The following is a 140,079-nucleotide window of genomic DNA, read 5'->3' on the forward strand; positions in this document are numbered from 1 at the left end:
TTATTGCATTGATAGGTGTGAGTACCCTTTGAGAAAAGGTAATGGCTGTGGGGGACTCCAATCTCTTGAGCAGGATGGTTGGTTGTAGTCTGAATGGCAACAGGACTCTCCATGGGAGGGCTTTTGTAGCAACGTTTTTTCCACAGCCATTGAGTATCTAAACTATACTCAGAGCTTTGAACAGTTCTACACCAGCCAAAAACATTTTTACTATTTCCAAGAGTCTCACCTGTGAAGGAATTGTTCAGTTATGGAGCAGGAGCTGCCTGGGGAGCCCCTGGGACAGCCAGACCCCACCTCGGGTGCCCATCAGCACTCTGAAGCACAGACATTGCTCTACCCATAGCAGGGACCTACCTGGGGAATACAGCATTTTCCAAATTTCCTTCCTGAATAGCTTCTGAGACAGTTGTGTTGCTGTGATACACACTAAGAGTTGGCTCAACACCACACCTCAGATCCACTTTTCTCTTTCCAGTCCACTGATTTTTCTGTGCAGAAAAGTACCTGTTCTGTTCACTTGAATCTGCTAAAATCCTGGAATCCAAGGGATTAAGGACATAAAGACACAGGATGTACAAGCAGGCACAGATTTGCTTACACCACAGTTATAATCATAGAACAAACTTGAGTTTCTCTCATCAGTGGCAAATAAATTAGATGAAATTTGCTCTTGCCACACAGTACACGTAACAATACTTCCAAGGTGTATTTCCATTTCCTTGGTGCCCCAGAAAATGGTAGATGCTTGTCTCCAAGCTCACACATCAGGAACTCCCTCATTTCTATCATCACTAGCTAAAATAAGTCATTTGCACCACCAAACTGTAGCTGAGTATATCTGCATGCAAAATATTGTTGCACAAAGCACTTTGTAAATTGAAAAGACAGCTCCTCCTTAAGCTGTGGGTTGAATTTCAAGATGAATTAAGTAATAGCAGCAACATATTCCAGTTATAAGCTTATAAACTTAATAGTAGCCACTTCACTTTTCATGTCTTGTTACTTGTGACACTTAAACTTCTGTAAGATTAGTAGCTGTTTATAATAGTTAGGTTGGTGAATAAAAATAAAGTTAATTGGGCTTTTTCTGATAAGAAAACATCAGAAGAAATTATTGGAAATGTCTTGACAGTTAAAGCATCTAATTTAAGATGCTTTGTAAAATGTTAGTAATTGTTCAGTACTTTTGATCTGCACCTTCATGTGGCAAAGAAGTAAAAAGCCAAGCTAATGTTAAGCAGCCTTTGGCAAACATAAATGGATGCATAGAAGCCACACAATTCAAATTGACATTTTCTACAAACAAAGGCAACTCTACACTGTTCAATAATTGAAAAATCCCTGTGGCATGAACATACATAATGACGGGCAGCAAAAACGCTTCATCTTCCTTGCAGTGCTTGCTGTGGGTTTCATGGCTGGAGCTTGCTGAATTATTCATTGGAAACGTTTAATAGTTCTTATTGTGGATGTGGCTCCTTTTTGCATTCATGAGTCAGGGATGCTCTGGTTCAGTTAGAAGAGGATGTGATATGATACTCACTGGGTCATCTCCAGTGCTCAAATGCGTAACGTCGGGACGAGAGAATCAAAATGTTCTTTTGCAGAATCACAAGTGGAGTTTTCAAAATGCTGTCTTCTCTGTATTTGTATTTAGTCAGTAGTTTATCACACAATCAGGTGCCATTCTTTTCATGCTGTGTGCTGTACAGCTTCCTGCATGGATTTATTGCTCCCTGGACATGTGCTGTGTCTGGATACAGTCATGGATCCTCGTGTTCCCATTTAGTGCTGTGAAAACCCAAAAAGGACTGAACCCAAGGTATGAAGCTTCATCATCATCATACTTTCCCAGATGTGCTCCTGACCAGTTCAAGGCTTTCTCTGATAACCTGAAAGACAGACAAATACTTCTTTCAAGTATGTGTGAAACCTGGTCTCACATAACCACTCTCCCATGCTTGTTCCAAAAACAGTGGTGTGGTACCCTGCTGTATCAATCAGACCCCTATGTACCTCCTAAACCTTCTGTTCAATGGCAAGAAATCAAAGGTAAATAAGCAAATAGCTCAGTCCATATACACTTGTGAGTGTAGCAGCTGAAATAAATCCATACTAATGCCACCAACATTTGAAAGAGCAAAAGTAGTGAGGTCCATTTGAAATAGCACTGTGTGCCAATACCTGTGGCTCTTTGTATGTCAGGAATGGCACTGAACACCATAAATCAAGCCTCTAGATCGCTAGAAGGAGAGGAGGTTTTGTCAGAAGATGTAAAGAAATACCAAGCCGTGCCTTGGTTTAGGATTTGGGGTAGGCTTGTTTGTCTGCTTGTTTGTTTCAGAGGGGATGCTTTCGTTTGTTTTGTCCCCAAGGAGCAGTAAAAGAGAGATTTTACTGCAGCCTCTAGTGCTGCAGCCTGCTGTAAAGTCACATATTGGTGTTCAGTGTTTGAGTCAATGCTTTTGACCAGTAAGTTTAGTTCTCATGAACAGAGGAGCCTTCTCTCCCTTCACCACTGTGGTGGTTTGAAAGCAAAACCAGTGAGACACTCCAAGTCAGAAAAACAATTAATTAGGAGGGAAAAAAAATGCAATAATACAAAAGACCACTGACAGAGTCAGAATACAACCTGACACCCTGTTGGTCAGGGTGTTGGGAACTGTCCAAAATGAGTCCTCCTGGAGTGGCAGATGTGGTCCTGTTGGAAGCAGTGATGATTCTGTGGAGAAAAGGGTCCAGAGATGGGTCCAGTCTTACTTTGAGAGTCTCAAGAGAACACTGGATCTCTGGGGACACTTGTGGCTCCTCTTTATCTAGGTGCAGATGGTTTTGCTTCTCCCTGGGCAGAGCATCTCACAATGGGATGTTGCAATGTGTCATGCAATAACCAACAGGACTTTCTTTGCCCTGCCCTTGCAGCACGTGTCAGCACTGGTCACCCGAGGCACCAGTTCCCATTACTGTCATTTCTCAAGAAGCAGAATACATTGAAAGTGTGGAGGCAGATTCCAGTGTTAGGACACAGTGCAGGAGATTGCCAAGCCTAAATGCTGGCCTGAGACATCTCCAAAAGAGTTCCAGTTGAAGCCAAGGAGTAAAATGCAATAAACTGTCTTTTCTACCATAGAGTAAAAGCTACTGAAACCTTCGTGGGGCAAATCGAGGATCCGCTGCAGTAAAATGCCACATTTTTAAAAACAGGGCTTCCAAAGTATCCAGTACAATCCAGACCTAAATTAAAGTGATGACCTTTCAGTGACTTAGATTTGGCTGTTATGAAATAAGTTTTTTTGGAGACGGGCACATTCCTTAGAGAAAGGGCCATGTTATTGAATTCTCATTGTGCAGGAAATTCTATTGATCCTTTCAAGCACTCCCAGAGAGGTGTCATGAACTGGAGCAGGCCCTGGAGACTGTGTGTGCTGTGAACAGGCTTCAGAGGCAGTCTGTTCAGGGTTAGGATAAAGGCACATTATTGCTTGCCTCCTGTTTTCTTGTAGGATAAATTCATATTTCTTCACTTCAAAGCCGTCAGTCTAATGACCCCCGCCAGAATTAATACAACTTTTATGGAAAATATCATTTTGTTTAATTGCACCATGAGACAGATGGGACAACAGAGGAAAGCAGAATGGTAAAATGATTCCTTCAGAGATAAAAATAGAGCACATAGCATTTCTAAAAAACAGAGGGGGTGGGGGAAGCACATGAAATTTTTCCTGACAGTAGGATTAAAACACCTGATTACATTTGTGCAAGAGGCAGTTGTGGTTTCTCAAGTGAGGCATCAAATTTTTATTTAAAAAACGTTATTTAAAAAAAATTCTTACAGGAAATGTCTCAGAAAAATTACATTTCAATGTTTTTTCCCTGATAGGGAAAAAAAAACCTTCGGAAAATGGTTGGAGCTGTCTGAAAGCAGGCTGGCTGAAACATGTTCAGGGCAGCTGTTGAATTTACTTACTACTCAGATTTTTCTTTTGTACGTGAGTATTAATTCAAGTCTTAATATCCTGACTTTTTGCCACAGCCTTTTTTTTTTTTTAGATTAATGGTGCTTTATAAAGTCCTTTTGAGCTTTAAAAGCAGAAGGTGGTGGGAATAAACAGGTTTTACACAGATTTACAAATTTCACACATGTAAAGCATACATGGAACAAGAAAATGAAGGTAGCACATTTTTTTTCCCCCAACACTACTGCAAATAAAATGATTGTTTATCAATAAATACCTAAAACACTTTATGACTGTGTTATAAACAGTGGGAGATGAATGAATTTCAATTACGCAGACCAACGATATTGTGCCATTCATTCTATGAATCAAACCCAGGCAGGAGCCTATAAGCTTTTGCTGCTTCACTGATTTTTATTGCCATACAAAATGATAACTGGAAACCATATAGAACAAGGCAAATTAAGAATCTATTGGGGGGAAAATGCAATTGGAAATGAACATCTTCCTGGAAGCTATATTCATGAGTCAAATGCCTCGTGAGATTTTATCTTCCATGCAAATTGTGATGATATTCCTGGGCATATATGGTTAAATTAATTTTCCATTATCAGCATAAAAATGTAGCTGGCCAAAATAGATTAGAGCTGCATAATATGTTGGATCACATTTTATTTAGGTGGAGAAGAGGAAAATATTTAATTTCAGCCCAGAATGATATTGAGCAGAATAAATTATTTAGTTCAAACAAAGAGATCATACTTCCTGGGTGTTTTTCTTTTGTTGCATGAATGAAATGATCTGTAAATTCATGACAAGATGATGATTTTCTCAGCTGAACAACAGTGATAGGAAAATAAAATTATTTCTCTGTGGTCAAACAGAAATTTCTGAACCACTCCAGTCTCACCCTTTGAATTCAGTTAGTCCAGGAATTGGAGTTGTGTCCAGGAGTTGTGGGATTGTTTGTTTTGGTTGGGGGTTTTTTGCCTATTCTACTGTTTTGCTTCTCCTTGCCATCCAAGTGTTTCTTGAGGGGTTTTTTTGGTGTGATTTTTTTTCCCAGACACAATGCTGTAGAGAATTATTCAGCCTTCAGCTATTTATCTTTTTCTATAAACTTTTGAAGAGGACATCTAGCACGTGTCTTAGATTCACATTTCAATGACAAAAGCACCTTCAGACACAACAGGCAAATATCTGCTGTAGAAGTTTTATTTTGATGGCCACTTCTTGTTTCAGCCATATAGATATTATTTAATCCAATATTCAAACATTAATGAACTGGTGATTGTTTAACCCTAAGTTGAGATTTAATTACTTTTTAAAAAATGTTTTTAAATGTAATTTTTGGGGGTTGGTATTAGGTATTTCACCTCACCTCTTCAGCAGACAAGATTTAATTTATACCTGTTTCTACTCAATCACTGAGTAGACAGAACTTTGTCTGCTTTGGCCCATTTGCCCTTCTGTGGCCTCAGCTGAGGGAGCCTGGGAGCTAATTCCTGTTCACACCACCTCATGAGGATGGAAAACAGCCTCTTGAAACTGCACTTAATAAAATCAGTTTAGCCCAAAAGTGCACTGAATAACTCCTGTGTTACTGTTCATTGTGCAGGAATTCATGCAGTGGGTACTTGGGGTAAGTGGAGCCCTGGAAGGAATATACAGCCCACTATAAATGATGAAAAAGAGAGGTATTTTCTCAAGATTTTGCAATGTCATCTTTGTGCAGGACCAAAGCAGTAGTAAGAAGGCTTCTGAGCCATGAAAGGGCCAAGCCTGTTGATACGGAGGGAGATGGAAGTTAAATGGCTTAACAAAAGAAAAATGGTTCCTTTAGAATGTGGGATCTTGCTGAAGCCATAGAGGGAATAGATACTGCTTTGTTGGACTAGACTGTGTTTTTTAAACAACAGAGCAATTTGGCTGAATAAAGCTAAGAAAATTAAACAGTGGTTTGTCTACTGTCATTTCATTCTTACGTGTTTTGTGTATCATAATTAAAACTGTTCATAGCTTTTTGTGCTCCATACCAGAACTCTCAGGTGCTGAGATGTGTGCCTGCTTCTTGTGGGGTTTTTTATTGTTTTATCATCTGGTTTTCTAAAAGATATTCCTTTTCCTTGCAGGTCTCACTTGTATCTATGGACCACTGTATTTCTAAGAAACAGTAGTGCCTTCCTAATTCAGATGCATCCTATTTGGGCAACCAGATGCAACAAAAGACATTGGAACAAATTGTAAACCATGGTAATTTACCTAATTTTACCAGTAACAACAATGTCTTAGGGTAAGTTTAATAAGTTAAATCTGGTCGAAATCGTTGTCAAATTAATTTTTTTTCAGTTTGAGTTCTTTGTGCTACAAAGCAGGTGTTTAAACAGCCAGCACTTATTTTAGCAGAATCATAAATGTCAGTTTAAAAGGCATCATTCAAATGTTTGAGGGACAAGAAATAAGAAAACTCTTCAGGGCAATAAAGATGTAGTATATAAAAGTAGAGTTAATTGAAACACTAATTCATGGACAAAATCCACACTGTTCTCCCTCCACCCCCCAGTTTACTCCTAAGTGGAAAGTGGAAGTCGTGGCTATTGTGGTAAAACCTTCCTTGGTCATCTATGCTGGAGTAAATGAAAAACTATTAAATAGATAATAGAAAAACAGTGCAATGAGCTGCTCTGAGAATCCATCAATAAAAGGATGGCAAGCAATTGCTAAAGACAGCCCTTTCTAAATGTAGTTTTATTGCCAGAGGATGGAAAATTGAGAGAGAATGTGCGAACAATTGAATTTATGGTAATGGCATATCAGTGTGTTGTGTCTCCAAAGCAGAGCTCAGAGCAAACGTAAAAGACAAAATACACCAATGTTCATGGAAACCCCGTGTTTCACCCATCATCTCTGGATACTGGAAAATAGAATATTCTGGTATTAAAACCTAATTCGTTGCAAAGTGCTTTAGGAGGCAGTGAGGGTGATATTCTGCTCTGTGCCTGCTTTAAGGTGACTTGTTGGACTAAAAGCAATTCAAGACACGAGCTATGAGCAGCTTGTTTCTGTATACCCAAACCAGCTTTGTTCCTTTAGCTTCAGTGATACCTGGACAGTCTGATGCTCTTACCTTGGCAGTTTATGGGAAAATTACCTTGGGATAATATGAGACAATTTGAATTTTGAGCCTGTGTGAAAATCCACTGATTTTCAGACGTGACTGCTAAATGAGAGGCAGCAAGAAAATAACTCACTGATGGGCTCAGAGATGGAGCTTCCCAATAACCAGATAAACTGGAGAGGAGGAAACCAACTTCTGCTGCAGGTCACAGACACTTTCTCTGGACAAAGACCCAGACAAAGACTGAATGAGCTAATCCTGTGGCTGGAAAACCACTGGCAGCAGCAAACTCTAGCTTTGAGACAGACTGCACTCAGCAGTCAGGCCAGCATTGAGGGAGGGATAAGGAAGGCTTTCCCGTAAGGCTCCTTTTGATTTTGATGTGCTAAGAAATTGCTGGCACGTTTCCAGAGGTTATTTATGTGTGAGTTTGGGTTTCTTTTGCTCCATGTCCCCACCTCGTGGTGCCAACAGACTCTTTCAGGAGCTGTGTCTCCCCTAATGGCCATGGGAGTTTCGGCTGTCCCTGCCTCTGCCCTTTCCACACTGCTGCTCCCATATGACCAGCCGTGCACAGAACTGCTGGCTGGCCCACGGAAATGCCCCCGCATTAAAGGAAGTCTGGGATTTTTTTATTTTAATTTTTATATATTTTTTGTTTATGTTTAGACAACAAGCACAATGTGTTTGGATGTACTCTGGGTAGAGCAGCGGGTATGGATGGGGTTACCTGACAGAATTTCTCATCCTCAATGAGTTGAGAGCCTAAAGATAATTCTCTGCAAAGCACTGAGGGGATGCAGCATTTGCTAGATCTATCTTCTGTAGATTTTAGGTTGAGAATAGTGCTTGGAAACAGAACAAATAAGAATAAGATATCCCAGGTCAGTCCATATTATTCAGGCTCACCTGCTCACCCTAAGTGGGCACAGACACTGCTGAGCTAAAGTTCAGCTGAACAGGTTTTTGTCCAAGTCTTCTGTAAAGATTGAACCTGCAGACAAGTTTCCCATACTAAAAAATTCTAGATTAGATGAACAGAGAAAATCCATCTTTGTAAAATAATGATTAAAAATCTAATTTCTGGGGGTTCCTCCCCAAATCTCAGTAGAAAACACTAAGAATGGAAGATGGAGAGTTTTGAAAATGGCAGAAGGTTGCTATGAGGTAACAAGCAGTGAGAAATTTGAGGTTTCAAAGCACTATGGGCCCAAGGAGAGCCCAAAAAACTTAACTGGAGGAAGGAAATTAAGCAGCAGCAGCAACCAGTGTCAGCCTAGACTTGTGGAGAGCTGAGTTTGGAGAATGCCACTAAGTGTGAACACAAATCCAAGACTGTGCAGCTGATGGCCCTGCTGAGGTGGTGGGGGAAAATTACCACCAGGCAAAAGAGCTGCAAACCAAGCCTCTGTTTTAAAAGTAAAGCCTTGAATGTTAGTGGCTTGGACTGTGGCACTTCCCTGTGTCTCTTTCCTGGGAAACTCATTAAACATGTCATTAGCACACATTACAGTGTTGCCACTATTAATGACTCTACCCTTCTTGAAGGAAAATATTTCTGATTTATGAATAAGTTAGGGTTTTGTTGTTGTTTCTGTTTTACATGGTTTTGCCCAGGGCATAACAATTACTGTGTCTCTGAAAAGCCCATAAATGACAGAGGCACAGCAATGTGAGTTCTCCTGAAAGATTTAAGCCTGTCATTCCAAGAAGTGTAGTTGTCTTGGCAGCAAACAAGGATTTAAGTACCTTTGAGACATTTGCCTTTAATTGTAGAGGAATGGCATCTCCAGCTGCAAAAGTGTTTAACCTTCAGAATTGCTTGTCTTACTCATTAGCGGCTCGTTGAGGCACTGATTACAAATAGGAGGGCTGGGACAGAGCCCTGGCTGGCTGCCTTGGCTGGGGGACAGGCAGAGCCGTGGGGTTCAGCTGAGTCTGGCCTCAGGGGACCTTCAGAGAGTCCATTCCTTTGAGTTAGAGGTCTGAGCAGGTTACATAACGTTACAGGCAGCAGATAGCTGAACATTTAGCTGAGAGGCAGAAAACTCACGAGGCTGCTAAAGCTGGGGAGCTCCTGTGGGGATGCTGAGGTCTGGGCTGGTGTCTGCTCACGTCCCTTTTTAGGGCACAATGACTGTGTCACGTTGTTTCCCCCATCTTCACCTTGGGCAGGCAGGAGCTGGATGCATCTGGTGCCTCAGGTAAGTACATCAGAGCCCACGGGGAGAGAGGGGAGGAGGCACTCTGGCTTCAGCCAGAGCAGCTCAAGATCTGGACCCTTCTTCTGTACCACCACAGCTCTTGTGATAAAAGATATGTTTCTGGAAGTTATTTTTTAATTTAAAGTCCATTTTCCCAGATTAGTTTCTATACTAAGAAAAAAAAAAAGATTGGGTTGCCTCTCTATTTATTTTTTTAAATCACCAACAGAAATTAAAATGGAGAAAAGCTTTATGACTGTGCAGCCTCTCTAATTATGAATACTTCCAACCTTGCTTGTCAGGAAGCTGTGCTGGGCTTTGCAGGTGCTGCTATGCAGCCTGGGCTGCTGCTTTCTCCCCGGGATGTGCCTCCCCCCAGCACACTGGTGATTTGATGAGCTCTGCCAGGCTGCCTGCATGAAATCACAGGCTGGTCAAAACCAGTGCTCAGCAGGCTGTCCTTGCCCCTTCTGCCCCCTCCAGTTCCCCAGCTAGGATTCCTAATTTACTGAGCTGTCTTAGAGCACAAGGCTGATTCAGTAGTGTATTTATCATCCCCAGCTTTCTTGATTCACTGGCTGAAAAGCAGCAAACACAACACTGCACCTGGTGGGATGCAACACTGTAGAAATGCCTGTCTGAAGACTGGAGCTGGGCTTTCCTTTTACATAAATGGAGTAAGTTATTTACAGGGAATCTTTTTTTACACAGAACTCTGTGTTTCCTTGTCAATTGCTGACTTCTGTCGAGTGCTCAGCTTTCCTTCCAGGTCTGTTCACCAGCAGCCCTCTTTTCAATTTATTCCATATAAGTTGAGATGCTGTAATTGAACTTCTCCAAGTCTACTCAGCCTTGTCTTAAAGTATGCCCAATATCTTATCCAGGCTTTGATTACTTCTGGGACGGAGTACAGAGAGTACAGTTTCTTTATTAGGCAGCTTCTTCCCTCAGCTGTAGACTTAGGAAACTCCATCATTTCAGTTGCACAGCTCCAGCAATTAGGATTCCTGCTCTTCTGATCTGGCTGGTGCTACTTTACTCTGTAGAAAGACCAGAAGAAGAAGGTATAAGAAAGCAAGCATCACCTTTGGGAGCAGTCAGCAGTGTGAGGTGAGAACCCTGGTCACACACATCCTGTGCTGAATCCTGTCAAGCTGGGGTGTTGAGCACAATGAAAAGGTGCTAACACAAGGCCAGCAACCAAAATTACCAATAACATAGGTTACCATTACACACACACACACAAAAAGTAGGTAAATTAGAATAAAAGGCTTTTTCCAGATTTTTTTTCCTAGCAGGACAGGTTGAAGAAGTAGCAGAATGCCCCACTCCTGCAAAGTCTGGTTGGGGCTTTTGTCCTAGTAAAAAATGTCCCTGCTCATGGCAGGGGGGTTGACTAGATGATCTTTGAGGGTCTCTTTCAAACCAAACCAGCCTGTGATTCTATAAAAACTGTTTATTGCCTTTTTCCATTGTCAACCCATACCAATTACATATTCACTGGAAGTTAAGCTTGGCTTGGGGTTGCAGATACACATCTGAATCTTCATCAAATGGCAACATACACCTTACAGGCTGCTAAAGTTCAAATATTCTCATTTTTTACATGCAATGACACCAGAAGTTATAAAAAAATATTGAGGATTTATAAATGCCATTTATCCCCTGGAGAAGGGAACCTGACTTGAATGCATTTGAAGGCACTGCAAATTAGAAATGTTTTAATCATGTATTCCCATTGGTGAGCACACTTAACAGCAGCAAATATTTATCCAGATGGATGAATGCAAGAATCAGTTTTGGCCTCAAGCTGTCACTGCTCCTAGCCAGTCACATGTCACTGGTGGCTCTTGCTGACATGTCATCTTCCTTGCTGAGAGCATCTGGGTGTCTTCAGCTGCTTGCCAGCCTTTCCTTCCCCTCACTGGGCTGCTCCCAGCCACTCTTCAGGCTGTGCCAAGCACATCAGCCCCTGGAGAGGGTCCATCTGCCAGCCTCTCACAGGGGAACACTTCGGGGCTCTGTCTCTGGAGGTCAGCAGTACTGCCAGGATCTTGTGTGATTTCAACGGGCTTCAGGAGCCTGACAAACAGGTTAAATCAGACATTTGCCTGGCACAGGTTTAATTGCCCCACAGGACAGTGCAGGGTACTTTCTGCCAGTGCTGCTGGTCGTTTAGCTGCCTTTAAATGTTGTTCAGGCAGTAAAGAGTTCAAATAAATCATTTCTGAGCAAGGAGCATGGATACAGTGCTGTGTCACAGAACAGGACATTTTTAAACCAATTTCAGCCTTTCTGGGCCACAGTTCAGCTGCTTTCATTTGAACTCTTGAAGGGGAATCCAATCTACCCCCAGTGTTAAGTGTTCCAGTGCTCAGTTTTCTGAGCCCTTCTGACAGAGCCATGAATGCCTTAAATTTTCAAATAGGGAGCCTGATCCCGTGAGGATGAAATGAGGAAACTACCACTTAGGCATGGCATGAGTCAGCAGGGGAAACTGGCCTTTATGTGCAGGGTCTGGGAGCCAAAAGGTGTGACTTCCACATGTAGCTTCCATCCTCTTGACGAGTTTCTGCAGTAAGATTAACTATGGCAAGGTTAACTGTAGCTGACGTAATTTTAAGGCTAAACCCTGAAGAATTCTGGAACAAGGCAGAAGTTCTATTGTTAAAAATGCAATGGGCTATTATGGAAGCATTCTGAGAATGATGATCGTAAGAGCAGCAAAAACCACACCAGGACTAAGTTGCCAGAGCAACTTCAGGGCAAATTTTGTTCCTGCTTTCCAATAGAAAAAAAAAAAAAAAAAAAATCCTGTGTTCTGGCAAGCTTATTCAGGCCCAGAAAACTGGGCACTTAAAATTCCTTGAGAGCTGTGTAGTTATGGATTGAACTACACAAGCACAAAATGTTTTCCTCAGCTGATGCTCCATGCAGAGGGTGGGGATCATGGATGCTGGGGGAGCTTTCTCCTTTGGGAGTCCCAGGAGGCTGTGACAGGAACACAGCCTTGGACTGCAAAGCAGGAGCTTTCAAAAGCATCTCCAACACCAGTAAATCAGAGGTCTCTCCAATAGTGACATCCCTCTGATGTACTCAGGGAAGACGGGCAGGGCACAGAGTCCCCAGTGCCTGCAAACCAAGGAGACAGGGAAAAAGCCCTGGCATTGCTGGCCAGAGCAGGTTTACACATGGCAGGGGCCAAATGTGCTCCATGAAGCTTGTTCCCAGTGGCCTGGCAGGCAGAGGGCAGTGGCCCTGCTTCTCAGCCTCTCTGGGTTTACTGCTTTGGGCTTGAAATTAATATAAGCTGTCATAAAAAATATGCACACTGACCAGCCGTGTTAATAATTAACTTAATGAGGATCTGACTGCCTCTAGCCCATCCCAGAGAAGTTAATTGAGGGGATTGTGTTTATAATCTGCCTTGAGAGTCCTAATCTTCTCTTTCGGCTCCGCCAAGTCACGGATTGATTGATTGATTTTGGTCTCTTGGAGCAAAAAAACAACCTCCTGAGAGAGACTTTGGCAGTTTCCCAAAGAGAAAGTACACAGCACGGGGAACCAGGGAAAAAACATACAGGCTTTTCTGTGGTGTTTAAATGTGGGTTGCTAAACCCTGTTTCCTTGAAAATGCAAAGCAGGAAATGTCAAGCTTTTAAGTGCACTTCAGGTCCTATGGAAAAGTTGTTGCTGTTGGCAAGGAACTTGTGTTGTTTTGTACAGGTGATGGATGGTGAAGGTTTTTCTGAGAACTGGTGTGGGGAATTACATAAAACAAAGCAGAAGGTCATCCCTGCCTGTTGGGGGGAGGTCTTGCCAAGGTAACTCCCAAGTCTGGGAACCTTCTGTCCAGAGGAATGGTCTGGGTGCTGGAACTGCTCTACACACAGCAAGCCAGGGGCTGGCAAAACGTGATTCTGCTGAGGGAAGGAAAGGTCAGCCATAGAGAAATGCTGCTGAAAATGGCAACTGAAAATGGAACATCACAGGAAAACGTGCTGGAGAGCCTAAGAGATCTGATTCTTCATGTTTTGCCAAGATCAGACTAACTGCACCTAAGTTATTTTAGGTCAATATTTTTTGAGGTAATAATTCTAATAATAAGATAGCTAGTATACTTTCTCTGTTCAACATTTTGTCCTTTTTGAAACAACTGATTACTTCCCTGAAAAAAAAAATCCTATTTCTTTCCTGTGGACAACCAGTGTACCAATGCCATAAAGCTGGGTATGTACTTTTTCTGCTCAGGAAAAGTAAGCAATCCTACCTAGAATCCCAAGTCATACACTTGTTGCAGCCAGTGTTTTCAGACGTGGGTAGCATCCACACTGGCATAATAAAACTTTCCTTCTGGGTAAATGGACCGCATTCATAGACTGCTTCTTCCCCTTTTTGTTCCGTATATGGGTTGTTAAAAGCTTCTGTTGTACAAGCCACTGAACCATATATGAATTTTCTTTGAACTTTCTTTCATTATTCACTTCATTCTCTTCAGCCTCTTGGGAATGAGAGCCGGTGCAAAGCAGGAAGCCTGTCAGGGAAGTCCAGTATCTGAGGCTGTTATGAAATTACAGCCCAAACCTAATAAGGATAGATTAGTTTTATTTCCAATTTAGCCACAAGCATTTCTTTTTGAAGCAGATATTAAATCCGACTTCTAAAATTGTACGTGTACTCAGAACAGCTGGCCAGCTGTGCTCATCTGCGGGCTCAGTACTTGCTCTTGCATCTTGAAAAAGCACAGCCGAGACGTGGCCGAAGCGCTGCGAGCCAAACGTGTCTCTGCTGTGTTCAGGTAAATCACTGCAATGAGCCTGAAGCCGTTTCCATCCAGCCTCCTGCAAAGCAGATCTCTGCCTTCTAAACTCCTGTTTTTCCTGCAATTCTGTGATGGGCTTTTTTTAGTCTTCCTCGACGTGCCCTTGGCTTCACCATGTGAGTCAGTGCAATTTTATAGGGAGAAAGGATGACCAGTCATGGCCACAGCTGCCATAGTCTGCGTGATGTTTGGGGCTGCAGCTGGGCAGAGGACAGGGGAGGAGAGGGTTCTCTGGAGAGTCTGACTCACATAACTCAGCTTTGGTCAGTTCTGTAAGGAGTGATTTCTTTTTTCCTTGTTTGCAATTAAAATGTCAAATATACTATTTGATTTGTGCTCAGTCACAGTAAAATTCTCCAGCATACTGAATTTCACAATTTCAAGATGCTGCCTTTTTTTTTTTTAATCCAATTACAGTAACAGACTGAAATTCATTTACTGAAATCATTGATTTTTCAAGGGGCAGAAGGTGGCCTCAGCCTTTTGGGGATGAAGGCTTGGGTAACAGGAGTGGCTTTCCTTGTCTACAGAGCTGTGCACTTTTTGGGACACAGCCTGGAAGCACCAGGAGCCACCCATCAACTCGGGCAGTTAAACCCACCGAGCCACTACATATTCATTTTGAAAATGGAGGCAATCATGCAAAATAGAAGTTAACTGCTCTGCTAGAGGTCTCAAATGATTTCATTGCCATTAGCAGCACGGCTAAGCTTAATCAGCTGTGGAGGAGTTAAAGCATAACCTCATTTGAGGCAGAGGAAGAGGAGTGGTGCCTGTGTGTCACTGGGTCACAAGAGGCTCCTGGGAATGGTTAGGTAACACATCAGTGCCTGGGATGGAAATAGTACTGGGGACAAGGGGTCAGACTGGGAGGAGGGCTACAGGAGATCACTACCAACCTATTCTTTGTTCACAACCAAAACTCCAGGGGATGATTTTCATTACTTGGTTGTCTTTTAGGCAAAAAAATGTGTGAACAGTGACTTTTTAAATCCCCCTTAGCTGAGATATGACATTTCACTGAAAGAAACAGCAGCAGTGCAGGCCCTGGCTAGTTTTGTTTTGGGAGGGGACAGATTCAGCTGGAACCTCAACATGTATTTGACATGGATGGTGACCCCTAAAAGGCAACCTAAAAGTGCAAGTCTTTCTTAATTTTAGCGGTGGTTGAAATTTCAGTAAGTTATATTGAACGTTGAAAGAAGGGGTTTCTGTTAAAAAACATCTTAATTCTTTATTCTTTTCTTCAGCTACTTGGCCAGGAGGGTTCTGGAGGGCCTCTGGTGTTCAGAGCACGTTGCCACACTAAAAACTCCTTGCAGGCTCCTCAGGGCACCTTCACGTTTATGCCTTCGAGCACAGAGTGAACCAAAACAATTCACGTCTGCAGTAGCTACACCTTTACTTATGGTGCGGGAAATAACATTCTGCAGAAATACCCAAGAAGTTTCCTGCTCTCCATTTTGCCCTCCAGCTGCTGCTGTGCTGTGTTTGCCCCACCTGACTGCAGGCTGCTAACCCTGTTGAGATACTCAGACCCAGGAAAGCTTCATCCCGTGCTCACGTAAGGAGCACTGAGCTCGGCACTGCCTCCCAGAGATGCCCCTGCTCTTCCCAGGATCTGGCTGAGGTGTCCTGAGCCACCTCAAGAGTCCAAACACAGGCTTCACTGAGATATGCTTTCTTCTCTACAGTCAGGCTCAACATGACAAACAGTCTCTGCTTTGCTTTGTTGGTTGGTACTTCACCAACTTTTCTAAAGAGACGGGGAATTAGGGTTTAGTGCAAAATTTAATAGATGATGGATGTGATGGGAGTAATACCTCATTTTCCTGTGGTTGATTCTGACATGCTGATAACATGAAAGGTATTTACAGGCTACAGAGATGCTGCATGCAAACAAATTCATTAACATCTGATGCTTTCAAAATATTCTGTCAAAAAAAAATCCAAGTTATGGTTCTCAGTGTCTCTGTAAATGTGGCCTTTTATTGTTATAAATAATTTAATTTCTTTTCTAATAAAGACAGCTGTGCTGCCCTCAGATTTTCACTGCTACTGTATCTGAAGTTAACTTTCACACTTTTAATCTTTGATTTGTTCACACCTTTAATATTTTCTATCTGATGTGTTTCCTCAGTGGTGAATTCAAACCAGTGTGCCACGCTGTGCCCTTGCCAGGTGTCTGTGTGCCTTCGAGAAGGTATTTGCATACAATAGTATGGATAAATTTAAATTAGTTGGGGAACACAATCCACTGGAGATAGTCTGCATGGTAAAATGAACTGTACATTCCTGACCAAGGGGTGTGTTGCTTGTCTGATTAACTCCCTCTCTCATGCACCACTCAAAATAAAGCCCCACAAGCTGTGTCTGAGAAAAGTTCTTTCACAAGCAGACTCCTCTTGCTGGAGGGATTCACAAAAGCTGCTCCAAGTCTTTGAAGCTGCTGCCAAGTGACCAGGGGATGACATGGCCTTTTCTGGGAGGCTTCAGTGGAATCTTAACCTTGTAGTCTCACATGAGCAGGTGTTTCCCAGCACTGGCAGTGGGTTTTCCTGTCCAAACAATTGTCTTTTTCAAATCCAGGGCTGCCATAACATTTTGTTACACACTTCTTAATCCACTTTGAAACATTTTCTTACCAAACCTGGAAGACGAGACTTACAAGAGAAAAGCCCTTAGCTGGTGTTGTTGAGAACAGTGGGGAAGCACAGCTTCTGCTGTATCTAGAAGAGAGAAAGTACCAAAGAAAGCAGGGCTGGTCCCATGTGCCCCTTCCTTTTCATTTTAAAAGTAATGGCTGTGTAGAGTCTTTAATTTTGATGGAAATAGCTGGCTGGCTTTCACACGGTGCTGTTTCATTAGTGTGTAATTGTTGATTCAATATGCCTGTTATTTGTTTTGTTTTGCTCATTGGTTGCACTTTTTATTCTCTGCTTTTTCAGCAACTTGCACTTTGCACAACGAAATACTCAACAGCTTCCCCCAATGAAACATCATTGGTCAGAAATGGCATAAACAGGAGCAGAGGATCACAGGGACCTGTGGCTGGAATGGCAGAGAAGGTGAGGGAGCTCATTCTCCTCTGTTTATCCCCAAACATATGCTCTCCTTCTCTGAAACGTGACCTGTGAGTCCGGCCTTCAGATTAGAAAAAGCCATTAGAAAGCTGGAGAAGGAAGGCACCTAGAGCTGAGCTGTTGTTGCTTTTCTCCCATACTCCGACCTCTCAGTGAGGTAACAGGGAACAAAAACTCATTCAGAGCATTAAACATCTTTCAGATGGAAAAACTGCTGGTGAGAGGGAAGAGTGTGTGCCTCCAGTGGCTGGGTCTGGGTTGTGTCACACACAGGGTGTAGGTGGCACCTGCAGCTGGGAGGGAGGAGGAGTTCAAGGAAGCAGAGAAGGAAACCTTCCCTCTTGTCCCCCACATGCAGAAAGGCAGCGCTGCAGGCAGGAGAGAGGCTCCAGAGCTGGGGCTGGGAAGGGCTGACAGAGGAAGCAGAGGGCCACTGAGTGTCCCACTGCCAATTCAGTGCCGTGTCCCCTGCAAAGCTGCAGCCCCAGCCCACGGCACCCACTCCTCCAACCCCCCGAGGTGCTGTGGCCAAAGGGGCACGCTGGCTCTGGAGGCATTCCTTAGGGCAGGTTTCAAAGAAGTTCAAAACCTAGTGATGAAGTGGGAGTTTCTGTGCCAGGCGAACCTGAAAGGTTAGTTTACTCTTTAATGAAATTCCTGCTTCAAAGTCTCCCTCTCTCTTCCACCAGGGACCCGTGCTTTCTTTAAGCAGTGTTTAGAGGACACCAGTCTGCAAGGGTAATCATCCCCGCCTCCGGCAGGAACGGCTCGTGCACTAGCATTGCTAAAAAGGCTCTCTTGGTGAATAATTCAATTTGTCTCTGGAGTTAAAGATTTCTTTTTCTGTGGGACTGACTGTAGCTGTGCTTCCTCCTCAGGTACAGCTCGCTGTAATTGAGGCAGAGGAGATGTATTGCAGTGGAGGGTTTTGTGAGCATGACGCACAACAGGGTGATTGCCATGGAAAGAGTCATTTATAGTGGTTAAAACACTTCATCCAGCGGTGAACAGACCTGCAGAAAATAATTAAAGGATCTCCCACTGCCATGCTCTGCTCCCACAGGAATGGAAAAGCATGGCTGCTGATGAGATGTGCCGTGCAGTGGGGCACAGCCCCGCGTGCAGTGCACTGTCAAGTGATCCTCAGTGGTATTCAGAGCCCATCTGTGCCCGACCCCACCTGGGACTATCAACCAGGCCAAATGCTTGTGCAGCCTAAAAGAAAACACCGTGGTTCACACAGCCACTGACAAGGTGTGTCACTTGCTTGGGCACAGCTTCTCTCCCTCTGAAACCTCCCAGCCTTGCAGCAATTTCTGGGTGTCTCTGGAATGGCAGAAAAAACCTGCACATCCCAACTCTGAGACAATCATCTCTGTAGCTTCTCCAAACAAGGAAAGCCAAATAGAGATGCATCCTCCCTCCAGCTACCAAATGAGATCCGACTGTCCCTGGATTTGTTTCCCTACCTCTCACCTCCTGGTGTGTCACATCCAACCTGCATTTGGCAAAGCTGCTCGTAAGTAACTTCCCAGGGTGGTGGGGGCAGGAAATCCTCAGAATAATTGCTGTGAGCAGGACCTCAGTCCTGGCTCCAGGGAAAGGTGTCCTCCCTGCAGGAGGGTGAGATAAGTGGCCTGTCTGTCTCAGAATGGGGTTTGCTGTCGTTGCAGAGGCAGGACTATGCTGTTCCTGCACGTGAATGTCAGCAGCAGGGAGACTATTTCAGATCTGGGCTGAAGGTAGGAATTGGGGCAAAACACAGCTCTGAATGGAACAAAAGCCCATCGTGCTGGGAAGCTTCTTTCTTCCTGTCTTTATCAGCAAGCACAGCAAACAGGAGCTGGGTGGCTGCATCAGCCAACACAATGAAACATGGCAGCAGTATATTTTTAGGATGTCATTTTAGGGGGGGGAAACAACTTCTGGGAGCAAGATACAGTGAGTCTAGTAACTCAAACAAGCTGCTCAGGGATTTCTTTGTCTCTTGAATATGCCACACAGCACTTGGGCTGTCTTGTCAATTTGTGATGTGTGTTTCAGATCAATAAAAAAAGCTCATTTAAGCCAAAATACGTTCTCTCATGGTACAAGCTTACATGACCTGATCAGCAGGAGAAGCTAAGATAACTGCAATCATAAATGAAAATCCAAATTTAGACTTCAGTCAGATTTTCTCGGAGTCTAGTATCTGCAGGTAATCTCTGTGTTCTTTGTGGTCTTTGCTCTGAAGTGGAAACCAAAACATATCTCTTTAGTATTTTTCCTCCCTTCTGTGGCTGTCAATTACAACGGCTTGAATATTCTGTTCATCCTCAGCTTCAGGACTTCTTGATCCTCTGGGACAGATCGTTTCTCTGTCAGATTTCTGAATGACAAGAGATTTCATCCCCAGGGAAAATTCCTTTAGCAGTAACCTGGGCATCTATTGCATTTCCTACAACTGCATTTCCTCAGGTGGAAGAGCAGTGCGAACAAAAAAAGAATTGTGCAGCAGCATTTATTCTCCAAGATGTGCATTTATTCTCTTCTCTGGAGCCCTGGCCAGCACTACCAGCTCCAGCTGGAGCCTGTTTAAATGTGCCACCAAAAGTCTGCATATGCACAAATTCGGGAAGTGGTACAGATGTCGTTAACACCCGGCAGTCACAAAATGGGAAAATGACCAGAGAGGTTTCTTTTTCACCTTTTACTTTGTACTTTGCATACTGAGGTCTGGGGAGCTCCATGGTTAGCAAAAGTTGGCAAGTCAGAAAAGACAGGACAGGACTCAGCTGAGTCAAGGGCTCCCTCCTGAGGGAGGGCACTGCTGGCAGGGAGAGGTGCCTGTTTAAGGGACTGTGACAATTGCTTTCTCTTTCCCCGAGGAATGGGCCATAGGCAGGCTCTGTCCCCAAGTCCAGATGGTGCCTTGTCCCTGGGCCCCCTTGGAGCTATCAGAGGCAACAGGAATCCTGCCCATGCCCAACATCCATACCACGGGGAGCCAGCACATAGCACATACCACACTGTGCACCTGAGGTGTGCTGCCCTGCTCCTTCTGCCTTGGGAGAAAGAACCATGATCAGCAAGACTCAACCCTGTTTCTTTCTGAAAAGCTGCCTAGAGCAGCAAATTTGCGTGAGTTGCCTGCAAGGAGATGCTTTGCTGGCAGGTGTGTGCCTAGCTCAGGGAACTGCAGCTGCCAGGACAGCTCAGAAGGGTGTACAGGTGACCTGCAATAAAGACAGGTGACACACACCACACTCCTCACCTGAGGGTGCTGCCACTACCAAAACTGACAGCTGAAGGACAGTGCAGGGATTAACCACACCAAGGGACGTGGTTCACATGGGATATTGGAATTCATGAAACTGCAGAAAATAATTTGTGTTCTTCTTAGGGAGAAAAAGGAGGGGGGAAAGTGAACATAGAAACTCTTAGCCTTAGTTTCTGGAGATTGCTTTTGATGTTTTGCTGTGTTTTTTAAAGATACTGAGTGTAGAGAGTGTAGAAATAGTGTATGTGAGAATAGCACATGAAGGAGATGAAGGAAGAAAGAAAATCAGCGTTTTTGTATGCTATCTACCATATAGTGCACAGAACATACAGAATCATCAGGGTTAAGAGACCTCTGAGAACAATTCCAACAGCTCACCTGGCACCGCCATAATCACCCCTAAACCATATCCCCCAAAATTTTATATTCAAATTTAGGTACCTGGTTTGTTTTTGAGAGTGTGTAAACCAGTAAACTGCTTACTCTGAATTAATCTGAAAAGACTAAGCAAAAATAATTTGCTTTCAACACGGGCTAAAATGAAGGCAATGTTTTTGTCTTAAGGGTTTCACAAGATGTACTTTTTTATCACTCTGGCAGGAAACTGAGGCTTTATGTTTAATGAAGCATTTCTTTGAAGTCATGCTGCACATCTGCCTGTCTGCACGGGGCAGGCCACCTCAACTTCCTGCTCTGAGGGAGCACCAGGAGAGCTCCACATCCACCAGCACCTCTCCGAGTGAAGATGAAAGCAAGGTGGCTCTTCCTCTCTTTTGTCTGCTCTCAGTGCCCAGTGTCCCAGGTAAGAGTGTCAGGGGGATGCTTTGACTCTGATGATGATGGAGGGTGTGAGGGGCAGGCTTGGGATTAGCACATCCTCTAGGGTGAGCTGTAGCTGCTGGTGATGATGTTCTATTTCCTGGCAAGTTTCTAAAAACCCTAGTTACAATGTGCGTGTAAATATAAACCCTAGTTATAATTTAGTAAGGACTAAATGGTTTGTGCTGACCAGCAGATTACTTAATTCAATATGCCTAACCTGCCAGAATGATCACTGGCATGGGCTCAACTGGAATTAGGGCAGTGTGTGCTCCTCTCAAATGGGCCAAAAGAAAAACTGCTTTCAGTGGGAAAATAAAAAATACCTCTCTGTCTCTGTCTTACATACCTGGGTATGCAGAAAGAGGAATAGTTGAAACACCTCAAGGCAAGAGTAAATTGTACAGCTGCAACCCCTTAAACAGATTCTTCCTTCCTCTTCTCTGCCTAGCCCCATGTGCTAATGTCTTGAGAAACAAAACCATCTTTCAACTAAACAGAGAAGTTGACTAAGGAGGGCTGCACCCTTGTCAGAGGGAATTTAACCAAAAGCAATCTGAGGAAAACCAAGAAAAAGCATGATGTTTCACAAACCTCCACTCCTTGAAAATTCTGACCATGATAAATACAGGAATACTTATTACAGCTAGGAAGAGCGATTTTGTAGGATACACAATTTTCCAGTTAAGAAGGGCAAAACTGCATGTATTTGACCAGCATGGAAGGATGCATCTCACAATCTGGCATAGGCTGTTCTTTTTTCTACATCACTGAGGCAAACTGGTTCTTAAAATAAAAATAATTCGTACGTGTATTCATAGAAAATAGAAAGTCTCAAGTGCAAGAAAGGAATAGAAGCCTCAAAACATGCATATGTAAGAAAGAAATAGCAATTACAGAAAAAATAGGAAATGGGGACTTCTTTTCCCCTGAGGATGGAACCTTCACTGAAGTTACTCAATTTCTCTTTGTGGAAATCAGACACCTAGATGTCTGGGAGTTGCTCTAAGAAATTTCATTGGAGCAGAGGTATACAATAATGGACACTATTTGATTTTGAAAAATAAAGCTGACATAAAATGAGATTACTTATATGAGATGCTGGCAAAAAGTTAAGAACATTTTTGCACAAAATGTTTTCAGTTAAAATAATCTAATGTGCTAAGCTACCAAGAAATAATGTAAATTAAAATGTGTTTCTACATATATAACTTTTTCAACTTAATATAAATTACTCAAGTGATTTTTCATAGGCATTATTTATATGATCCTGAGACCTAAGGCAACAGTAGCATGAATATGAGAGAAAAAATGCTGTGTGTCTTTTGCTTGATAGTCTGATTGCAAGATTCCTAATTGCCTTTTCCTTAACTTTGACTGATGCAAAACTTGTGAAATCAGAGACTATTTCCTATAATAAGCTCCTTGAACTAACAAAAATAGTTTTAGTAATTTTTCTCTCAGCACAAGGCTGTGAGACTTGTCATTCAGATATTTTTATTTACCCTCTTACATCACCACAACTTCTAGAATAAAGGCAAAAGATGAGCAGAACATGTGCAGCAATGACAGAGCAGAGATGAAGGCTGGCCATGGCCATTCAGTGGCTCTGTTCTCCACATATCTGCTCTCCAAGTGTCCTTGTCACCCTGCAGGGGACAGGGGACAGCTCTTGGGGATGTGTCACTTTGCCCTGGTGCCGTTTCCCTGTCAAGCCAGAGCTGAGGGTGCACAGGGCTCCTGCTGCCTCCTCCCTGGCAGGGCTGGGGCACACTGGGGCTGCCCAAGCTGCTGCTCAGGTGCCTCAGAGCAAACGGCAAAGCAAAGGAGCTGCCACCTGCCTCTTTGCAGTGAAAAAGGTGGGCAGTGGGAACTGGCAGCTAGCAGGACTGCAGGGCAAATTCCCAAAGCAAATATACAGGGGGCTTATGATACACAGGGAGGACAGAATGGGCTTGTAATGGGGGGCAATGAGGCTGTACCTACAGACAACTGCACGGCTCATTTTTTTCCTGTGGACCCACATGTACTCTTGGAAAAGGGACTTGTTGTGTACAGCTCTATGGGAGTGATTGATGACTCGTCTCACTGCAACAACCCCCTCCATAAATTCTTCATCTCCTTGAGTTTGTCACTGCCCTGCACTCAGGGGTTTAGGGGACTGCAAGACTCTTACTCATAGGAGGGAGAAAAGGATATAAATCAATTTACTACAACAGCAGCTAAACCAAGTGGTACGGGCTCCTGCTGAAAGCCCCTTCATTTCATTGATCCATTACTCCTTTCTATGGCACACTAAGGACTGCCACCTGCTTTATGAAATTAATTGAGGAAGAAACCACACACAGCAGAGCAGCTCGCTCTGACACTGAGACAGACACTCATTCAGGACAAGCAGGAGCTGTTTAATAACACAGAGAATGGCTTTTTCTGCTGAAAGCCATGAAGGCAGTGGGGCAGGAGGGATGGTGCAGCCAATTAGCCAGGGGGGATAGCTCATTTGTTCTTGCAAAAAGAACTGGGGAATAATTGCACCTAGGTTCTGCTTTATTTATATTACTTGAAAGACTTTCATTTTCACAGAGGCCTTCAGAGCTCTCACATGTCTCCCACAGGTGTGACAGGACCTCCCTGGCCTCTCCCAGACACACATGCCTTTGCTTACCCGGTTTTCTCTCTGCAGTCTGTACTGGTGGAGATTTGCTGTAAAGCTTCTGTGGTTACAGCTGTAGGGTCTTCATCATTGTCTGTGGCTAAGGGACCAAATCCCGTGGAAGATGGATTGGGAAAAGCTTTGTTTAGACATGACTTGCCCTGAAAACGATCCTGTTTGTTTTCCAGGTCAGACTGCGGCTGTCATCACCCAGCCAGAAGTGGTCCGTGCTGTGCCAGGCACTGATGTGACCCTGGTGTGCCTGTTCCCAAAGCTGCACACCGCCCACATCGTACAGACACAGTGGTCCAAGACTGATGGCAGCCTGCCCACCAAAATAGCTGTGTATCACCCCACCTATGGCACCCATTATTTCAGCTTTCCTGAGGCTCCCTACAACTTTTCAGTGTCCTTCAGCACCAGGAGGTGCTGTGGTAGGGATCACACAGGGCCCTTGTGTTCCACCAATCAAATGCCACGTCTGAATGCAATTGGTGGGTCCTGCATCTGGGAAAATGTCACCGTGTCCCTCAGTGGGCAGTACAAATGCACTTTTGCTACTTACCCACATGGAACAAAGGCTGCAAGAATTCAACTGACTGTCAAGGCAGAAGGTAAGTGATTGAAAATGAGATTTTGCTGTTTCCTAATGGGGTGGGGAAAATATAGGGTAGATGAATGCTTGGTTGGTGATGGTGACTTATTTGGGATTTACAGTGGTGCCTCTGAATGTTGCTTATACACTTTCCTATTTACCAGGCACTCTTTAGCTGTTTTATCCAGCTCAAGATTAGAAAACCTTATTTGTTTGGTGGAGTAAAAAGCTAGATAGTAAAGTAAAAAAAAGGGTGATGAGGTGGCAGTTTCTGCATTTTCATCTTGGAGAAACTTGAGTTGTGGAGGAGCCTGGATGAGCAGCTCAGGATATGGTGGGACTACTGATGTCAGATCTTCAAACCATGTTGTGCTGCTGCTGTGAGCACCAGAAAGAGAAAACAGCCTTGGTCTGATTGAGGCTGAGGGCTGCCATCTGCAGAGAATGATGGCTGCTAGCTCCATGGAGTCTGTGTGTCCCCATCACCAAACACACCGGAGCAAAGCAGGGAATTGCTGAGGAGAGTCACAGGAATGGAGATTTGGCTGCTTCTGTCAGGCCAAGGAGGCTGGAAAGCAGCATGACTGCTCTTGGTAAGTAAGCCTCAGGGGAGAGTGTGAACTCTAGGGAGGATATTTAAATTATCCTGGTAAAGGAACAAATCTATTTAAATCAGATGAGAATGGATTCGACAACAAATTAAACAACAATGGCAACTGTCAGAGTAGCAACTTTGGGAACAGCTATTTAGTGCCAGCAGTGAGGGAAAAAGCCCAACCTGCTGTGAAGATGGAACTTGGCAGGGGTGTTGAGCAAGCTGGTTGTTGTGGCACATGGGGAACTGGATCTGCTGAGCCCAGAAATCCCTTTTGGACCCAGGTTTCTTCTGACAAGTCAGAAAGGATTAAAGCAATACAACAAACCTGGCCCTGTTTCAGTTCATAGCTGCAAGACCAACGTGCTCACCCTGCTTGTGCCCAGGGCTGTGGACACAGCAGACATTCAAGAGTTAGGAGCAGGGTGGATGCAGGTTATTTAGGGATTTTTTGATGTGCTTCCAGTGCCCTTTTACCTACAGCACAAGGCCAGACTGGGTAGCCCCCCACCTGGATGACACTGCTCCTGTGGCAAGAGCAGGTCCTGTGCAAAGCTCCTGCTCAGGGGGGTTTTAACACTGATGGCCCCCCGCATGGCTCCAAGCATTTTGGTGCTGTTATCCTGAGGACACACCTGGGGCAACCCTGCAGCCCTTACCTGCCCTGGTGAACTCACAGAGGCAAGGTGAGGGCCAGCACCTCTGCCCAGCTCACAGAGGGTGGATGTGTTTAAACAGCACATGCTGAATAATTGTGCAAAGCTGCAGGGAGGTGTGCTGTGGTAGGATACCCTGTTGGAATTCCCTGTGCTCCACGGGGAAGAGGGATCGAGGGGAGTGCAGTGAGGTACAAACCATGCTGCTAACCCTGTGAAACCCTCCCACGCTCCTGTTCTTCACACAAAGTTTCTCTGTCTCTCCTGTAACTGTGCTAATCAGGCATTGCTGCTTGCTCTTGCCCTTGCTTGATACACACAGTTTCAGTGCTCTTACTGCCTCTTACAGTGTGGGCAGTTCTTGTTCACATCAGCATCATTGCAGCTTTTTCAGTAACTACAAGATGCAGCAAGCTGTGCTACTGATGACTGGTGCTAAAGAGAGCTAAAAAATTGAGTTTGCTACCTGTTGCGGTTTGTGTTTTAAGGCAACCAGATCTTTTGCAATGAACCATTTTGACTCAAAAAAAGAAAAAAAAAACCTTAATCCAGTCCTATGAGTGGGATGGATAAAGGTGATAGTCTATGATGAAGTACATTTTTCGTTTACATCAAAGGGAAGTGAATCCGATGCAGCCAACTTGTAAAAGGCTCACAGAGCAGCAGGCCTTCATGGGACAGAAGACAGACAGACACAGAGGGCTTTGGCCAACAGGAGCAAGCAAGCAGCTGGAGCACGTGGCTGTGAGGGTAGGCAGAATCTATTTCCAGATTGAACTCTGGGGTTACTGTTCACCTCCACGCTTGCTGTGCTGTGGACAGCATTTTTGCACAGTGATGTGGTCCCAGCAAATCTTTCTGTACGGTTCTGTCCTGGAGAAACCAGAGATTCACTTGCTTTGTCCTTCCTTATCCTCTCTGCACTGCCCAGCCCTGTTAGGGCCCTGTTCGCCGTGTCCTGCTGCAGGAGCTGCTCCTCACATTCTTCACTCTCAGGGACAGTGGAGGGAAGCTGCTGCTGGCTCTCCTGGGCACAGCTCAGGGCACTGCCTTTTGTCCACGGCTCTGTGGCACAGGCTGTGTGCTGCCACCACTGCGTTGGCTTTGGGTGCCACGGCACAAAGGAAGTGAGTCACTGGGAAGGTCCCCAGTGACAAACAGCAGGGCAGTCTGGCACAGCTGGAAATTCTCATTCCCCTCAGGGTAAGGAATAAATGAAACACGTATCTGTTCTATCTCAGCGCTCAGGCCAGAGCCAGCAGGGAGCAGAGCTGGAGTTTCTCCGTGCTGTGCCAGGGGAGAGGGGAGGCAGGTCTGAGGCAGGGAGGATGGCAGCATGTGCCACGCTCCTGCCTGCCCCGTGGCCAAGGGACAGAGAGGTCGGTGCTGACAGTGGCACTCACAGCATCTCCCTCCCATCACCACTGCTCCTCCTGCTGGAATACACACTGCCAGCCCCAACACCTGCACCACAGCGGTGCACTGCTCACTGCACCACCCTGGGCAGCCTCCACAGCTGGATGGAGCCCTGCACTGAGAGTAGGCAGGGTAGGAGATGGTGAAATGGCTTTTGAAATGGATGAGAAAGGAACGAGTGACAAGTTTTATGGCAGTGGGCAGGCTGGAGAATAACAAAAGGAGCACTTACACTGAAAAACAGGGTTAATCTTAACCTAACTGACGCGCTGAATAGCTTGCTTAGTGAAAGCAGGTCTGCAGATGTCTTCAGAGAAAAGGAAATAGAGGTGCATGAAATTGTTGTGAAGGTTTATTGCCACAGGAAAAAAAATTAAGATAAAATCGAAGCTTCAAATTATTTTCAGCTCCAAAAGGAGACATCGTGATCCTGCAGTTAAGAAAAGCTTTTTTAAGAATTGCAAAAAACTCAGGTAATGCTGTGAATTGAGTCATGAAACTGCAACTAGAATCAGACACAGGGCTTTCACTTCAAAATCTGTCTAGGGGTAATGGCTGAAAATCACAGCTCCCTTCCAACCAAAAGGGCCTGTTCCTTGAATAGAAGACTAGTCAGCACTGGTTTTCAAAGCACAATGAACATCATGTTTCTGATTTTCCTTCTTGGGTTTTGTTGTTTTTCTTGTTGTTGTTGTTGTTGTTCCAATGGTAAAAGAGGAGAAGCACTACCTGAAGGAAGTGTGGTTAAAGCAGACTTTAGAAATTCCATGCCTTGAGGACGCGACCCCAGGAAATTTGTCCATTTATCCTTTAAATGGCTAGTAGTAAGTATTTTTCATCTCAGATATAAGAGTCAGAAAGAAATACAGGCTATTTTTTGCGGATTGTATGAAAATGTTCTATTCTACTCTGTCCTGCTTGCAGAATCTGCTAAAAAACTTGTCAATCATATTGAACATAATAGTGATAATAAAGGCAAAAGGTATAACCATAGGGTCACAAAATATATGCTGCAAATAATAGCGTTAAAGAAACAAAGAGGAAAAATTCCATCTTAACGGCTTTGAATTTTTCAGAAGCATATACAGAGCAGGGCTTGGGAAAATGGCTAATAAAACTAAATAGTTCTTGTGTTGGATTTCAGTTAGTTTTTCTGTAGTGAAGCTTTAGTATCTGAAAAAACACATGGTTACTGTGTAGGAGAGGGAGATATCAGGCTGCTGTGACACAGCAAAGGAAGGTACTGGCTAGTGGTTTTGGTTTTGTGAACCTCTGTGTCACAATGCCACTGAAGACATGCAAACCCACTTATCGAGCTACCCACATGAAAAACTGTTTTTAAGCAGTTTTCTGTCAGATATGAAGCTTGCTGTATTTTTGTACTTTATCTCACTTTCTAGATAAATATTATATGCATGTTTTAATGTAACCTTTTGGCATCCATTTCAGTGTGTAGAGATAAGTATCAGTGAGCAGTGTCCTTGAGCTTTGTCTGTTCAGTTTTATACATTGTCACTGAGAAGCTGTAACTGCTGAGGATTTCCTCAAGGTGACTTTCAAATAGTTTAGGGTTTTTAACCTTCTGTCCTGGTTCATAATCTATTTAAATCTCCCTTAATAATCTTAATATTAAAATTTTAATCTTTTTGTAGGGAACACTTTTACCTTTACTACATCAGTTTGCCAGTTCACTCTACAAACTTGCAGAGGAGAAGGGGAAAAATACCCCAAAGGTCAGCACAATGATGTATGTGGGTCACCATGAATCAAACAGAGAAAAGCTTGCAAATATGTACTGAGGCACAGCTGTCCAGGACATGCTGGCTGTTACTTAGACAAAAGTGGCTGCCACACAGACAAAAGAGAGATAAATTATAGTTGTATTATTAGCAGGCTTTTCTACTTAAAATTCTAGAAGAGCAAAGTTTTCCTTGAAATTTTAGTCATATTTAATAAGTATGGGATGTTCAGCATAACTTAAAGACCAATGAGAAAGCACCTCTGCTGCTCTCTCTGCTACAGAGATCAGGACTCACCAGACTCAGCTATTTATTCCAAATTTTATTGTCAAGATGATGACTATTCTTGATATTGAAGTTCTGAAAGAGAATATATTTGAAAAAAAACCACCCAGATGTTGCAAATGTCCACTTACTGCTACACAATGTGCAAGGGAAATTTTCATAGTGGGAACAGAGCTGGCTTACAAATGTATTTCTGTGTGTGTGTGTCAGGACAATCTCATGTGTTTTTCTGTACACAGGGTGAAAATGGCAGGGAAGAGGAACTTGTGACCAAGGAGCCCTCCTGCCCTGCTGTGTACAGGAACAGCAGCCTGCTGCTGGGGCAGAGCGTCCCTCCTGGTTTGAGCAATGCTCTAAAGGTTTTCCCCACCAAAATCACTGATGATGGCAGAGTCTATTCCTGCCACAGGCTGCACCACCCAGACAGAGTCCAGAAGAGCAGCACCACTGTGAGAGTGTTTGGTAAGGGGCTTATGGCAACTCTCTGCTGCCTTGCACTTGGGGATGGGACACCCCTGTCTGCTTCTGAAGCCAATAACTTTTGACAGACACTGTTTATTTTTTAAATATAAGCATATTTACCTTGCCATTTTTTTTTCAGCTGCAACGGTGTAAAATGTTAGTAAATAACCCTGGAGTTCTGAGAAGAATTTGAGTCCATTCCTTCAATTTCTGGCAGGACAAAATAGTAGATTCATTGCACACGTATCTATCTCAGTGTCATGCACGGGGCAAGAATCTTACCCCGATGTGTGGGCTTATGTGGGGATTTTGTGGGTTACAGGGAAGCACACTGGTCATCAAGATCTCTGTGCCCCAATGGCCACGCTGTCTGTGGTTAGGAAATCATGGCCAAAGTTTAGTAAGCAGTTTGGGACTAGTTATACCAAAATCACATCCTCAAAGGCATGCAACATCCATAGGCTCTGGCTCTGGAATTGAGGGTCCTGCTGCGGGTCTGAAATTGGTCAGGAGCAGCAGAGCCTGTGCACTGCAAACACGTGGGCTGGAATTTCATTTTGTAAGCCTTCCCCATCTTTAGTTCCCTGTTTTGTTCCCTTTCAAGTGGCTTAGGAACTGCTCTACAATCACTAAAGTACAACTGAATCAGAAAATTGCTGCCCACTTGAAAACCAGGCTTCATTTTCTCTTTAGACATCAGCTGGTCTGCAAAACAGATTTCCAAAGATCAGAAAGTAAATGAGTGTTAAACACTGGGCCTGTCCACAGTCCCTTGACTGTAGCTGATTGTCCAAGGAAGCCCAAAGCTTGAGCATGGCCATTGAAGGCTGATGCTCTGAATTCAAAGAAAAGTTCAACAGGGAGCAGATGAAAAAAACCACAACATGTGTCTGGGGACTGTTGGTCACTGATGTAAAAGAAACAAAAATAGAAGATAATGATCTGAAACTTCCTCTTGCGTTTGCATGATTCAGGCACTTTTTAAAATCAACATTTCTCAAATAGCAACAGTGTTACCTGGGTAATCATTCAAGGATACTAATATACTTCAACCCTCTCTCTTCCATCACTGCTGATGTTCTTGCCTAGATTTGTGTGTCTCTTACTAAGAGGTTGCTTTATTTGGCTTTTTTCTCAGAATAACTGTCAGATGTGTGCTTAGCTGTGCGTGGACCCACATCAAAATATCAGCACAGCAGGGCCCAGAGGCAAACCAGAGAAAGCAGCTTGGCCCTTGGTGGTGAGCAGTCTGCATTTCCCAGCAAGAGCTGGCTGGCTTTGGGGCAGGGGGCTGTGCCCCCAGCCTCTGTCACAGGGGTCCCCAGGGCAGAGCTGGGTCAGGGGCTCCCTGAGAGCCCCGAGGTTTGCACTGGGTGCTGAGGAAAGTCTCTCAGACCCCAGCTGAGTAAAGCCCACCCCTCAGAGGAAGTGTGCTTTTGTGCTCCTAGCCCTTTCACGTCTGAATTTTGCAGGTGAAATAACTATTTTGCATCCTGTCTCATTCTTTCCTGTCACCACTTACGATTGCACCATGCCAGCCTTTCTCCATTTATTCTCTTGTGCTGCAGCAGGAGGAGAAACCAAGAGCAGAGGGCTTAGAGCCTGCCCTGAGGCAGCCTGGCAGAAACACACCCCAGGATAATCCAGCCCTCTCTAGGTGACAGCTGGGGACAAAGAGCCCTTTCAGACGGCAGCACCTCTCTTGTTCCTTGTGCTGACCAGAGAATAAAGAAATGAATATTTGTGTTCTGGCTGTTGGATCCAGCCTCAAATGGGTGGGAGAGAACATGAGGATAGTATATGTATACAAAGTCAACAGCAGCTTCTCTCTGTCATGTGGCAAAGACACAGCAAGGGAAAAAAGGCCAGTTGAAGCCTGGGGAGGATTTTCCCCTCTCGGCAAGCCAGCATTGCCCCTGTCCCCCAAAAACTCATACAGTTGAGCCCCTCAGGCTGGGTGGCTCAAGGGCAGGGCAGGGAGGGTTGGCAGCTATTGCAGACAGAGCTGGCAAGGACAGCAGGAGAAAAGGGTGCCCCTGGGAAACTCCTCGGGGAGGATCCCTCCAAAAAACACTTCAGGCAGGGCTAAACTCAGCAGAGACAGGCCAAGTCTGAGGGGTGCCAGGGAGTGTTCTCTCACCTCTGCTTGAGGTGGCCTAAGTGGGGCTGAGAGGATGGAGAAGGCGTGGAAAGATCTCTCAGGGAAGTTGAGAGTCTTGGTATGTTGGGTAAAAAACAGACATTCAATCAAGATAGCTTTTTTTAAGAGGGGTGCTTCTGGATTGAAATACTTTAAAATATTTCTCTTTTAGAAGAGAGTTCTTTTAGATACAAGTTTCGGTGAAAAAGTATGACCTTTCATGTCTAACTTTGCAAATATTGATTTCTCCTTTTTGTAAGAGTAAAAGCTCAGCAGCAGAAACTACTGAACTCAATATTGAATTTCTGCTAGGTCCAAAACATTGGTAAATATCCTAGCAAGACAAATGAATGTCAAAGTGTTAACAGGAGCTGAGATGTTAATTGGAAAAGATCTATTAGGCCATTCAGAGCTATGTGTGAGAGCTTCCCTGCCAGAACAGCGACCCAGCAAACAAATCTTCTGAGAAAGCAGGGGACAGTGCTCAATACAGGTGTGGAAAAGCACACCCATTCTTGGAAAAAAAAATAAAAGGAAGAGCATGCACTAGACCAGACATCATTTAGCTTCCCTGCCAACTTCTGCAGCAATTAGAGGATCCAGTTTACCAGACTTTCACCCTCCAAAAAACCCAAGAAACCCAAAACCCAGAAGAGATTAAAAACCCAGGAAATTTCACTCGCAAAAAGTATCAGAAGTCCAGAAAACCATAAGGCCATGATAATTAAATGTAAGTCACACCCAGGCAGAATCCATCAGTAACATCAGGTGGAAAAATGGAAATGAAAAATAGTCAGGAGAGTCCTTGGTGGATTAGCTGTATAAAACAATAGGGAAACCTGAATAGTTCACCTTGGGGGGGGGAATGTAATTAACTGAGGTGGGCCTATATCAATTAACAGGGTAAGAAAAAGAGAAAATTATTTTAATGGTAGAGATTAAAGTGAGGTTTAGGTTGGAAAGATAAAGAATTTTGGATCTCCTAAGTAATTCAGGGAGACCATTTGTTTCTGGTCCAGTTTCAGGGCTCAGAAAGGGCTTTATCTGAGGCTTTTGGGATTTGTTATATATTAACACAGTTTCCATAGTCCTTACTCAACAATTCAGTCTATATTGCTCCAAACCAGGCATCCCAATGGCTAATTTAGAAATGCAGTTAGGGAGGCTAACTCTACCTGACAGCTTTCATTAATACAGCCAGCTGTGCCCAGAACCAAAATTCGGCATCACCCAGCAGAAAAGGGTGCAGCTGGGCTGTGTTTGGTTTCAGGGGGCCCAGGAGGGGTGGCTGTGCTGCCAGAGCTGTGCCTGCACCGTGGTTCCACTTTGTTTCCCCAGCAAAGCCACCCAAGCCTGCTTTGGTGCTGGTGAAATGCCTCCTGGATCCTGTGGCAATAGCTGCTGCTGCAGCTGGTAAATAAACCACTTCCTTCACCTCAAATTGCAGCTGTGCACTTTTATCTTGCTCGGTGTGGGGCTGGAGGTAGGGTTTAACTCGCTCTTCTTATGAACAAGGCTGTTAAGTGTTATTAGAAGCTGCTGCTAGGATCTTCACTGATACATTCCTGTTTGCTTTCCAGCTTACCCCGAGGTGTCCATCAGCCTGCAGGAGGGCTCAGCCAGCACCTCACAGCAGGTGAGCAATTCGGGAGCAAAGAGCGACGCTTGTGACTGCCACCAGGGCAGCCCGGCAGCGCCAGGCACAGGAGGGAGCTGCAAACAGCTCACAGGGCAGCAGGCCTCAGGGAGGGCAACATGAGGTGCTCATGCCCCTTCCTCTGAGACACTCCCACCCCACACAAACCAGAGCTAGCCAAGGACTTCTCTCTTGTGCAGGCCTCTGCTTTAGCTTTGGTAATGGCAAAACCTACAGCTCTGCTGAATTGCACTGGCCATGCTTGGCATAAAACATGTTTACAGCTCATATGACTGACTAGTAAGCCTTTCTGGTTATTAGCTGTGGTGCTTTGCTTCCTGTTCCACCTCTCCAAGCTTTTGATCTGCAGGTATCTCTAATCAAGAAGGTTTTTCTTGGAAACAGGGCTTGTAGGCAGGCAGAGCCTTGTACCATCCAAACCCACACACTACACACAATCCACGAGTCACTTGGTTCTGCAAACTGGGGTCATTTTCCTGGTGACCTGTGTCTGGGTGTGGTGGTGAGCATTGCAGGCTGTTGTCTGCCCTGTCCTGCTGAACAGAGCAAGGGCTGCTGCTATCACAGCACTGGGCAACAGCAACTCTCCCAAGAGCATCTGTTCTTCACCTCCAAACAAACACCAGCTTCTTCTTTATTTCTCTCTCTTTGTTTTCTGGGTTTTTTAGGGCCTTAATCTAGTGAGGATATAAGTTTTGTATTTCTACACAGGAAGAATGTATAAAGTATTATGACCTGAAAGTGCTCGAAAAATAAGGGAATAATGGAGAGGAAAATAAGAGAAAGCAATTACACTACAAGCTCAGGTGCTGTTTGTCATGGCAGGGAAAGAGTTTCAGTCTTCCTACTGAATGATTGACTTCTGCTGGCTTCAGTATATCAACCTTGCTTTCAACTAAATGTGGGAACCACTCTGTTGGAATGAGGGAGCCAGAGAGGTTTGTGCTGCACGTGTGTGCTTTTTTCTTCTGTTGAAAAGAACAAGGCCATTTCTCTTGTAACAGTGTTTAGCACTTAGCAGTGTCATAACCTGCTAAGGAAACATAACTGAGAAGCTCTGGGCAGCACAAGGATGAGACCTCTCACCCTGCCAGTGCCCAACCCTTCCTCTAGCCTTGATTTTGAGGTCCTGCTCAAAACTGTTTGCTTAGAAATTAAACAGAGCACAAACACAGATCTTTGGAACAATTTGCATAGAATCAGGACTACTGCATCTAAAGCATCCAATTCCTTGTGGTTTCTGGAAATCTCTTACATATTGTCTCTGCTACACAGGTATTAAATTTTGTATATTCAACATACCATTTGGCTAGGCAGTGTTTTTCATAGGAGTTCTCTTTATCTGCCTAATGAAGAAAGGATTACCATGGCAATGAGGATGTGTCTCATTCTCCTCACACACTGTGCCCATTACCAGCTCCAGTGTTTTCCCATGTGAGTGTTGTTGCTGGGAGCACGAGAGTGGGGGTCACTCTACGTCTCTGCAGCCACAGCACAGGACTGGAGAGGGCTGGAGCCCTGACACCAGGGCAATGGGGCTGCCCCCGGGCTCTCATTCAACACTTCTGCAATCAGGAAAACCAGGGGAGTGAGAAAGGAACAGCACAAAGAGGAAGCAAGCTCTTGCTCCCAGAGCAGGGCTGTGAGGAACCAAGCACTGTCCACAGAGGAGTCTGGCAGCTGGCAGCTGGTCAGAGGCTCACCCAACATACTGCATATACATATGTGTGTATATAAATATATCTGTGAGCTAACAGTGCCTTGTGCTGCCCCCAGCTGAATGTGAGCTGTGTGGTGAGGAAGGCGTTCCCCAAGCCCAGCCTCCTGTGGTCCGTGGACAGAGCAAAGCTGACGGAGCAGCCTGGAGGTAAAGCAACCTGTCTGCAGGGACACAGCGTGGAAAGGCAGGAGTGTCCTCCCTCCCTGCCACAGGGAACCTGGGGCTGAAGGGGAGAGCACCAGGCCTCCCCAAAGGAAACAGCAGGAAACTGGCTGGGAGCTGTGGTTGGCATGACCACACCATTCTTGCCAAACCTTTGACAGTGCCCCAGCAAAAACCCCTGCAGCTGTATGAGCCTGCTTTACAGTATTTGGCATAGCTCTGACTTATAGCCTGCAGTGTAACAAAAGACCTTTTCTTTTTTTTTTTTCCTCTCCCCAAGAAATTTCTGTGGTACAAGAAGACTTGCAAGACAGTGAAGGTTTCTATGAGTTGAGATCAACACTGATGCTGCAAAGGACCCATGAGACACAAAAGACATTCTCGTGTGTGTGTCTGTTTCCCTCCCCGGGAAATGAAACAAGGAACATTTCATCTGAAGAAATATTTGTTTCCTTCGGTAGGTTTTTCATCGATATGACATATCTAAAAATGTTAAGCACACCAAACACATGTATTCCCTTGTTATTTGAGATACTGAAGGAATGCCAACAGTATAGAAGCTCTATTGTACAAGTTCATCACACAGTTTGAACTCTCTGGCAGGTTTTTTGGCTCAAATCTTTGCTCAAGCCTCTGAACGAGCTAAGAAACTCCTGCACAAACAAAAGACACATGTTTGTTTAGTCAGAATGTTCCTGTACTTCCCATACCCAAAAATACTCCAGTACAGCCACACGGCAGCAGTGAGCTGTTATAATCATGTGCTCCTCACAGAGCACTCGTGGCTCCCTGAGAATCAAATCCTCAGGCTCAGGGCTGTGTTATACCCCTTCAGTAAAACATGCAAAAGGCTGCACCTCTGTAGAGAGTGGAGAAACTCCCCCATAACCTGGACTGTAAGAATTAGCTACATGATTAGGGAAGTGGGCAGAAATAGTGTCCTGCATTTTCAGTGAAAGCAGGAGACTTGGAGGTGCAGTTTGCAGCACCTCTGAGGCTGCAGGGTGACTGTGAGAAGGGCAGGCAGATTTGCTTTGGCACACTCCTGTGTATGTCTTCTCTTCAAGTGCAAATGCATATTTATACCTTATGATTTTATTTTTTTATTATTATTATGTATGCTCCCTGCTGCACAGATGATACAACTGAGCTGCTGAGCTCTTAGAAGTATCCAGGGGCACATCACCTATTGTGGCAACTACTTGCAGCTCAGCTGTGTACATTCTTGTGGCTGTGTACATTCCTATCAGTATGTTTTTCCACAAAGTAAGACTGCAGCAAAAGCCACAGCTTCCTCCTCTGGAAACATAGCTTCAGAGAGGAGGGAGATAAATCAGCATTTTTTCTCAAAAATGACTCATTTCCCCCAATTTGCAGTTTTCTAGAAATGTATTCAGATCGAAGAGCTCCCAATTAGAGCAGTCTGTGTTCTTGCCTGCAGGCTGTGCTAATGCTGAGATAGATCCACTATGTATAAAAATGTTCAAGTATTTAGATGTGACAGAAAGGAAGGAATGACATTAATTCTCAGCCATACCTTCTGCAAAGGTGCACAGTATGATATCAGCTCAAACTAAATTTTCAGCCTTTATAACTGCTTTAAAGAACTGCTTTAGTCTTTCTCTTTTTTTTTTCCTTCACAGACAATAAGTCTAATGAAGCTTCAGCTGAAGTCTTTACTACCACGGTTTCAGAAGGTAGGATAAATTAGAGAATAAAATAACTTGGGTTGTGCTCGAGGTGCATTTATAAAGTCCTAAAGCTGTTGTAGTATTTACTACTCTAAATGGGTAGTAAGGAACCCCTTTCTGTAGCTTTCACTTCAGAGAAAATACTATAAACCAGTATTTTGGTGATGTAATCAATTATAATTAAGACCAAGCATAATTAAACTCCAGCCTTGAGGGGCACTTAATGTTACTTCTGATGCTTCAGCTGGCATTTGAATATAGCTCTTTCAGTACTGAACTAATAATTAAAAATAACAGCCCTGCTAATGGTTCTACCTTCTGCTTAAGTACAGAGCCAAGATCCTAAACATTTTGCCATGTTCAAGAACTGAGAGGATGTTTCTTAATTGGTGTAAATATGGTAAATCCCTACTCTTCCCCTGCAAGCCTGTCTTATTATCAGCTTATTGCAAACAGATAAATGTTCTTCCAAAGCCCTGTGGAAACATCTCTCCTGGAGCAGTGTGCTTTGCTCTGCTCTGCATGGGAGGCAGCAGCACTTTAGCAGGGGCTTACATCAGTGTGTCAGAGAAATGTTGTAAGTAGATGGCATAAAAAAGTATGGGTTTTGTGGGAAAATTTCTGTAAGTGCAGGTTGTGGCAGTCCCTGGGGGCTCAGCCAATACCCCACAGGGCACCAGAAAACCATCCAGACATTGGGGGCCCTGAGAGAGGGAGACTTTTTCCTCTGCTGGCCTCTGCAAGGTGAATTCTCCAAGGAAACCTAGGAGCCTACATCAGGCCACCACCCTGCTTTGCCTTGCACACTCTGCAGATCCCTCTGGGAGCCAGGCACATCTCAAAGAGCCTCACTGATCTGGGTTTTAGATGTGTTGTATTTTTGGTAAGGAGTCCTTTATGTCAGCCAGCTGCTGTGACATCCCTGTTAGAGCAGGCGAGGCTGAGCTGAGCTGCAGGAGGAGCAGCAGGCAGAGGGGTAGCAGTGTTAGCACAGAGCAGCTGCAGAGGGGATGGTACCTTACAGCCAGTCTGTAGTCCCACCCAACACCCTCCTGACCAACAGAGGTACCTTCTGCTTGCCTTCCCAGACACCTTTTCTAAGTGTGTGAGCTTTAGTGGATCACTTCCTTCCTGCACCTCTTTGGGAAGACATAATCCATCCTCCTCCTGCTCAGGGAGTACTTTGCCTCTCCTGCTGGGATTAAAAAGAAAACCAAAAACAGACATCTCAGGACATACACTCTGCTTGGGCAGGCTGGTGTCTCTGCTGAGCGTGTCTGTGTGGCTACACTTTCTAATTAGAAGGAATAATTCCCCCTCCTCTTCTCTGAGGATTCAGTGAGCACTTTTCAGGGCAGTGTCTCTGAAATTTCCTCTCAGAGTTGCAGCCTCTGAAGTGCTTCATGGATGAAACTGTGCAGGTGCCACCAGCAGGTCATAAATGTTATTTCAGCATCTGTGCTAATACGCTGCACCTCTTTGTATGGAATAAACCCATGTGACTCATTGCTGGTTTTTAAGTTGAGGTGCCAGTTGAAGTGCCTCAAAGCTTTTTTTTTTCCCCAAAACCTTTGTTTCCCTAGGGATTTCTCAGCGTAGTTAACTCAGGTAATTCATGTTTCCTTCTGGACTACTTGGCTGAGTTGTGCACAGAAATATTCTTTGGAAATTAGGTGTGATACGCTTTCTAGCTCCTGAACCTTTCAATCACCTACTTTTCCTAAAGCAGAATAAAACCTTCCTCATGCTGAATGTTTGCTTTGATTTGTTATAGACTTCAGTAATTCCAGACTTACATCAGCTGTCATGACAGACTCAGGTAAGGGGAAAGAATACTTTATTACTTATTCAATATATGTAGGATGTCTCCTTGACCACTGCATAAATGCCATGCACACAGAGTCAGAGGTGTGACAGGCAAAGGTACAGCTCAGTACCCAATGTGCTGCTGTTTGGGTTTTAATTATTTTAATTATTGAACTAATAATTAAAAATGACAGTATGATACCAGCTCAAACTAAATTTTCAGCCTTGGGAATTTGTGAGCTGTGAGGTGACTTAAGCAGAGATCTGACAGAAATTTTACTAAAACTGCCATGTTAGGAGAGCACAGAAAATTACATACTGAATATTATGTACCATTCTTATGGATTTTTATAAAATGGAGTAATATACCTATAAAACTGTAAATAAATTTGTCCTACTGTGACAGAGAGATGCATGTGATAGAAGTGTTAAAGCCATCACTTTTCCTCAACCCAACAGCAGGGCATCATTCCCATTCACTAATTATATCATTAACTGTGTTTTACCAGAGCGTGGATCTGGATAATGACATAAAACCATCTTCAGCAATTGAGAGGAAAACTCCCAAGAGCAGGTTGATATGGCTGTTGTCATGGGCCATTCCTGGCAGGGCCCTGGTTTAGCTGGGAACACCACATTGAAGGGCACAACCCACCCAGAGCAGCCAACCTGAACCCTGTGTCCAAAAGCACAGATAAGCAATGCCTGCAGCCAGCCAGCAGCACAGGGTCAGCACTGATAACATCAGCTGCCTGCAAGTGCCCACTGCAGCTGTGAAATGTGTTTTGAGCATTTAGCCTGAATCCCACAGCAGGATTTCTGCATTACAGAAATCTGCATTTACCCAACAGCTACTGCGAGCTCTTTGATCTAGGCTGTTTTGTGATTTATTAACGTTCTTTTCTAAAGAACCTACCGACTAAATGTGACACCATGTAAACTGTCTTTAGAGCACCAGTCGACATCTGTGGCCTCTCTACATTTCACAAGTCAAGCAAATTTGGCTCCTGCTTCCACAGCACAAGGTAATCAATTAAATCAAACTGTTCTCTCCATTGTTTCAACAATGTAGAAGAAAGACATATAAACACAATAACCATCTTCTCTTTTTTTGAAGCAAGAAATTTAATGTCCATTGAAGTTCCTTTTCTAGTGCTTTACACACTAGGAAGTACACTAACCACTGTCAGTGTAACCACAGTTCAGGAATAAATATAGGAGAAAGTACTGTCTTGATTTTATCTTTTTTAGTGCTCTGTTTAGGATACATTCAGTAATTTTGGCAACTGAACAGACACTGAGTGCTATTAGTGTTTACAAAGTTAATTAATGTTATTGTAATGTTTATGAAGAATACCTATTGTCTTCAGTTAAATATCATACCTAACTAGAATACTGGAGGAAGATACTAAGCACAAGGCTTTGGCCTGCCCCAGAAGAGTGACCTTTGGGAGCTGAATCACTCACCAGGATGCCCAGGGCAGGAACACAGATTGCAGCAGTGCTGAAAGGAAAGTTTGCTACTCCTCATGCTGCCTTCCCCATCCCCAAAACAAAGACACTTGCCTGGCTGACAGCAAAACAGCAAATTTGCTTGTCCAGGTGGACTGAAAGACCTTCTGCCTCAACCAAAAAATTCATGACAAATGCTATAATTAGACAATGTGAAGAGAGAGGAATTTCCTCACCAAATTGTACATTTTCTCTGGTTGAGGTGGTATGAGGTCAGACTCATAATGTAAGATGGATCTGAGCCGTTTTTCTTCTGCAGACAGCCAGGGAACCAGCTGCCTTTTAACCAGGGGTCTCAGTGTGTCCAGTCCTGGTGTGACACCCCTGGGTCAGCTCTTCTCCTCTCTGGCTCTGCTGGTGCTCACACTGGGGAGGATAGCTCCTTGAGCAAATCCTCTGGGATACAGTCAGACAGGACACCAAGCCTTCTGTTTTAGTCTACTAGTTTGGTTCAGTTCCTGTTACTTTGCAAATTTTTAATGAAAATCTAAGAGACAGCTGAGAATGGATATGAGAGAAGAGTTTATATAAGAAAGAGGAGGAAAAAGGGAACCAAAATCAAGGCTGCTAAAACTGTAGCCTGGTGTTACCCAGCTTCCACAACTGCTCCATCACTGAGCCAGAGGTGCTTAGGCTTTGAGTGGTCAGGTACAGCTGCAGTTCACCTCTGCAGGTTTGTTCAGATGGCTTGGTATTTTTTCCCAAAAATGGGACAGTTGTTAAGAAACACAGATTGTTTTTAGTAAATGTGAAATAGTTCTCTTGGGAAAATGAAGGTCTACGTGCTAGCCACCATCTGTCTGTGTTTGAATGTCAGATAAATAGCTAGCTGAGCTCCAGAAATCTTAAAAAAATGCTTAAGGGAAAATGTTAAGTAAGTTGGTATTTGGCATCAGACATTGCAGTCTTGTACTCTTTTCCAAAACTTCCTTTTGTTGGTTGGGCACAGAGTTTTGTTTCACTGGAGCTGGTGACATCCTGTCTGAATTCTGATAGGTGTGTGTTTGTTCATCGCTCTGCTGGTTTCAGGTGGAAACACACCAGTGCACTCGAGCTCCTGAGGTTCACCTGAAAATAGGCTGAATATTAAAAGGCTTCAAACGTTTTGTTTATTTACCTATCTCAGTAAAACTCCTCTTGAGTTTCCAGCTTGTCACAGTTTTTCAAACCAGACACAGCGTTGTGTAGTGCCCACCTGAGGGAAGCAGCACCTCGAGTAGTGAGCTACACCTCTTTGACTCATTAGACACAAAACAGGGAACAAAGAGGGGGAAATGGAAAACAAGTGACACGGTCCCCTACAGCAGTTTTTACAAGCTTCTGTGCTTTCCACCTGGAGCACTGACTTTTAGCACAGAGGCAAAAGGCTGCAGCAGTGCCACAGCATTCAGTGGGGCAGTGAGTAGACAACACACCCCCTGTGCTCCACAGGACTGCAGCAGAGGAGGTAGGAGACCAAAGTGCAAAAATGGCACCACCTCAGAGAATGTTGTGTTGCAAACCAACAGTGATCTGGAGAACCTTGCAAAAAGCACAGCAGCAGGTCCTCAATTTGTGCTCCCTGTTCTCAGAGCATTGGCTCTGTGGTGCTTTTTCAGCTGCCAGTTGAGAGTCACCACATTACCATGCAAAAATGATCACTAAGCATGGAAAAGCTGTGTCTGAGCAGGGGCCAAAGTCACGTGGAGTAACATGGACCAGGTTTTCAATACTTCATAAAAGCAATTTCCCCGTTGAGTTCCACTGAGTTAGAAGATAAAGGCTTGGCTTTCCAAGGTGTCCAGGATTTGCAGTGACAAAAGAGGAATGAAAAACATTTGAGTATCCTGGTTTCATTAGACGTATTTATTTTAGTAATATTGCTATTGAGATAGCTGCTAGGCAAATGTAGTGAGTGGTGAAGGTAGTTTATAGATGAAATAAATTGCCAGAGAAGCTAAATAAAATCGCAGAGCAGCAGTGAAATAATGAGATAATGTGGAGTAATAAAGGCTGGCTAATAGAACATTGAAAGACAGACTCATTAAAGATCAATAAATCAATAAAACAACCCTAGGGTGAACATTTTTTCACTAATCTCCCCCTTTAGAAAATCTCTGCTCAGCAGTATAAAGCCCAAAGTAGCTTTCTTTTTAACATCTTGATTTGCCTTTGTGTTTCTGGAACAGGCAGGACCTGTCAATACGCTTCTGCAATTTGCATGAGACTCCTCTTTTGGCTGAGGCACAAGTGTAGCAGCCTCTTTCCATCCTGTGAATGTATTTTTGGTAGCACTCTGGTGCTTATCTACCCTCACACAACCCACAACCGTGCATTTATACCCCAACCTTGTGACAGCTCCTAGCACTTCACCACGCTGCTCTTGCACAGGTTGCTGCTTGCAATCTCTGGGCTCCTGCAACCCCCATTGCCATCCTCACTGTGGTCCTGGGGTGCTCTGACACGAGCCATTATGTGAATGAGGATAAACAGTGCTCATCACTCTGCTCTGGAGAGCACAGTGAGATCAGGTCTCTAAGTGTATATATTTTTATTTTTTTTGGTATATGACTTTGTAAAACACCATGCATTTTACAAATGTGAGATGTGTCATGCCTATTCATATAAAATCAAGCACATTATAAGGAAGTAGAAAAGAGTTGAATTCATATCCAAAAATCTCAGTAAACTTTTAGAGTGCCCTAACATTGGCCTGATTTTCATGAATGCATACATACACACACACCCCCCTGAACTCTCATTTTCAATCAAAGCCAGCAAGCATTTCACAATAAAGAGATTTTCTTGGTTCTGTCTGGTTAGTCATTTACGTCATTTAAAGCTGGGATTTTGTCTTGGATTTATAAATCAGCAGTCATATCAGAGACTTTCAGGTTCCTCTGTTATTTCATTTGTTGTTGGCATCCAAAAGTCAGAGAGTACAGAATAGAGCCCAATTAAGTAGTCATGTACAGGCTTGTAAGATAATTGAAGGTCATTATTTCTTTTTGTACCAATTGGAATGATTCCACCACTGAATCCCCACATCAGAAGTGCTCTGGAAATGCTGTGCCACTGTGTGAGTATTTTAGCTATTATTTCAGAAGCTGTGAATGTGGAGATGGCTCAAAACACCCAGAAATGTATCCTTGTGGAGCATTGACCTTAAACATCAGCAGCTTAACTGTATTAGGAAGGGAAAAAACTGTCTATAAACAGATGACAGTTGATTTTTGTGGTTCAGACAGTACTTGAGAGAGGAGACTGAGGTTTTGCTCAGTCATGACAGACTCTTTATGTTGCTGCTAAGCCACTTAATATCTTTAGGTTTCTCATTACCATCAAAGAGGTAAAAAGCTTATTCTCCCAGATGGCTGTGCAGCTCCAAGCTGGCTCAATGCTGGCTTGCTGGAACATCCTAACAGGTATTCTTTCTTTCTTTTTCTCTTTTCCTTCCTTCCTCTTCCCTTTCTTATAATATTTAACTTGATAAAAGCACATTTTTTTTATCCAACACCAGGTGGTAGGCCAAAAATATAGGAATCTTGCCAACTGAATTTTTACACCCTGATCCTGGAATTTGATTTCCTGTTTTCAGCAGGGCAAATAACAGAGGGTTCAAAAGACAACCTTCATTTTTAAAAGACCAAATAAGTTACCAAAAATGTTCTTTGCCCATATCTTTATAGGTAATTCCTACAGCATCCCAGACCAGACAGTTCCAGTGACCAGAGGAAAAGATTTCTTTCCTACCAGCAGCCTGCTGAATAGTACTGGTGAGACATTATCCTACAAACCATCTTCTTTCAGCATGCCACTGCAGAAGCACAAAACCTGGAGCATCATGTCCAGTTGACATGGGGAATTTGAAAAAAAGAGATGAAAAGAGGAGTCACAGCTGCTGTATCCTCGTACCACAGGCTGCCACAGGCTTTTGGTATTCCAGCCTCCTCCCTCCTTCTGCAAGCAAAGCTCCAGTGCAAAGTTCTGCTTTCTTCCAGCAGAAAACTTTTGCCAGTGACATTCTTGTGGCTCAGGGAACTCTCATGGCCCATGCAGTGTGTGGCCTGGCCACGGCATGGTGGGTGACAGCCAGTGTGGTCAGCCTTGCACAACGGGAGGTGACACTGAGGCCTGTCACCCATGGGTCTCTCTGGCACCCAGGCCACTGCTGCACCCTCTGGCAGCTGGAGGAGGACTGTGCTCCTTCTCTCCTTCTTCCCCATACCTCCATCAGCACCCCAAGGGTGGCTGTGCACAAGGGGCGTGGAATCCCAGCACTGCAGCAGGGAGAGGCAGCTGGAATAGGAGTGGGATGCTGTGCTGCCAACAAGAGCTCACCTCAAAACCAGCTGAGCCCTTGGCCAGACGTTTTGGCAGGGTCTGGTGTCAGCGGTGTGACAAATAAACCATTGGGGAGGAGGGCCGGGGTGGGCAGATGTGCCCATCTGCACTGTGGCGTGCAGCTTCTCACAGGGGAGCACAGAAATCCTATGGGTTTGGGATGAAATGCTCTCTGGGCTGTGCCCAAATAACCCTGTGAAGCAGGGGGTGGCTGCGATCAGCTCACACCCCCAGTCAGAACAGAGTGGGCTAAGGCCACAAATCAGAGGTGCCATGCTCCGAGTTTGGGATCCTCAGCCTGGGGATGAGCAGCTGCACTGACAGCAGCACTGCCCAGGGCAGGGAGCAGCGAGGCACAGGCAGCGAGCCCGGACTGCTCTCCTCTCTCAGGACATTCAGGTGAGCTCTGTGTGTCCCTTACAGGTGACAGGAGCACCAACGGCAGTCGTTTCCCCTGGCCAGCAGCAGTAGCTGTCCTGCTCCTCTTCTGCAGCACTCTGGTGGCCTTAGGCATCAGGAAATGGTGTCAGTACCAGAAGGAGATGTGAGTACCAGTGAGGGGGTGGCACAGAGGGCAGCACCGACTCTAACCCAGCTGTCTGCATTTACACCTTTTGGTTTGAGACAGCACACAGCACACAAGGCCTTTAAGTACAGGAATCACTAATGCTGGGCTTTTTCATACAGCAGTATGTAAAGTGGAGTGTTCTCAGCCCTTTCATCTGTTCTGTGGGTAATCTGTAAAATAAACTTTAAGAAAAGAGCTGCAGTGCAGCTTCAGGCTGTAAGGGAAGAATAGCAGTCAATTTTTGTCCCCAGAGCCCCCCATTTCTATCAGCCTCCCCACCAGCTGCTTTCACTCTCTCATTTTCTATGGTTACTTGAGGACATGTTTTAATGAAATTGTACTTCTAGGGCAGATCTGTTTGAGTTTTGAATAATATATGTGAAAGTAGGCTACCCGAAACTCAATCCCAGTCAAAGAAGCATTGAGTTTGCAATTATTACCAAAGTTTGATTCCCTGCTAAAGCACTCCAAGATCTTCTGGTGAAAGCAATATCTAAGAGACAATTATTTTAAATCTTACTAACATTACTAAAATACCCCAAAAATGATAGTTGTAATTAATCACCTATGATTCTAGAAAACCCTCGTGGAACACAACTGCAAATCCTGTATAGCAAAGGTAAAAACAGGACTGATTTTTTAACTAATTGGAGATGGGACCTTTATTTATAAATAAATCCCAAAGTTTTTAAATATACTTACAGAGAGCACTGTGAGCAAAAGGCCTCTGCAAGAGTTTTGAGTGGTTGATCAGGACCAAGCTCTGTTCTTTTAAAACATGAACGAAGTCAAACTGAGGTGGGAGCTGAGACAGCCCAATGATAGCAGGTGTGCTCACAGGAGCTGTGCTGAGGTTATCAAACAGACTCGGGGCAGTTGCAATGGCAGGTGCTCTTACAATGCCCTCGGGCCAATCCACCTCCTCCTGTGAACATTTCACAACCGTCCTTTAGGCAGCTTTTGAGTGACAGTGCCTTTCCTCTCCTCTGTTTCAGTATGAACAGACCTCCACCGTTCAAGCCGCCGCCGCCTCCAGTACAGTACAGCTCCATGGTGGAGTCTGAGGGGACTCCCCCTCTCTGCCACGAGCTGGAAAACCTGTGACATCACCTGCACCCCTTGTGCAGCACACAGAAGTCTGGCACGGTTCAAAACTCTGCCTTTAGAACAGTGGTTACAGGAGCTACGTGTTAATGCTCCATGCTAAAATTCAGAGCTCCCACATGACGGTAGTTTTGGAAGCTGAGCACTCCTCAGGAAGCTCCTTTCATCCTGTCTCTATGTATCCTCTGTGTTAACAGCACCAGGAGTGTCACCGTGACACTATGTGCTCCGTTTGGATGGGTGATCAGCTGGGAATTGGCAGCCCCACTGAAGAGCGCTGAAGCTTGTCCATCTGTTAAAAGCACAGAGATGACAGCTCTGCTCTATGGGCACCACGGTTACATGGGAACAGTGGCTCAACACCCAACGTGTCATTTTCTGTCGCTGTGAAGCCAAAGGAAACAATCAGCACCACACACAGGAAAAAAAAAAATACTCTGCATCTCTTGGCACAGGGTTGCAGCACTGGATCGTGGAGGGTGGTTGGTGAGATGAAAGATCATGGTGCAGGTCTGGTCAAGTGTGTGCAAACAAGTCCCAGTTGTGACTGGGGAAGTCACAAGAAGGTCAGTTTCGGGCCAGAGACTTAAGGACTGAAGGAAGCCTAAAGTTAATGGGAAATGCTAGTGCTTTTGGAAGTGCTACGCCTTTGAAATAATACTTTCTTTTAAGTTTGCTTTTCAGGAATTATATTTCCAGTGTGTGTGAAGAAAGAAAGAAAATAGTAATAATTTTCTTGTTCTTTAGTCTTAATGAGCTTCCATCGTTTGCTATCTCCACATTTTCCAAGACCTCAGGGGTAGTTTCCCGGGTGGTTTAAGCCTCAGAAAGAGACGGTCCAGTCTTCCCCCCGTCCTGCCCAAGCCACATATCTCCTCATAGTGACACTAAGGAATAAACGGTGGTGCCGAGGGTGGGCTCGGCTCTGCCCAGTCAGAGCTGTGTGATCCCCAGTGCGAGGCACCAGAGCTGCAGGAAGAGCGCTGCTTTTGGCAGCAATCACTGCACCTTCGGGCAGCCAAGATCCCAGCCCTCTCAGCTGGTTTGGAAATGTATTGTTGCCACAACGGTGTCTCTGTAATTCATGCAAATCAGCTAAAATTCAATCATGTCAGGCTTAAAATTGATATTCTGATTTAGGAATGGGATTTGCTGAATTTACTGCTAAACACGGCTCGATGAGTGTCAGGGTTCAGAGCACTGTATTTCCCATGGCTTTAGATTAAATTAATGGCTTACTGGAAAGAATGAGCTAACAGACCTTTTTAGAGTACTTTGTTGTATTATTTACGTTATAATACAAGCAGTTCCACATCCATCATCCTTGCTGAACAGAAAACACTTTGTTTCCTATAAAACTATACCGACCTTCCATGCACGGAAGGGTCAATGTTAATTTGAGCATTTCTTGTCTGTGCTGCAGAAGCACAGTAGTTTAACTCTTGTCATACTATCCATCGCTGCAAAAGAAGCTTGCAGATCGTTGCCCTTAAAAACTAAATTGGAAAAAACCCACAAAAACCACCCCCAAACAGACGGACAGCAATACTCCAAGGGGTGTGGAGAGTCAGGACGTTCCTCCTTGTCATTAGACAAGGATGGCAGTCGGTAGTGTGGTAAATGTAATGGATAAATTCCTGTATCAAAGATTTGGTCTAGTAAAAGCTACTCCACGGTATCTCTGAGATTCCAAGACCTGTAGTGCAAGCTGTGAAACCACAACATTTGGAACAGAAATGACAGGGCCGGACTGGAGATGGCCCATTCCTCAAGGATGGGCCTCCACTTCACAGCTGATTGACATCTGATATCAATCTTGATGGGGGATCCGGAGGATGATCTCGCTTGGAAAGACCTCGCCGGGAAATAAAGAGATACATGACTATTTGGACTCTCAATGGACTTAGCCTCAGGATAAATAAACTGTATAAAAACCCTATCCAAGATCCAGTGTGTGGCTGAGGTTGGATGGTGCCGTTGTTACTGTCACTCTGCCCACCCAGCATTCCATCGACGTCGTCCGATTTTATTGCGGCTTTTTGACTGGATTTTGGAAATCTGCTAAATAAATTCTGTTGTTTTGAATTGGCCTCTTATAATTTCTAACAGTAGCATCCATGCCGAACGGGGCTATTTTATCACCTCGGGTATTGTGATCCCCACGGTTGCCCCTGGCGGGAGATGTCCCCTCTGACCGTGAGCAGCGCCCACGGGTGTCATCGCTTCCAGCGGAGAGCGCCGCGCCCCGACCGCCCGGCCCCGGAGGTGCTCCGCAGGGTCACGGCGCCCGGCACGGCCCGGCACGGCCCGGTACGGCCCGGTACGGCCCGGTACGGCCCGGCAGAACCCGGCACGGTCCGGTACAGCCCGGCAGAACCCGGCACGGTCCGGCACGGCCCGGTACAGCCCGGTACGGCCCGGTACGGCCCGGCAGAACCCGGTATGGCCCGGCAGAACCCGGCACGGTCCGGTACAGCCCAGCAGAACCCGGCAGAACCCGGCACGGCCCGGTACAGCCCGGCAGAACCCGGTACAGCCCGGCAGAACCCGGCACGGTCCGGTACAGCCCGGCAGAACCCGGCACGGTCCGGCACAGCCCGGCACAGCCCGGCACAGCTGCCGGGCCGCTCCCAGCCGCTCCCGAGGCTTTTCCTGCCCGGTGCCGGTGTCGGGACAGGCGGGCGGGCACGGCGGCCGCGCTCCCGCCGCTCACCAGCAGGTGGCGTGGCTGCACCGCTCCTGGCAGCGAGCGGGGCTCTCCCTGCCTCTCATCCCGTCCTGTCCCTGCCCCTTCCCTGTCCCTTTCCTTCCCCGTCCCGCCCTGTCCCTGTCCCTTTCCTTTCCCCTTCCCGCCCTGTCCCTGTCCCTTTCCTTTCCTCGTCCCGCCCTGTCCCTGTCCCTTTCCTTTTCCCGTCCCTTTCCTGTCCCCGTCCCGTCCCACGGCAGCCCACCCGGGGCGGAGGGACAGGCACGACCAGAGTGCCCGATGTCCTGTGCCGGCTGCAGAGAGGGCACGGGGAAAGGGGCTGCCAGCGAATTGCGGCCTGCGGGAGGAAATACCCGCGCCATCCCCGTCCTCGTGGGTTTCTGCAGGTAAAGGTGGTGGACGGTGGTTTGTGTTTCTGTTGGCCTCCATCTGCTCCTCACCACGATAAGAATGGAACAGAGAGTTTACTCAAGAATTGTAATTTAGTTCAAAATTGACCCCTGGTTTAAAGAGGAAAAAAAACCCAAAAAACCACCAACACTCAACTGCAACAGTTTCAACTGTCCCATCCCTGGGAGGCCTCATGGGGCACTGAGCATTGAGCATCCTTGTCTCGGGGAAGGTGTCCCTGCTCACGGCAGAGGGCTTGGAACTCCTCTGCTGATAACTTCGGCACTTCTTCAAACCCAGACCATTCTAAGAGTCAGTGATTATTTTCTGCAGCTGCTGCCCTGCTGTGTAAGCTGGATTCATTCACTTAGACTTGGGTTCTGTCAACTCTGGAATGATTTGGCCCAGATGAAGTCACCAGATGCTTGAAGGTGGCTATGGGACTACTACATAAAAGCTTTTCTGTAAGTGGAAAATGTTCAAAGCTTGCTGTGTGGGTATAGTAAAGATTTTTAAGAGAGTCTTAAATGTTGTGGTTTAACCCCAGCTAGCAGATGTAGCTACAGCTTTCCACCTGTAGGATGGAAAGAGAACTGGAAGAGTAAAAGTGAGAAAAATTATGGGCTGAGATAAAGACTGAGTTGAATAGGGAAAACAAAACCACTATCAAAAGAAATAAAGAATTCATTCATTGCTTCCTGTGGGCAGTCAGTGCCAGGAACGCCAGACTCCATCAAGTGTAATGGTGAACTGGGAAGGCTAAAACACCACTGCTCTGGATGTCCCCTCTTCCTTCTTCTTCCCCAGCTTTATATGCCAAAGGTGACACCACAGGGTGTGTGACATCCCTGTGGTCACCTGGGGCCAGCTGTATCCCCTCCCTGTGCACCCCAGCCCACTCAGGGCTGGGTGAGAGGCAGAAAAGGCTTTGGCACTGTGTAAGCACTGCTCAGCAGGAATGGAAATATCTGCACATTATCAACACTGAGTCATAAATCCAAAACATAAAACCTCATACCACAGACTGTAAAGAGAATGAGCCACCCCCAGCCAACAGCACGTTGGTAAATGTCAATCCATGAGACAATAAAAGCGGTGGAGCAGACCCAAGTCAGAATGTGAGGTCACGTAATGACATGTGATGTCATACTGTGAAATGAGCTGGGCCTGCTCTATGTGGTCTGTAACCCCAGCACTACACAGCTGTAGAACCAACACACTGGAAAGCTCAGCAGCTACGTGGTTTTATGCACAAGGGGTTTTCCTCTGCTCCTGAGGAGATGGGGAATGCTACAGAATGAAGGAAAAAAAGAATACAGAAGGAAGGAATTTGTTCTCAGTATTTGTGTACAGTTGGTGCTGTGCCTTGTGGCAAGGCCTGGGGATTTCAGTGGATGGTAGAGGATGCCCTGAGCCTGGCACACCTGACATCCAGAATTACCTTCTGCCTCACTCTGAATCACACATCCTTTTTAAACACCATTGCAACAGCTTCTCTTACAAGGCACCGTGTGGTCCTGTAAATTAATTGAGCTGGGCTTGTTTATTTAAGAAGCACCCCTGTAGCTTGCAGTGTGCTCCAGTGACTGGAATGCAGCAGAGGTGTGGCACAGGCTCCCTGGCCATCCCAGTGCCAGACTCACTGGATAACAGTGGCTGATAATAGCCTTTGCCCCTTGGGATTCCCTGGGATGGGCTGTTTCACCCAGATTAATACACAAGTATGGAGTTTTCTCTTTTCAGGGATGTTCTCCTCCTTGCAGCTGTGCTGAGAGCCCTGAGAAGTGCTCCATTTCAGTGTCTGTGTTTGCTCTACAAAGCTGTGCACAGAAACCATACCTGTTCACCAGCACGGGGTATTGCTTACTCTGCACTGTTTTTACTGCATTTAAAGCCATCACTTGTTAGAAGTGGCAAATATTAGAAAGTTATATGTATACTTTGATTCCAGAAGAAGCAGGATACAAAGGGGAAATTCTGTTTTATTTATTGTTTATGTTAGTAAGCAATTCTTCCTGACTCTACAAGTAACTTTTGAGCAATAAACCAATGAAAAGCCCCTAAAAAGCTCTATACACGGATAATGATTGCTTAATCCGGTCTAAGAAGATTTTAATAGAAATAATATGAAATCGTATTATATTTGAAATTGTTCCTTAAGGGCAAGACAAAGCTCAGGGAAGTCCACAGTAAGGATTATTTGATTTCAGGGAACATCTGATTATGTCTTTAAAATTCCTCTTCCATCTGTTTTCCCGTTTATGATGTTCCATCTTTTTCCTTTCAGAGTCTCCTGTACCAGTTTGCCCTGATACAACTTTTAATCCGTGGAAAAATAATGTATGTTTTCCCCTTGGTTCCTTTCCAAACGGGCTGACTTCCAGATTGATTCTGGCATCCTGCACAGCCTCAAACACCCTCGTGTGGTGTAAAGGAAGAATGGAATAGCTCACTATTGTCAAACATATGGCTCACAGATGCCAGGGCTAGGCTTACAGCAAACAAAGGGAGAGAGAAGCAGGCAATACATTAATAGAACTGACACTGAGGCTCTGAGTGGTGGGCAGAAAAGGCAGGGGAAGTCAATATTACACAGAGGATATTGTAGGATAGAAATGTAAGTATTTGCGATGGGCTTAGGAAGGGGAAAACTGCTGTGACAGTAACGGTGGTTTTCTGACTTGATGGAAAATGGGAAATGAACACCACTACTTGTGGTGCACTTGAAAGAAGTGGCATTTTAAATGCAGGGATGCCTGCAGAGCTTTGTGACTGAGTGTGTCTGATGGTTTGAAATGTTAAGTAATTCCACTGCAGTCGGAGTAAAAATGGTAATGAACAGCTTGGAAGAATCTGACTACACTTACATGAAACGTTGAGCAATTAGCTTCTCTCTCTGTGAATGAATCCTGCAGTTTCCTTATCAGCAGCAAAGTGACCTTTCAAATACATGGAAGACACAGAAGCTGTTCCAATAACTTATTTGATCTCTTGCCTGCTGATAAATTGCATTGTAAGGATTCGGAATTTACGTGGCACTGTAGACTTTGGGCCGAAAATAAAGATTTTTAAAACATTAACAGAAAGCTTCCTAATAGTGGAAATGTAGCCTGGGTATGTTATCAGGGTATTCAATGTGTAAGGAGAAGAGTCTAAGCTTTCTCTAGCACCTGATATTCTCAGCTTCTTTCCAGCTCCTTTAAAGCTCTTTTAAAAGCAAGTTCATCTTCTGGATTTATATTCTGTATATGGCAGCCTACGTGTTAAAATTGAAATAAGCCACATTTTTGTGTTTGGAATTGGCTGTGAAAACCATATGCCTCTTGGTGCTTAAATAGCATCAGCCTGATCTGCACAGTTGATCTTTTTACTATGCATTTGAAAGAGGAGGGTTAGGAGGACGGGAATGGGATTTGAGCTGCTAGATTGTCTGGGCTGCCTGTGACATTGGCTCAGGCAAAAGGGAATAGCTGAGCTCTCAGTAAATCCACATAAGGCATAAAGGTGACTATATGAATCTGTGGGGGAAAATCAATAGTAAAGTTTTAGTCAGGCTATCCTCATTGCTGACTGTGATTCATATGGGAATGCTCCAGCAACGTGGAAAATACAACAGCCTACTGACCTTGACAGAGAATTAAAAACTGTCGATAATGTGATGTTTTCCCTGTCTGCTTAGGCATTCATTTTGGCAGCCACTTAAACACTTGCTTGAAGTGGAGCATTTGAATGGTCTCAAGTGACAAGACCCTACGTAATTTGTGATTTTAGTCTGTGGGTAAAAAAATTATATTATTAATGCCGTTTTTTCCCTCAGGCCATCCTCAATTAATGATCATGATTGCAAGGTTTGGTGCTGATTACAGAAGAAAATTAGGAAGTTTTGTGTAGATGGAAAGAGCTTGAGGTTTCGTGGAGGCAACAGCTAATTGAATACTCTTCTTTCTTAGAAAATGAAGGACTTTTTTGGACCACAAGAAAGTTTTGCTAGTGGTTGCCACTGGCAAGTGTCTGTGCATCACATCAGATACTCACAGCCGGAGTGTCACCCCACAATGCTGAGGGGATGCATGTGCTCCTTCTCCACCACTCTGGCTGCAAGCTGGTGGTGACCCACACAGTCTAAACGTCCTTGGCAGGTTGGGGATCTGGACACCACCTTCACCACGAGAGGCAGGGGGTGCTCATCCTGCACATCAGAGCCCAGGGGGGCAGAAACCCCCTGTGCACCAGGGAGAAAGTCACCGTGCTGTGGTGTACCCTGATGCTGTCACAGTCTCCAGCACCATGAAAGGTGATGCAAATGCTCAGAGGTTTTGGGAGGCTGTAAAGGGAGAAGGTTTGAATCTCTTCCTGCTTCAGCTGTAGCCCTCTGTTTTCTAGCTGATCCGATTGTAGAGGACTGCTAAGACCTGCTCTCATGATGTAATCAGATTCCTTCTCCCATGTCAGAGCACACCCCACTGTTCCTCTGAAGACTCTCTTGCCTGCCATACACACCCCATTTTATGTCCCTGAGAGATGGGAAAAGCAGCACGGGACTTGGCAAGGACACCCAGCAGCGCTGTGTCAGTAGTCAGCCTGAACACTTTCGGTTCTACACTTCAGGGTTTACAGTTTCCCTGCCCAAAGGCAAAAATGTCCCTGGGGACACACCAACCTCTGTGGCTACCCCTGAACTACCAGGCTTTCTCATCCTAGAAGGCTACTCTGGGCTGCCAGCTGCATTCAAGGTGTTCCCAAGGGCTCTTTTCCTGGACAGCCACAAGCTGCAAGGTCTGAATAACACAGCAGAACAGGTATTTAAAGGAGATAAATTCCCAGGGGTAGGGAGTGTTTGAAGCTCCCACATAACATAACACAACACAACACAACATAACATAGCATTAACATAACACATAGCATAACTAACGTAACATAACCAGTCTCTCAGCTCAAGATAGAAAATTATTTATAGGAGAAAATGTTCATGATCTCATACACATGGCTTTGAAGAGTGTACTCTGCTGTCTCCTACATCAGTCTTAACAGGAAGGGGGAGCAGGACAAACCTATGCCAAACCTACCTTCCATGTTCTTCCTCAGGTGTGAGGGTCAGGAGTGCCTTGTGAAAAATTATAATACAAATTACACTAGGTTTAAGATTCTTCAGGGTCAAAGATCTAAAAGCAAAATGTCTTTGTTGGCTTCCTTGGGAAGGACAGTGCTGACTCATGGAAGGAGATAGATTCTGGTTGTATTCTATGAAAATATATAGTTAATGTGTATTTACAAGTACATTAAGTTTATGTATACTTTAAATATACAGTTCAACCAGCAGTTTCACTTGCATCAATTAAAGCATTCTGTGAATAATGTGCAAGCTGTAATATACCAAATGAAAAATACCTGCTTAATTAAAGAACACTTTCCTACAGACAAAACAGAGGACTTCCAAAATACATCTCTTTGGTATTTTGTATTCAGCCCTTAGTAATTTGACAGTGAAAAATTATCTTTTAGAATTGTATTTGTGGGTTTGGGGTTTTTTCACTAGCATATGATGGTTTCAATGTTGTATACCTGGTCATCTCTATATCCTGTGGGGGAAGAGTAGGGAAATAGAATTTTTGTATGTATTTTTAAGGAGCAGTTAAGAGAACTTGCTCGAAAAGCATTATCCCTCAAAGACACACAATAATGAAAGGGAGGAAAAATGTATCTGAAGAGAATCAACTTTGTGTGTCGCAGCAAACCCAGAAATTATTTTGGGGACAATTCTTTCTCCAATGACCAAATGGAATGAAAGTGTGAGGCTGCTGGGGAAAGTCCCTGTGGAGGAGCAGGTGGTGGGGACTGAGCCTGCGCTCTCTTTTTCCTAAAGCCTTCGCTGCTGGCTCCTGCCAGGCACAGTGTGTAAATCTCCACATAACACACTTCACTCACCAGCCGGCATCCTAAACGCAAGGCGGTGCCTTTGTCAGTCGGGGGTGGCCTCTCCGGTGCTGTGCTGGAGCGAATGGAGGAATTTCAGGGGCCTGGCGTGTCCCTGATGTGGGATGGCTGAGGGAGCCGGGCCTGTCCGGAGAGGGCCTCGTCCTCCGTGTCTGAGGGGAGAATGTCCACACAGGATGGAGCCGGGGTCTGCTCGGGGGAGCCCGGCAACACAAGAGGCCACGGGCAGAACCTGAGTGCCAGGAAGTTCCACCTGAACATGAGGCAGAACTTTTTTCCCGTGCAGTGACCAGGCTGGAACAGACTGCGCGCACAGGTGTGGAGCCTCTTCCCTTGGGGCATGCCAGACCCGCCTGGGCAAAATTCTGTGCCCTGTTGTGCCCTGTGCCCCGGGCTGAGGCCGCTGGAGCACGGCGGTGAGCTGAGGGCTGAGGGCTGTTGGCTGTGGGCTGAGGGCTGTGGGCTGAGGGCTGAAGGCTGTGGGCGGTGAGCTGAGGGCGGCGGGCTGAGGGCTGTGGGCTGAGGGCTGTGAGCTGAAGGCTGTGGGCGGTGAGCTGAGGGCTGTGGGCGGTGGGCTGAGGGCTGTGGGCGGTGAGCTGAGGGCTGTGGGCGGTGAGCTGAGGGCTGTGGGCTGTAGGCTGAAGGCTGTGGGCTGAAGGCTGTGGGCGGTGAGCTGTGGGCTGAAGTCCCCTCAGCGCCATAACCGCCGCCATTGCAGTGCCGCAGTCGCAGCCCACCCGCCCCGGGGCGCGCGGCGGGGGCGGGGCGCGGGGCGGCGGCCAATGGCGAGGCGCCGTGACGTCACGCGGCCGTATAAAGGCGGCGGGTGCCGGCGCTGCCCCGGCCGTGCGGGCCCGGCTGCCGCCCGCCCTGAGGGAGCCGCCGCCCGCCCTGAGGGAGCCGCCGTTCGCCGTGAGGGAGCTCCCGCCAGCCCTGAGGGAGCCGCGGCGCCCCGGGACCATGGCCGACACCAACGCCGACTGGATGGGCTCCCTGCCGCCTGCGCTGCGCTCCCTGCCGCTCTCCAACCTCGCCATCCCGGGTAGGGCGGCGGGACGGGGCGTGCGGGGCCGCTGCCGCCCGGGCGGCGGTGGGTGAGTCGGCTGGGCCGCGTTCCCCTCAGTGAGGTGCTGAGGCAGAGGCTGGGCCGGGTGAGGGGCTGAGGGAGCCCCGGCCGTGGCAGCAGGGAACGGAGGGCTGCTTAGGCCGTACGCACCGCCGTGAGGGCTGACGGCGGGCCTGCTGCTCCCGCTGCCCCTGGGAGAGGTGTAGCTGTGAGCGCTGGCGGCCCTGCTGGGCGTTTGCCTCAGGTGAGGCTGGAATCGGCCACGGAAAAAGGCTCGGTTGTGGTGACCCAGCAGCTGGAGGGTTATCGAATGGAGGGTCTGCTGAGGGGCTCTGAGCGGCCTGCTGTGTGAAAAGTGTTCTTGCTGGTGTCAGGGGCTTGGGGCTGTGCGGTCTTCAGGCTGCCTCTCAACCCAGACCATGGTATGGTAAGTCTTTTATAGCCTGGTTTACAGATAAACTTATAAATTACAACAGCAGATGACCTGAAGTTTACTTTGGCTGATTTTTCATCTGTAAAGGGCATAAAGTGCTCTTCATCGCAAATGTCAGTAGGGAAGATTTATGGGGCGATTACTGTTGCTCCTCCTGATGCTGGGTATTGCACTTTGGTACAGGCTTGGCTTTCCTGTGAGTGCTTTACCCTGTCACTAGCACTTTGAATATATTTTGTAGCATAGGTAAAGTCTCAGGCTGTGGCGGGGGAGGTTCGGGATGGGCACTGGGAAGAGTTTGATCCCAGGACAGGTGAGTAGCCATGGAAAGGAGGAGGTGGTCACTGTCTCTGCAGGTCTGTAAGGAGGTAAAGACTCTCTCTGGGGTTAGGGTGAGGCTGGACTCTGCTCTCAGCGGTGCTTTCCGATCCAATTGATTATGATTCTGTGTAGCAGACATTCCGAGATACTTCCCCAGACACAGGATAACTTTTTTGTGTCAGAGAGAACGTATCCGCTTCTCCTCACGCTCAAATGCCCCTGAAGCATGTAGAGAAAGGGCTGTGCACCTCCTACACACTAATTGCTGTGTTATACCTGAATCGGGACAGTTTAAATTACAGGTTTCACTTTAAAATGGGTCCCTTTCTTACCCTGACAGTAGCAAAAATGTTTTATGTGACCCTGTTCTGTTGAATAGGGAAGCAAGACAGAAAGGAAATTCAATGTTCATCTAAAATTCAAATGCCAGCAGACTTTGAAACTTCTGGAAAATAAAGGCTTCTTGTTTTTGTGATCTAATAAATCAACTTCTTGTGCTGTAGCCACTTAAAGACTGTGAAACCCTGCAGAATGTTATGATTTAGATTGTATGAGGTGCAATGCTGCTGTTTCTTGCAAACATGCAACCAGCGTTGCAGCAGGGAAACCAGGTAAATTAGTTGTTTCAGTCATGCCATGGTGCTTTTCAAATGGGCAATGCTTTTTTTTATTTTTTTTTTTAATGCTTGCATTAAAAATTTTTATTTCTGATCAAGGTTGATGTATCTCCCCACCACATTCCAGTATATACCTCATGCAACCTGCAAGCAGGCAAAAGATTTTTGGGGTAGATTTTTGTCATTTTTTATTACTATTATTTTAATCCAAGGATTTTGTTGCTGAAGTGGGGGTTTGGTATTGTGCAAACTTTTTTGAGAGGCAGGGGGATGTTGCTAGCAGTTTGTAATACAGGCTGCAGTTGAGGAATGTTTTTAGGTGCTGAACAGCAATGGGGACCTTCAATAGAGAGATGAAAGGTAGAATGTGGTTTAGTCTGTGTTTAATCCCTGTGTGTGCATCTGACAGGAGTGCCCAGCTTTAGTCCATCTCAGGATACGTTTGTTTTCTCCCCTGGAATGAATGATGGACTCGGTTGGTTTTGATTTGGGCAGTTTGTTTGGTTCCCCTCCACGTTCCTTGTCGTCCTTTGTACACAGGAACAGAGAAAGAGCTCCAGGAGTGGAAACCTTAACATTTTTTTTAAAATAAATCAACACTCAAAATCGTGGATCAGTTGTTGTTTTATACTTTTTGCACTTTGAAGAATTGCATTTAAAGAATAAAATTTTACCTTTTCCTTTAAGAAAAGGACAAAATTATGGTCTCATGGGGCTATTTAAATTGAAATAATTGAGAGTGTATACACGAAAGAAACTTCTTAGATTTGATTTATTATGTACTGCTGTGAGTGGGAAACTCCCTTGTCTATTACCCAAGATGTCTTCACAGAGTTCTCCTGCTTCATTTGTTGCAAACATTCTGCTTTTGGAGCTGCTTTGTTTTCCCTGGCTTTAGAAAAGGCAGCTGTGACTTCTGGGTGTCCTTTCAAAGCTGCATTCTTCATTGATTCCATGAGCTATTAAGTGATGGTGTGAAACACCTTACTTGATGGTAGACAGGGTCATTCTTTCCTCAGGCCTTACAACCAACTGGTAGCAAGCAAATAAAGTTGAAGATGAGTGTTCAGGAGGTAGATGGGGTGTTTGCAGGATTATTTAACTCTGCTCAAAATGAAGAGAGACTTTGAAAAAGTTCAGGTCCTTCCCAGATCTTGTGTGTGATCAGTTCCCACGTTTGGGCTTTTCTGTTACTTCTGTTGGGAAAAGCCAAAATGCTGTACCAGTGTATGGTATGCAAGGAAAAGAGATGAGGTTTCCTGTGCAGTGTCATTGGAGGAATGTCATTTTACAATGAAAAATTGCCAAATATCAAGTAACTAAAATGTCATCAACTTTACCAGCCTGCAATATAGTCAACAAAAATAACCACCCTCAACAAGTGGTGACCTTGTGTGAAAGTCTAGAGGGTTTTCTCTTAATTATATTCCAGTAATCCTCTTTGGATGTGGGTTTAAAAATGAACCCTTAAACATTTCAATTGTGATGTGACCCTTGGCAGGATATTGTATAATCTTGTTTAATCTCAAGCTAGTTTACAATAAAAAAAATTACGAAATCACAACTGTGATACTTACTACTTTCCTTGGTCATCTTTTGATCCACTTTTCTTATTTCTCCATGCAGAAATGGAACACAGAAATCTGGAATGCTGTCCCTGATCAGCTTTCAAAGTCAATCAGCTATTTGAAGGAGTGCCTAATAGTTCCTTGCTTGTACTTGCATCCTGATAGTCGGTAGCACCATGGTGTGTCCTGTCTGTGCTGTTTCATTTGAGCTGCTGCAGAATTTTCCAGGAAGGCAAGTCTCTTGGTCACCTTTGTGGTGGAGTGTAACACTCCAGCCTGGATCCTGTGGCTGGCAGCCACCTCAGCACTGTCAGCGGAGAGTCTGAGTGGCAGTCAGCCAAGAGACAGGCACAGTTTGGTGTCCTGAAACAGGAGAGGATTGGAGGGGAGGTAAAACAACCAACAGGAGAAGCTGTGCACAGGGTGGTAAATCTTTGCTGCTCCAGACTGTAGCATAGTCAAGCTGCCTAATTCCCCCACATGACTCATAACACTTCTGCCTTTCTAGCCACCTTTTAATATAATAACTCTGTTATTTGCATGGTCGTGTCAGTATGACTAGCCCAAAACTTGCCACAGTGCAGTGTGCCCCTGTTTCTGCCCTTCTCTGAGATGCTCATCCCAGGAGCCGCAGTAAGCAGCCTCCTCGTTTTGAATTAAATCATCCAAGTACTCTGAAGTCGTCATGCCTGGCAAACAAAGCTTTACAAATCCAGCTGGTAGGCAGTTTTAACAAGGAGCAGGCCTGCTGGCCAAGCCCGTGGTTCAGCTGAAAGGGGGTACAGAAAGCAAGGAGAGCTGTTCCCTGTGTTGATACCTTGCTCTGAGTGACTGAGTTGGTCGTGTGACTGCCCTAATGTGCCAGGTTCATGAAGAACACTTGGAAATGATGGGGCCCTGAGCATCCTGTGTGCAGGATGCCATCTTCCCATCGAGCAGCTGCCAGCTCTGCTGTCCTCAAAGTGCAACTGTTCCCAAAACTCCCCTGAGCTGCTGGACTTTACCTGGCCAAGCAGAACCAAAATGGGTCTGAAAAGAAGCAGCAGCAGTGCTGGCCAGCTGAGGGCTGACCACTAGGCTCTGACTGGATTGGGTGGTTTTTCTCTTTGCATGAGCCTCAGGTGAGCTGCTGAACTTGCTGGTGCTGTGATTTTCTGGTTTATTTGTTCATGGGCTGTGGACTGCATGCCAGGAGGAGTGGTGGTGACCTTGAGGCTGCATCCTCCTTGCAAACAGTATTCCTTTGGAGTTCTAATTAAAAGGATCCTTGAATCAGCTGAACTGGCATCTGTTGGGTTGAAGCTCAAACAGAAGAAATGCAAGATTTATGTTCTGATTCGCCAAGCTTTATTTTCCTTCTCCATTTAGTTCACATCTACCAGTGAATCGGGTGGCAACCACTAGAAGAAAGTATCTGCATAAGTATAGTGATGTTGAGGATGATTTGTAAATGCAGAATTTTCTGAAAAGACAAGTTATTTATTACCTTGGTGGGCTGTTTGATATTAACAGCAACTCTCAAATATTTTTAGAGTGTCTATTAAATTATCTGGAGTATTACACTAAGAGAACCTTTGATGGAAGTTGTTCCACTATTCCTAAATAACCAAGTATTTGTTCCTTTTGGATGTCCCTCTGTGAGGAGCTGGTCTGGCAGATGCTGGGTCTGTGCAGGAGTTCCCCTGAAAAGCCACTCTTAGGGCTTCTCTTCTTAAAGAACTTCTGTCATCTGTTTAGCCAAAACCAAGTTACTCTTGAAATACAGTATACAAAGGTCCTATTTTTTTTTTTTTTTTTTTTTTTTTTTTAATCTGGAAAAATTTTCTTCCTGTACCTTATTAAAATCTGTACCCTAGAGCAGGACTTAAGTGTGTCTGGTAAAGTGTCTTCAACTTGACTGTTCAGTGATCTCCAAGGAGAGATGTAAATGGTAAATGGGTGCAGAACATGCCCAAGTTTTACTTCAAATGGAGAAAAATGTTGATATAAGTGGTTGTTGCTCTCCTTTCATGTCGTGAATGTTTGTTTGCCTTTGCTTTTCCAGTGAAGATGCTAAAGAGGGAAATGTACCATGTAATATAAATTTCTCAAGACCCTTCTTGGAAGAGAATGAGCCCTTGGTCCACTCAGTTCTGAGTGGCCACAAAAGAGGAGTGTAGGACTCCAAGCTGAAGGGTTTTTTCCTGTTTGAGCACATGGATCCATTCAGGCTTTGAAATGGTAAAGTCATGCTGTGTCTGTCTTGCATTCCCATTGCAGACAGCCAAGATTGTTGATAAATGGGAAATCATTGCTAATTATCCTAAACTTCAATGATGATAACTCCAGCCAGTGCCAAAAGGACTTCTTCTGGCTGGAAAGAAAAGCAAACTACTCTGTGGGGTTGTGTCTGACAGTTTTGGGTTGTCTTTAAGCTCTTGCATCCCATTGCCCTGCCTGAAAGGGGCAGTGGAGGAAATCAGGGTAGTTCTTGGATAAAGAGGGGGTTTTCCTAAGAGGATTTGGTCTGTACTAGGATTTGTCTTTCTTAATGGGACTGCATTAAGAATATCTAAAGGATTCTTGTGGGTTTCTTAAAATGTACTAATTTCTGTAGTTTTATATAATTGATTATGACTAGGATGTTTCTTATTTCTGCCTCATCTTGAACTGGACAAGTTGAACTATTTCATTTGCTTTTCATTGGTGATGAACTTTTAAGATGTTAATCTTCTAATAAGAAAATCTGGATTGTTAATGACCTGAATCCTGCAGACTTGTAGACTTTGAGAGGAGGCACTTTTGCTTATCCTGTTTTTCTCTGAGTTTTGGCACACACAGGATGTCTTGTTTAAAAGAACATTAGTGGGATAGCCCTGACTCTCTAGCATTTACATCCTGCGTTTTTGGAGCTTGACTACTGTTCTTCTGCCCATCTTGGCTGTGTGATGCCTGCTGTGCTGGGTCATGTGCATGCTTTGTAATGTCTGGGGAATGTACTTTGTCCAGTGAGCAAAGCTGTGCTAAGAAGTTTAGTGTCACTACAGCTGGGGTGATTCTTTGGTCAGAAGTGACCCTGTAATGCTTTAAGGGACAGGTACAGTTTTTTGACCTTACTTATTGGCTTCATGTTATGTTAAACGTTTGTTTCTTGCCATTTTTCTCCTGTTAGTATTCTATTCCTGCCAAGATCATATTCCTGTCAAGATCAATCCAACTTATTATTCCTGTAAAGATCAATCCAACTTATTCAGATCTTTTTAAGCTTACTGACAGCACACTCATCTGCCCTTGTGCTTTCATGTATTGCTTCTTGGCTGACCAGACGTTTGCAGAAAGTGTTTTGAGCTGCTAGTCCACAGCCTTGGACCCAGGGAGGTTTGCAGTGTGCTAGGAGACATGCTTGTATCCAAAAACCTGTTAATTTTGTCATGTTTTTGAGCCATTGGCAGTGCACAGGTAATGTTCTGGGCTGGAAGATGTCTGTGCTTTGCATTCTGTACAGTCACATGTTTTATGTTCCATGAAGGTGAATTTACAAGGGGCTGGTGCCATGATGCTAATCCACTTCCCTCTGCTTCAGCTGTATTTGCAGGAAGTATTGTGTGGAAACACAAGATAATACCAAATTATATAGAATCCCAGAGTATGCTGAGTTGGAAGGGACCCACAGGACCAAGTCCAGCTGCTGGGCCTGGACAGGACACTGCCAGGAGTCCCACCCTGTGCCTGAGAGCATTGTCCAGACACTCCTTGAACTTAGCCTGGCTTGATCCTGTGCCCACTTCCCTCTTGCAGTGTTCAGCCACCATATGGTGAGGAACATTTTCCCAGGATGCAGTGTCAGCCTCCTGACTCAGCCTCGTGCTGTTTTCTTGCCTCCTGTCCCTGGTCAGGAGAGTGAAGAGCTGTAGCTGATGCTTGTGGACACTGGAGGCTTCATAACATTCTGTTCATGAGTGTCACTTGTTCCAGCTCCACCGTGGGTTACTTTGACTGTCTCTGAGCAAGCATGACAAATAAACACACTGGGAAGCTCGATTTTACTGCAGATGTGATGATAAAATCTTAATTCTGTCTAACAGTTAGCACAAAAAGTCATCCTGAACAGTGAATTACAATCTATTTAATGTATAAATTGAATTGAAAAGTGAGCTGTTTAACATAAAATTAACTTGAGGGATTAGTATAAGCAGAAAAAAGATGGTGTTTAAAGATAAGAATGAAATTTAATCCGCAGTTGCAATTACTGGGATAAAATTAAGAGGTCTATCCATCATTTTAAGTCTGGCATCTGGAGGATACCTATATAATATTATTCTAACTGTAGCACAGCCTGTGATAGTTAAATATCTGGGCATTTGATGGCATGTGACTTTTCCTTGAAGCTACCAGTCTTTGTCAGATGAAAGCAATGGAACTGAAATAAAGCTGCCAGCTGATTAGAAATCGCCTAATTTTTGTCTTGGAATGTGCAATCTCTTTCATGATTAAATGTAATGCTTGCTACTTCATGCTGCACATCTCCACCCAGTTGGAAGCTTTCCTGTGTGTGGCTTGGTTTTGGGAAGGGCTGAGCCCCAGGCTGATTCCATGTCACCAGAGCAGCTCAGTGAGGTTTGCAGTCTGAACACTAATCTGGTCTCGTCTGCAGAAAATCTGTGTCCTGCACGTGCAGGAACGTGCTTTTGAGCTGGTCCAGGCTGAGCTCCTGACCTCTCCTTGCCTAAAGAACAATGAAGAGAGCTTCTTGGCCTTTCTCTGCCTTTTGACTTCCCAGTGTGTGAGGTGGAGGTTTAGCAATACCTGGTTTTGTTAGTTGCTTTGTCCACACTCAACAGATTTAAGGAGTAGGTTTACTGAATAGGATGTTATTTATATTTAAGTTGTTAATTACCGTGTGAAATGGCTTGCTTCAATAATTCTTGAGGTTGCTTTCTTCCTAAGAAAAGTACTCAGCATAATTTGAGGCAATGCACATTGTGTGGTGGGGAACAGCAGGTGGTGAGGGATTTTTTACACATGGAGAAGACTTTACAGAGAATGTTGCTTATGAGAGTTTTGTGATTCTCGCTGTGTCCAGGAACTTGTTACTGTCACTGGGCAGTGTCCAAGTGCCTTCACACATCCTTGTGTTAGACATGAATTGGGAATCTGCTGAGCAGCTCCTGCACTGAGCTGCTGACAAAATGGGGCTGCCCTGCTCCATTCTTGGGGTGTAGGCTCTGCCTTTTGCCTTTGAAGTTTGACAGATTTGGGTTGGTTTGGGTTAAGGTTTGTCAAAAAGAAATCATTATCAGAAGCCAGCTTGGCTCCTGCCATAGCGACAGAATGTCGTGACTTTTTATCTTGGGGATAGAGCAAAGGAGGGCAGGGATTATTTTGACATCATGCAATCAGCTTAGCATGTACTTAACATCACAGCTAAGCTGTATTAAAAGGCAGTGCCTGGGCTGGCAGTGTATCACAGTGACCTTAAATTAAAGAAGGGCCTGCTGGGGGATGTGGGTCTTCACCTTGCTGTAACCCCACAAGTATCCAGGGCTGCTGCTGCAGGGTTTCAGTTGGGGTTTTTTCACTCTGACCAGAGTCAAAGCATTGTTAGTCCAGGTTTGGCCTGGATATTGGTGACTGGCCTCTTTAAATGACCACTGGAGACCTCACTGAACTCCTGCTGTCTTTCCAGCCTCAGTATTGGTCATAAAATAACAGATTCATGATGTTCCCTGCCCTCCTTAGAAGGTGATGTGCTACCAACAGTGAAAAGGAGGATATGTTTTGCAAATTCTCCAACTCAAGTTCTGCTTGGTTCTCTCGAGGTATTCATGTTGACTTTGATGTGGGAGGGAAGCTCCATTTCCTAGGCTTTTAGCAGAGCCATGGGGCAGGAGTTAATAGGATCTTCTCTAGCTGTAGACACGTGCCACACGTAGATCAGTTTGCTGTTAAGGAGTGCAACTTTTAAACTCTATGTTGGAAAAGTAGCAGTGTGTTGACTTGGTTTTGTTGGGGTTTTTTTAATATTGCTTTCTAGTACTAGGCTAGAAATAGAATTTGGTTTGTGATAGGGCAGGGAGGAAATCTGCTCTTTGTATCCTTAAAAGTACCTTCTAAGTGACAAACTGCAAAGGAAAGACACTTGTAGCTGTAAAGGGAATGATCAGAACTAGGAAAACAAGTTGGTTTTTGGTTCAGATTTACATGGGCAGTTCTGAGGTGACAGCAATATATGAGTGGCCAGATAAAATTCTCATTCCTTTGTAAGTCAGAATTATCACTCTGAGGGAGCATAATGGTGTGAGTGACTCCTAGAGGTCTCCAGGATGCTGCACTCTTAGTTAAAATGAAAATATTTCTTATGTCATTATTCTACGATGTTAAGCCATCTTTACAGTGACCTAAACAGAATAAAAAATAAAAATTGATAGAATGAAGAACTAGAAAAAACTGAACAAAAGACACAACCAAATGAAAGATTTCTTTGTGCAGAGCAACTAATTCCAAGGTAGAAGGCAAGCCCCTTGTGATTAAAGTCTGCTTTCCAAATATTATAGAAGCTTGAATGAATTCTGCTGTACAGGGAGGTAGATGAAGCTCAAATATCTGTGAATTACAGTTTGAAGCATCATATGGCTTCTGAAATGTCTTCACTAGATGTTTGTTCCTGCATTTTGTTTGTACTGGGACTGCACTAAAAAGCTGCTTAACCTGGCATCTCTGGCACTTCTCACTTCTGTCTAGGGAACTGAATAGAAAGCCATAACAGAGATCCACTTTTATAAATGATGTGAAGAGTTCTTGGGGAGTTGGTCAGAATTAGTGTCCATTTGTAAAGCTTGAAAACTAACCTTCACACTACCTGTTCACTGGTTTAAAATTAACATTGAAATCCATGGAAACAGAGTGCATTTAAGGCTATTGAGGAGTGATGTTTAGTTTATGCACAGTCTGTTCTTTCATCTGGATTAAAAGTGCTGACTAGATAATCCAATTGAGATCATAATCTTGTCTGTAGCTCTGATCTTGCATCACAGGAAATGTATCAATGTTCAAGTGAGCACGGGTACACAAATAAAAGGTTTGGATAGAGGAGGATGTGAATTCTTCAGATGTCATCTTGAGGTTGAATATGACAAATAGGTGTTTTAGAGAGTTGCAGACTGAGGTAGAGGAGGAAATTGGAGAAAAGCAGAGTCCCAGAAGCAGGGACAAGCATGTGGGAATGTAAAACACAGGTGCCAGCAGCATGATGCCTGGTCACTGTACCCTGGAAAATGAGCTGCTTGGCTGAAAATGCTGCTTCTGCACTCAGCAAGTGGGTCCACAGGTAGCAGGTGGGGTTTGGCTTCATGGGCAAACTCTCTTCTCCTGTCCTGAAGACAAAGGGTGACACAAGGTCTGTTAGAAATCCTGACAGTGTTTTTGCTGGCTGGAGCTTCACAAGGAAGGTGAGCCCAGAGCAGCTGCAGCTTCTTGGCTCGATTGCTGGTGCCTGGTGGAAATGATTAGAAATCTCTGGTAAACCCCAGTCTGCTGTGGATCAGCCTCTGCCAGTCTTTGCTTTATGCTCTTCTGGTACAGTGCAGACTAAGATACACTGCCTTTTCACTCTTTGTTCTCTTACTGACTTGGCTCAGGCAGGAATATCTCATTGACTCTGAAACTTTTATTTTGGAATTTTGTTACTTCTCAGGTGTTTTTTTGTTTTTTTTTTTTTTCCCATTTACTACTGAATTTTCAATTGGACGTTTTTCTAATAAGCAAAAATTTTATATTGGAGATGCGATTTCTCTGCCAAGGTATACATTGTGTTACAGGACCTTTTTTTGGATGTGTATTATTTTGGTAGGGCCTGGTAATTTTGATTGTTGGTTGTATTTTTTTGATGAATTTCCTGTTCATCATGCCTTTGGTCACTCAGAAGCATGCCAGGTAAAAGACATGTTAATGAACTTATTCAACATTAGCTCAGCATCTGTCCACACTGTAACTGGTGGTGTGTTCAATTGTTTCACCTCTAAATCCAGCCAGTCATTGCCCCCTAATTGTTCAAACTACTAATCATTTATCTGCCACCTCAGGGCTGAAGTGAGATCTGCTGGGAAGGGGTGTGCAGATCCCTCAGTCCATTATGTGAATAAAAATAACTATTCCAATATATTTGGTGTATAAGATTACAGTTGGATTTACCAGGTAGAAATGAACTCTCAGATTCTTACAATGAATCTGGAGTCTCATCCTGGATTTGTCATATACCAGGCTGTGGGGGTTGATCTGTAGTTTGTGAAGGAAGGAAGGGAAGGAAGTTTCCCTTTATCACAGACGTTTTTGTGGTGTTCAGAGAGCGTTGAAATTGGGAGCTTGTCCAAGAAAGCAATTCAGACTGAGAACTTAAACTTAAGCCTTGTTATACTGTCAGGGAAAAGAAAGATGTAAAGGATAGTCTGAAAGATCCACATGTGAACATAATGCTTCTGCACCCCTGAAACATGCAGTTTTCAGGGGACATGGGTATATGTGTTTCGGGAGAATCACTTTTCCTAAAATTGATTTTTCTTGGCTTTTTTTCTCCTAGGATCACATGATTCTTTCAGCTACTGGGTTGATGAGAAATCTCCCGTGGGACCAGACCAAGCAACAGCCATCAAGCGTTTGGCCAGAATTTCCTTGGTTAGAAAGATCATAAAGAAATGGTCAGTGACTCAAAACTTGACTTTCAAAGAGCAGTTGGAAGGTGGCATCCGCTACTTTGATCTTCGTGTATCTTCCAAACCCGGGGAAATAGGACAAGAGATTTACTTCATACATGGCTTGTTTGGCATCAAAGTCTGGGATGGGCTGGAGGAGATGAATAGTTTTCTTGAGCAGCACCCCAAGGAAGTAATCTTCTTGGATTTCAATCATTTCTATGCCATGGATGACAGCCATCACCACTTCTTGATCAACAGGATCCGCTCAGCGTTTGAATCCAAACTTTGTTGTGTTGAATGTGTAGAATATGTGACATTGCTGTACATGTGGGAGAAGAAACACCAGGTAGGGAAAGGATGTTTAATGTTTTTTCAAACACAAAATATTAAGATTTTAAAGAGACAGGCTGGGTGTAGCTCCCACTCACAGATATTGGACCAAGGATGCTGCTGATGGTCAACTTCAAGTCCTCTAGGGCCTCCTCTGAATTTTTCCTCTATTTTTGTGCAGCTGTGTATCCTCTCATCCATGGTGTGGCCAGTCTGTCCTGCTCCCAAGCATGTTTGTTAAACAATTAAACTATAGTGTCCAGGGAGCCTTGTGCTTCTCAAAAAGGGTTTTTTCCCTTCTGGAAGGGCAGGTAGTGCAGGCTTGTGTTGGTGAGGATTTGATTAACTCTTGTCTTTTTGGCCAGTGTGAGGCATATAAGCTTTAGCATGATTAAGGTATGGACTGAATTTCTTACCTCCTTTGCAGCCATCCAGACCTGCAGAGGTGAGGTTAATGCCTCTTCTCTGTGGTAACTGCTCCCATAGGTACAGAAAAACTGAGAACAGAAAAGGCTTTCAGCAGCAGGGAATTCTTATACTGGAAATGAGCCTTTGAGGAGTTGTTTTGAGCTGGTGTTGTCAATGCTGGGGTTCAGGATGAATCTCGTGTCAATGTGGGTGTTAGTAAAAAGCCTCTTTGTGCTGTAGAGAAGCACCTTACAAGGTATAAAACACTACCTTTGCATTTGACAGTTTTGCTGACAGCAGAACTGGCTTTGGTTCCTCATGCAGCAAATGTGAGCACGATGCTAGTGTGTCAGTCAGGTGCCAATCAGCCCTGCCACTTTACCCTCTTATAGGAGGTATTCAGAAGGTGGCAAGTCTGCTAAAATCCTTAACTGCAACTACAGATGTAGTATTTTCTGGCAGTAAGAAGTTGCAATGCGTTTAAGCTGAGCTCTTTAAATGACAGAGGCCACTTTATCATTTTTAACTGATGACCTGTAAAGCCTAAAGCAATCCTGTTCTCAAAGCTGAACAACTTTATCTCCTTCTCCTTTGGCAGTAGTGCAGCAAATACACTGACACTCATGACTCAAGAGCACCTTCTTTTTGCTTGATCCTCTTCACTTCTAGGTTAGTTGCAAGAGTAGTGTATGGACATAAACCAATGCAGCAGCCTATTCAAATAAAAATACACTAATTGTAAATTTTTTTGTTGGGATTTTTTGTTAATTAATATTTTTGTTTTGTTTTGTTAGGTTCTCATATTCTACCACCACCCTTTGCATCAGGAGTATCCCTTCCTGTGGCCAGGTAATAAAATGCCAGCACCGTGGGCTAATACAACCAACGTGCACAAACTGCTGCAGTTCCTGGAGACCACTCTTGGGGAACGAAGTCGCTATGGGACGTTCCATGTGTCCCAGGCAATTCTCACACCTCGAGTGAAGACGATTGCACGGCATCTGGTTCGTGGTCTGAAGAACACTCTTGTCCATAGGTAAGGACTTGTCTGGAGTTTCTCAGTTCTTCACTTGACATGTCTCATGTTGAAGGAGGCACTGAGCAGGTAAGAGACCAGGCAAGGTTTGCTTAGGCTTGCTGAAAGCATGCAGTTTGGCTCAGTACTGTGTTCATGAGAGATTTGCAATCATTAAAAATAATTAGTGCTGATAATAAAGTAGCAGGATATACATGTGTTTCCTAGTAATTGGAACTTTCTGAATGTGATATGATTGTGTAAAATGTAGGATGAAATGTGTGGCTTCAAAGCAATAATTCATTCAAATTGGCTGCAGTTGAGTTTAGGGGCATGAAAAACCTTGTGCCGCAGAGGAAAATTGCTTATTTCTGGACTTAGTTTTGCATTTCTCCATTAAAATGCCTCAGTAATTTCAGTAGTGGCCAGAGATGTATGGCCTAGGGCAGTATTTAACCTTTTAAGGAGGCGGGTGAGAAGTTTTCCAAAAACTAGGTTCACCATTTGACTTTTTTTAATACCACTGACCATTGTACAATTAATTTTCCTATGAGAAAGGTCGCTGTAAGAGGGTTGTGCTTTGATTAGCACAGGGTGCCAGTGATTATCAGCATTAACACCATGACCAGGATAGTTCTATATGATTTATTTTATGGAAAGTTCCTTTCCAGCCCAGGCCGTTCAGTGGCTGTGTCAGTAAGAAGGTGGCAGGTTGGGGTTTATAAATGTTGGGTTTGTATCCAAGGTCCTTTCCAGCCCAGGCCGTTCAGTGGCTGTGTCAGTAAGAAGGTGGCAGGTTGGGGTTTATAAATGTTGGGGCTTGTGTCGGCACCAGGCGGCGCTGCGGGCCCGCGATCAGCCCCGCCGGGGCACCACGGAGTGAATCCCTGAGCCAAAACCACTGCAGCATCCTTGCGTTTCCTGGAATGGGCGAGCAGGGCTGTTTCCAGGCTCTCCTGGCACAGACCTGTGCTCTAAGCCACTCTCAGCAGGAAGCCTGCCTGCAGTCCATCACTTCCCTTCATCCTTACCACTTGTTTGTAACTAAACCTGCTCTTTGCATAAGCATGATTGCTTGTGTGCATTTGCACAAGATAGCTGATAGGCAAATCTGTCTTTGCAGGTTTTTTAGATGCCTGCCTTCTTGTATGGAAATTTTGCCCTGAGTTTGAATATTTAAGTGTTCTCGAGCTCTTGTTAAAGGAGACTTGCAGCAAGTCACACTTAGCTGGCTGCAGTCTGCTGTGTCCCCTGGCAGTAATTGTGCCTTCACTCATAGGTCTTGATGAGGTGTATTTTTATTGTCCTCATGCAACAGGAGTGGAGTGTTTTAAGTTTTTTGGGTTTGCTTTTTCTCTTCATCATCCTGTTAGCTAATTTGCTAACCTACCATCTTCTCAGAGAATGTATACCTCTTACAGCACTAATCTAAATAATGCTAATATATTCAGCCATTTGTGTCTAACTGCTGAAAAACATGGTGTTTCATGTTAGAGTGCAACAAAGATGGTGCAGACTTCTGACTTGCACTGTGTCCAAAAACTACTTGGAATTTTTCCCCATGGTAGAATTTCTAACTCAGTTGCTGACACACCTCTTCTTTATCCAGTTATAGTGTACAGCAGGATGTTCAACCCCTAAGGAGCTGACAGCTTCATTCTAGGTTTGGTTTCCCTGACCCCATTGCTGTGAAACTGAGCATTTGACTTAATGTGTGCTTGGGTGAGAACAAACCACGGTGCAGAAAATTGTGGTGCAGTGTTAAATCCCAAAGCACAGGCTGCCCAGTGAATATAGAGGGGGTTTTGTGTGGCTGCTGGTCTGGATTGATGACTGACCAATATGTCTGTTTGATAGCTGATGACCATGTGCTGTATTAAACACTCATCAGCCAGTTGCATTTAGGGTGACAGCCAGGCCCTGATCACAAACATGAGCTATTATCTTTTGTAAACAGCATGTTGTGTTTGAAATGAGTAGAGCATGTCTAGAAAAGTGCCTCCTCTAAAGTGTTTAATTGTTTTTATTTCAATTTTTTTAGGAACTTGCCCATGATTTTGAATTGGGTGAAAGCACAGAAGCCTGGTGTTATGGGTGTTAACATAATTACATCAGACTTTGTGGAGTTGGTTGACTTTGCTGCTACGGTTATTGCATTGAACGACCTCCTTTTGGAAGAGGAAGAATCTGACACTTAAATCCTAATTGCTGTGTCCCACTTGTGCTCCTTGTGGACATCTTTGAACGATGCTAAATGTTTTACTTGTCAAGTGAAACCTGCTGTAATCTCTCTTTATGACAAGAAGTTTCCTGGAGGAAACGTGGTTAAACATGCCGTAGAGCCGGGTCCCATCTGCTGGAGTGGTGTGGACCTGCGTGAGCCCCGTGCTGTGTGAGTGCTGCTGTGTCTGTTTGGCTGAGCTGTGCACACACATCTGGCCTCTGGGGCAGATGGCCCCACTGTGGAGCACATCTCCCTGGTGACCGTGCTCCCAGTGTCCCTGCGTGTGCATCCCGCCTGCCTCCAGGGATCCCTGCTGATCCCGTGGCAGTGTGACCAGGGTGGCACTGTTCTTGGGCCAGCCTGCTGCTCTGTTCTTTGTGCTGTTTTATACACTACCTCTGGCTTACTTGAAGAGACAATACTGCTGTTCAGGGGGAAGCTGTTAGCACTGTGTTAAATATCCAGACTGTCCTTTGGGGCTGAGAGGTGAAGGCTTGGTACAATCTTTCTTCTTGACCTCTTCATTTTACTTCATCACTTTAATACATTAATTGTAACCGTGTTTAACTGTATTTCTTTTGCCATTAATTTGGAGAATATTTTAGTCTTCAGATTTTGAAGATTACAACTCAAGTCTGAATTCCAGTTTCCTGTGGCATATGGGAAACATTAATTTTCCTGAATTCCTGGGACATTCAGGAAACTACAGCATAACCTTTCTCTTTTACCTGCTGCTCACGTGGAGTTTTTTAATCCATCAGATTTTCTTTGGGGAGAGTCTCTCCCCCAGGCAGCCCTTCTCTGGAAGGGAGTGGGCCAAGTGAGGGCTTCCTTGATCTTCAGAGAACTGAAGCTGACATTAACTGCACAAATCCCGAATACTGGCTCACTGGGGCTTGTGATGGGACAGTGAATTCTGCAGTCAGACCTGTGAGCTGTGCTTGTGGACAGAGCCACACCTATGGAGGGAGAAATTTCTGCAGCCTTCACCTGCTTGTGACAGAGGAAGCAATAATCACACAGGCACAGCCAGGTGTTAGTACTGCTTCTTTCTTTAGTCATAACTCTGTGCTGGTTCACAGTGAAATGCCACCGTGTGTGTTTGAGCCAATGTAATCATATGTTGGTACTTATCAGCACTTAATTTACTAGCTGATAGTATCCTATGGTCTGATTTATCTTCGTTGTATATCTTTTTTAAAAAAGCACAAAAGGGGCTGATTAGCAGATATTTCTCTACTCAGTCATCTTCCTGAAGCAGCAATTGGTGCACTAATTATTCACTGACTATGAATTTTTATTTATCTCTAAGCTTATTTATTGTAGAATGGATTGTCTTTATACGTATTTATTCAAAGGAAAAATTCATCTCCACATTTATTGTTTATTTTGTTGTTTTATCCTGTATCTGCCATCGTGGTCTGACAGCTGTGTAAAATCCCAACCTTCTTTGTTTGCTTGTCACAACTCAGGAGAAATGTAAAGGTTTGCAAACCTTCCATGTGAACCTTGTCCGAGTTCAGAGCAGACTGTAATCTGCTTTATCTGTTGTTTACATGGCTTTCATTAGAGTTCCTTGAATTTTTTAACTGAATCATTCCTCAGAGGGAGTTGGGAGTGGGGAAGTTCCTGTCACTCAGTCTTTCTCCTTTCCACTTGTTGTCTCAGTGATAGGGGACAAGTCATAAAAATCAGGGTTTGGGAATTATGTTAAAATTTGTTGTTAACACCCCCTTTTAAAACCACAGCAGAAGGTTTTTATTGGATTTGTTGGGGCTTTTTTTTTCTTGTTGATGAAACTTTCAGAACCTGTCTTGAGCAGTTCTGTTCAGTCTGCAAGTTTATTTAAAGTACCTGGATTTTCCTTAGCTGAATTTTATCTTTACTGCTGCTTTACTCACAGCCCCAGCTGAAACTCCACGTGGGTTTGGTTTCAGTGGTTTTCTTCTACAGATTGTCTTGGTGCTCAGTTGGGTGTTAACACCAAGGTTGTGGGTTTGATCCCTCTATGGGTCATTCATTTAGGAGCATGACCTTTATGGGTTCCTTCCAACCCAGAATATCCTGTGATGCTGTGACTTGACTTGAATGCCAGCGAGGCAGAAATAATAATACCTTTGCAGGGTTCCCTGCAGAACCAGAAGACAAAGTGAACTTTGGTGTTTGTATTGGACCCTTAATATATTTTGTATGTCTGCCTCAAAAGAGATTTGACTCAACCAATGTTTGTATTTTGTATGCACAATAATGACTATTTTTAGTCCTTCTGCTGTATTTATTTAAATGGAGATGGGATGAGCTCAGGGCTTTGGTTAGACATTTTTAAATGTGAACTCAGAAATTTCTCTAACATATTCGCTGTTAGTTCCTGCCTCTTGAAATGTGCTGGGTGTTAAGGGTGTTAGCAGAGGGAAAAGAAATGGAAAATAGATTTAGTATGAAGGGTAATGTGTGGCAGTAAAACATTTCTGTAAGTGTGGCCTGTCAGAAGAGACTTGTGTGTCATTTCAGAGCAGTGCTCTCCCAGTGTGAGGAACCTGACAGTAAATGGTCAGTTGGGCAATTGGCAGGTGACACTTGTCCATGACATGACATCTCCCGTGGCCACTCTGGGCAGCCTTCATGCTGTGTTTAGAATTGTCTCAGGGTTGTCCAAAACCATCCTAAGCAATGTGAGCCACCTTTCTTTCATCTCTTCTCTTACACAGAGAAAAGCTATCCCTATAATAGGCTGATCTTGCTTATTCAACACCAAAACCTATCCAGACTTCCTCATGCTTTGCAAAATGGAGCTCATCTAGGCTTGGACTTTGGGCTTGGACTTTGGCCTATTTTCCAGCATTACAAAATTAAAAGGTGAGCTGGGCAGGAAGGGAGGGTCAAGGAAATAGGGCAGTAGTTTGCATCCAGTGCCCACATGGAAGGTGTGGCAGTGCTCGGCCCAGTTCTGGGCAGCAGAGTGGAGCAGGTCTGGCAGGTGAGGGACAGAGCTGCAGCTCACACTGAGGCTCTTGGCCAAGTCTGCCCCTGAGACAGCAAATAACAGCCTGCAAGGTCAGAATGTGTGAGCTCGAGGAGAATCAAGATGGGGATGAGCACAGGAGAAGGTGAGGGGTTCTGCTGTTGATGCAGATGGATGTCTGGTGAATACAGTGGGTTTAGTCTTGTTTATCTATCCCCAAAGCAGTGGAGCTCACTTTTAAAGAGGCTGGGAAGAAAACCAGAAGAATTGTTCTGACCTCTTCACCCTTTTAGGTGCTGGGAGAGGAGAAGCCAGAAAACAAGCAGCTGCTTGAGGCAAAGCACTTAAACTGTGTGTTCTTGAATAATTATCCGTCTGGTTTGTTATTCCAGATTCAGGTTAGTTATCCACTGTTTTCTGGCTGTTGTTTCTCTTCCTGGTGTGCAGTGTCTGAATGCCAGGCACACTGGTGGCATTCCTCTGCTCACACTGATTGCTGCTATGTGCACTTTAGGGGTATATTTGAGGCACAGTAGATCTCTGTGTGTATCCCTGATGGCACATGTACAAAAGTAGATGTTTGTTATGGAGCACCTACGAGTTTTTAGCCTCTTACTGTGTCCTGTAGCTGAAAACAAAAAGGAGTTAGTACTAGATTTTGCAGACCAGCAATCCCATGGCTTTTACCTGGGGACTGCTGTCATAATATATTTATATTAAACTGCATAGGATATATGCACTTGAGGATATAGTGGTGTCAAAAAAACAACAGTGATGGACTTGGTCTTGTCCAACCTTAACAATTCTATAATTCAGAGTAGAAATGCTGGCTGCAAAAAGGCCCATGTTCTATTAAACAGCCTCTTTGGAGGAAAGAATAATAGGAAAAGGGTGTCCTTGCTCCTAACACGTGCTGGGTTTTGATGTTGTTGGGGTTTAAAAAGCACCTGAAGTGTGAGGCTGAAAACCACTTCTGAGCAGGGATTTTGGCTCCAGCAGGAGAAGGACTTCTGCCAAGGTGCTCATCACTTCTCATCTGGCTAAGCCTTTGGGAATACTTTCTTTGCATACCTGTCTCAGGTGTCAAGAGTTCATTGAGGCATCATTTAGCCAGCCAGGGTTTAGGACACAGATAGACAGAGGACATGAATATTTTGATTTAGAATAGGGCTGCCTTTGGAAGTCTGACTGAGCATGTGTGACTTGAGGTTTACTTGAATACACAGTACTTAATGTGACATCCATATGCTGTTTTTGTAAGACATTCATCTTGACTTGAACACATAGTTACCAATCCCTTATAAGCAGATTTTTTTTGGTCAGAGGACTGCTGTTTAGGACAAAACTTCAGGCAAAATTTCAGTGCTTGTTAAAGCACAGAGAAATTGTCTAATGTGGGGAACAGAACTGACTCAAAAATTATTTGAAGTATAGATCGGGTCTAAACGCAGTCCTTTTGGCAATGAAAAATAAGTTGGTTTTTTTTTTTCTTCTTTGACAATTTCTTATTCCAGCTTTGGGTTTTAGCTCAACAGATGGGTAGAAGAGCCAGAGCATATGGTGAAGAGCAAATAATTTTTATGCTGAGGACATGTATGTAGGACTAACTGTGGTAGGAGTATGGTGATTTACTTAATGACACCTTTAAAGGTAATCCTGTCAGCTCTTTGGTTTAGGTTAAATCAGTCTCTATTTTGCATTAAAAATAATCTGTCCCACTAATTCAATACATCTGTTCTGTTGAAGTGCACTGACTTCTGTATGCATATTTATTTCTCTACAAGTCTTGCCAAGTAAACTGTTAATTGTAGGGACTGGAATAGGAATGTCAACTTCAGAACTGTGTGCTGAATCTGCTTATATTTTATATCCTATAAATTGAATATTTATGCATTGTGTGTTGTCTTTTCAAACAGTACTTCTTTCCCTTTGTTAGATCTGTCATACCATCTACATTGAACTGTGGTGTATTCTTAATTTTGAAAGCAGTATTGATCAGTACATCTTCTATAAAAATAATTTAGATGGTTCTTTGATTTTTTTCTCAATGTCAAATGTATTCTCCAGGTGGATATTTTTTTATTGATACTGTGGAAGGGTGCAGAGGGGACCAGGTGAAGAGGAGTTACCAGTTCTCAGTATTTATTTTGTCCAGTTTGTCTTCTTTTGGCAGTGTGTGCTTTACCCACCTGTCTGATTCAATTTCGTGAAACCAGGATGCCTCATCTGAACTGCAGATAAATTTGGGGTTTACATCTGTTTCCTCTGCTTTATATCATTGAGGGGTTTAATCCTGAAAATAAAAGGTACAACTTGAGCTAATCATCCCTGTGTGTCCTGTACTGCTGACTGCTTTGATGCATGATGATTACCTTGTGAGTCAACTAACATCAGTTGAGCTCAGTAATTTCTCTGATGCAGAATGGTGTCATTGAGGGTTGCTTTGGGATTCTTTTGAGGTGCTGCATTTGTGTCTCCTAAGCAGGCAGACCCAGTATCCTTGTTACTAGGATGTGCTGACAACTTCTCAGTGCAAGTAGTGGTGCAAAGGGATGAGAAGTCAGTGTGTGCTTGCTCTTGTGTGTACACAGAGCTGACATCTTTGCCTGACTGCACTTTTGGGACGAAAAGCATGCTAATCCACAGATCCAGTTCTGTCCTTCTTGGCAGTTCTCTGCTGTAATACAGATGATGAAGCTCCATTGTAATACTGGATCAGGAAACAAGCATTGATAATGATTCCTGGAGCCTGGACTCATGTCAGATGGTTGTAACCCAGTGAGATCAGACACACACTTCCTTTGGGTTGCTTTCAGCGTGCCTGTCTTGCAGATATGGGAGTTCTGTGGGTGGGCAGAGGGAGGGAATGGATGGCCCTGATTCCCTCATCTTTTCACACAGTGGTCACTGAGGGGGAGCTATCTGTAGATAGTTTTTTTTTAAATCCCAAAGTTAGAGCTGGGAATTCTGAGCTTAATTGCTACCTGTTGTCTCAGCCCTCAAAGTAGGTGTTTGCAAACCAGCCTTGATTGGCAGTGACTCAGACAAAGCTAACCATAGGTGTCAGTAATGTCTGTGATGTGCTCTAGGCAGGCACTGTGCTGCTTGTTTTGTCAGAATGTACTTTTTAGCATCAATCTGAAGTGACTGGCATAAGCTGCCAGTGTGTAAAAAGTTGATGGTTAAATAGGAGTGGCACTGTGACTTCCACACCCTCTGTAGTGTTTCCCCAGGCCAGGAAAATCATCTACCTTAGAGGGGACTTCAGGTGCAAGAGTCAGCATGATTTCATCCTATTGCTTCCCCAGGGGATTTAATGGAGATTTTTTTTTAATTTAGTCTGTGTCTTTAGTAATGCTGGACAAGGTCACACATGTATATACATGCACATATATGCATGAAGTAAATTGTTATTTCGACAGCATGTAATGGGACTGCAAAAAGTAGAAGCACGTTCTGTGACAAATTTATGCATGCCCTTTATACCCAGTTTCGCTGCTGCCACAAACCTGTGATTAGCTGTTCAAACAGAATCCTGAGTTCCATGTGTCTTACTGTTTAGCTCTTAAGGGGTGAAGCTGCATGCAGTTTGTTTTAGCTGTGGAGGACAAACTCCTCCATGGTATCTGAAGCACAGCCAGTTTGGAACCTGGTGTGTGCTGCCAGCAGATCTCATTCCATGTCCAGCTGGAAGGTGAGCAAAATGCTGGCAGACTCTGGAGCTGAGTAATGATAATGTCACTGCTGCTTCTCATCAGTTAGGTGACACACCAGGCACTTGCATTAGACTAGAAGAGCATTTGACCAAAAATGCTCTCTCCAATTTAAATGTACTAAGTGGGGTGAGTTTGTTATGCTCTTGGGTGAGCAGATGCTGGGAAAAGAAACAAAGTGGATTTTAAACTACTGCTGGTTAGTGATTGCAGCTGCTCTTCTTGAGGATCAGGGTTTGATCCACTCAGCTGATTGTGCCACTGCCTGAAGTGAAGACAACGTGGATTCTTCTGGAAAAGATGCTGAATGTGACCAGGATCATGAACAGGTAACTTGCTGTATGGATAATCTGTTAATACAATAACACTGAAAATCGACTTTCCTTCAGTTTAGGGATTTTTTTTTTTTTTAATTAAAAGCAAAATTTGCTTAGAGTAAAAAAATGGCTTCTTGTTTTTGTTCTTTCTTGTATATCTCCTATCTGCAGTAGTAATAAAAATACCTTGGGGGAAGAACTTTGAGGTGGTGCAGAGTCTGCTCAAGGAAGAGCTCGAGCTTTGTGTTGTACACATAACTGTGTAAGTTTATATCTGCAGGTTAAATAAAAATTTGGCCTCAAAGTCCCTACTGTTCCTTTCAGGAACCAGTGAGAATGCAAGCTCATGGCAGAACTTACATGGCCAAATTTGTGGATTAAAGTTTCCAACATAATCTGTGGTCTGAAACTGCATACAGCTATAAATTGGGCAGTATGTCAGAGATTCTCGTGTCTGCTTAGAGTTTGTCTCGGTTTAGATAGACAGGTATCTGCCAGGGAAGACTGGAATTTCCTTTGGAATGTGAGTCCCCCTCCTCCCCTTTTCCAAACTATTACAAATTTGCAATTAAAAGGCTGCCAGGCACAGATTTTGGGAATAGGTATAGCAGCTCTTTACTAGGGATATTAAAAATACAAATGTAGTACAGAAGAATAAGCAAGCAAATAAGAAATCCTAGAAATCTCTGCCAGAGTCAGAAATGCAGCCTTAACTCTGTTGGTCAGGGTGTTGGGAACTGTCCAAAATGAGCCCTCCTGGAGTGGCAGATGTGGTCCTGTTGGAAGCAGTGATGATCCTGTGGAGAAAAGGGTCCAGAGATGGGTCCAGTCTTCCTTTGGGAGTCCTGGATGTCTGGGGACACTTGTGGCTCCTTTTATCTAGGTGCAGATGGTTTGGCTTCTCCCTGGGCAGAGCATCTCACAATGGGATGATGCAATGTGATTGCTGAGCTTTAATGGCTCATTCACAGAAGATATCCCCATGGGGGTAGTGGAAGAATGAACAGAGATAACAACACTGCTTTTTAACTGGTTTTTAACAGCTGGCTTCTTCTCAGAGAAGGCAGTTCCCCCCTCCCTAGCAGATAAATAAAATCCACAGCCGGGGTTCAGCCATCTCTTTGTTTCAGTTCAGCACTCTGAAGTATCCAACACTTGGTCTCCTTGGTAACTTAGGGGGAAAAAATCCTTTAGAGTGAAAAAGGGGCAAACCTAACCCCCAACAAGTTTAATTTTTTGTGGTCTATAGTTGAAAAGCAAAACAACGCCGTTTGTTGCAAGATGTGATTTCTCACCTAAAATGGGTGCAAGGGTTATTTTCTACTGCCTTGTCTGTAGTGGGCAGTTTCTCAGTGGAAGAAAGGAAGCAACTGGCAGTTCCTTAGGCACTGGAGCATCACGGGAGCTTAGCTGGTAGCTGCATAAAGTACAGTGGTACAATGCCACCAAAGACTGTCCCTTTATGATTGAGGCAGATGGATGAACCTTTAAAAGGGTTCTGGTGGGTCAGGAGATGCTGCACAATGTGTTGGTCTTCATGCAAAGGCGTGCAGGTGTCGGTGAAATGGCATAAAAGCTTGGCTGGTGTGTGCGAAGCCCAGATGGTATCTCATGCTTGGGTTTGGAAAGGGTATTTTCTGTATGACCAGAGCTGCAGGTGCCATTGTTTCATCTCTGTTGCAATGGGGAGGAAGTTTTGCTGGAGTTTGTGCAGGTGCTGTTTGGGTGGCTCAGCAGAGGGACAGGCAAAGGGCTGGCCTAGCTGTGTCCCCCCAGCCCCTCACTTCATACTGTGGGACAGCACCTTGGCACTTGAGGAGTGTTTGCAACTCCAATGCCAAATTCCTCTTGGACTGGACATTTGTGAGTGCAAAATACAGAATAAATGCAGAGCCGAGTTATTTCTATCACGTTGCTTCTTGCAAATACTCTCTAAGAAAGGGAAAACAAATCACACAGCCTAAGAGGTATTTCTCCCTGGAATACCACAGGATGATCAAAGTCATCCTTTGGCAGATTGGGTGGAGAAGAACACGTTTATTTGGTGAGGTTTGAGTAAATGAGAATTAAAGGTGGTAAAAATATTTTTCTTTAGTTTTTTTTACTGAATGTTCACTTTTCATTTTGTTCATAGCAATTGAGCAAAAGGGGCTGGGTTTTGGTATTCCTGGGTTTTCTTCCAGCTTGAAATAGCAAAACCTAAAATCAGGAATGCAAGAAAGAAACAAAACCCATCCAGAGAGGCTGGAGCAGTGGAAAGGGAGGAGGAGAGGTATGCAGCAGCAATAGTGCTGTAACTTGCCCTTTGGAACAGAAAATAAAGCTGTTGGTTTGGAACACTAGTTTTTGAAACAGAACAAATTATTACACCGAGTTCACCCTTTGAACCACATCCAGTACAAAGTTCATTTGATACATTAAATGCAGTTCCACATTTGCAAATATACTGATTTTGATTTGATTGCTTCTTTTGAACGGCTCCGCTGACAGCAAATAAAACACATGCCAGGCCTTTCTCCTGAGAAAAATAACAATGGCTAGTATTTCAGGGTAAGTATCTCAAATGCCAACAGTTACGGTTCTCTTCTCTATTTCTGCTTTTCTTGAAGAAACATGACTTGAACTCTGAAGTATTAGAAGCAGCCAACTCATCCTGTGTGATAGCAGATAGTGCTGGGAAATGTGCTTTGGTCATTGCCAGAACAAAAAACAAGTGTGTATTACAGAGATAATACCCTTTTGGCCCTCCATCAATCTGTGTTGAAAACTGTGTGAGGATCAGTGGCACAGGCTCACTCCTTTGCTGCACACCACAGCCACGTTCAGGGGGAGATGAACTGGTGTTTCTCAAGGCTGGTTTTCCCCATCTGCTGGGGCATGTTCACTGGGCAGGCAAAAACACTTCCAGGCTTTGAGATCCAGAATAAATCCAAAACTCAGTGTAGGTTTGCTGAGATGTGTCCTCCAAGGAAGAGCAAGGCTGCTCCAAGAAGAGTTTACACTAGTAGAGTCTATGTAATTTGGAGGATCCTGGCAATTCCTACCAAGTCATGGCTTGTTTACACAGTACTAGTTCTGGAAGAAGTTTTGCTGGTGCCACATTGGGAAAGAGAATTGGGACTGTTCAGCCTGGGAAGGAAAGGAGGCTTGGGGTGACCTAATTGTAGCATTCTAGTACTTGAAGGGAATCTGTGAGAAAGATGGAAAGGAGCTTTCTACAAGAACATGTAGTGACAGGACACGGGGTGAGTTATTTGAAACTGCCAGTGGGTTTGCATTAGATGCTAGGAAGAAATTCTTCACTGTGAGAGTGGTGAGGCTGTGGCTGCTCCATCTGTGGAAGTGTTCAAGGCCAGCTTCAGTGAGGCTTTGAACAACCTGGTCTAGTGGGAGATTTGGAACTAAATGTGCTTTAAGGTCTCTTCTACCCCAAGCCATTCTATGATCCTCAGATTAACTGGATTTTGTGCACAAAGGAGATTGCTTTCTCAGATGGACTGTCATCTCCTGGAAAGATTTGCTAAAAACTAAGCTACTAAAAAAATGGCTTGTTTATGGCAAGAAACTAGATAATTACAATCTTGTCTTCTTGTGTTATTGCCAAGAACAAGAACTCATAAGTAGCTCAATTTCCCTTCCACATGTTCCTTCCTCCTGTCTTGAGGCGAAGTTTGTCCCCTTTCCAAGGCTGAAGGATAATGTAGGCAGCATTAATAAATGTTCCAGGGAACTGGCTCCTCAAGATCAGGATTACAGTGCAATTCTGTTTACCCAAAACTGAAATGAGAGACTTGGCCATTGAGTTTGTTCTCTGTTACAATCCTGTGACCCTTTGAACAGAAGAGGCTGTCAGTGACAGGTTTTAGCAGTGTCTGAGGAAAACAGCTGAAAATGAAGCTTCCAGAGAAAACACTGGAATACCCACTAAACCTGTGTGCTTTTGTAGATGGCTAACAAGCAATCAGCTTGAAATGACAGCCCCACGAGCTGTGAGTGGTTGGTTAGGGCACTTCAGAACAGGGGAGAAGAAAAATCCCTCTCACTGGATGCAATACTTAGCAGACAGGTGTGTGCTGCTGCCCTCCTGCCTCTGGAGGATCCTGGGCTGATGCCCAGACTCAGCAGTGTGTCCCATGTGCCCACCCTGTGTTCTGTTCTTGCTGATGTGCAGCTGCCCTGTCCTGTTCCTGGGGCCTTGCTTTGGGGGCTGGTCTGGCTTTAGCACTTGTCACAACCCCTCTGTGCCTGTGGGATGGTTAAGGCAGGATTTCTTTCATGGCTCTCAAGCCTTGCCAAAACTACAAGAAGTTTTGGAATTGGCAGACTGAAGCACTTGTGTCATTATTTTGTTGGTTTAGAAGAAAACAGTGCCTGCCTTCTCATACACCACAACTGACAGTGGTGATCATTAGAGCTGCTGAGGTGACAGAGGTCCTGCACTGCATTCATTAAAGCCTGAGGAACACTCCTGCTCCCCTGCTGAGGACTGCAAATCCACAGCCTGACACAGGCACTAGTGTGAGCAGGCCGAAACCAAACTCCCACGTGTAGGCTCCAGAACACCCTCTGTAAACTGCTGGGGTGCTGTCTCACCTGCCTCTTCCTGTTGACACACCTTCCTGGGGAATTTGGACCTCCAGGGTCAAACTTAGGCTCAAGCATGTGTTTTGAGATACCATCTTTAACATTTCAGGGCACCACACCTTATTCTTTAAGGCTCCTGGATGTGGTAGGACAGGAGAAGAAGGAGCAGACTCGACCTGCTGGACGATGTCAAGCTCATGCTTAGAGCTCTGTCTCATTTCTGCCTATCTGAGCCAATCTGCTCTGTCTGGCAAGGCTCATTATTAATGCTGGTGCAGTTCTTTCCTAACCCAAAGGTAGCTGGTGTGTGACTGTGTCCCACAGCAGTGTAATGAGGTATGGCTTTCTGCCTCCAAGCTGAGACAGCATTCGGACTGATTGGGGTTTTTTCCCCATCTGATTGGTCTAGGAATAGTGTTGAAAGCTGCTTTCTAGTTTCAAAATGTTTAACCATCCTAACTAAATTATTAGCATTGGCAAGATGCCACCAAGAGGAACACAGTCTGGGTCTGGTGAGGGGAGAGAACAGCTCTCTGATTTTGGTGGTTTTTACTGAATAACGACCACAAAAGACCCCCTCTAATACTCATCCGTTTTCCTCCTGATCTGATGGGAGCAGGATATATAAATAGCATTGAGTCTGAGGGAAATGTGGGCTCTTCTCTCCCATGCTTTTCTCTTTTGTATGTGCCAAGTTAAGGAAGAGGAGAATTCAGAAAATGCAAGGAATTCTCATGCCACTTTTCTCCTGGCTTATTTTCAAGTGCTGCAGTGAGAAGCCGGTACCTTAACGTGTCTTCTATTTATTACTCCATGACACACTTCTTTGGGATTTTGATACCTGGAGAGGGAACATCCTCCCCCAGGGCTGCTTTGGACTCCCGTTTTTGTATTTGCCAATGTTTGTAGAACTCCATTTGCTGTCCTGTCTGTTTGTTGCTCTGTTTAAACACACCCTTAGCTGACCTGTGCTCCAGAGAACTGTTAACATTGCAGGCATGCTTGAGGAAGGAAACTAATCTTTCTTTTGACTTGGAGTGCAGCACTTAAGCTCACTGGTGTGGCAGAAGGAGCAGTAGATGTGCTGTGGGTGGTGTTAAACTGGTTTGGAGGGAGCTGGGAACAGCAGGAAGCGTGGAACAAAAAACTTTGTGCCGTGATGGGATGGATAAGTTAGCATCTCTGTGCTGGCAGACAGCAGACTTGGTTGTGTTAGAGCTTTAAAAGCATTGTGGGCTACAGAAGGAGCACTTTGGAAAGTCTTTGAGCCCCAGCAATGCCTTTGCCTTGGAGAAGGTCACCAGAGATGGTTAATAAAGCTTTAGCTGCTGAGCTCACTAAACATTCTTCCAGTTCAATGGCCTATGCAGAATGATGTGTTTAGTCAATGTTTAATTCCTAAGCAACAAATGGTGATTGTCATACTGGAAGGCACTTGTAGTGTTGACTGAAGCAATGGAGGCCAAGGATTAAAAAGGTCATGCAGGGAGATCACTTTGGCAGCCTCAAAGCTCTCACCTCTAGCTCAGGTCCCTTCTCAGCAGGAGAAAACAAGGAGAGGTTCATGCTGCCTTAAGGCTAAAAAAGATTTTCCAATTAGAAAACAAACCAGCGGTTTAAAAAAATAATAATTTTGCTGTAGGAAACAAAACGAAGGGAAACTGTGGATAGCTGAGGGAAGAAGGGGGAAAGGAGGAAATGAAGAGGCATTTCCTCCTCCCCTGGTGATGGAGGAGCAGGAGTGGGGCAGCAGAGGCAGGTTATGAGTGACAGCAGGAGGGGAAAGGGCAGCAGCTGCTGAGGGCTGCTTGAACAGTTCAGATCCAGAGGAGAGCTGAGAGACAACTGCCAACACTGCCTGCATGGAGCAGGGGAAGAGCTGGCTGGGGTGTCAGGCAGAAAACCCCACAAAGTTTCGTGTTCAGTGAGTCAGGACTGGGAAGAGCCCTCTGAGCTGAGAGCCTCTAACCCTGTGTCACCTCCAGCCTTCTCCAGGATGGGATTGTCAAGGCCTGGGCTCGGAGCAGCCAGCAGGGCTGTCTGTCTGCAATCCTGGCCTGGTTTTGTCTGGAGCTGCTTTATCCAAGGATTCTGTTGACTCGGGCCTGAAGGGGGCTGGGAGGGGGTAGGCATCTGACTTTCCTGCCTCCTGTGAGACTAACCCAAAGCATGGGAAGTGTCCAAGTCTGTTTGTAAAGTTTGGCCCAGGCCAATGGCACTGGCTTGGCTGTTTCCTATGGACAGCAGTTCACTTCTGTATCAGTGCTGGGAGGATTGGGATTATTTACCCTTTACTGGTCTTTGTTTTCCATCTTTTATACATTAACATGCATAATAGCAATTATTTTGTGCTTTTCCAACTCTGCTGGGTAAAGTACATGAGGATTTTGTGATACAGACAGACAAAGAGAAAGTGCTGTTCAAACCACTGCACTTTCCAGGTCGTGACTCAGTCTTTGGGATTGCTTTATCTTAAACACAGATACAGCTAGAACCAATTTTGTTTGGTTTTGTTTTGTTGGTTTTGTTTTTGGTTTTTTGGTGGGGTTTTATTTGGTTTGGTGTTGTTTTGTTAGGCTGTTACTGAGCCTGGACATGCATTATGCACACCAGAGTTCTGCTTCAGTTGTAGAAGATTGAGTAGATTCTCTTTCACCTACCAACACCTCCACTGCTGATATCTACTAAGAGAAGGCAAACCTGCAACCAATCTAAAGGTTTCCTTGTGGGCAGGACACCCTGCTTCTTCCATGCTGCATATTGACTCTTCACTGGGCACCAGGAATAAGTTTTTGCCCGTGCAATTTCCAGCTGCACGATGGGTTTGGTTCTGAATTACTGGTCTGTGATGGCTGCAGTCGTGGCAGTGATTAATTTTGCTGATGAGTTGATGGTTTTGTAAGCATGCAGGGCAGCTCTGCAAAAGTCATTGTTATGAGGTATTGGCTGCTTTTCCTTTTCAGATTTCATGCTGTTTATCTTGAGACTGAAGAATGAATGCTGTATAAAGGTGGCCTGTCCTAGGAGCCAGTATTACTTTGCTCGGTGTGAGCAGGGCTGAGCTGTTCCAGCAGTAAGGGTACACATTCCAAAGCAATTAGAACAGTTTCATAAGTAAATACTGCTCAGCAGCTGATAAAATGCCTTTCAGATGTCTCTGTAAAACAGATTCAGGTGACCAGTGAAGAACTACTCTCTTTAATCTTTGCAGTCAAATGTGAAAATACTTATTTTGATCCTTAACAGCTTTTTTTTATTTAAAAATTGCTGTGAATTGAAAGTAGTTCGTTTGTCTTGTTGAAATACCTTGCAACTGAGTCACAGGGAAAAGAAATGGTGACAATCATGGATTCCCCACCCTACGTGCTTCATCAGGGTCCCTGCCCTCTCTGAGCATAACCACACATTGAAATAATTTGATGCTTGGCTTACTGTGAGGATAAAAACTTCCAGGGAGGAGGAAGAACAAGTGGGAGGGTGGAAACAAAAAAAAAAAAAAGGATTTCCTCTGCTTATAAACTGGTGTAAAAATTGCAGTTCTTCTGGGAAGCTCTGCAAACTGAAGCATGCCTCTTTTCTGCTCAGAACAAGCACAGCTTCAGGCTGCAGCACTCATTCCCAAACTTTTACCCATATTGTCCCTTGTCACAGGGCTTTGAATTCCCAGCCTCAGGACAGGGCTGTGGTCTGCAGGCCCCTTTGCAGGCTCCCCAGCTGCTATCTGTATTCCCAGCTGTGAGAACCTCTGCCCTAGGGCACTCTTTGGGGAAATTCAGAGGATGCTGGCCATTAGGTACTCCCAAGACCAAGGCTGAAGATTTTTTTCCCAGAAGCATTATTTCAGAAACTATAAACAAAACAGTCTTTTAGATTTAGTGGGTTTGCTTTTCTCTTTTGTTACCTGTGTTTTCCTGATTTTCTATCTTTACTATCTCTTGGCTGGTGTTACTTTCTGGGGAATGTTTCCTTTTGTTCAATCATAAAGTAGTGTGAGTTGGAAGGGACCTTTAAAGGCCATCTAGTCAAAAAACCCTGGAATAAGCAGGGATAAAGACCTGTCTAACCTTGAATGTTTCCAAGAATGAGGCATCCACCATCTTTCTGGGCAACCTGCTCCAGTGTTTTATCACACTCCTTAATAGAAACTTGCTCTTTATAGCTGGTCTAAATCAGCCTTCTTCTCATTCACCCCTCATCCTGCTAAAAAAGGACACAACAGGCCCTGCTAAAAAGTTTGTCCTTACCTTTCTTATAATCAGAGAATCATCCAGGCTGGAAGAGACCTCTGATTGAGTCCATCCTTTACCTCAGCACTGCTCAGACCCCTTTAGGTACTCAAAGGCTGCCCTAAGGCTTCCCAGCCACGATCCTTTTTGCTTATCCTCACAGGAGAAGTGCTGCAGCCCTTAGGTCACCTTCACAGCTCCTCTGGACCCACTCCAGCAGGCCCATGTTGTTTCTGGGCTGCTTTGTGAAGGGTGCTAGAACCTTTTGGAGGGACAGGCTTTTTCAAACCCTTTTGTGTCTGGAGAGTGTTGCTGTGGTCAGCTGCACACGGGGGCAGGCAGGGGGAAGACAGGACACTCTCTGGAAAGTCCAGCTGCAAGGATGGAGGAGGGCAGACACGAGAAGGGTGAGTAGGGCTGAGTGCTGAGCCTGGGGAGCTGTAGAGAGTGGAGGTGTGCCTCAAAGTTCAGCCTGGACTGTGCATGAGCCAAACCCTAAATCTGTTTGCTTTGACTGGGTAACTTGAGAGCTGAACTTGGACACTGTGGTCCAGGCCCTGGCCAAGCATATGGAGCATGAGCCTGTGTGAGTGTGAGGAGGAAATAATCAGCTGTGGCAGTCCAAGTCCCAAGCTTGTCATTTAAGCACAGCCTGAACTTTAAACCTACGTGGAGCCCTGTTTGCAGTGCAGCGTTTGAAAATGTGTCCTCGCTCCAATCCCTCACCCTGATGGAAGAAACAGAATTTATAAAGAACACTTTAAGCATAAAGTTGCCTTTTGCTCTGCATTGTGCTAGAGCACGCAGGTAGTAATCACACAAAAAGATCTATTTAATTTCATTTACTCCAGTTAGCAGAAGTAGAACTAGCATTGGTTTGGGGTTTTTTTGTGTGTGTGTCTATCTTGTTCTGTTTTGATGTGGTTTTCCTGGGGATGGCTGTGTGTGACGTGGCAGCATGGGAATTGTCCAAGAGCTGGCTTGGCACTTTTCTGTGGGTATCCAGGAGGCTGCTAATGGCATGTATCTGGAGAGGTTCCAGATGTGATCAACTGTCAGAAGATATTCCTCCTGACTCTTGCCCAAATCCTTTCCTCCCTCTCAAGCTTTCTTCCAGAACAGCACCTCGTACTTACACTTAATAAAGCCCATTTCTGCTGGAAACCTTGGCCAGCTCTGTGGAGTTCCTGCAGCCTGATGTGACATCCAGGTAAGTCAAATCTGCTTTTTATCTTCCTGCCTCCCAAGTCTAAATACAAAAATCTGTGTTTCCACGTGGGCTTTCTTTTATAATCCCAAGTTAAACGAAATAGGGAATCCTGTTGATAATGCTGTGCAATCGTTATTTATGGCATGATTGTCTTCCTCAGCTGGACTCAGCTTTTTTAAAATAAAAACCAAACCAAATATTTCCAAACTGAGGTGACTAAATCTTTCTAGCACCTCTGGGACCTTCAGTTCATAAGAAATGTCCTGATCCTGGTTTGCTGTGAGTGAAAACCTACACAAAATCAAACCTAAACAACATCAATCTTACTTCCACGGCTGATCTCCACACATTAGAGGCAAAGGTACAAATTTTCCCTGGACTATTTACCAAGAAGAGCTTTAAAGGACCTTCCACAGTTTGGAAACCTTGTGGAAAAAGTAAGAGGAAGCTTCTGTAGTTTTATGTTCAGTTTCAAGCTGGAGTCAGAGCCTTCATAGTGTTTCCTGGCGTTGGTTTGGAAAGGGAGCTGCTTTGGCCATCGGCCAGCTGGCCCAGCTTTCAGCCCTGAGCGTGGAGCCCTGCTCTCTGCAGGTCAGCCCCTGAGCCACAGAGTCTGGCCACAGGAGGAGAGCTGGGTCCTGGCCAGCTTGGCATGCTGCAGCCCTGCTGGGTAAGGATGCAGGAGCTGAGCCTCTGGGAACGTGAGGAGTCTGCCTCTGCCTCCCTTGGGAGGGTGCTGCTGCTTCATACCAGCCTCAGTGTGGCAGGAGGAGGTGTCTCCATCGTTCCTGGCTGAGATTTTATGTCTCTTTTTCCTACTCTCACACTAAGTGGGGCAGGTTTGAAATCTGCAGCAAAATGAGCTCTGAATCCTGCAACTCTGAGTGTTATTCAGACTGTTAAAAATTAAGTCTTGTCGTGGTTCTTAAAATCCACGTGTTCTTAGCTGCTTCCAAGCTCTTGTGTTGGCACAGCCAGCAGGAGTCCTGTTTGTGGTCCCATGGGATGAACAATGTGATCCTCCTGCAAAGGAGGAACCTCCAAAGTCCTCTTGTGCTATAGAAACATTGAATGGTTCAGGTTGGAAGGGGCCTTAAGGATAATTTAGTTTCAGCACCTATGCTAAGGGCAGGGATGCCCTCCACTAGAGCTTGTTGCTCAGGACCCCATCCAAGGTCTCCTTGAACACTTCAGTGGGTGGGAAAACTTCCCTAGGCAGCCTGTTCCAAGTGCCTCACCACCCTCACAGGAAAAACTTCTTAATGTCTAATCTACACCTTCCCTCTTTCAATTTAAGCCACTGCCCCTTGCCCTGTCACACCTGCCCCTATAAAAATTTCCTCTCCTTCCATAAGGTACCAGAAGGCTGCAGTGAGGTGTCCCTTGAGGCCTTCTCTTCTCCAGGATAACCAAGCCCAGCTCTCTCAGCCTGGGCTGTAAAAGAGGTGTTCCAGTCCTCTGATCAGCTTCATGACCCTCTTCTGGGTTGGCTCCAACAGGCCAATGCTTGTTCTGTGCTGGGGACCCCAGAGCTGGATGCTCCCACCCCAGGTGGGGTCTCAGAAGGGAACAATCCTCTCCCTTGAGCTGCTGGCCAGGCTGCTTTGGCTGTGCAGCCCAGGATGTGTTTGGCTTTCTGGGCTGTGAGAGCACATTGCCAAGTGGTATCCAGTTTTTGCTCTGTGAGGACCCCCAAGTCCTTCTCCACAGCAGTGCTTTCAATGATTGCACCTTCCAGTCCGTGCTTTTGTCTGGGATTGCCCAATTCTCCATCACCTGGAACCTGGCTGGTCCTGCTGGATCAACATTGTTTTGTTTATCTGTTTTGTTCTTTGCTGTGGGCCACATTACTGAGCTCAGGTACAAAAGTGTGTGATGAGATCTGCAGCTTTGGAAGTCTGGATGTGGCCACCCTGCCTAAACCTTGAGCCTTGAATGCAAAAGGTGGATCTTTCTCCCTTTTGAATTTGTTGGTTTTCCGCTTTGGTATGTTTCTGTTTGAATTGTTCCCTGGGAAAGAGAATATCAAAAGCTGCTCTTTCACCTTTAATTGGGTAAAGCAGGCTGAGTGCTGCTAATATGGCAATGCTTAAAGGGATTAGTTAGCACATTAACAGTTTTAGTTGCTAATCTCCTGTAGAGCACAGAGGTTTGGAAGGGAATAACTGCTTCTCCCTGGTGACTTTCAATTGCTTGTTCTGCATGGATGCAGGTATTTCCTCAGTGTCTGCAGAGGGGCAGCAAGCAGTGTGCTGAGGTGACAAACAGTGTGATGCTTCCATAAAAACTGGTAGTCAGCTGAGATGCTGAGTTAGCATTAAAATCATCCTCGGGAAGACCACTGGTTATGATCAAAAATGTGAAATCCTTCGGGGTGTGACAATGTCTTCACTTCTCAGGGAAGCCAAGAGCAGCTTCTCAGCCACACGAGGCCCGTGATGCCTCATCACTTCTAATGACTAAGTTAGAACAAATAGCAAAATCCATTTCTTCTGAGTTTCTGCTTTCCCTTCCAGCCTGTTGAAAAATCTGTGCTTCCCACAGCCCTTTGAATTTGGTCCATGCATACATGATCTAAATGATGGTTTTTTGCACTTGCTCTGTGTAAGGCTACGTAACTTCTGCATGCACATTTTTCACCAGGGGTGGTAGGAAACTGCTCACTTTTCCCCACAAACCAGAGGCTTTTAGTTTCAATGCACAATGATAATGGAGATCTTGAATCCTGTGCAGGTCAGGAAGCTGAGTGATGGAGGGCAGGATGGATTTGTGGTGGAAGATGGACAGAGGAAAATGAAGTCAGCATTCCCTCCTTAAGGAAGTCTTTGCAGAGGTGTTTACACGTAGACACAAATTATTGCTTCTATCTCTTCTGCCTTAAATGTGTAATTTGCTTTTTTCCATTAGAGAAACAGACATCTCTGACTACTCCTTCAGAAGGAAGGTAGTGAAGTTCAGTGGGAAGCCAGAATTAAAATCCTCTTGAGACATGTAGTGTGTTATATAACCTACTGGATTCCCTCTCGTGTGCATTTCAGAAGAGAGATTGCCTCTAACCCAGAGAATGTCCAATCACAGTTGCACCATTTTTATTTTGAGTCAAGCTTGAACACTGTTTTCTTCAGAATTATTTCCCGTTGCTGCTCTCAGCCGTGGTCTCCTGCTACTTCATCTCCTTAAAGCTCACTTGTATTCCAAAATGCTTCATTGGAAATTAAGTATTCAGGATAAAGTGATAAAATAAAGGCCTTGCAGCACCTTCTGATGTTCAACCAAAAGGTTAACAGGTGCAAAAATGGCTCCTGGAAGCTGTGGGCAATTTCAGCCCAGGTTTGCATTTTTCAAATTCTTGCTTTGCCTTATTTGGCCATGCAAAATGGGCTCCAGCAGTCCCCAGGGATCTGGCTGCACAGAGATTGGGCTTTGTTCACAAGAAAGTATGTGTTTTTTCCTTGGGAGACACATGGCTAAATATGGGCTGTGCTAATAACAAATGAGTCTGTCTGCTGGCAGAGTTACAGCTTCCCAATGTCCTGCAAGTTAAAAAGGCAGGCACACAGCAGCCTTTCAGCATCAAGCCTTGACTGTACTGGAGGGATGTGCCAGCATCATCAGTCCTGGACCTTGTCTTGATTGCAGTGGGAAGCAGTTTGGGGACAAGACAGCTACAGTTGTCTAAAAACAACCTGAAACGAAACCAAACAGCTCAGAGAATCAGAGCTGGGTGATTTTTGTGAGCTGAGACTGTCATCTTTTCTTCTTTTTTGCAATTTTTTTTCTTTTTTTAAATAGTCGTTCCTGTGAACAACAATCCATCTGAAAAACACAAGTAGCTGTAACAAGTGGCCAAATGATATACATAGCTTTAGGAAATAAATATTGACTTAGTGTCTGATATTGGTCAAGTGATATGTTTGAGGTGTGCCCTATAAAATGTAGCTCCTGGGACAGGAGTGGTATCAGATTAAAAAACCTATTTATTACCTATTCACAAGGGATCACCTCAGTGCTTTGGGCATGAAACCTGTTGAGGCTCGGGCTGAGGTGAAGAAGTACTGATGTTTTAAAGTATGTGCTGCATAAAGCAGTAGCTATGTAACCACTTTTTAAAAGTTTAACAAATGGTGGAAGGAGCAGGGGCAGTCACAGGCAGTCAGGGAGCTAGCAGGACCAAGGAGATGTTAGGAAAATGGTGTAATTAGTTAAACAACTCCTGCTGCTTACCTGGGCACTGCTGATGGGACAGTATGAGCTAGATCCTCTTGCTAGTTTAGCAGCTTTAGCTCTTCAGAAACAATTACAGGCCAGAATCCTTAGAGATGATTCTCTGCTCACAAAAACAAAGCCCAGACCAATACACCTTAGGAAAAAAAAAAGAAAAAAAAGCCAAAAAAATTCAGTGAAAGTTTAACTTTTCTATTAAGTTCACCTTGAAGTGAATCATGGAGGAAAGGCAGAGAGGATAGGTCTCACTGAGATTTTTATTAGGAACTACATTTCAAACTAAACTACATGTCAAACTCAGTCACTTCACAAGCTGAGGAGATGAAAATGTGAATTATCTAAAATGCTCTTTGAAGATGTTGGGAACAGGACAGCCCTCTCTTGATATCTGTTCTTGGTAAAGTAATTCCAAAGCTGCTACAGTCTCCTCATGTTTTTCTTTATTACCACCTGGATTGTTTTCACTACAGCTGGTAGAAACTTTCTTTTAGGAAGAGCCTTGCAGAAAAGGATTTTACTGAAAAATAAAAATTTCACAGGGAAAAGGAAAACTCTTCCTGGGACATTGCTTTGGACTGTTCTTGCTATCTCTGTCCAAAATGTTTTCTGTGAAAGGGAAAGAATTTTAAAGTGAAGGAGTCTTGCTTTCAGACTTCCTGTGAATATTTGTACTTTGTGGTAGGATGGAGGGGAATATTGCTTCCCATAAGTGTTATGTGGATTAAAGACTTGGCAGACCTCTGAACATGTGAAGCATTACAAAACTTCTTTTATTTTTTGATGTGAATGACATTCTCAGTTGTCTTGCAAATGGTTTTGAAAGCCAGAGAGCAAAGAGCTCCAAAAAAATAAAATGTATTTGCATGTCCAAGGGCAACATAACTACTGAGCACTGATCTTTTGTTTGTTTTTTGGTGCTCAGGCTTGTACCTGAATATTTGTGAGAGTGAATGACTTTGGTTGGAGATGGTTCAGGGTTATCTCAAGTTTTCCTTGAGGCACCTCAGGCTCCACACCAGGATTAGGGATATTGCCCTGGAAATTTTGCTGCAGTTTTTCCTCACAGCTGACACTGTTTTTTTACATCACTGTTGTGTGCTGGTGAGCTGATAGTTGGAGAAGATGTGTCTGCTGAGGACTGATTTCACTTGGCTGACTTAAAATTTGGAAATGTGTGACCAGTTCCGGAGTCTGCTCTGGACTGAGGTCCTGAGGTAGCTGGTGAATGAAGTGAGAGCTGAAGACAGACAAAATCCCCTTCAAATGATGGCTGGTTTTACTCCCTATGGCCTGTACCCAAGGCTGATGAATTTGACTATTTCCTCTGCATCCTTTTTGGGATGATCTGTATAATCCTGTATCATCCATAGGATTTTGATGAGCTGTATCTTCTCATGCCCTCGCAGATCGTCAAGAAACTAAAGACCTGTGCAGCAGTGGGGATTTTCACAAGAGCCAGTCTATTCCTCTAGCTCAGGCAAGACGTGCTGTAGGAATGAAAACTCTCCTGCAGCCCCCGTGGGCTCTTCAGTGAGGCTCAGGCAGGCAGTAACCAGATTTCTGCAGTGCTGATGTTATCACTGCTCAGCTCTGTTTGGATTCCCAGCGCCGCCCACGTGCTCAGGGATGGTTTGTGAGGCTCTCACTGCCTGTGCCCACATCCTGGGGGACGTTGGGACAAGGCTGGAATTCGTGCCTGGAATGCCTGGTGCATACCAGCAAACCCACTCCCACTGCCTGTCTGCCTGGAGGAGGCACTGGCAGACCCAAGGGCTCTCCTGGCCTCCCATAAAGTAATTAATGATGGTGCCTTAAGTGTTTGTGGGGTGGGATGTGCCTCCCATCCAGCAGCAGAGCTGGGCTGTGAGGCTGAGTTTGACACTTGGTTTAAAGTGTCTGTGCAAAGTCGAAAGATGTTATCAGTGCTCCTGCAGTTATAACACTGAAGCTTCTTTCCTGTCTGATTTAAAACACGAATAAGCCTGGAGCTGGGCGTGTAAACTCATCTGGCACAAGGGTTCCTCTGAGGCAGTCATGTAGCCCCTTCAAAGCCAGCATTCTCTGTGTGTGATTGTGTTGCTGCTAATGACAAGGTGGTCATTGTTCATATCCTCCTCTACCCTTCCTGCCTCCTCTTGGGAGAACGGGCACGGCTCCAGTGGCCCTGAGGCAACTGGAGGGTGGAGGTTGGTGGCACCAGCCAAAGCGTGGCACTTGCAAAGGGGATGTCTGAGCTGTGACCCTGCAGTTGCCCTCCAGATCATCCAAACCAGAGCAGGACACAGAGGAATGGCCCCTCGTGGGGAAGGGGAGGCTTCCAGGATGAGCTGTACTTGTGCAATGTACAAAACCCTCCTCATTCTGCAATGAAATAGCACATGAACACCATCAGAACAGTTAATTTCAGAACAACTCCGTGGATAACTGACTTGAATTCTTAAATCAGGGAATGGTTTTGATTTTAGGTTTCCTAAAAGAAAAAAAAATTGTTTCAAGGAAATGAGAAGAAAGAAGGGAAGCATGTTTTTCCTTTGGAAACAATAATAAGGGACTTGGATTATCAAACAGCAGCTGTGTTGGTGCAGACACAATAGCTGTCTGTCAGGAGTATGCAGACAGCTTAAAGATGAAATTTCTGTGCTTCCAGCTCCCAGCAAACCCTGCTATCCACTGTGGGAGAAACTGCTGATGCCATGGATGAGGCACTTCCTTAGCAGCTTTCTCCAGCATTGTAGCTTCAGATGCTGGGGAAAGTTCTGATGAAAAGATTTTCTGTCGAATAGAGAATGCAGTTTTATCAGAACTGAAACACTTGCTCTGAAACTGTGGATCCTGAAAAAAAATTTATTTGGAAAATAAAATGAGTGATTAGTTTTCCTCTGTCTGGTGAAGATGAAATGTCTGTGTCTAATCAAATGTATTTTGGGAAAGTAGTGTGTTTCATTTGGCCTCTGTAAGAGTATGCTCAAGCCAAACTGCACTGGGTACCTTAAGGTGGGTTTGAAAGTAGTAAAGAAAGAATGTTTGCCACAAGGTTTTGCTTGATGAAAGCAGAAATATGAATCTAAAGGATTTTTATTGGTCTTAGAATTGGGAGTTCTTCAGCCTTTTCTGCTTCTTGAGACTGAATTGCTCTCGAACATCACGATGATTTTCTAGAACAAAACCTGATTCTTGACTGGCTTATCCACAATGAAGCATTTCATTCCAGTAGCTACCTAACTGCTGCACAGCCTTCAGGACACTAGTGTTTTAATGACTTCATTTAGACTGTTAATCTCTTCACTTGAAATGACACCCCCTCTCCAGTCACAGTGTTCTGCCAGGAGTTTTCATACCACACAGAACAGGCAGAGAAGACACAACCAGCCCAACATCACATCTGAGCCTGACTTGCTTTAGATTCTTGGAAGAAAAAGCCCAAATGTTGGGCTGAACAAGACCAAACCCCCCACCTGTGTTAGTGTGAATAGAACTCCCTTTTAGTAGCATCCTGCAACACAAAGGAACTTAAAGAATCCTCACATCTGTGGGCACCTCTTTGTATACTTGACATGCTCATTGTCCTCAGAAACACGGGAGAGACAACAAGGATGCAGATCTTGTGTTGTGCTGCACTGGTCCTGGAGGATGCCAGAGTCAGCTGGAGAAACCATGAGAAGAAAAGATTCCAAGTATGTTTGTGATGGGAAAATGAAGTGTGAGAGACAAAGCAGGAGGGGAAAGAAGTACCCCCTGACCAGCATCCATTGCTTTAGAAGGAGGCAGTGGAGACTCCCTGGCAGCAGGACCACTGGCTTCCAGCAGATTGGAGAATGATTATGGCCTGAGCAAAACACAGGGCCTGGGAAAGGGCATATCCTTCAGCAGGGCTTGGGACAGTTATTTCCCTCTGTCTATTCCTGTCTTGCACAAATACTTTAAACTGGCACCAGTCTGTAGCCATGCTGCATGTTTTTCATGTGCCACATTTTGAAAATGTGACTCAGAACCGCCTCGATCTGAAATGTAAGTTTAATTTTAAAACTGGGAGGAATGGCTTATAAGCCTTTGTGTAAAAGGAAATGTTTTAGTCCCCTGGTATTTTTAAACGTGTTATGGCATTGCAAAGTAGTGTGAATCAAGTGCTGATTCTCACGTTGTACCTAGAAATAGGAAAGTCTCTAATGAAGAGTCAAATAACACTGAAATTTAGAAGGTTAAACTAGGAGCAAAAAGGGGGCTGATGCAAAAAGTTAAGATGATTTCTAAGGATGCAGAGCTGTTTAATCAGACCTGGTACTGTATCTCTGCATGTCTTTTTCTGTCTGAAAACTCTTTTTATCTATTGTCTAACTTTAGGTGTGCTAGTGGGAGGAAGGTATTCAAAGTGAACAATTTTTGTCAATGAAATGCAGTGAAAGGGTGGAGAAGATACTGCTATATCTCTGAATACAGATAGAACTCAGAGGTGACTCCAGCCTTGCACAGACACCAGAGGATCCATGCAGATGAGCCCTTGAGCAGAGAAAATTGGGAGTGTGCAGAGGTCCCACCTTTGTACTGGGCTAGGCTCTGCTCTCGTAGGATTTTTCTGGAAACAATTTCAGAAAGATGGTCACACAGTGCTGTGCTCAGCAAAGCCCTGGCTGTTGGAGGATGGGGATGGCAGAGTGCAGCAATGGGCATGGGCACTGACATTTCTGTGCCAGCCCAAAGGTGTTACAAACCCAAAGGACTATAAACACAGAGCTCAACTGTCTCAGCACGAGGCAGAACGGCCTGGGGGGAAGAATTGTGCCTCCAGCAACAAATATGAAGTCAAGATGTCAAGATGTGCAAACTCCCACCCTGGGAATCATTGTTTCAGAGTATGGAATTTAAATTGCAGAGATTAGAGGCTAATCTCTGTAAAAAAAGTTTAAAAGTTGTGTAAATATGTAAAAAATGAAAAAGATGGTGCAAAAGAGTATGTGATTTTATAAGACTGCATTTTACAGATGCAGAATGAACACATTTTTGCAAGTTTTTCTGCTTTCCCATTACTAGACAGTGGAGTTGCTCACTGCTGAGGAGAGGTGCAGTTTAAATGTCCTGCATAAGTTGATTCTCAAGCATCACACTGCAGGGCTCAGTTTCAGAGCACTGATTCCTTCTTGCCACGGGGACGTGGCTGCTCTCAGGTGACACGTGTGACACGGTGTGGAGTGCTGGGGGATGATGATCCTGAGTCTTCCTTACAGCTGGTTTAAGTCTCATCTTTGTGCCTACAGGAAAGAAACCTGCTCCAAAGTGTCCTGTAGACATGTGAGGGCAGGATGTGACAGTGCTGGACAATGCACAACAAAACTGAGCTTCAGGTATTCCACACTGTGGTGGCCAGTATTGAAATGGCATAAAGCCCGTTCTTCAGCAATCAGAGCTCACCTATTCCTGATGGTGGCCAAAATAGGAATGTTCTGCAATGGCAGGAAATCCTGCTGGAGCAATGGTGCAGCATAAATGGCACTTGTGCTGCTGACACTCCTCACTGTGGAAAACATGGGCTCTCCTTAAAGGTTCTCAAGCAGACCAAGTCACTGCTTTATTGTCTATTTCCTGCACTGGGGAAGTGATGTGCTCACCATGTTATTTTATGAAGTATTATGTCATGGTGTTAAACATCTGGCTTTAGCAGAATGGTAAGATTTATGAAACACTGAAGTTTACAAGTGAAAGGAAAAAAATCTCAAGGAATTGCAGTAGGCAGTTTTTAAATCTCTTTGCAACTGTAAGGATCTATAAGTTTTTGTTGTGACTAAATGTCTCTTGATTTCCAGCTTTAAATGCCTTTTGCAGTCAAAGAGAACTGTTTTTTCATGCAAATCAGTGAGGACCATGCTTACTTTGGTCCTCCAAGTGAAAAACCCACCGCTGAGTGTTCATGAGGAATGATGCTATTAGAGTCAACAAGGAATAGTTTCTGTAATGCCATGCTTGACTGTGAAAGAGAACAATACAGCTGTGAACAGTAAAACAGAAAATTGCTGCAGAAGGGTTTAACTGAGCAGTTCTGGAAGTCTGGAGATTCTGAGTTTCTGTGAGGCTCGAGGGATGGAATGTTTTCGTGCGTCAAATAATACTTTCAGATCCAGACCTCTTAGAACTCTGGTTTTATTGTGCTATTATATTTCCCTTGGAAGTAAAAGGGAAATAAACCCAAGAATGTGCAGACCATGTTGATCATGGACTCTATCAGCTGATGTTTTTCAACTTGAGCTGCACTGTATTTTTGGTACGGCTCCTTTCTTATTCCTTTTATGTTCTTTTTGGATCCTGGCTTTATTGAAATTGGTCGGGCCTTAAGCCTTTACACTTGTGAATGCAATTCTTACACTCTGCCTTTCGCAGGGTGCAGCAAGCAAAAATGTTTTTGCTCCACCCAGCACAAACACTAGACACAACCTGTGCACGTGGGAAGAGGAGCAGGATCTTGTGTGCCAAGGAGCAGTGACTGCCCGTGAGGTGGGCTTGCTCCTTGTGAGCATTGCAGGCATGTTCTTGCTCTGCACTTACTGTGGGCTCTCAGCCAAAATTCCTTGAACTGCAGGGAGAAAGAGAGTTTTGTGTGAAGCACTACCAGCAGCAAATCAAACCTCTGTGGTCCTCTTGAAGAATGGCAATTATGATGAGGGTGGTGAGGTTCCCCCAGGAGGTGGATGCCTCATCACTGGAAGTGTTCAAGGCTGGGTTGGATGGAGGTTTGAGCACCCTCATCTAGTGAGAGGTGTCCCTGCCCTTGGCAGGGGAGTGGGAACTAGATGATCTTTTAAAATTCCTTTTAATTCAACCCATTCTATAATCCTATAAAGAGCATCTTGGGACCTGTGAATGGTGGAAATAGATGAGCAATGGCTAATACCATTTGCTGCAGAGAGGCTTCAAGAAGAGATATTAGATCAGCTTTTTGGGAGAGAGGGCAAAAGGTGGCTGTGTCTTCTGAGAGGGGACCTGGGATATTTGTCACCTCTTCTTCTGCTTCGTAAATTCATGCTTGCTGAAGTTCTTTTAATCTGCAAGTTTTCTGTCAGAACTCTGCAGGAAAAAAGGACTTTGATTGTCCCCTTTCAACACCACAGTAGTTCACATCAGTCTTTAAAAGATGATATGGCCAAATGTGGATGTGTTAATCAAACATTCTGACTAAATGTTGGTATTGTCTTGCTTGATAAGTCTAGGGAGCTATGATCTAATCAAACAGCAGATCATAGACGTGCTCTTCATTCAAGTGCTATCTGGGATCATCATCCAAATTAGAATATTCATCAGAGAGGCCTGAAGTCAGTGTTTTCCCTAATGATTTGGATGATGGAACAGCGATTCATGATTAAGTATATTTGATTATGTCATATCTGGGCTAGAAGTGGGGCTCAGGATTTCTAGGCAATGAGTTTCTGGTTCCAAATAACTGAAAGAAATTGAAAAAAAAAAATTATTTGAAAACAGATTATGTAGGCCAGGGAAGACAAATGTGAATTTCTTTACTGTAACAGCAGTTGGTCACAAGGTGGGAAACAAATTAATAGATTGCAGTTCTGCAGAAAAAGATCTTAAAATGTCAGCGATTGAGATATTTTATATATATATTTCTCAGTAATATATTTCTATTTATTGGTAATATATAGTGAGTTATTCCACAAGGTTAATCTAATAGAGGTGATAATGCATGCAGAGGGTTCCTACTCCCTCTAAAACCAACTGGAGAGGCCTGAAAGGAATAAGAAGAAAGACTGGGACGCTACACAGCGAAGAGAAATCTATGGTTTGTGGAATTTAAGGAAAGTAGAGCTGAAAGAACCCAAATTCGTGGTTTGCAAAGACAAAAGCACTGTTCTCTGGTGCATGGGGGCTGAAATGGGCATTCAGATGGCTTTGCTGAAGGTAACAGTGGCTGGAGCAGGCACGCTGCAGCTTGTTCAAACCACGGAGGTGACATTGTCAGGGGTGGCGTGTCCTCAGCTGGTTGTGCCTGGGAACATCACCGTGTGCTGGGAATTCAGGGTCCTGCTTGGTCCTGTGCTTCTGGTCCTGATGGGAGGCGGTGGGGCAGGGAGGAACTTCTTGGCCACTGTTTGCTTCTGCCTTTCTTCAACCTCATGCTTCTAATTGCTGAGCTCAGAGCCTGCTCTGCCTGCTTGACACAAACCATGCAGCCAGTCCTTTCAGGCAGGGGCTGTGTTTACCTGCCTGTTCATCTGGCATCAGTGGGGCTCCAAGCATAAATAACCATTGTCAGAGCACATTATTCAGAGCACAGCAATCTGAGGCCATTTGGGTATGAAAAGCTCCCCAGAGCCACAACTGCTCGCCGTGACCCAGAAATGCTGGCACAGAAATCGATGACATGGTGGGATTTACGTGGCAAATTTTGTGTCTGTTCCCTGCGCAGACGGCCCATGGTGTCATGGAGATGGCACCCATTGTGTGAAATGTGTGTGCAGCCTTCCTAAAGGGAGCAAACTCCAGCCAGGGGAAGGGTGGCTGAAAGGGCCCGTTTGTTTGGAGAGGGGGTGATGAAAAGAGAGTCTCTGGAATTCCCAAAGTGAGATGATAGGAACAATAGTTGCTGGGGAGGGGGTGAGATACAGGGGCCAAAGATGCGGGGTGTGAAGCCAAGTGACTCCCATCGGACGTGGTCTCCAAAGGAATGGCAGCTCTGTTGCTTGAGAGCTGATTACACAAAGCACTGAAGAATCCAGAGCTGTTTGAAATGGGCCAAAAGCCCTTTTCTCTTCCCATTCCTCTGCCCTGCTGCTTTCTACCTCTTGATGAATGTTCCTGCCGTATTCTGCTCGCTTTTTTGTTGGTGGGGAAAAACTGGGGAAAGTGACTGCTATCACCTGCCCTGCTTCAGAGAGCTTTGCTGCTGAAGGTACAGCATCTCCTGAATGGGGATTCAGGAAACTGCTGTTACATTCCTCACCAAAAGTGTGGGAACTGCTGCAGTCCTCAGCTGTTTTACCCTGTTTCTCAGAGATGTCAAGGACAGTCACCTGGGCAGGCAGACTCTAGGTGCACTATGTAAAAAAAAAAAAGGAAATTCTTTATAAAATTTGGATTTCTCTAAAACAAATTTTTATTTCCTTAAAATGCAAAATTTGTGCCTTTTTGTGCCAACCAAAACACCCCAAAACGGCTAAAGGTCTTCTTGGAGACTATGTTAAATCTTAATCTGAAATGATAATTCTGCCCCAAGGACTGAATCCATCTGAAGATGATCAAAGCCATTCTTCCAGTGCATTCTAACTTGCAGAGCAAGGGAATTTCCTAGCAAGTGGTTATTGGTATGTGAAAGTGCAATGTGTTAAATATCTAAAAGGTATGCTCAGCTTAGAGCGATGAAACTTGTCTTAGTTTCTGCTCTGGAGAGGTTTCAGAAACACAGAGACACAGAGCTAGAAAAGTAAAGCAGCAAGACGATGTGCATGTCCAGCATCCACATCTCCCTCTAGGGCAAATACCAAACTCTTGAGCCTGCAGCAAACAAACCCCTTACACAGCTATGAACTTATGTGATGGTTTCATACACAGTGAGACACAGCTTCTCTCCTAATCCACCTGCTGATCAGATTAAACCGTGAAGTGTGAAATGTGATTACCCTTGTCCAGAGTTTGAGTTAGGGGGCTGCAAGGAAAGGCTCATTGCTCTGGATTGCCAGAAGGAGGAGAGAACAGGCACAGGGACTGAGCATGTCTCTGTGAGGCAGGGCAGGAATATTCCTCTTCCATTCATTCCTTGTGAGTGAAGTGTGGTGAAATAGATAACATTCCCTCAGGAGGCTTTAATACAGATCTGCCAGCAGACTCAATGCACTGACTTAGAGCCCTTTCTCCTACCTTGTCCTGAGAGGTTTTATAACAGAAAAGCTCGTGTGCTTTGCTGTTCCTCGAACAGTGGTACTTTTCACACCACAAGGATGAGGAATTCACTTTAGGCTTGCATAAGCTTTCTTCTGAATCTGTGCTGCCATTGGAGCTGTCAGCCTCAGAGAAACCCTACTGAACTGTCTGTAAATTTAGACTGTGTAAATGAGAACAGCTGGAAAACAGTGGTGTTTTTATTGAACCATCTAGTGTCGTTTTCTGTTGCCTCTTCCCTTCTGTTGCTTTTGTAGACTGAATTTCTGTATTTTTTTAACCAGTTATGGTAGCCTTCTAGAACCAAGAGTCACTGGCCTGCTCTGGAAGCAGCTGTGTGAAATGTTTTGGTTTTAACTGTGGTTTCCTCTTAGTGCACTGGCATCCCTTGATGGCATTCAGAGAGACAAATCATGGCTCTGTGCTGTAATCACCTGCTTGCAAGTGTTTGACTCTGCAGTTGCCTGGACTTGGACACATTATAAAATTCACGAGACATTGATGGTGTGTATCAAAGGAAAAGAATTCATTCTGCCAGCCAAGTCTGGAAGTTTGACTTAAGGCGATCCACACAGTACAAAAATCTCAGCTTTAGTTTGGTGGGCTGCTAATAAGTGATTGGTTTATCTGAGAACAGAAGGGGTTCTTCACCTGCACATAGAATGTTACACAGCAAATACATCAGAACAGTAAAGATTAGTATTATTGATGGCTTATTCTCTCTTAGAGGCTTCCTACTGGCCTTTGAAAAAACCCCTTATTTCCAATATCCCAGTGTTCACTCCATGAAAGCTGTTGCATAGACTATTGGCAAGCTACCTACAAAGAAATTCCAATGTGCTTGCCTGTTGCCTTTTGCTGTCACATTACTGATATATTAATATCTTTCCAAGCATAAGTCTGTGCACTGGGAGTTTTTTCATTCAGGGTGTTTTTCCTCCAGCCTGCTGTGTCCTGAAGGGAATTCTGGAGGGATGCTGGAGAGCTGTGGTTGTGCTGGGTGAGTGTCACTGCTGAGCACAGGGATTTTCACTCATGCACTGGAGCCCCAGACCTGCCTCCTTCACCCACCTCCATCACTTTGCTGCTCAGGAAGAAAAGATGTTGGGAGAAACAGAGCAGCTTTGGGCTGGGAGCCAGGAAAGGTGGGGAGATGCCTGTGTTTGTCCTGCTGGGCATTTGGCTGAGGTTTTGGGGCGTCTTTAGTGAGCCTCCCTATTCAGCAACAGCAGTGTTTTCTTCATTCCTGCCCTGTCCTAGGCTTGAATGGGCAGCATGTGCCCAGGCTGTGGATCCCGTGCTAACTGGATATAAAAGGTCCATTGTGTGTTATAAAATAAGCAAGTACAGATAGGAATGATATGGCTTGAGCTATGAATCACGTCTGACTCTTGTAAAGGTTACGAGTCCAATTCTGCTTTCATCTGCATCCAGTGCTGTTCTGTTATTGGTGCTAATACATGCAAAAAAAAAAGGCATTAGGACAAGAAAGCATTTAATGTGAGGTTTCATCTCATCTTGGTTCAGACTAGGTATTTCCACTGTGTCGTCACTTGTATTTAACAGTTGTCAAAATAGTTGAATACGGCAGAGGGGTTGTTTCTCAGCAGCAGACTTTGCAGCCTGCCTGACTTCAGATAATCAATCCCTTCATGGCATAAAATATTTTCCTATGGAGAAACCAGTTATTAACTTTTGCCTTCCTCAAAGTTTTAATAATATGCTGCATACAGGAGATATCTGTGGTTTGGGTAGGATAGAGATGAGAAGAAATATAGCAATTTATTTTTACCTATTAGGCAATACGTCTGGACGATGGGGGATGTGATAGAATTAATTATGTAGAGCTGCAATGACAGCTAAAAAATGGAACACAGGAATATGGATGTGTCTTTTGACTGTTGCTAGTTCCAGCCACCACAAATAATAGAGACTGTAAAGCTGGCCCTGCTTGGTTTGTTCATTATTTTCAATTAGCTCTAATTTCTTCCAGATGTATGTGGCATTAGTCATTTTTCTATGGTGTGTGTATATAGTTTGCTTCATTCTTTTCAGATTATTTGCTATTTGTACTCTGCACTTGGTTTAGTAATCCCCATTATGCCGTTTCCTCACTACATCACCAAAATGCACTGGCAGAAGAGCATTGAATAAAGGAAATGCACTTAGACATCCTAAATTTCATAATCTTGTTGATATTGATCACTTGTCAATATTGATGACTTGTCAATATTGATCACTGTGATATTGGTTTAGGAGCCATGAACACTTTCACAAATACTTGGTAATTCCTAAACATTTTCAAACCCTTAATATTCCGGTCTGGTAAACGAACACAAATTAAGCTACCGACTGAATTTCTTTTTAAAGCCATGCTTTATTTTAAGCTTTCTTTTCCCATGCTGCTGCATTTGATGAAAGTGCTGCTAGCCACAGGCATTTCTGTTTGTCACAGTGTCCCTTTCCAGAGGAAGCCAGGGCCCTTTGGGCTCCTGAGGCTCTCCTGCTGCATTGCTGTGCTCTGTTCCTGGGGTCTCTGCCACACTCACCACTGCTGCTCCAGCTGCTTTTCTCTTTCCTGGCTGTGGCAGCACTCAGCTGAGCTGGGTTTCAGGCAAAGGTTGGGAGCAGGAGGGCTGCAGGGATGGGAGGTCTCCTCCGTGTCCCATGGAGCCAATGCCACATGGACCTACCACGGCTCAAGGCTGAACCCATCGCTGCCAGTGGAAATGCCTCCGTGCCAACGTGTGTAAGAAGGGCAAAAAAATTCCTGTGCAGAAGGAAATTACAGCCAGAGAAGAGTGGAGTGAGAACATGTGAGAGAAACGGCTCTGCAGGCACCAAGGGCAGTGCAGAAGGATGGGCAGGAGGTGCTCCAGGCACCAGAGCAGAGATCCACCTGCAGCCCCTGGAGGTCCATGGAGGAGCAGACACTCACCTGCAGCCCCTGGAGGTCCATGGAGGAGCAGACACTCACCTGCAGCCCCTGGAGGTCCATGGAGGAGCAGACACTCACCTGCAGCCCCTGGAGGTCCATGGAGGAGCAGACACTCACCTGCAGCCCCTGGAGGTCCATGGTGGAGCAGACACTCACCTGCAGCCCCTGGAGGTCCCTGGTGGAGCAGACACTCACCTGCAGCCCCTGGAGGTCCATGGAGGAGCAGAGATTCCCCTGCAGCCCCTGGAGGTACATGGAGGAGCAGAGATTCCCCTGCAGCCCCTGGAGGTCCCTGGTGGAGCAGACACTCACCTGCAGACCCTGGAGGTCCCTGGTGGAGCAGACACTCACCTGCAGCCCCTGGAGGTACATGGAGGAGCAGAGATTCCCCTGCAGCCCCTGGAGGTCCATGGAGGAGCAGACACTCCCCTGCAGCCCCTGGAGGTCCATGGTGGAGCAGAGATCCACCTGCAGCCCCTGGAGGTCCATGGAGGAGCAGACAATAACCTGCAGCCCCTGGAGGTCCATGGAGGAGCAGACACTCACCTGCAGCCCCTGGAGGTCCATGGAGGAGCAGACACTCCCCTGCAGCCCCTGGAGGTCCATGGAGGAGCAGACAATAACCTGCAGCCCCTGGAGGTCCATGGTGGAGCAGAGATCCACCTGCAGCCCCTGGAGGTCCATGGTGGAGCAGAGATCCACCTGCAGCCCCTGGAGGTCCATGGTGGAGCAGAGATTCCCCTGCAGCCCCTGGAGGTCCATGGTGGAGCAGACACTCACCTGCAGCCCCTGGAGGTCCATGGTGGAGCAGACACTCCCCTGCAGCCCCTGGAGGTCCATGGAGGAGCAGACAATAACCTGCAGCCCCTGGAGGTCCATGGAGGAGCAGACACTCACCTGCAGCCCCTGGAGGTCCATGGAGGAGCTGACACTCCCCTGCAGCCCCTGGAGGTCCATGGAGGAGCAGACAATAACCTGCAGCCCCTGGAGGTCCATGGTGGAGCAGACACTCCCCTGCAGCCCCTGGAGGTCCATGGAGGAGCAGACAATAACCTGCAGCCCCTGGAGGTCCATGGAGGAGCAGACACTCACCTGCAGCCCCTGGAGGTCCATGGAGGAGCAGACACTCACCTGCAGCCCCTGGAGGTCCATGGAGGAGCAGACACTCACCTGCAGCCCCTGGAGGTCCATGGTGGAGCAGACACTCACCTGCAGCCCCTGGAGGTCCATGGTGGAGCAGACACTCCCCTGCAGCCCCTGGAGGTCCATGGTGGAGCAGAGATTCCCCTGCAGCCCCTGGAGGTCCATGGAGGAGCAGACACTCACCTGCAGCCCCTGGAGGTCCATGGAGGAGCAGACACTCCCCTGCAGCCCCTGGAGGTCCATGGAGGAGCAGACAATAACCTGCAGCCCCTGGAGGTCCATGGTGGAGCAGAGATCCACCTGCAGCCCCTGGAGGTCCATGGTGGAGCAGACACTCACCTGCAGCCCCTGGAGGTCCATGGGGGAGCAGACACTCACCTGCAGCCCCTGGAGGTCCATGGTGGAGCAGACACTCACCTGCAGCCCCTGGAGGTCCATGGAGGAGCAGACACTCACCTGCAGCCCCTGGAGGTCCATGGTGGAGCAGACACTCACCTGCAGCCCCTGGAGGTCCATGGTGGAGCAGAGATCCACCTGCAGCCCCTGGAGGTCCATGGTGGAGCAGAGATTCCCCTGCAGCCCCTGGAGGTCCATGGTGGAGCAGACACTCACCTGCAGCCCCTGGAGGTCCATGGTGGAGCAGACACTCCCCTGCAGCCCCTGGAGGTCCATGGAGGAGCAGACAATAACCTGCAGCCCCTGGAGGTCCATGGAGGAGCAGACACTCACCTGCAGCCCCTGGAGGTCCATGGAGGAGCTGACACTCCCCTGCAGCCCCTGGAGGTCCATGGAGGAGCAGACACTCACCTGCAGCCCCTGGAGGTCCATGGTGGAGCAGACACTCACCTGCAGCCCCTGGAGGTCCCTGGTGGAGCAGAGATCCACCTGCAGCCCCTGGAGGTCCATGGTGGAGCAGAGATCCACCTGCAGCCCCTGGAGGTCCATGGAGGAGCAGACACTCACCTGCAGCCCCTGGAGGTCCATGGTGGAGCAGAGATCCACCTGCAGCCCCTGGAGGTCCATGGTGGAGCAGAGATCCACCTGCAGCCCCTGGAGGTCCATGGTGGAGCAGAGATTCCCCTGCAGCCCCTGGAGGTCCATGGAGGAGCAGAGATTCCCTTGCAGCCCCTGGAGGTCCATGGAGGAGCAGACAATAACCTGCAGCCCCTGGAGGTCCATGGAGGAGCAGACACTCACCTGCAGCCCCTGGAGGTCCATGGTGGAGCAGACACTCACCTGCAGCCCCTGGAGGTCCATGGGGGAGCAGACACTCACCTGCAGCCCCTGGAGGTCCATGGTGGAGCAGACACTCACCTGCAGCCCCTGGAGGTCCCTGGTGGAGCAGACACTCACCTGCAGCCCCTGGAGGTCCATGGTGGAGCAGACACTCACCTGCAGCCCCTGGAGGTCCATGGTGGAGCAGAGATTCCCCTGGAGGTCCATGGTGGAGCAGACACTCACCTGCAGCCCCTGGAGGTCCATGGAGGAGCAGACACTCACCTGCAGCCCCTGGAGGTCCATGGGGGAGCAGACACTCACCTGCAGCCCCTGGAGGTCCATGGTGGAGCAGACACTCACCTGCAGCCCCTGGAGGTCCCTGGTGGAGCAGACACTCACCTGCAGCCCCTGGAGGTCCATGGTGGAGCAGACACTCACCTGCAGCCCCTGGAGGTCCATGGTGGAGCAGACACTCACCTGCAGCCCCTGGAGGTCCATGGGGGAGCAGACACTCACCTGCAGCCCCTGGAGGTCCATGGTGGAGCAGACACTCACCTGCAGCCCCTGGAGGTCCATGGTGGAGCAGACACTCACCTGCAGCCCCTGGAGGTCCATGGTGGAGCAGACACTCACCTGCAGCCCCTGGAGGTCCATGGTGGAGCAGACACTCACCTGCAGCCCCTGGAGGTCCATGGGGGAGCAGACACTCACCTGCAGCCCCTGGAGGTCCATGGTGGAGCAGACACTCACCTGCAGCCCCTGGAGCAGCCCATGCCAGAGTGGGTGGCTGTCCAAAGCAGGCTGTGACCCTGTGGCAAGGTGTTTGCTGTATTTCTCTCCCCTGCCCAGCTGAGGAGGGGAGTGATAGAGCAGCTTTCATGGGCACCAGGTGCCCATCTGGGATCCAACCCACCGCATCAGCTTAGTCCAAGAAACACAATTTTTGGCCCTGGCAGTCACTCTCGTGGTCCCTGTGCCAGCTGGCTGGTGCACAAGGCACAGAAGGCTCCTGCCCTGTGCCTCCAGGCAGCTCTCATGACTGGATCAGCAAGTGCCCCCTTCCCACATAAATCCTCATCTCCTGCCCTCCACCATCTCCTAATTGTTTGCTGATACACCTTCATTTAGGAGCATGATTCCCAGAATCAGTTTACACCACAGTTGAGGCTGGTAAGAGCAGCAGCTCTGGACTCTGTGCTTTGTGCATGAGCAGTAGGAGATGGCTCAGGCAGAGCTTCTGTACCATCTCACAGGCAGCTTCTCTAGAAAACCCAAAGGAAGACGATTGTCCATCTCCAGCTCGATGCAGAAGTGAGGAGATGCCCTGGACCTACCTGGAGACTCAGCTGGGAGCCTCTCATTTTTGGTACCAGACTTCCATTTGCTGCTTTTCTTGAATCCATGAAGGAGAGTTAAGAAACAACTGACATCTGTCTTGCACATCTCTTCACATGTGAGTAAAGGGTCTAATGATTACCAAAGGAGACCTTGAGTGGAACAGCCAATAGAGAGGCACAAGATCAAAATTTTGCCAAGCTTTTAACTGTCTAGCTCCTTGGGATGTTAGTTTTATTTGTGTGACTCCTAAATTTTAGGGTTATTATTTTATATACAAGCAAAGCAGGATACATAATTATGTAAGTCCCTCGGCACCGTTTGGAAATGAAAATCATTTTGTTGCTGGATCCCACAAACTTCAGGAGGAAAATACAGCTTTATACTATCAGGCAATAAAATTAAGCTTTACCCTGGAAGACATCTGTAGGAATAAGGTTAAAATCCAGCCTGTCATTTCTTCTAAGTGCAGCTAACAAGTCATCTGTAAGTTCCCGTGTGAAGCTGTTTTGAGAATGAGAAGTTCCTTTAACACAACAATCCGTTCTGAGGGTGAAAAATAAGTGCACCTGTAATAACAAGGGATTTGTGCCATGAGAATCAGTGAAGAAAAGATGTAAACGATCCGAGAACAGAGAGATTTGATGGACAAGTAAAAGGTCTGTTACTAACCTGTAGAATAATTAACAAGAAAGCTATTAACCAGTTAGAAGTTACCCTCGAGGTTGGTAAAAACTGTATAAAAGACAGCCAGTGGCCACAATAAAGAGCTTTCTGAGCCTTCTGAACTTCTGCTGCGTCCCTCTGTGTGTCATGACTGCCTCAACAGCGACAGAGGATGGATATTTGGATATTTCTACAACTTCTCATGGTGTCTTAGAAATGTCTGATGTGTGCAAGAAGAATAATAAACCTCCTGCAGTGTCTCAGCTCACTGAGACAAATGGCTCTGTCTCTAAAAGGTCCGTGCAACTGGTTTTCTGTACTTGAGGGGCAAATTGTAGGATTAGGCAGTTAATAGTAAAAACTTTGCTCTTCTCCAATGGAGTACAACGATTTTTGTTTTTTTAATAGAAACCAAAAGAGCCTGCTTTTCAGTTTGAGCTCTGGAAGAAAACTGGACTTCTCTGAGGGACAAAACAGGAGAGCATGAGAAATGGCATGGTTTAGTGTTTGTGTGTTTTACACGAGATGAAGATGACAGATATCCCCTGTTTTCATTTAGAAGCTTATTTTAGTTAGAGCTGCCCTTCAGCGTGGACTTTACCCTTATGCAGCAACTGACTGAGTAAAATGGATTCATTTAAAAGATACAGTTTGTATTAGAGCCGCAGAGGAACACTTTTTAATCTGAATCTTCAGGGAGTCTTTGACCTGAGCAATCTATCTCTTTCTTCTCCTTTCTATTTCATCCATTCCATTGACCTCCCTGCCTCATTCAGATCCTGAAACACATACTGTTCTTGTTTACCTTGGGATGTATTTTCTGTGCCTCTGCAGGGCTTTTTTCCTCCACCCAGCCAGGAAACAAAGGACAGGGTGTGCTTTTAAAGGCAGGAAAGTAGCTTCAAATACCCTGATGGGAGAGCTGTGAGATTCATTTATTTTTTTTATAAAAAAGGTATCATTTTTCTTGAAGACTTTCCAGATTTGTGCCTTTGTGAAGTGTTTATTTTAGAGGAGCTTTCTGAGTCCAGAAGTGAAGCTTCTTCTAACAACATAAAGCAGGACTTCCTTTTCTCCTCTCATCCCCCTGCCTTCTTGGGGCCTTAAAAAGAGCATTTTTCCTGTAGAATAAATAACTTCACCGAAATAGAAATATAAACCCACTGTAGGATTTTGTCTGTTTATAGCTGAAACCCAAGTGTTATTTCGCAGCTGGTCTCTGTAGTTTATGTTGAAGCTCACAGAAAGTTGTCAGCTTCTCTGAGATCTTTGTTTTCCACCTTAGTTCTTCTAAAATGAGAACTCAACCTCCGTCCTCACCTCTTTTAATGCTAAGTTCCACAAGCAGTAGGTACAGGGAGGCTTAATACTTTGTGAATACTTAAAATGTGTTCACCATGGACATTTTCCCAACTGGAGGTTGCAGCAGAAGCTGGTGGCAGAGCTGAATGCAGGAAGGTGATGGAGCAGAGGAAGGGGACCAATGTGACTAAATCAACCCTGACATTGTGACAATGTGTGCTGAAATAACACACCCAAGGAAAAAGCACCACGTAATTATCATTATTCCTGCTCTACTAAGCCATGCTGCTTTGCTCTTTGGCATTTTTGAGGTGAGGTAAGAGAGACAGAGGCAAGATGTACAAATTAATCTGTGTGGGACCTTTTGTGGGTGAGTTCAGGACAGAGCTGGCATCTTCATTTTGTAACAGACTCTAGTTTCTAAGCCAGAGGTCATGGTCATAAAAGGTTCATGATCCTGGAGGTGAGGTGATGTGCCTAGAAGCATGAATAAGAAATGCATTTACAGAGCAGAAATCTTGGGAAGCAGCTCTCTCCTTTTGCCAGAGCTGCTTTTAGGTTCCTGACCACAAGAAAGCAAAGTGTGGAGACAAGTGGAGAATAATGTTGCTGTTCCAGTTCAGGTGCTGTTGTCAGAATATACAAGACCTAACAAGATTAGAGTAGTTTTGCCCTTTGATTTGAACAGATGCAAGTTCCAGTTCCTAGTAGATCTACATCATCACTCTGGTTCAACCCTGAGTCATGGGATTATTTCATTCTGCTATACTCATTTTTGATGAAGCCCTTTGCTCCTGTTTCGTTTTGTTTTGTTTTGTGAGGGTGGGTTAAACAAATGCTAATTCCTCGGTGAAATACTTCTCCCCTGTTGAAACTTGAATGGGATATTGAAAGTGCAGGATCAGAAACCACCCTTCTCACAAGAGCTGTGCCAGAAAACCAGGAAAGCAGATTGCTGAGGGGTGGGTGATGTGAATGAGAGGGACAAGGTGGGGCTTTTCAAGGGGTATTTACATTTTGATGTTTCTTGTCTTTGTCTGATAATAATCCAATTTATTTTTTTTTTCACTGAATCAAGTTGGACGTCACATATTCCTTTAATCCAAGTTGTTAAAATTCCCAGCTCTTGCTCAAGCACCCTGTCATATCTGCTTTGCATTGAGGTTGTTTGACTATTTCAGTGGAAAAAGAGGTTATTCACACCACAGCTGTCCTGGTAGTGAGGAGCAGATTGGGGCTGTCTCTGCCTGACTGCCAGAGCAAGTCCAGGACCAGGTCATCACTGGATTTTTACAGAAACTCACATGTTCAGATGCCAAATGGGCAGGAGTGCAGGAACACAGCACCCACCTCAGCCCACTGAGGAGGAGGCCCAGGGGTTTACAAAATGTGAGTCACTGGTGCAGCTCCAGAGGAAAGCACTAAACTGCAGCTCCAAAATGAGGGGAAGGGCCAAACTCAGTGTAGAAAGAACTGCTGAGTGAGTTGAAGTGTGCTGAGAGGATTTCCATAGAGCCTTCTTGTAACTTTTTTTCCTTGTAACTTCTACCCTTTAATAAAGAGAAGCATTTTTCCCAGGATGGGAAACAAGATGCAGTTATGTGTACAGTCACATGGCTTGACCATGGTTGCTAATGCAAATGGAGAATGGATTTTTTTTCCCCAAGGCACTATATTTAAATCAGAGTTTAAAGTATGAAGAAAAATACCATTCTTGCCCAGCACTGATCTTCCCTTTGCATTTCAACTATGTTTATATCTATTTTGCTTTCTCTCCTAGAAATTCAAAGCAGATTATGTAGTTATAAGAGTAAGACTCATGGAAAAATCTGCATACCTTTGTGCTTACATTCCCCTGCTTTTGCGTCTGAGCTGAGCCCCTGACAACTGAAAATACTTCAGGAAGAAAAACCAAACCCTAATGAATGTGAAAGGTATCTGCAGAAAACCACAAGCCTCCTTTCCTCTGTCTCAGTTGCAATACATCAGTAGGCTTGTGTAGGCTATAAAAGTAAACACGGCTGCTCATTTCCTCTGTGGTGTTGTACACCAGTTTTGAAGGTCTTTGGTGCTGGTTTTGTGTCACCTAATAAAGATCCCTAAGTAAAATTTCTGTGTCTAAGCTCAGCAGCTACGTGGTCACATCTCTATCATTTTCTCTGTGAATTTTCCATTCCTTCTCCTTCACTTGGACTAAAATCAAGTAAATGATTAATTCTGGCCATTGTGTTAATGGCCAGAAGCCTGGAGCAGGAGCTTCTCTGGGGCTGTGGACACAGCAGGTGAAATGCTGATGGAGCCTATGGCACTGTTCTGGAGGGGTGATGAGTGTCTTTAAAGTCACTTTGCTGTAACAGAAACAGCGTTTCAGAGCAGGAAAAGCATTGGTCCCCTTTACGACTTCTCATGACCCTTTTTTGCCACATGAAGTCAATTTGCTGTAAGCTGTGCACCCAGGCTTCAAAGTGTGCCTGGCTCTTCATTCACAAACTAAATGCTCTAGAGAGCTGCCAAACCGAGGAGATTATTTTGTCTCCTTGTCTGGCAAGCTGCGGCTGCGTGTACCGCTTCATTTATATGCTAATTGAGGCCAAGCCTCCAAATAGGCTCCACACAATATCAGTGTGACTTGGCTCTGAGTGTGTGGTTATTCTGCCTTCAGCAGCCTCAGTGTGTGTGCTCGGAGCTGGACAGGGTTTAATACATCTTCATCAACGAGGTCCTGAGCCATTAAAATGTGTCTTCATCAACGAAGTCCCGAGTCCTGAGCCCAGCTCTTGGAGAGTGACCCCTAAACTCGAGGAGTCATTCACACTGAGGATCACCACGTCTCTGTGGAGGTGAGTCCATCCCCTTTCTTGAGCAGGAGCCAACACTTCCAGCTCTGAGGAGATAGATGCTGATGTTTCTTAGGCCACCTGCTGTAATTAGAGGTTGCAGAGGGCACAGCTAATGGTGGGGACAGCGTGTTGACAAGTTGAACAGCCGGTTTTGTTGCCTCCTTTGAGCACTGCAGAAGCTCACACTCTCCCATTTTAGAAGCACAGTGAGCACCCATACTCTGTCAGCCATCCCTTGAGGTGCCCAGTGTTGTTACAGAAAGAACAGATACAAATATGTGCATTCAAGGCTACTTTAAAATATATATATATTAAGGGTTCCATTTGACTGTTTCGGATGTTATGGATTCCAAAAGTCAGGCTTGGACTATTCAGCAAGTGGACATAAGGCTCCTGCTGAATATTACAGGACATTTCACTGACAGTCCCTTAGGTTGGGAGCTGTACATACCTTTTCAGAGAGGAATATTAGTACCTTGTGCTTTAAGGCAGAGATGGAACACGTAGTTTGCCATCAGCCCCAGAGATCAGGGGCTCACACTAAGTTCTCAAATCTCTGTGTGATATAATTTCCACGCTTTTTTAAGCTTTCTTTTAGAAACGTATCAAGATGTGTTTTTAGAACCTCATTAAAAGATAAGTGAGTGCTTGAAAGTTAGAAAATTCCCAGCTGTCAGTGTCCTGTGTGATTCCTCTGTGGGTCTGCTCTGCAGCACGGGCCATTTTGGACAGCAGTAGAATGGTAACATGAAGTTGCAACGTGTCTGACTTTTAAAAACTGAGGCCTTGGGCTGCATTTCCAATTCCTGGTCCAAGTGTCCAAAATGGGGCTACTAGCCACAGCCTACTAGAGACAGCAAACAGCCAAGGAAAGGCTGTTGACAAGAACAAAAATGTGCCAAAACTTCCTCTGCTGTCCCAAGTTGATTGCATGCTCACGACTTTGAAATATCTGAAGTCAAGATTCATGGCTTGGGCTCAGGCACTTGCATTGTCACTTTATATTTTGGGGAATTTGCTGTTCTCTTTGGAGTTGTGTCAGTGCCCATCTCTTACTCAGGAAGCATGAGAATCAGTGCAGCTCAAACTTGCAGGATAATTGTCTTGTCCAGCTAAAGAGTTGACTCAGAGAGGCTCTTCACCTCACCTGTGGATGTGAAGTCACAATTTCACCAGAAAAGGTGAATTCATCAAGGCACGGAGCAAAAAGCTTGAGATAGCATGACTGCTCTGCCTACTGATGAGGCAATTTCCTGGGATGGAGCAGTTATGGGATCAGGTACTTCCCAGAAGTGTCTCTGCAATCTGCTTGTCATTCATCAGGGAAAACTTCCGTGGGATTTTCAGCGCCTTCCCCTGCATTCTTTGTTCCTGTGAACAGCTCTTTGCAGCAGTGTGTAGCCTCCGGGTTATGACTTGTTGGTTGACAAAAATAGGTGCCAGGTAAGGCTCCTGCCAGGACATGACTGCCAGGCTGAGGAATTCCAAGGAGGTGGCTCATTTCTTTCCGTGACACCGGGATCCTTTGTGTGCTCCGTGGAGCAGGTCTTGGCAAGCGACTTTGGAGCAAGTCTCTGTTTAAAGTGGAAAAGCCCCAAAGCTGATAAATCTCCTGTGTCAGATGGGTCAGAGGAAGGACATCCCTGCTCCAGGCCAGGCTGGTGTCACTGGGTGAACCAGGGTTGTTCCTCAGCCTTGGAATAGCCCAGCACAGAGCTGGGCGTTGGGAAGCTGTGCTAGAGGGTGATTTCAAAGGGCAGGATTAAGGTGGAGGACCTGCAGCACTGCAGGGAGCAGAGCTGGGGACTCACCCTGGGCTTTGGGGAGCTCTGCACCGGGCAGCACTCTTTGTTCCCTCAGGTGTCAGCTTTGGCCCAGCCAGCAAAGGCAGGAAAGAAGCCTGGACAAGCTGGGGAGAGCCAAGCTGGCACAATACGGCTTCTAGGAGACTCGTACCTAAAGAACCCTCCAAAAGTCTGAAAATACCCAGGGGATATTAACATAACATTAAAATAGCAGTGGAATCTTAAAGGTCTCTGCCCAAAGCCCACTGCTACCACTGCTGCAGCTCTGTTACTGCTCCTCAGCAGCTCAGGGAGTTTGAAATTTGTTTATTCAAATGCTGGAGTGAAAAGAACTGTTTGTTCTTTTTTTTTTTTTTACAGATATATTTTTCTTGTTAACTCAGTTGCACTAATGTTTACTTTTGGATGCTAATGGGATATTTTAGCTCATTAATGTGTGTTTTGTGGTAACAGGCACTGACCTGACACAGGAGCCCACTTAAAAGTTCTGCCTGAGTTGGACCAGAGGTGTTTGCTCCAGACCCACACAGATGAACAAAGCAGCAGCTTGAAAATGGATGTCCCAATGTCAAGAGCTTTCCAGAGAATGAAGCCAGCTTCTACTCATTGCCACAAATGCCAGTTTTGACTGAAAGGTAAAAATTTCTTTATTCTGGCTGTGCTGCATCTTACCACATTAGGCTAGCTGACAATACTGGTTAATTTTGAAATGTGTAGAGTCGTGTTTCAAAAAGTTATGAATCTACAGTTAAGGCAAAATCCAGATATTTCAGCAAAGAGAACAGCCTTTTGGCATATTGAACTGGAAAATAGATTTAGTTGGGGATAGGAATATGATCTATAGAGCAAAAGGTAGAGTGGAAGAAGCCTTTTTCCTGTATTACTCAGAATTTAGTTTTGTTAAAAAAAAAAAAAAAAGAAAAAGAAAAGAGCCACTGCATTTAAATAGAGGATTTCATTACTGTAGGAATGTAGAGGAAGGTTGTCTGCAGCTCTAGAAGTTCCCTGGGAGGAGATCTGTGTGTCTGAGCAAACTTGCTGTCTGTGGTTAGTGTCCTGCTGAGTGGTTCTGAGGGACATACACAGTGACTTGGGTACTAAAAATGCACATCCTGTGATGCTGGCAGTCGCTGAAGGTAGTGGGTGTAACAACCACCCTTCACTGCAATCAGCTGCAGAGTGCAATTAGGCTTCAGGGAACAGACAGCTCAAACAATAGGAGCCACCACCCCAAAAAGGAGCTCTGTGTACAGAGCTGTTTAACAATGTGGTGTGTAGGTAGAGGGTTTGACAGCAGGCTGAATGAACATGCAGGTGGCTGAACGCTGTTCATGAGGAGGAGAAAACAGAAAGGCATCAGGGCAGCATGCAGAGAAGGCATCGAGAAAGATACAAATAAATACTTCCTCTCTGCCGGAGTAAAAGCGGAGTTTTCAGAAGTCAGGCACCTGGAGTTTCAAGCAAGCAAGGTGTTACCTGCTTTGAAATTCTCACTGATAGGTGAGAAATTGTGTTTAAGGAGGTGCTCTGAAATCAGAAGGCTTGACCAGATTCCAACATCTGTCCAGCTGCAAGAGATAAAAGTGTTAGGCACTTAGAACGTGGCAATGCTCTGATGGCTCTCCTCATTATTGCAGTGACAAAGAGGCAGGTATCTTGGCTTTTAACTGGAGTTAAGCAAGTGAACCTTTTCTTTGGAAGGCAACTTCGGATTCTGGTGTGGAAAATATAAATTAACATCAATTAGGAGGAAAAGGCCAGGTCAGAATAAAGCACAAACCAGACCCACCTGCCTCAGTCAACTCTACTGGAGCTTTCTACAGAGCAATATTTACTACAGACTTGAATTTAGCAAAATGACAGTTGCACTTGAAGGTTTGCTTTTTTTTTCTTTATTGTACAGTCAGTTTTAGTGACTTGATGATCACAGTTCAGTTTTACTCCTGGTCACAGTTCAGTTTTACTCCCCTCACTGCCTAGGAGGCTTTTCTGCACAATATTTGTTTTGTTGACTAGATTTAGGATGTGAATGGGTTGTCTGCTGTGACAGAAAGGTTGTCCCTCGTGTCTTTATTTGAAAAAAAAAAAAAAAAAAGGCTTTTGACAATCTATTTATATGCCTGACCTTAAGAGATTTCTAACATTCTGAGTTTGTGAGACAAATTCCAAGACTCTGAACTGTGGCTATCACAGATAGCCCCTCTGGTTTGAAAGGGTCTGCAGGTTCCATGCACTTTCCCCTGCAACCAAGTCTGACTTTTATTAAAGCACTGTCTGCAGCTGCCTTTCCTTACTCCTGTGAATGATCACTGAGGGTAGGTTTGGATTCTTCTTAGGCTTACAGTGCAGAAAATGAAAAGCAAATGGGCTCAAGGTAAGAGTGAAGCAAGGCTGTCTGTAATTCTCCTGCACTCTCTCTGGTGCTGCACTGGCAGGAGGATTGGCTTTTTGAGTGTTCCAGAATGCATTACCCACAGTTCAACATCTAGACATTCTTTCATGGGTATTAAAGAAGTTTTTAGTCAGTTTTCAGAGTGAGAACACAACAAAGGCAATTATTTATTTCTCCTAAAAGAGTGAGCAGTGTGAGGTCTCACACACTGCCCGTGGAATCTGCCTCCATGGCCATCCAGTCCATGCCTCACAAGCACAGGTTTGACCCAGAAGGTGTGCAAACACCCATTCTGCACACACCACAAGCCACAAAACCCTCTCCAAGGCTCTGAAACAGCTCGAAGTTGTACAGCACAACTATTCAAAGACACAGACTGCTGTTTGCCACAGTTGGGCAATCACAGCAATCCAGCAGCTCTTATCACATACCACAGGAGGATAGCAAAGAAATCCAAGGCATTTTCAGCATCCTAAGCACCAAACGTCCTGAAGACCTCTAAATGAAAATGCACCGAGCATTTTATCCTTCCCCATGCCTTTTGCCCTGTTTTGCACTCTGCTGGCATGACACATGCTCAGTGCAGGACTTGTGCCTTGCACTTGAGCATGGACACAAACATCATCCCCAGGGAGCTTCCCAAAACCACTTTTCTGGCTCCACAGCACAACTGTGTGTGTCTTGTGTCTCCAGAGCCAGAGAAGAGAGGTGGCACCTCCCTTCCCAAGCACTTACAAAGTCTGTCAGCCTTGGACATGGTCCAGCCCAGAGGTTAAAGGCTTTTTGGTCTCTCTGATCACTGGAAAAAAAAACAACCCCAAAAGCTCTGATCTGTGTTTGAGGGGAAGAAAGTTTCGGGTCTCCACTGCCTGAGCAGACACATCTTCTGGGACTTTTGCTGCCCAAATGCAGAGCTTTTTTTCCCGTCTGTTTTCCTGCGGGTGACTTTTATTTCCATGAATAATTAGGTGTGAATTGCCAGGAATATTTCTTCTCTTATGCAAAAAACCACCTTCCGTAATTTCAGAAACAGCTGTGTGGATTTAATATCACTGTATCTGGATGCTTTTACCAGTCACTGTGCCCTGCTCTCTGCATTTGTGCAGAAGAAATACAGAGTATTCTCACTTGCTTTTCTCCCCCTCTCAGAGCAAATATCAAATAGAGTAACCAAAACAGATGTGCTACACAGGACTCTATAGAAAGTAGGTGTGTTTTCAAAATGGTGTTTGCTTTGAATTTTGGGATTTAATCCGAGTTTAGGTCTTCACTTACCCAAAGCAATTGCATTCACCTTATTGTAAAAAATGGAAATAGCTCTGCTAATGACCAAAAAATTGATTCTGTGAAGCTAATTCCATATAAAATGGTTCAAGGAAAAAAAAATAAATCTGAGAGCAGTACTTCTGGTAGCAGGTAGATGAGAGCTTTGCTTCACATGGAGCATAGTCTTGAACTATTGGCATCCAAACAGATCAGCAATGTGACATTTGTTTCTCACAGGAAAATCCTTTCCCTAGGGTACAGACAGGAAATCCAAACTGAGAGGAGGTAAATACCAAAGGACCAGTGAGGAAAGGGGAGGAGAATGAACAAAAAGCACAGTGTTCACTTGTTGTGTCCATTCAAGAAAGGCTCAGGAAAGAAAACTGCAGGAGAAACAAGTGCTTATTTTGATATTAAATGGAGTGCTGCTGTTGCAGGATGCACCGCTTCCGTGCTGCAAAGCTGTCCTTCAGATCCCTGTGCAGCCCAGTGAAGTCTTCATTTACTGTGTTCTTTCTTCCCTTAAAAAGGAAATTGAATTCCTTTGGGGGGAAAAAACACCTCAAAATTCACCTTACTCAGCTGAAGTTTTGTGAAGCTCTTGATCCTTTGGTGCAAACTCGGCGAGGCAGTGGTGGGTGAGGATTCCAGCAGCACAGTGTATTTGACCAGGGCCCTTTTGCTGACCACAGTACAGGATGCTCTGTTCCAGATGGAACAGGGACAGGAGGGACAGGAGCCAGCCCACGGAGCCTTGCTCCTGGAAGCCACTGATGGCAGCTTTGGTTTGGAGCAGGGCAGTGGCCTCAGCACACAAACCTGGGTGGGTGAGGAGAGCCAAGCACTGGGGTGCAGGTGAATCCGTGGGCGGCTGGGACAAGGAATTCTGCCAACCTGGATATTCTAGGACATGTGGGTTTATTGCAGGGCCCTGGGTAAAAGGGTCCTGCCTTCAGCCCCAGCCTGGGCTGGAGGGGAGTCCCAAAGAGAGAGGGAGAGAGAACAGCAGGGGGAGAGCTGAGAGAGAGCAAAGGGCAGGGGAGAGAGCAGGAGAGAGCGAGAGCAGGGGGAAGAGGAAGGGGAAGAGAGTTAAGAGAGTTAAAGAGCGAGGTCTTTGTTACAATCCATTATATCTCCTTTTGTGATGAATATTCTAATTTTCAGTGACCAACCAACACAAGACACAAAATCCTATAGAATCTACACACAGCCTATAAGAACTGCTATATCACTATACTGTGTTATATTTTAAACTCTAAAAACTACTCTTTAGAGTTCTGTTTTGCTGCATTGACCTTTGGATCCCTCAGCCAGCAGAAAGGGATTGTTCAATCCAAAGGGATTCTCCTTCAGACCATTGTTTTCAGGTTCTATAGGAACTAAGACTCAGTATCCTACAACTCAAAGTCAGCTTTCATTTCTATCCCCATTACAGGTTTCATATTTTCAGAATCTTTTGCTAAGCAATCATATTGATAAGGTTTCCCTGATTCATCCTCCCCACCACTGGAGCCCCAGGGACAGACCAAGGATAATCCACCTTGGAAGGAAGGGCAATTCAAGGCCCTTCTCTGTGGTGCTGCTGAGATGCTCAAGGGATTCTGTGAAACGGGGGCTCTGACAGTCACATTCTTCATGCTGTAATTGCTGACTTGAGGTTTTTGTCAGCTGGAACTTTGGGCTTCTTGCCAGCCCAGAAAAAGCTAACAAAGGCCATTTCTGCTGTTGCATATGATCAGGGAAGAAGGAAGGGAGAAAGAAAATAAATGAGGGACTGTAGTACTTTTAAAAGAGAAACATATTTTGCAGAGAAGTAAAAATGGAAAGTTAGCTTTGAAACTGAAGCTACAATCCTACTGTGGTAAAAAAACTTAGTAAAGAAAAGATTGAGACTCAGATGGAATTGTTTGAACTGGATTTGTTAATCGAAGGCAAATTTATTTTGAAGTGTAATTTTCACTTACTCAACATTTTTTCAGGCAGTTTCCTATGCCCTTTGGTGGGTTCATGCTGTCTTAGTGTTTATCAGGATTGCACGATTTCTGTGCCTTCCAATAAAGAAACAGGATACTCGTGTATCCCAATTCTTCAGACTCCCATTCCAGTTTCTTAGCCATTTAAAAGCTGTCCAACTGAGATCAAGGCTTTAACGGTGCTCATAGCCCCTGGTCATGGCATATTTAACCAGAGTTGAGGTCTCAGATAATGTTTCCCAAACAAATTTCAGTACAGCTGCATTCTGACAGTCTCTTCCTGAGCTTTGACCAGATACAAGTGGAACCATTTCATTTCCAAAGCCTATCCGACTTCTATAAAAAAATAGAGAGGTGAAAACAACCTTTTTAATAGGGAAGTATAACTAAGTGTTGCTGTCCTTTCTCTGTATAAACTGTTATCAAGACTTTGAAGTTCTGCCAGCTTGTTTCCATTACAAGGAAAACCTGATACCAGCTGGAATTTTGGGAGTACAAAGAGAGCAATGGCAATAGTCCTGCTGACTTCAAAACTATGCATAATGTCCCGGGGTTTAGAAACACAGAATAAAGAAACTGGAAACAATTTTCTTTTTAGAGGTCACTGCCTTTTCAACACTCTAAACAGCTTCATCTGTTAAAAACTTCTTTCTAATGCCATATCCACAGGAACTTTTCTCATTCCCTGGTTTTTCAGGCTTTTCAAGCACTGCCCATCAGTACTTTAGATTATCAAATGTTCCAGCCCCGTGCTTATCTGCCCCTGGAGAAGCCTCACTGCTCACACAGCATAACTCCTCCTTCACCTTTGGGGTGTTAGCTTCTGGGATTTCTCAGGCATGGCTGCTCCTGGGACTCCTTTAGTTTGCTTAATGCAAACCTGGGACCGATGCACAGGGTGATTAACACTCGGTGCCTAACAGCTGGCTGCAGCTGGGGACATAAAAACCAGCTGCGTGTTCTGCTGATTGCACGCATCAGCAGGCAGGGAAAGCTTTAAAATCAATGTCATCTGTGGGAAGGGTCCTTCCTTCTGCCCACACCCGAGCTGTGACCCTGCTTCATCTGCAAAACAGCATCCAGGTCGAGCACGTGGACTGGGAAATGCAGTTTGTGCATGTGGACTGAGAAATCCAGTTTGTGCATGTGGACTGAGAAATCCAGGTTGAGCACGTGGACTGGGAAATGCAGTTTGTGCATGTGGACTGAGAAAGGCAGTTTGTGCATGTGGACTGAAAAATCCAGTTTGTGCATGTGGACTGAGAAATGCAGTTTGTGCATGTGGACTGAGAAATGCAGTTTGTGCATGTGGACTGAAAAATCCAGTTTGTGCATGTGGACTGAGAAATCCAGTTTGTGCATGTGGACTGAAAAATCCAGTTTGTGCATGTGGACTGTATTAAGTTTTCTTTGCACCAATGTAGAAAAAAAAAATCTTCAGCAATATGTCGTGATTTGAGGCATATGGTGGACAAGAAACAGGTGGAGCAAAGGCTGAACCACGAGCGTGGCAAGAAGAAAACAGCCATGGTTTTAAATAGCCAAGGTAAAGGATTGTGTTTGTGGCCATCACCCTCCAAACAATTATTAACAGAGTAGTCAAGCTTGAGGGATGTGCTGCTAACAATTCTGTATATTGCCTACTGCTAGGAACTGCTGGAGCTCAGTTTTCTCTGACTTGCATTTTGAGTGTTCACAATCTACTGGTTTTATTATGATTTTTTCCCCTCCGTCAAGGAGATTTATTTAAACGTCCCTATTGTGTGATTCTCAAACCCACTAATGCCCTTTTCAAAGTGGCCACTGGAGCACTTCCCAAGTAAATATTTGTTGGAGTGCTTATTAGCAAGACAATTTCCTTGGGTATTTTCTCTTTCTATGAACATTGTTATTAGAAATGTTAACAAAAATGAGAGACAATTTGCAAAATTTGTGGCTATTTCTAGAGTAGTGGAGAAGGCTGGTTTAATGAGGGCATTTACAAATGCAAGCCTCCTTTTTATTTTGCCTTTTGCTTGACATCTGTTTTCTTTTTTATCACCCTATGCAGTTGTAAGTTCCTATGGCAAGCAAAAGCCAAAGCAGTCATCCAGCTGTTAAAATTAGTGTTAGATGTGAATTTTCTGTGGATTTCCCAGTGCCTGGCAGGAAATCAGCTTTCATTGCTGCTTCCCCCTCCTCCCCATGCAGCCTCCTATTAGATTAATACCAGAAGCATGAAGTAACGTTGAACAGAAAGTTGTTAGTTTTAGCTCTGGGAAAACTTGGCAGCCTCTCCAGAAATGAAGGGGGAGGGGGAACCTGAAGCCTCCCTTAACTAAAGAGGAGACTGGAGGCATAAAGAAACGTTTTTCTCCCCTTAAAATTCCCAAGTTCAAAAAATACACTAATGACAAACTGTTTCTAAGTCTAATGAGGATCTGCTGTCATTCCTCCTCTCTTTTTATGCCTTAATTGCCTGGCTCCTATGGGCTACTTTTGTGCCTCCATTTCATATTGCACACTGATTTATGTCCTGTTAGCAAAGTGTGCCACTGATAGAGTGCATTTCTCCTTTTGTTTAGAACAGGTTTCTAGTTTACAGGATAGTCTGGGGAGCTTGCAGCCAAAAAGAGGGTTGTTGCTCAGGTATGCTGGGATGCCTCCTCCCCTTGAGTGCTTTGAGGTTTCCATAGCACAAAAAAGAAGAAAAATAAAAAGGAAAATAAAAATAAAAACATGTAAACAAGGCACCATGACAAAAAAGCCAGACTACTTCCTCTCTCAGGTTTTACAGTGGTCTTTAAAACTACAGGACAAATTTAGAATGTATTAAAGCAATGTGCTGAAGATTGTCATATGTTCATTTCCTGTGATACTGAGGGATCAGCAAGCATTTTATTGCTTCCTGTGGGCCTAATCTTTGATGAGTCAGTGGGAATTCCATGGGAGGTGTGTGGTGTCATGGCCACAGTGGTGCAGCCCAGAGCAAAGAGCAGAGATGGGGCTCTGTGGGAAAGGGGTGCCCAGGCTCCAGGGACAGGCAGGGAGCAGCATGGACAAGGACATGTGCACAAGACAGCAGACTTCACATGGCTCAGCTCCTGTAAAACAGCATTTCCAAACTGCTCACATTCCCAAAATCTCTGTGTTCATTGGCTTTTCAGTCTGCCTTGTACCATTAGCTGGGATGCTGCCCTGTGAAAGTTCGGCTTGTGGTTAAACCAAGCCCCAGCTGGGCAGACGGAGAGATGCTCAGCTCTGCACCTGAAGCACCCAGGTGCTTTACTCTCTCTACACTGAGCTCAGGTGCCAAAAGCTCTTCCAGCAGTCTGCAGAGCCCTCCCACAGTTCCATGCCTGCCCAGCCTGGCAGAACCCTGCTCCTGGCCTGTGGCAGACCCTGTAAGAAGGGTGGCACACCCAACAGCAGGCACAGGGACAGTGTGACCTGTGGGGTGGCTGGGCAGGGTCCCCACTATTCCCCAGGGTAACCCACACTGGGGCTGACATCAGGAGCAAAGGGGAGAGCAGAACACAGATTAACTGGCACAGGGCACATTCCTCCTGGCCTCAGGAGCCAGATTTGTACAGCAGCCCTCTGTTAAAAACCCGTGGGGAAATGCTGGACCATCTTCCCCTTGTGTATTCTCTTGGGAGATGAATGATGTATCCTGTGACATTCTCTATCCTGTTTCACTTTAAGGATTTTGCTGAAGGAAAAGCTAGGTGGTGGGTTGTCATTTGACTTTCTGTTTCTGTTTAGGTTGATTTTACCTCGGGTATTAGTGCAGCTTCAGGATGTCTGTCTTTGGATTTAGTATATTTTGTCTAAGGCACTTAAGAGTGCCTTAAGTAAGGGCTGTGTAGGGAGAGAATTGTTATCATTTACATTTTTTGGATGCTTTTAATCCTGCTTCTGTTAGGAGAAATAAAACAACCCAGAAATCTGAGGCTAAAGTACATCTCTGCATCTTACTCTGCCCCTATTGCTGTGAAAAGTAGTAGCAGTGTTGTGTCATCCTTCGTGCTGCTAATGGGACATAATTCCACATTCGGGGGCCATCTGCTGAAAAGAAAATCTCTTCAACCCTTCTGAATGCACATATAAAAACTTGTCAGCAAAAACAGCTTCATGAATAAACTGCGAGGATATATTTTATCTAAACTTCATTAGGCAAAGCTTTTTCCTTTACAAAAGCCCAAATGACTCCAAACAGATTGAAAGTTCTGGCAACCATCTTTCTTCTTGGTACAAATACCTCATTTTACCTTTTTTGACTCCATACTACTTAATTTAATTCCACTTGAAGGGAAAGAATATCTTTTTGCAGGAGGAAGAAAGCAAATGAGAATTTATTTCAACCCAGAGATCCATCTTTACACAGATTAAATGTGAACTTTGGTTCCACACCATGTCCCCACTGAGATTTCTTGTATAACCTTGGGCAAATAGCTTAAATTGCTTTATATTTCTTCTCACTTCCTACTAAAGGAAGTACTGTCTTACTGTCATGACCCACAGTATTGTTACATATGCATCCAGATTTGATAAATAGAGACCAAAGGAGAAGAGAAAACTTCCCTGGCTTGGCATCTGAAGGAAATCATAAGGTCCCACACTTTAGAGCATGTAAAGAGTTAGGAATCAGCTTATTGCTTGCTGGCTAAAAGATAAGACTGGAAGGGGCCACTGTGGAATGAAGATATCCATGTATCAACCACTGAATGCAAAATGATGAGCTGTCCTGATCTGTGCCAAGTGCCTTCCTCCTGCTTTGGCATCCAGGAGGAGCACTGACCAGGGTTTTGCCAGCGCTTGTCGTCTGTGACACGTTTTCTCACGGGTCACAGCTCACAAACATAATTGTGTACAGGAAAAAAACACCTCACTGCCACTGCAGAGGGCTTAGCAGCAGTAGCAGAGCTGGCTGAGGGAGCCCTAAGCCACCCCCAGTGACCAGTGCACACGCTGATTCTAGGAAAGGGAAGCAATTAATCAGCTCTGAGGACAGAGAGCCGTACACAAACTCATAGGGCAGTGCTCTTGTGACTGGAAGCAATGTCCACACTGTGGTAGCAAAAAAAAAATTCTTTTGATGACTAAAAGACCCTATTTAATGAAGAAAGAGCATGCTCTTCTATTGCATTAAATGGTCAAGTTGCTTAATAAAAATGGTTACCTCTCCAACAAGCCTTGTCTTGTTTTTATCTTTAGGCCACTAGGGATACAACATTGCTTCTTCTACTTAAATGAGTCACAATGAGTTGTGCAATTATAGACAGAGGGATTTTTTTTAAGGTGACTGCTTATTATTAACAGAAAATTAGCTGCTGAAATTAGTCTCCCTTTAATGGTGGTTCTGCAACGCAGTTACACTGTGGGCTGGGCAGTCGGCATAAAGGGAGAGCAAACCTCCCAGATGTGCTGTAAATCTGTGCAAAAACTCACAGAAGTGCAACAAAACCCCACCTAGCAGACTGCCCCTTAAGCTCTGAACCCAGCTGCAAAAGCAGCCAGTGCCTGGTGATTCAGAAAAATGCAAAATACAATCCCTTTCTTGCCTTGCAATTACAGCCTAGTTAATTGTGTACAACTGTGCAAAGGAAGGGAGTAAGGAAATTCCTGTCTTGACCCTTCCAGCAATTGACTTGTGCCCTGAAGCATGAGATTTGATTACTCATGTAGCTTATTTTCCCCAGGCAGTTTCTTCTTGGTAGCTCTTGTGTGACAGTTCAAGAAAGTTTTGGGACGAGTCAAAAGAACACTCCACTGGTTGAACTCCAACTTCTTTAATTATTGATACAGATTTCTGCTGTATGCTGCATCCAGAGATGGTTAGATTTTTAACTGGGATGACCAGTGTAACTCCAGGGTGTGATTTTTTTCATCAGAATGGTACTGATTAATGCAGTCATCCTCCACGCTGCCTTTTAATTCTGCAAATTCCCAACAAGCCTTAAAAATCAAGATTCTTTCATAACCTAGAATCCAGCCTGTTACGCTGCCTCAAAATGTCTTTGAGGAAGTTACAGCAGAGGAATCGCTGCTTGCTTTGAAATTTCACCCAAATTTCTGGTTTTCAAGCTATAAACAAGTGGTTCAAAATGCTCTGGTTCCAAGCTGGAAAGCACTGAACCCTTACAGCTTCATTTGTTGTGACAGGTTTGTTCAAAAAGGGTGCAACTTAATAATCCACTGGTGTGTTAGTGAGGCTGGTTCAGTCTCAAGCACAACTGCTCAGATCCATTCGTTTCTCTTCTCATCAGTCACTCTAATGCAGGTGCTTTTTGGACCTTTTTCAGAAGAAGCAGAGGTAGAGGTGTTGGGAAGGAAGAGGTTTCACCTGGATCATTTCCTTGATCTGGTTTTCATAAATAATTGCATCATCCCACCTAAGAATGTTACAAACCATAGACTGTGAATCCAAATGAGTAGTTAAGGCACAAGACAGAAACACCAGGCCAGTTTTGCCACCAAAGAATGTGTGACAGCAGCCAGCATCAATGGGAAGCTTTATCTGCGCCGATTTTGTGGGGCTGGGAGTTGCCTCTCCTCGTGCAGGTGACACAAAGCCTGCACCAACTCCCAGCTGAGGTTAATGTGACAGAGATGCAGTCACCTCCACACCTGATGGGGACAACATCTGGGAAGGTGAGGGACCAGATAATGCAGGGGTTGTGATTGGAGGTGCTTTCTCAGAGATTACTTCAGTTCTGAAGCAGCTGAAGTGATCTTAGAGAAGCATGGCATTGCAGTATGGTGACAAAATGGCACTTGATGACCATTCTCAGTGCTCCTGATTAAAGTGTGCTTTTTTGTAAACATTCCAACATTTGATTTCTACTTATATGAATTGCCATGGAAACCAAACTTTGATTGGGCATGCCTGCATACTGAAGGGTGGAGGATTCTAAAAGCCTCAGTGATGTGTAGCACAGTTGATGTTGCAGTGCAATTGCCATGAGAACTGTTAATGTTAGCTACGTGTTCTGTTGAACCCATCTTTGGCTTGTAGCTGCTGTGCATATTTCCATATACTTTCCCAGGACTTCTTTTTTTAATAGCAGCATGGCTTTTTTTGCTCCAACAAGGGTTTTCAGTCCTTTAGTTTATGGAGGGTCACTTGTTTCCTAATTTTAGAGTATTTCCTACTCATAAAATGTAAGACAGTGGGGTTTTGTTATTGTTTTATATTGCCAGACTCTTGCCTGTTAAACATTACAACTTACTGAGTTACTTTAGAGCCTCAGCTACGGCTGGTTTTAAGTACTAATTATTATTTTAGAAATAAGTCCTATTCTGTATTTTTATTTCTTTTGCTGAAAACAGACAGATAACACTGATTTAGACCAAGTTTTGCCAGCATACAGGTATCAAGGGAAACATATGGTCTGCCTTTACCCAGCTTTGCTGCCTCCTCACCTTCTGGGTAGGAGCAAAGTGAAGGAACAGTTCAGCCAATATTATCACAGGTCCTTCAGAGGAACTGTTTGACCACAAGAGCAGAGCTGCAGCTTTCCATACTCCTGGGCTTCACGTTCCCTAGGGAGGTTTTTGCAGACTATTACTTACAGTTCTTCCCACTTAAAAGGAAAAGGAAGATCATGTGAGGTAAAGGGAAAGCTGGCTGCTTTTGGTTCTGGCCACGGCAGAATTAAAAGCAGTTTTCAGTTCTGCCAACTGTGAACATGCCCTTAATTCTGCATTTATTACACGTATATGCCTTTATTTTTTAAGTGCATGTAATTCTCCTTGCTTGCTCAGAGAACCAAACAGGTTCAGTGCTAGTGGAAAATGAAAACGCTGGGATGTTTGTGGAGGCATCACAGAAGAGACCATCTAGGTTCTGGTCTTTTAGAGTAATTTGTCTCAAAGCTTGTCTTTTTATAGTAAACTACAGTAGACAGGAGGCCAGTCAAGGGGGCTTTCTTTTAATATCCCCTAGTATTGTGGGTGTTGCTATACAGATTGCAGCTATTAAACAGCAGCCTGTGTCACCCTCTGTCACTCTCTGTCACCCCTGTCACCCTCTGTCACCCCTGTCACCCTGTGTCACCGAGCCACCCGCCGAGGCAGGACCCCGAAGGGTGGGGGCTGGCACCTCTGAAACCTCTGGCTTGCTGTGCTGGGAAAAGCCCTCCAGCGAGGGCTCGCCAGCCCCTTCCCTGCTTTGGGACAGCAAAACGCTGCTGGGGACAGCTGCACCCTTGGGTGATGTGTGGGGACTGGCCGAGGGTCTTTTGGGAACGGCAAAATGCTGATGGGGACAGCTGCACCCTTGGGTGATGTGTGGGGACTGGCCGAGGATCTTTTGGGAGCCCCGCGGGTGTATACACACGAGGGTACCCATGTATTACACACATACTTTGATGGGGGTATTTTTCTCAGGTAAGAGGAAATCTTGGCTAAGGGCACACCTGAGGCAGAGCCAACAGCACGGAGTGACCCGGGCAGGGAGCGGGGACAACCCGGCTGCGCTCCGGGATCGGGGAGAGCAGGGCAGCCCCTCCGAAACGCGACTTCCCCGGGGATTATGAGGAGCAGGAGGATGAGGAGCAGCAGCAGGATGAGGAGCAGCAGGATGAGGAGCAGCAGGAGGATGAGGGGGAGCAGCAGGATGAGGAGCAGGAGGATAAGGAGCAGGAGGATGATGAGGAGCAGCAGCAGGACGATGAGGAGCGGCAGGAGGATGAGGAGCAAGAGGATGAGGAGCAGCAGGACGATGAGAATGGAGCAGGATGATGAGGAGGAGCAGGAGGATGAGGGGCAGCAGGACGATGAGAATGGAGCAGGATGATGAGGAGCAGCAGCAGGATGAGGAGCAGCAGGACGATGAGGAGCAGCAGGAGGATGAAGGGCAGCAGGAGGATGAGGAGCAGGATGATGAGGAGGAGCTGCAGGATGATGAGGAGCAGCAGCAGGATGAGGAGGGCGGGCGCAGGTCAAGCCCCGCAGCCCTGGGCACGGCAGCCGGGCCCCGCGCCCTGCCAGCGCCGCCCTGTTTGCTCAGCTAATCTCGCGGGCAGGAAATTGCCGGGCGTTTGTGGATGGAGAAGCGCCGCACGGCCGGCCCTCGGGGGATATCCCCGTGCCCGTGTCGCCGTGCCCGCCCCGCTCCGTCCGTCCCCCCCATCCCCTCGCCCTTTGCCCGCCCCGCCGCCGCGGCCGCGGCCCGAGGGGAGCGAACCATTGCGGCCGCGGGGGTGGCCGGGGGCGGGCGCTGCGCCGGGGGGCGGCTCCGGGGCGGCGGCGCTGCTGCGGGCGGCGGGCCCGGGATGTGCGGGAGCGGCGGCGGTGAGTGCGGGCTGAGCGCCGTCCCGGGCCGCGGGGATGGGAGCGGGCCGCGGGGATGGGGAGAGGGTCCCTCTCGGGCGCTCGGAGCCCAGGCTGACGCCGGCTCAGCCGCTCGCCGAGCGTCCCGTTTTTTGGGCTACTTTTCAGGGAGTTTGTGCCACCGCCGCCGTCCGCTCCTGCGGTCCCTTGTCACGTCTGGCGGGTGCGGGCGGTGGGTCCCCCTTTGCCCGGCGGGGACCCCGCGGCCGAAGGGGACGGGGCTCCCTCCCTGTCCCTTTCTCCGCTTGTCCCTCTTTGTCCGGCGCTGCCCCGGCTCCGCTGGCGAACAAAGCCTCTGCCGCCGGACACAGCCGTCCGAGGGAGCGGGGGGAACGGCGGGGCTCCGCTTCGCTCGGTTTGGTTTTCCCATTGCGCTTTCCATCGTAAATAATCTACCTGGCGGAGGGGAAGAGACGTGGGACGAGACGCTTTGTCCGCGATCCTTTGTTCGGCTGCTGCCTTCCAAAGGCTCCTGCGGCTGTGCGAGGGCTGCCGTGCCCGGCGGGGCCGTTCTCTGTGCGGGGCCGTTCCCGGTGCTGCTGTTCCCGGTGCTGCCATTCCCGGTGCGGTTCTGTTCCCGGTGCGGTTCTGTGCCCGGTGCGGTTCTGTTCCCGTTGCTGCTGTTCCCGGTGCCGTTCTGTTCCCGGTGCGGTTCTGTTCCCGGTGCGGTTCTGTTCCCGATGCTGCTGTTCCCGGTGCTGCTGTTCTCGGTGCGGTTCTGTTCCCGGTGCGGGGCCGTTCCCGGTGCGGGGCTGTTCCTGGTGCGGGGCTGTTCCCGGTGCGGTTCTGTTCCCGGTGCGGTTCTGTGCCCGTTGCTGCCATTCCCGGTGCGGTTCTGTTCCCGGTGCGGTTCCGTTCCCGGCGATGGATGCTCCCATCGCTGGAGTTCCCCAGCAGCATCCCGGCAGAGGTGGCGGCGGAGCGCCTTGCGGACGGAATTCGGGGCTTTGGGCTCCATCTCCCTGACAGATAGAGAACTCCCCAGTCCCGGCTCGTGTAGCCCTGGCAGCAGCCGGGTGGCGTTCGGCGGTCCCCTCTCGGTGGTGACAGCCTTGTCCCCGCTCGGTGGTGAGGGCAGCCTGGAGATCCCAGCTTTTCCCGGGAGGATAGAGACCTGCTGCCCACGAGCGAAGGGAGGAACGGGCTGTAAACTCCGGTCCTCGCTCCTTCTGCCGCCCCGGAGCTGCCTGAGGAATTTACCCGTGTAAAGAGACTCTTCGCTTACAGAAAGACACAGGAGATGGGCTTTCTGCTCCTGCCGCTGCTTGCTTGATCCCACACACATGGCTTTTGTCACCGGGTCCTTTTCCCCCAAATGCTCGTCTTGTCAACCTGTCAGCTTGTCTCTGTGCCTTGACTCTGCATGTGCCCGAATCCTCTGTGTCTGCATCTTCGGGGCGTCTGGGTGAACATGCTGCCAGTCAGAACACGGTGAATATTTCATTTCTGTGCCATGCCTTCCCTCTCTTTCGGAGGAAGAGGGGCACAAGAGCAGCCTTTTTTTGCAAATTTTCGTGTTTAGCGAACTTTTTAGTTTTTGCATTCTCTATAGTCTCGTGGATAATGTCCTCAGAAATAAGTTATTGACATGTGAAAGGATCAGAGATGGGAGGAGGTAAGGCAGGACAGAATGGAATTGCAAAGGGTGAGGATGGGCTTGCTTTCCCCCAGCAGAAGGAAGCGGGGTAGGAAATAAAGGAGATTAATTGATCAGAAGATGGGAGAGAGACCTTTGCTGTCCTGGGGAGGGGCGGTCTGAACTAAGAGGGATACAGAAAAAGAAATACCTCTGGGGTTGTCAAGTAGCATCCTACCGTTTCTATATCGCTCATTTTACACAGTTCCTTTTCTACACCAGCAATTTATTCTGCCTCCATTTTAACAAATGCTAAATCAACTCATTAGTGTGTCTCCTTTTACTGAGGAAATGGAAATCTTTGCTGTCAGCCAGGGCAGGAAGGGTGGTCATTGTTTCCCATTTTTTACTGTCTGTGCTTATCAGGTACAATTATCTGCCAGATCCTTGGAAGTAGGCAAAGGCATCAGTTGGCTGTTGCTGAGAGGGAGCAAAGCCCATCATGAAAAATTTGAAGTATTTGGGGTTTAGATAGGAAGTGGAGATTGGGTGAGGTAAATGTTGTAGATCCATCTTGAGGCTGGAGTTGGATCAGAAGGACTGAAGATGCTTAAATGGGAAGATCTTTTTTGACTTTTCTGCTTGAAGATCCAGAGAAAAGCTGAAACAATCAAAGTAGGCGAGTGCTGGTGATTGTTAATGAGGAGATTAATGCTGTGTTCACTGCATATGTAATGTATTATTTCCATTTTTATTTGTTACAGTGAATGGTTAATTCTGGTGTGTAGTAACTGCCAGCAAGGCAAACAGTGCTTCCCTCTGAATTAAATCAGCAGCTGTAAAACGATGTTCTGGGTGTTTTGAGCAGATGCTGTTCATTTAGGATTTGTTTTAGCCTGCTGGAGCACATCCAAGATGCCCCAGAAATCCAAGGGCAGTTTTCCTCTGTAGAAAGAAGGTCCTTCAGGGACTACATCAGAGTGAACTGTGGAAATATGACCAAGTTTGGGGATTTTTCTCACTCGGGTCTCATGGCGGGTGGAGCCAGTTTTTGAGTGAACCACTCCATTTAACATCCTTTATTCTAGTAAAGGGTGTAATTGCAGGTGTAGCACCTCTGTCCCTGAGGATGATCATTTAATCTGGGGGCAAGCTTGCTGCCCTGAGAGCGCTGGGGAATGGGGAAGCCTTAAAGAGCTAGAGGGGACCTTTGGAAATACAGGACAGGCATCCGGAGAAGGAGACGAATTGAGGAGAAAGGGATGAGCCAAACAGCAGAGACAGAAGCTGTCAGAGAAAGTGGGCACTGCAGAGAGCTGATGAGCAGAAGGAGGTGACAGGCACAAAGTGGCAGTGAAAGAAATCAGCACAGAGCAAAGCAGATCTGGGCAAAGGTTGCCTGAGAGGAGGAGAATGCAGTAGATGGGAGGGAAATGGTAAGGGCATCCAAGGAAAAAAAGGAAAAGTGTGGATGAAGCTGTTTGGATTAGTTTTTTCTACCTGCTTAGATTTTCTGGGCATTACCTCCCTGATCTCACTGAATTTGTCAGGGGTGCCCTAGGGGCAGGTTTGTCACTTGTAGGATGGGAGCAGAGAATCTTCTCTCTAAGGTCTTTCTGCTCTTGTACAGAGAGCATTTCTGTCCCTCTGTGATGTGGATTTGGATAAATCATTGGTTTGCACTCAATCCCCTCCCTGAAATTTTAGATAAAGAAACTCTATATTTACTTGGCTTCAGGAGTGAGAATTACATTGGTCTAGAGTATTTAATTGTCTTTATTTGTACACCAGCTGTGTTGTTTGGTTTTGGTTTCCTTAGTCTGCACAGTAAGCAGGCACAGCCCACCAGCAGAGCTTTCTATTTGCCAGCTCTGTGTGAAACTTTGAAGCTTCAGTTTGCAAATCTTTTGAGCGTACTCAACTTTTCAATAGGAAAGGAGTGGATGAAATAGGGTCAGAGTGACATGAGGGAGCTTGTCACTGCTGTCATGAGATGCTACAGTCCTTGGGTCAATTAACTGACCCTGGAGCTTAATTACCAGGAAAGCACCAAATGAAAAGATGAGTATGGCTGGAGTTTGGCTTGTCCTCTGTCAGCCCTGTGTTTCTGCATGATGAAAGGAGTCCACTCTTTTAACAGAAACCTCTTCTAGTATATTTCTACCTGTCTGAGGCTTTTGTTCAAGCAGAAAAGAATTAACTCTCCTCCTTCCTTCAGCTCATCTCAGTGAGCTGCTCCAGGTGAAATGATGATTATTTTGTGTGGCTGTAAGGTAAGGAGGAGGCAGTGATACCTACTGAAGTAGTGCTGTTTGAGTAGGTGGCCTAGGATCTTACCAAATGCATAGGAATTAGTTCAGATTCCTTGGAATCAGTGAGGTAATAGTTTCAGTTTCAGGGAAGAGTAGCTGTCATGGCACAAAAGTTATAAAGCTTCAGCGTTTTCCCCAGCATTTTTATTTGTGTCTCATACATCAGTGGCTTGACCCTCAGTTTGTGGTCACCCAACTGCAGTATTAATTAATGTTTTCATTTTGATGCACGTTTAAAGTTGTCATGGCCTGATTAAAACGATTATGTCCATCCACTGGAAAGAGCAGTTGATGTGACAATGCCTGCAACATCAGTCCTTATCAAACAGGAGATAATCTTGTTTTAATTGTAAGAGTAATTAAAAAAACCATATTTAAGTGCAATTCTTGGCATAGTCGGGTTATACCAGTGAAATATTTGTGGTTAATGAGGGGGATCATGTCACTTAGCACGTTTTCTGTTGCACTGTTGTGTTTTTCCTCCTGCTCCAGTATGCAGTGTGATCATTTCTCAGAGGAAGAGGTAAACCATGGGAGCAGCTTCCTCTGCCACTCCCTTTTCCACATCGGAAACCTGCAGGATTGCAAGGGAGTGACCTAGTCAAATATGATTCACAGATATTTCATTTTTAATTTATTTAGTGTTGCTGAAGGTGCCAAGCTATGAGTTTTAGGAACTAAAAGACTCTTTGCCTGAGACCTTATGCTCACTGGCATGCAAGGACCCGTGTGTTGCAGGATTTATATCTTGAAAAGACAGGGACTGAGCAGATTCCAGGGCTGTGCTGGCAGGAAATCAGCTGTCGTTTGGCCAGCTGATTAGTGCATTATGGCCACTAATTAGTGGCCAACATAATCAGTGTGGGAGGAGGAGGAGGAAGTGAAGAAGATGTTTAGGGCAACCTTTAGGTCACAGCTTTGCTGAGTTGTCCAGTTTTTGGTGGAGGTGACTTTGCTGTCTCTCAGGGATGTGTCCATTCACGGATACAGGATCTCCACCTTACAGGTGCCTTTCTGTGAATATATTGTTGTAGTATGACTGTGGGCATGGGGAAAGGTGCATTTCCACGTGCTTTGGAGGGAAACAGGAGATTCCAGTAAGTCTCACTTTGCCATCAGATTGAGCCTATCTAGACATTGGTTTGTGAATAAGCAGGGTAAGTCAGGAATAAAACCAGGTTTGATGGGATCAGGAGTAAGTTCATTGTCCTCAGATCGTGCAGGACAAAGGTAAATCAGCTCAGTGATGGAACAGTAGGTGTGCTAAACTGTGGGAAAGTGAAATCTCCAGACACTGAAGCCTTCAGCACCCATTTCACCAAATTTTGTTCAGAGTGTGAAAATTCCAAGAGACTTTCTTGTTTCCAAAACAGTGCGTTTTCTTGGAATAGCTGAAACAGACCCTAATCATTTGAAGATCTTGTTGCAGAAGAAAGGAAACTCTAATGATGTGCAGACAGGGCTTTTGTCCTCACCCTCAATCAGCTGGGGTTTCATCTGTTTTCCAGGAGTGGCAGTACACTGCTGCAGGAGTCTCTGAAGAGAAATGTCAGAGGGAGTAGAGGTGCCAGGAGCTGTAGGGAGCCGCTGTTAACGTTCAGTGAGAAACTGAAAATGAAAAAACAACAATGAAGAGCAGAAAAGCCTTAAAAGATGGATGGCCGAGGTGGAGAGTTTTGTTATAAACTGTTTATTTTCAGTCAGAGAAGTGCCCTGATGATGCCTGATGGTCCCATAAGAGCAAAGTGGGTGCCAGGGCAGGCTCTGCTGAAGTGAGGTGGGTTCAGCCCAGGCAGAAGGAAAGAAAAGGTGAGAAGCTTACGTGCTGGGAAAACTTTGCCCTAAATCTGTAGATAAAATGCTGGGAAGTGCTGTGTACACAGGCTTGTGGTTTGGTTGAGCTGCAGCTTTTGGCTCCTGCGCTGAGGTGTCCTGGATTTGGCTGGGGCACAGTTCATTTCTTCCTGGTGGTTTGGAGTCAGTGTGAGAATTATGTTGATAACACACGGATGTTTCCAGTTGTTATTGTGTTTCTGTTGAGTCAAGGGCTGTTCACCTTCTTGTGCCACACCTGAGGAGCCTGGGGGGGAGTGGGGAGTTCAGAGGGGACACAGTTGTGACAGCTGACATCCTGTGACATCATAAATCAGCATATAAAGGTGGGAGAAGAAGGAGAAAGGGTCCTGAACATTGAGTGATGGAGCCCTGCTTTCCTAGCGGTTTTAATTCCTTCCTTTGCTTTGCTTTGTACATGACTTTTGCTTTATTTATCAAACTGTCATTAATTTAATACATGTTTTCCCTCTTTGAGGATTCTTTCCCCCATCCTGGGCGAGGGTTAGCAAGGAACTGGGGGGTCTGAGTTGGAGCTGGGGCTAAACCACTGCACAGGGGAAAGGAGTTCTCACTGTAAAGCCACCCAGTGGTGTAATATCTTAAAACTGGAATCCTTTGTTTGACTCTCTGCTTGAGTCGTGAATCACTGTTTCTTCTGGTCGTTAGTGAAACAAAACTTAATTTGGCCTGGGCGCCGTAGAGATGAAACAGGATTGGTAATGCTGTATACATTCACTTCAGATGACTTTATAAACCCCAGATGAAATAATTTTGCTTTGTTCCAGACGAGGCAGAGCGTGGCATGTGCTCTGTAATGAGAGTCAGGTTTGCTGCAGGCCCTGCATAACCTCATCTGAAAGAACAGGATTTCATGAGAGCAGATAGACTGGGCATTTTGAGCTGTTTTTTACATTAGCACATTAATTCGTTGATTGTTTCTTGGTTTTGCTCGCAGTGGAAAGTTTTTTTAAAAAGTTCTTTTCCCCTTCAAATCCAGTTATTACTGAGTGATGACTTCTCTGATCTCTCATTCTCTAGGAAGGGAGATGTGTAATGAGTTCTCAAACCTGAAATGAAACCATATAAATATTTCACCTTAAGAAAGGTTATTAGCAAACCCAGGTATTCACCAAATTGGATAAAAGATCGAATTTTTAATTGCATAGAAACCCTGCTCTCCTTAATGGTTGTCACATTGATTAAGTGATAGCTGTCACCTCACATGATAAGAAGGATGGGGGTTTTGGTCATCTTAACCATAAATCAGTAATATTAGAGACACGGGAAATGCAATGAATCTTCCTGTCTTTTTAACCAACCCTTTGTTCTATGTTCTAATTCCGAGTTGGTTTGTGTTTCTGTTCAATGATACAGTGACATCTTTGCTGCAGACAACTGCGAAATGTTGAGTGTCGCTGGTTTTCTGCGTCAAGTTGAACGTGGCCTGAAAAGTTAAAATTTTGTTTCTTTTCTGGGGACCTCTGGGCACCAAGTGCAGTATTTTTCATAGAGACAAGCAATGTGTCAACACAGTGGCAGTGGATTTGTGTCTGGATCCTGCAGCCTTTGGTGTGCAGACAGGTGGCAGTTGCTGTCACCTCATGCTGGGGTCCAGGGGCAGCCCCCAGCCCCTCTCCAGCCCAGCTGGCTGCCTGGATGCTCTGGAGGCTTTGAGTTTGGAGGCTCTGAGGCGAGCTGGAAGGAGCTAGAGAAAGGGTCTGGCCATGGGTTGGAAGACCAATGAGGTAAAAAGGATGGCGAATGGTTGGCGTCAATAAAATAACCTTTTGGGGAGGAAGGTTGGGTTGGAAAGCTCTCTGCTGCCCAGGTGTTTCTCTGTCAGCTGCTCTGGAGAACTTCAGTCCTGCTGTGCTGGGGAGAGTTGGAGTCCAGGACATCCCCTTGGATGGCCTGGGACCTGAGGAAAGGAGTTTGAGCCCTGGACAGGGGGGTGTGGAGCTGGTTCAGGGGGCTCAGAGACCTTGGCACAGAGCCCAGGAAAACACCGGGTTTGATTTTGATCCATGGGAAAAGCTTTCAGCATTGCAGAAGTAATTACAAACTCCCAGGATGTGAAAACTGTAGTTTAGCACAGTAGATGATGTAGAATTTAATAGTTTTAGAATTTTTAGAATAGAAGTAAATGGGGACAAGATGGTGGGATTTGGGTGGTACCTTATGTACTTCTCCTTCTTCCTCGTCCTCCATTTTCTGGGGCGGTGATGGCACAAAGTAGTTAGAGTGGATTGGACCAAAGTAGAATGTCACTTCTGGTGTGGGCACTGGGCATTGGCACAAAATAGTAAATAACTAGTATGTAATTATCTGTATAAATGTTAGGGGACGTCCCATCTGTGGGCAGTCGCCTCGTGTCCCAGCTGCTGTCCAGACCTCGGCTGGGAGCAGAGAAAATTCTGAGATATCGAATAATAAACAACACGAGAAACCTGAAAACAAACCTTGAGGACTCTGCTTTTTTATACTGACGTGACTCGGGGCTTTTAGAGGGCCAAGGACTTTAAACCACCTAAAGCTCGGGTGAGGAAACCCCCCGACAGAGAGAGTGGACATGTGGGTGAGTCCCTCCAGGAGCTGCAGTGCTCTGGGACGTCTCCTGTCCTCTGGCTCCTTGGAGAGCAGTGCCGTTTGCAAGGAGCAGTGGATTGTGTGACCTTGGGGGAAGCTGCATCCTGCTCTGAGGGGCAGAGTGTGCACAGAATGTGGGGTTAGAACTTTCCTCAGGACTGAGAACCCACCTCTGCAGAGGAAGAAAAAGCACTGCAAAGTGAGGCCAGCCCAGGGGGGTTCCTGGGGGAACAGAGGGAGGGGACAGGGCTGTCCCCCCTTGGAGGAGCAGCTGTGGGGAGAGGCAGAGGTCAGAGAGAAGGAGCTCTGCAGGACCAGCAGCCTGCTCCCTGCTCCCAGGGCTGTCCTCCAGGAGAACAGACCTGCAGCCTTGGGGCTGTGATGCCTGCCGTTAATTAAATAGGTGGCTGCTCTCTAGACAGCCCCAGACATCT

General features: G+C 45.4%; 2 protein-coding genes across 2 annotated transcripts; both read left to right on the forward strand.

Moving 5' to 3' along the window:
• The first annotated feature begins 21,190 nt into the window (after positions 1 to 21,190).
• Positions 21,191 to 48,427, forward strand: CD96 (CD96 molecule). The gene is given in 17 exon segments (XM_066340577.1): positions 21,191 to 21,209; positions 21,212 to 21,247; positions 24,106 to 24,384; positions 24,387 to 24,427; positions 24,429 to 24,531; positions 27,895 to 28,000; positions 28,420 to 28,432; positions 29,443 to 29,665; positions 33,386 to 33,441; positions 35,239 to 35,329; positions 35,625 to 35,801; positions 36,988 to 37,041; positions 38,810 to 38,854; positions 39,792 to 39,866; positions 44,022 to 44,108; positions 45,100 to 45,220; positions 46,240 to 48,427. Coding segments are annotated over 17 exon segments (1,635 nt in total). The 3' UTR covers positions 46,349 to 48,427.
• Positions 48,428 to 56,318: 7,891 nt separating this feature from the next.
• PLCXD2 (phosphatidylinositol specific phospholipase C X domain containing 2) lies at positions 56,319 to 72,082 on the forward strand. The gene is made up of 4 exons (XM_066338526.1): positions 56,319 to 56,421; positions 67,939 to 68,399; positions 69,586 to 69,827; positions 71,848 to 72,082. The coding sequence occupies exons 1-4, from the start codon at positions 56,340 to 56,342 to the stop codon at positions 72,002 to 72,004; spliced, it is 942 nt and encodes a 313-aa protein (XP_066194623.1). The 5' UTR covers positions 56,319 to 56,339; the 3' UTR covers positions 72,005 to 72,082.
• Positions 72,083 to 140,079: the final 67,997 nt, after the last annotated feature.

This window comes from Sylvia atricapilla, chromosome 2 (assembly GCF_009819655.1).
Source record: "Sylvia atricapilla isolate bSylAtr1 chromosome 2, bSylAtr1.pri, whole genome shotgun sequence".
Classification (NCBI taxonomy): domain Eukaryota; kingdom Metazoa; phylum Chordata; class Aves; order Passeriformes; family Sylviidae; genus Sylvia; species Sylvia atricapilla.

Coding starts and splice junctions, on each gene's coding strand:
- PLCXD2 (XM_066338526.1), top strand. CDS start 56,340: ATGGCCGACACCAACGCCGACTGGATGGGCTCCCTGCCGCCTGCGCTG. Junction 68,400..69,585: donor TGTGGGAGAAGAAACACCAG/GTAGGGAAAGGA, acceptor TTGTTTTGTTAG/GTTCTCATATTCTACCACCA. Junction 69,828..71,847: donor AAGAACACTCTTGTCCATAG/GTAAGGACTTGT, acceptor CAATTTTTTTAG/GAACTTGCCCATGATTTTGA.